The 122706-nt window shown below is 42.2% G+C and overlaps 8 protein-coding genes across 21 annotated transcripts; 3 read left to right on the top strand and 5 right to left on the bottom strand.

Moving 5' to 3' along the window:
- Positions 1-7464: 7464 nt before the first annotated feature.
- si:ch211-198a12.6 (uncharacterized protein LOC563253 homolog) lies at positions 7465-13140 on the top strand. 2 transcript variants are annotated; one of them, XM_047029685.1, is made up of 2 exons: positions 7465-7600; positions 9498-13140. In XM_047029685.1, exon 2 carries the CDS (start codon positions 9626-9628, stop codon positions 11267-11269), a length of 1644 nt encoding a protein of 547 aa, XP_046885641.1. In that variant the 5' UTR covers positions 7465-7600; positions 9498-9625; the 3' UTR covers positions 11270-13140. The 2 variants fall into 2 exon arrangements, with proteins under 2 accessions (XP_046885641.1, XP_046885642.1); XM_047029686.1 differs by lacking the exon at positions 7465-7600 and adding an exon at positions 7611-7700.
- A 910-nt stretch (positions 13141-14050) lies between these two features.
- stox1 (storkhead box 1) lies at positions 14051-30507 on the bottom strand. Its single transcript, XM_047030052.1, has 4 exons — positions 29987-30507; positions 18260-18412; positions 15323-18047; positions 14051-14734 (listed from the first exon to the last, which is right to left on the bottom strand). The coding sequence occupies exons 1-4, from the start codon at positions 30312-30314 to the stop codon at positions 14581-14583; spliced, it is 3360 nt and encodes a 1119-aa protein (XP_046886008.1). The 5' UTR covers positions 30315-30507; the 3' UTR covers positions 14051-14580.
- A 7693-nt stretch (positions 30508-38200) lies between these two features.
- ccar1 (cell division cycle and apoptosis regulator 1) lies at positions 38201-55404 on the bottom strand. Of its 5 annotated transcripts, none has more exons than XM_047029171.1 (28): positions 55341-55404; positions 54464-54616; positions 54092-54267; positions 51492-51641; positions 50803-50835; positions 50639-50671; positions 50353-50379; positions 49786-49982; positions 49505-49631; positions 49171-49290; positions 47130-47319; positions 46825-46966; positions 46534-46689; positions 46061-46286; positions 45622-45735; positions 45107-45273; positions 44085-44295; positions 42842-42925; positions 42518-42706; positions 42146-42337; positions 41685-41897; positions 41144-41279; positions 40832-40920; positions 40491-40637; positions 40279-40399; positions 40020-40205; positions 39569-39774; positions 38201-39204 (listed from the first exon to the last, which is right to left on the bottom strand). In XM_047029171.1, the coding sequence occupies exons 2-28, from the start codon at positions 54573-54575 to the stop codon at positions 39148-39150; spliced, it is 3801 nt and encodes a 1266-aa protein (XP_046885127.1). In that variant the 5' UTR covers positions 54576-54616; positions 55341-55404; the 3' UTR covers positions 38201-39147. The 5 variants fall into 5 exon arrangements, 4 of the variants coding, with proteins under 4 accessions (XP_046885127.1, XP_046885129.1, XP_046885130.1 ...); XM_047029173.1 differs by having other exon boundaries at positions 38201-39201; XM_047029174.1 differs by having other exon boundaries at positions 40491-40631.
- A 162-nt stretch (positions 55405-55566) lies between these two features.
- Positions 55567-61323, bottom strand: zgc:110319 (uncharacterized protein LOC796111 homolog). 2 transcript variants are annotated; one of them, XM_047030104.1, is made up of 8 exons: positions 61205-61323; positions 60533-60642; positions 60297-60432; positions 58180-58246; positions 57966-58077; positions 57782-57845; positions 56546-56720; positions 55567-56436 (listed from the first exon to the last, which is right to left on the bottom strand). In XM_047030104.1, the coding sequence occupies exons 1-8, from the start codon at positions 61276-61278 to the stop codon at positions 56365-56367; spliced, it is 810 nt and encodes a 269-aa protein (XP_046886060.1). In that variant the 5' UTR covers positions 61279-61323; the 3' UTR covers positions 55567-56364. The 2 variants fall into 2 exon arrangements, with proteins under 2 accessions (XP_046886060.1, XP_046886062.1); XM_047030106.1 differs by having other exon boundaries at positions 60533-60639; positions 61205-61321.
- Positions 61324-62142: 819 nt separating this feature from the next.
- Positions 62143-66688, top strand: si:dkey-228d14.5 (uncharacterized protein LOC796266 homolog). The gene is made up of 7 exons (XM_047029113.1): positions 62143-62467; positions 63406-63453; positions 63723-63785; positions 63881-63948; positions 64086-64216; positions 64883-65060; positions 65577-66688. The coding sequence occupies exons 1-7, from the start codon at positions 62403-62405 to the stop codon at positions 65762-65764; spliced, it is 741 nt and encodes a 246-aa protein (XP_046885069.1). The 5' UTR covers positions 62143-62402; the 3' UTR covers positions 65765-66688.
- A 2190-nt stretch (positions 66689-68878) lies between these two features.
- eif4e1c (eukaryotic translation initiation factor 4E family member 1c) lies at positions 68879-78814 on the bottom strand. 3 transcript variants are annotated; one of them, XM_047030065.1, is made up of 7 exons: positions 78733-78814; positions 77636-77727; positions 73456-73551; positions 73194-73257; positions 70092-70205; positions 69725-69864; positions 68879-69627 (listed from the first exon to the last, which is right to left on the bottom strand). In XM_047030065.1, exons 1-7 carry the CDS (start codon positions 78748-78750, stop codon positions 69513-69515), a joined length of 639 nt encoding a protein of 212 aa, XP_046886021.1. In that variant the 5' UTR covers positions 78751-78814; the 3' UTR covers positions 68879-69512. The 3 variants fall into 3 exon arrangements, with proteins under 3 accessions (XP_046886021.1, XP_046886020.1, XP_046886019.1); XM_047030064.1 differs by having other exon boundaries at positions 78718-78800; XM_047030063.1 differs by having other exon boundaries at positions 78673-78755.
- A 428-nt stretch (positions 78815-79242) lies between these two features.
- Positions 79243-112024, bottom strand: tet1 (tet methylcytosine dioxygenase 1). Of its 4 annotated transcripts, XM_047030067.1 has the most exons (13): positions 111535-112024; positions 108563-110881; positions 91786-91836; positions 86123-88451; positions 85911-86001; positions 85144-85237; positions 84787-84995; positions 84487-84637; positions 84257-84346; positions 83938-84075; positions 83358-83534; positions 83091-83235; positions 79243-82960 (listed from the first exon to the last, which is right to left on the bottom strand). In XM_047030067.1, exons 2-13 carry the CDS (start codon positions 110684-110686, stop codon positions 81849-81851), a joined length of 6711 nt encoding a protein of 2236 aa, XP_046886023.1. In that variant the 5' UTR covers positions 110687-110881; positions 111535-112024; the 3' UTR covers positions 79243-81848. The 4 variants fall into 4 exon arrangements, with proteins under 4 accessions (XP_046886023.1, XP_046886025.1, XP_046886024.1 ...); XM_047030069.1 differs by lacking the exons at positions 108563-110881; positions 111535-112024 and adding an exon at positions 93043-93218; XM_047030068.1 differs by lacking the exons at positions 108563-110881; positions 111535-112024 and adding an exon at positions 92018-92437.
- slc25a16 (solute carrier family 25 member 16) lies at positions 110908-119975 on the top strand. Of its 3 annotated transcripts, none has more exons than XM_047030073.1 (10): positions 110908-111162; positions 112986-113120; positions 113205-113297; positions 113380-113513; positions 113880-113943; positions 116362-116483; positions 116587-116653; positions 116772-116934; positions 117008-117076; positions 117439-119975. In XM_047030073.1, exons 2-10 carry the CDS (start codon positions 113024-113026, stop codon positions 117593-117595), a joined length of 966 nt encoding a protein of 321 aa, XP_046886029.1. In that variant the 5' UTR covers positions 110908-111162; positions 112986-113023; the 3' UTR covers positions 117596-119975. The 3 variants fall into 3 exon arrangements, with proteins under 3 accessions (XP_046886029.1, XP_046886027.1, XP_046886028.1); XM_047030071.1 differs by lacking the exon at positions 110908-111162 and adding an exon at positions 112269-112562; XM_047030072.1 differs by lacking the exon at positions 110908-111162 and adding an exon at positions 112269-112879.
- Positions 119976-122706: the final 2731 nt, after the last annotated feature.

Below are 122706 nucleotides of genomic sequence, written 5' to 3'. Positions count from 1 at the left end.
GCAGAGCCCGTTTACGGATATGAGACATTCTCTGGTAGTAGGTTAACTTTACGTTTTGAGTAGATGGCGAGCGCGAGACGCCGAAATGGATGCCAATAAGATTCTGAATGGAAAGTTTACTTTTAAAAAGTTGCTAAATGGTTCCATTGACAAGACCAAAGTGATCTGTGTGTTTTGTCGTTGTAAAATGAGCTATCATTGCAGCACGTCCAGTCTGAAATACCACTTGATGGCCAAGCACACAGATGATGCAAATTCTCCGCCCCCTCGTCAAAGCCAGGCGATTGCAATGTTGTTTTCAATAACAAAAAATATGTGCACGAAGCAATCCGAACCACTTTTCCATGTTGATAAGAGCATTAAAATTTGAAAAAAGAATGGGACAAAAAGAAATCAAGGGACATTTAGAATAGATAGAAATAGAAATGTGCGATTAATTGTGATTAATCGCGAGTTAACTATGACATTAATGCGATTAATCGCGATTAAATATTTTAATCGTTTGACAGCACTAATATATACATTAACTGGTTATTGTCTACTTCTCCAGATTTTTTCTAAACAAAATGTATATAACACACCAAGACTTTGGGATAATATCGCAGAATTGGGAGGCATCATTATTCTATTGCTCCTTGAACTAGATGTTGCTGAGAAATCCCAGCTGAGGACATATGACTGCAAAGTGTCCGTGGCCAATGAAGATGAACAACCTTCTGAATGGATTACACTGATACGGTTTACTTGTCACACTCTACGACCCATCAAAGGTAATTACCCTCAGAGGCAGAAATGTGATAACCACTCAGAGGTGTTTCATACATATTTTGCATGCAGTCCTTTTGCTTCATCCATTTGCCTGTGTTTTGTGCCAAAATCTTGTAACAGCTGAAGTTGGGAGACCATATCATACCAGTCCATGAGGCTGACCCACAGTTAAATTAACATTTCATTCACTAAGCAAACACTTTCATCTAAAGTGACTGTTACGGTCTCTCTCTCTCTGGGAATGTGGGCTGTTTGTTTCTCTTCTTCTCCTGTCTGTTACCTCTCAGGTGTGGTGCGTTCCAGTTAATGGCGTGGGCGTGTCCAACAAGGCTCCTCGTTGTCCAATCAGGAGAGCTCATCACGTGTATATAAGTGTCAGTTTGTGGTTGTATTGTGTGGGGCGAGGTTGGTACTTTTGGAACTTTGTTTGTGCAAGACGCACACGCTTTGTATATTGAGTATTCTGTGTTGTATATTGAGTATTCTGTGTTGTACATTGAGTATTCTGTCTTGTACATTGAGTATTCTGTCTTGTATATTGAGTATTCTGTGTTGTATATTGAGTATTCTGTGTTGTATATTGAATATTGTTGAGAGAACCGTATAAGCTTTGGGGATTGTTATTTGTATTCGTAGACCTTCCGTGTTTATAACCCTGGTCCTTATCCTGGACGTCTGTGGGGTAGGGCTAGCTAAGATACCCTGGGGTTTACATACACCCGTAGGTAACTTTGTTAAATACACCATGGTTAGAAGCTAGCGGCTGTCACCCTGTGTATTGAGGCAGTGAGGTAAGTTATAGTTTATTTGGTGTCGGTAAGGGGTAGGGAAGCTCAGGGTCCTTTTGTGTTATTTCTTTGATTTGACAGATTGCTGGCACTAACCCTTTGCCTGTTGTCCTCCCTCCCCATTGTTTGAGTTTATGTATGTGTACATAAACTGTATGTGTACTTGCCCTCCTGTTTCCTTCACCACTAGCCTTGGGCAGTTCCGTGCTCCTCCTCTCCCGAGCCATTGGAGGGGGCGGAACAGTGACACGTGAATAGTGTATATAGAAAGTACAGCAGAAAATCAAGGATCAAAAGTGCTAACAGTATTTTGGTGGTCAGTCGAAGAACAGTCTGTTTTTACCAGGCATAATGCAAATGAACCATATCTTATTAACTACCAGACATGGTGAACAAGAAAGATAGGGTTACGGTTTACCAACCCTGATAACGCAACTACAGTACAATGCAACAATAACATCTCAACTATGAAATTACACAGCACAGTGCAAGCAAAAACGATGTCATAGCTAAAACAATATTAAACTACTTTGTTTGTGCAGTTTCTTGAGACCCAGTGGTACAACAGGATCTCACACACAATATCAAGAGAATTAACAGATCGTAGTATTGCAAGAACTAATGTCATGCTACATTCTGCTCTTGGTGCACTCACGTCAAGCAAATAGTGGATAGTTCAGGGATGCTTGAAATAGTTTGTCTTGAAACCCTGTCAGAAGGTCAGTAGGGAAGGAGAGGTGCATAGTTGAACAGGGAGGTCATTCCACCACTGTGAACTATAGAGGGAGAAGCACCCCATGGTGCAAGGACCCTTTTTTCTCTGCGTCATGAGATCGGGGGAGTCCAATAGCTGAGCGGTTAGGGAATCGGGATACCAATCAGAAGGTTGCCGATTTGATTTCTGGCTGTGCTATGATGTTGCAAGGCACCTCACCCTACTTGCCTTGGGGGAATGTCCCTGTACTTACTGTAAGTCGCTCTGGATAAGAGCGTCTGCTAAATGACTAAATGTAAATGTGACATGACCTGATGTCGTAGAGAGGTGCCTGTATCAATGTATAGTCCTGGGGGTATGCTGGGCTCATCCTGCTGGCCGCAGTTTAGGGCAATGACTTTGGGGAACATGACCACTTTGCCTCATTAGATGCGATGAGAATGGATCTCAAAGCACTTTTTGATCTCGATGATTAAAAAATATTGGACACTTTGGAATCTCGTTTAACATCCCCACAGTAAGTACAGATTTCTTGTACGGACTCGTACAACTTGGAGAAGTGTTTCTATCAAAAAGAAAAAACAAGCACACCATATACCTGACTTTCACTGCATGGCAAATGCTTCAAAAATGGCAGTGGTGAATGGCCAACTCTGATATTCGGTACTTCATGTGCCATGAACATCAAATGTATTTTGATACAAAAAAAAAATCAAAGAAATGTATTAAAATAAACTACAAAATAATGGTGCCAGAAAATGTAACAAAATACAATACACGTATTTTGTATTTAAAATATAGGAAATACTTTTTCTGGATTATACGTTTTCTAACAATTTGGTATAGCAGAGCATTCAGGTTTGGGCTATATAATGTAGCTCTGGTGAACCCCACAAAAAGACAGTCACAGAATGACAGTGTAACTAAGCCAAGCTATTAAAAGACAACTTGATTGATTATGTTAAATAATCAATACATACACATAACTTATGTATATATATATGTTGTATTAATGGGACTTAACAGCCCATAAACTTACAAACGTTGATATATTTATTCATTCAATATTGTCTCAAAATGATCTGATGATGTTCTTGTGTGGTTTTTTAAAGCTGATAATAAATAGCAGTTGAAAATTCAAAATTCTCTCTCTTTCTCTCTCAAGCTTTCGTGACGGTGTGTTTTCCCATAGGCATAGGGGTGTGTGTGTGTGTGTGTAATCCACACTACCTGCCCCTCCACAGGGATGCTAACACAATAGCAGTGTTGCATAAGTCCTTGATAAAGTCCACTACTACACCTGGAGAGAAGACCCTCCACCTGACGAGTCACACAGACTCTCCCTCACACACACACACACACACAAACACACACACACACACTGAGGCATTAGAGGATGAGTAGGCACTCACTCACTCTCACACACTCACTCAGTGAAAAGGTAACTTAACAAGTGAGTTGAGACCCAACCACTGAGTAGCCAGTTTAGTTGCCTTTAAGAACAACCAACTTTTCCAATATTTCTGGGGTTAACCGCCTCCTGTGCGGATTGAATATTATTCCTGCAAACGAGAACAGTCTCTCAACCGGAGCTAGAAGGGGAGGGTTGTGTTAAATCGAACAAAAAGGAGCTTATGGGTACTGCTGAAGAGAAAGCAGGTATTTTCTGGTGTCCTCCAGAAAACAAGGGTCTCTAACTCAGCTTTGATCTGAACACGGAACTCGTGAACTGTTTTTTGATTTGTCGAGAAAGTATTTAGAGTATTTTAAATACAAAATTACTCCACTCTAAAGTATTTTGTTACAAATTACATTCAATTTTTTATCGGCCCTATCAAATACAAATTACAAAATACGCAAAAGTCTTGAAATAAAAGTAATTGAAATACTGCCCATCTCTGGCCATGGAGACAAATTGGCAGGGCCGGTCCTTCCTATAGGCGGCATAGGCAGCCGCCTAGGGCGGCATGAAGAGAGGGGCGGCATTTTCCGAAGTGCATCCATTAATGAACCCTCCCGCACTACTGGCAAAGAGTGCCAACCGCGCCACGTCATATGTCCGTGTTCTGGTTGGGGTGGCGGCCCCCCTGGGGGGGGGGGAGTTCTAGACCTGAAGTATTTTTGGTGCCCTTTAAGGATGTGCCCCTTTTGTAATATGCTGATATACTGTAAGTAAAAATAGATTTATCTTTAGAGACTGTTGTTCAACGCCTTTTCAAGATACACCAAAACTCCAATCCTTGAACATGAAATCACAGATTCTGCTTGGTCATGCAGCATTTTTTGTACTTAAATCACTGCGTGTTATGTTGGATTTCCAGCACACAAAGTGAGGGAGGAGCAGGTGGAAAGACTTGAGAACAGATTCCCTCCTGTTCAGTTGTGCCTGCATGTACTTTCAGGTAGTCCATCAAGTCCATCTGTACCTGAAGAACAACACATCTAAAATGGAAGGATAACCCTGAGTAAAGACAAAGAGTGGACAGTTTGCATGCTCCTGTGCTGGTTCATATAATATTGTTCCTGAACTGTAAAACCATTGTATGAATTGACAAGACAATTTCAGTGTGAATGAGTCTAAATGGAGGAATGTAACATTCTGATTGTATTAAAAGTAAATACTGCAAGATCTAATTGGCCACTTAGATAGGCAGAGGTAGATCCTTTATTTATCTCTAGCTCTTAAAATCCATGAAAGGCGACTTAAAAGTCAAGTATCTTATTATGAGAACAAGATGAGGAATGCCATGTGGTTTAGCATTTTTGTGAGAAATATTATACTAAACCAACAATTTTTGCTTCATTTGCTGTGTGATGATAGTCATACCAGAGAATGTCTAATAAAGAGAGAACTCCCACTCTCGGGAAACTTCTGGGTCCTGAACTAGTTGCAGTTCCACTCAAGTTCCATATGAGGGCGCTAACGGTCGAGTGCAGAATGAATGGAGGTCTATGGAGCTATAGACCAATTATTTGTTTGTAAACAATCGGGATGCGCGCGCACTGTGGCTGCAGAAAACCGGGAAAGGATAGCATTTTAAATGGCAAAAGGACCACACAGATAATACAAATAGTTAGATTTAAAAAGACCAAAAGCGTCGAGGAGGACATGCCTTTAGGAGAGAAAGCGATTATGATCTGTCGCATCAGAATTTTGATTTGGGTCATGAAAGTCTTGAAATTTGAGTGAGAATGTTGCCCGATACAGACCGCATAGTCGAGCGGCAACCATGTCTTCACGTCATGTCACAAAGTTCATAATTTTACACTTTTACAGTCATTTCTACATTTAAAAAGTCGAGAAGGGCAGCTTTCAAGAGATATGGGAATTCTGCTTTTAGTCAGCTGGTCAGATTATTTTTCTGATTTGTTTAAACTGGCAATCTGAGTGAGACTACATCCCAGTTACACTGTTTTGACGTTAGCCTCAGTCAGACTCGCTCACTGGCAGTGTGCACAATGTTGTATTTCACTCCATTCTACACCAGAAACGTCAGGGAGGACTGCCTAATGTAGATACGAGTCTGGTGAAGATAGCCAGAATCTCGGATTTCTTTAACCTGTCTGTTTCATTCGTCATTTGCCTGAGAAAGCGACCTCCGTTAGCCAGGCTAGTTTTGCCCGATCACTTGGACAGGCTATTTAAGGGTATCGGGGTCAAGTGACTTTTGTGCATAGACAAGTGAACGTAAATGTACTTGTCCAAAGGCCAAGAGCCTCAAAAAGTTAATATCAAGCCCTGCAATCCAGTGGCCAGAGATATATGATGACCTGAACGACACTCCAAGAGTAATAGAACGGGGAGAAGTTTGTCTTTTGCAACCCACATGCGCAGTTGAGCCTGCTTGACAGTTGTGTGACGTAGGGTGATAATTGGTCTATACCCCTCAAAATCCACTTTTCTCAGGATATAATTTTTTGTCTATTAATTTGAATTCTGAAATCGAAAGGGGAGGCAAAAAAAACACACACCACTGGGTGTTAGATTTTTTTTAAAGTCGCCTTTCTGTTCTAAAAAGCCTTTGAAAATGGCATTGACGTCATACACATCGTACGACTAGAGCTACTGCTTGACGGCAAGCTCTGGTTACTTCCACTTTACTCTCGAGGCATCGACAACACAGCTGACAGGTTAGGCTCTCCCTGTCAATACAAATGCTATAAAGAGTTTTGGCTTGCTAATGTTGTTGCTAATGTTGCTAATGCTCTGACATTCTGGTTCTGCTTCGGATGCCATCAAGAGGGATCTCTGGTCGTAGTCAGTCCTTCACTAACCAATCAACATTCGTTAGCAGAATGCTAGTGTGTTATGGGCAACAACGACTTACCCTGTAAGAAATCGAAAGGACATAAGTACTCGTTCATTCAACTTTTGACCTGTAATCCATGTTGAACATGCAAAAACTATAATCAAATCTGAGATTTATCAACGACAATCAGGCGAAAGAGACAAATTTAGCCGTTTAGCTCCATAGACTCCCATCATTTTGCACTCGACCGCGATCACTCCCGGTGGAAGTCTGGTGGAACTGCAACAAAATTGGGTACAATGGGGCTTAATAGGGAGTGGGCAGGCTCTCCTTTAACAGGCTCTGGTCATTTACATTTACATTTAGTCATTTAGCAGACGCTCTTATCCAGAGCGACTTAAAGTAAGTACAGGGACATTCACCCCGAGGCAAGTAGGGTGAAGTGCCTTGCCCAAGGACACAACATCATTTGGCACAGAGGGAAATCGATCCGGCAACCTTCTGATTACTAGCCCGACTCCCTCACCGCTCAGCCATCTGACTCCCTGGTCATTCTTCAAAGTCACACACAGAACCTGTGAAATATTTTGTGCACAGTTTGCCCTAGCCTTTCCCAAAGTGTATCATTTTCTTTCTTTTTAATTTCATGAATGTCATGGATTTCTTTGCTTAAAGTTTTACATATATTTTGAGGAGAATCTAAAACCCAATTTAAATATGCTACTGTTCACAAAATATAAGATGATGAAAGGCAAAATAGGTAATACAAATGATAGGTTATGACTATTAGCATGGGTCGTAATTTATTCCAACATGGTGCGTGCGAGCGGAATTGACAATTACTCCGAAACAGTAGGTGGCAGCAGTGATTATTTTGCTCGTGGAATGACTACAATGCATTCGCTAATGCGCTCCTCTGCAACGTTGGCGCCAGAAGATCTGTGGCGCCAGCTATACAGAAAGAGTCAGAGGAAGACATCAGCGCAGTTCAGACGCAAGCAAGCTAGCAGCCCGGAGCTATCATTAGTGCAGAGCTCACACATAGTTTTTCATCATCCCAAAAATCCGAAGACAAAGAGGTGGGTGTAGAGGTGTAGATACACTACCGATTGATTTTTTTCAATTCAGTAGATTTGTTGTCTCTTTTAACAGGTACAGTATGGCCGTAGATCATATAAGGTACTCATTTTGCATAAGTTATAGTCTGCCTACTTCCAGTTGTTAACTTATTTTTTTATTCAATCTTTCGCATGAAGTTGGTATATATTATTGAGAATGTATTTTTTTGATGCTGGAAAGTTAATGAAAAATATACTCATAACATTACTTACTGTATGTACTTTTCAGGAATGGCAGATTTCAAGCTATCTCGAACAGCTACTAGCGTGTAGTAGCCGATTTAGCTTGCTAGTTAGCTTGATACAACGGCTAGGTAGCGCGCTAAAGTGGCTTGCTAGCCATGCTAGCGCCGTTGCTGCAAGCAGCTTGCAAGGCCATCAGAATGCGGGCTGAAAATAAGATATTGGAATGCTATCCATTTTGGTTTCTATTGTGTTCTTTCATGAGAAGCAGTCGTAGAAACGGCGAGTCGGCAAGAGTCATTTATTGTTTTGAGCGTTTTATTAAGTCTAAATCATGTTGATATACTTTGTCATGCTCTGTCGATTATATAATAGGGGGGTCGCCTTTCCCGGGTTTTTTTCAGCGAGGCGAACACTCCTCGCCTGGTCCACGTTAGCCATCTTTGTTTCAGTCGACTTTATCGGATTATCACAAAAATTGCAAATGCGTACCATCTCCACACTGGTGAATGTGTAGTGTATAAATTGTTATGACTTTAAATATGTGGATATAATTGGTGCTTTATTTGAATTAGTTATGTTGCGTTTTGAAGCTAGTCAGTTAGTTCGTAATTGCGATTTGAAGGGCGGAAGCTAACATCAGCTAACATCATAGCAGCCATCTTATGCTTGTTGGCTAGCTGAAAAGTGGTGGTGTGGCACAAGATGGCTTGTGAAAGCTGCGCACTGGCTGTGATGGGAATTTCCGCGTTCGTGAATATGTCCTAAACCAGGATGAATCCACATTGATTCGATGCATGTTTCTTTTGCAAATTATACTTTTCGTTCTATAATCAGCTCGTCAAACAGCTGGTTGTATGCAGTGGAGCTAGTTAGCCAACTTTAGCTGGTCAATTCAGGCAACATTAGCGGCTAGAAGTAGCTATCAATGCAGTTCATCGTTAACTTGTTTTCCCATAACCTAGCCAGCTAACTAGCGGGCTAATGTAATGCTCGCCATTTGTAGCCAACACCGAGATGCAAGCTAACCCTAAAGGACTTGTTATTAAAACTCCGTAAAGCAACTGAAAATACAATACGTTGCATTTTCTAGCATGGATTCGTAAGTTTAAAAAAAACCACAACAAAAACAAGAGCAGCGCTGTTCGGCAGTCACCATTTGTAGTGTCACGATATTTTCTATTCGGCTTAACGTTACAATAAGCGTCAGATGCATGTCTTAAGCCGGACTTGAATGCTAGCTAAACTACCATTTAGCGTGCTATATAGCTGGCTAGTTAGCGAATTGTTTGCTAACTTGCTAACGAAACACCTTATAAATTATTATCTTACCTAATTTGTATATTAAGAACATTTTGTGCATTTGTTTGAGGCGACCGCGCGCCTTTTGTCTTTTCAGTGCACACTGAATGGCTACATGCATTGGCGATCTATACACTGATACAGGTCTAATGCAGGTTTCCCCATCCTCTGGCTAGTTAGCCATAATTTACAGTTAGCTGATGGTCTGGCTAACATTAGTTAGCCACCTTGCTAACAACAACAGGTGTCAAGTGAGATTTCATGGGTTAATAATTAGTTGGTAGGATAACTAGAACTTTGAGGTGTTATTATGGTCTGTCAAAATAATCAACCATGTATAATCCCCAACCTGTCATGTTGTGTTCCCCCACAGAAAACCTTGATTGCAGACCAAGACTCCATCACTGCACAGCTAACATCCCGAGGAGAGCTTTCCCCCAAGTTCCCTAAAAGTAATCATCCGGCTGTAAAACGGAGGTCGTGGGGCTGGAGTGTGTTCTCATGGCTGAGTCAGAGACTGAATGTGACACTCCCGGCCTTGACACGCTGGGGTCGGAGTGTGTCATAGCCCATAGCCAGGTCGACCTTCACTATGCAGCAGAAACAGAGATTATGACTGAGGAGAAGCGTGGTTTGGAGCTGGAGATCCACGGCTCTGACCTAGCCAAAATCCAGGGCCTGGGTTCAGAGCTCGGTGCTGTGGCCTGTGTGGATGCCATTGTTGCAGAGACGGATCATGACTACACCAAGGTGGAACATGCAGAAATGCAGTGTTATACGGGGGCAGATATCAAAAGTGGGCCTAATGAAGTTCTGTTGGGCGAGGTGTTACTTAAAACTGAGTCTGAGCATGTGGTCAAGGTGGAGTCTGACCATGGTGGTGAGCTCACAGTGGAGTCTGAGAATGGCGTCGTCATCCACGAGGCCCACGGCCTGCAGTGCAACGAGTGTGGGGAGATCTTTGGCAGCATGGCTGATCTCCACCAGCACTTTGAGATCCACAAGGACCTCAACCCTTACATATGTGTGCACTGTGGTGAGAGCTTTGCTGTGGAGGCTAGTCTTAAGCAGCACATGAAGATACACATGAAAGAGAAGGCCTATGTCCCCACCGGTGTGGAGATGGTTGGAAAAGGTGTTGTTGACGCTTTCAACCTCAAGTCCCATCAAATGATCCATTCCACAGAGAAGCCCCACAGATGCTCTGAGTGCGGTAAGAGTTTTGCAGCAGCCATTACTCTCCGAGAACACATGAAGATGCACTCGGAGGACAAGCCCTACAAGTGCACCCAGTGCAGGAAGAGCTTTGTCCGCAGAAGACACCTGAAGAAGCACCAGGAACTCCACGCTAGGGAGAAGCCGTACACCTGCGCCCAGTGTGGCAAAGGCTTTACCACTGCTTCCAACCTGAAGCAGCATCAGAAGACCCATGCGGGCGACAAACCCCACAGGTGCACTCAGTGTGGGAAGTGCTTTGCGGCTGCAGCCACCCTCAGAGAGCACCAGAGGATCCACTCCGGAGACAAGCCCTACAAATGTAACCAGTGTAGGAAGAGCTTTGTCCGCAAGCGCCACCTGAAGAAGCACCAGCAGGTCCACATCGGAGGAAAGCCCTACACCTGTGCCCAGTGTGACAAGGGATTCAATCATTCCTCCTCGCTGTCTCGACACCACAAGACCCACCAGGATTCCAGGATGTACTCGTCTCCTCCCTCTGGGAAGGCAGCTTTTTACGGCACCACCCTGAAACAAAGGATCCAGCAAGGCCAGGGTGAAAAACCATACACTTGCAACCACTGCGACAAGGGCTTCAATCATTCCTCCTCCCTGTCCCGCCACCAAAGAGTCCACTCTGAGGGGAAGAGTTACACGTGCGCGCACTGTGGGAAGAGGTTCAATCACTCGTCCTCTCTGTCCAGACACCAGAGAGTCCACGTGGAGGAGAAGCAGCAGGCGCAGGCGCAACATCAGCAGCAGCAGCAGCAGTACAGCGCCATCCCCTCAGGAAAGGGATTTCCCCACACCACCATCCTTAAACAGCGCATACTGGGCAGTGAAAAGCCCTACAGATGCTCCCAGTGCGGAAAAGGCTTCAATCATTCGTCCTCCCTTTCCAGGCACCATAGGATTCACATAGATCAGTGAGCTGAATCACTCCCCTACCCCCCCCCCATCTCCATTTCCACATACGGATCCCCCACAACCACCCATGATCAATGAATCTGCAAGTTTGTCTGTATAGAGCAGTCAAAACAAATGGACAACGACAAAAAAGTCTTGAGGTCAACAAAGTTCTGAAACCGAAGGACTTCACTTCCTAGCTCACAGCTTTTGCAATTGGTTGGTTGAAAAGTTCCTGGGACAGCCGATTAGTTGATTTGAATAAATTGTGTGATGATAGACACTGAATGAGACTGTATTCTCATTTGTGATTGTGCTTAACTTGCTCCAGAGCCTCTGATCGCTTTTTAAATGTGATTTGATAATCTAGATGATGAAAATATTCCCAGAAAATGCTTTCCTCTCCCTGTGCCTGCTTTCTTTGATATAAGGATTCAGTTCAAGTGTGTCGTTGGCACAAGGGGAATTGTGTAATTAAACAAAAACGAAGGCAGAGTTTATAGATAACCTAACCCTGCTTTAGTTTTGAGGTCAAGCCCTCACTAGCCTACTGATGCAAATAGTGGTCTGGCAAAATCAAACTGCCTTGATCAAACAAATTAGCCATTTACCCATTGTAATGTTTTCACCCCATTTCACCTTCTGTATCTTATATGAAGCAGACAAAGAAATCCTATGTAAATAATTGTTGATTTTCTTTTTTATATATATGTATAGGTAGTGTGCTGTTTTGTTCCAGATGACATTTTTGATAGTGAGATCCACTTAGTCTCCCTCCTTTTACTTTAAAAAAGTTCTTTACATTTTGTGTTAGCTACCAGGAAATGCAAGCGCTCTCCTTGATTTTGGCTATTATCCAGAACGCTCTATCAGGTTAAATTAATGGTGTGTGTTGGTATTTGAGTTCAGTTCAGTACTTTACTACCGAACAGACTGCAGCGAGAGCAATACTCCTAGTGCTAAAGTGGGACGCAATTACAAATGGGAAGCAGGAAATGCATAGAAAATAAAACCATTTGGTAGCATTATTTCAAGTCAACTTGCGTCCAGATTATTTCCTATTCATTTCCCTCTACTCAAGCACCAAATGTATATTACTGAGATGTAACGACACAAATGTTAAAGAATTATTTCTTGCTATGACTTTGGAGAGAAATTTAATTAGCAATGTATAGAATAGAGGTCATTCTTAATATCACACTGCAGAGCTGTCAAAATTGACATTGTAATAGAATATTATGTATACCTATCAAGACATGACAGGATTATAGCTTGATTTAATAGAAATGCCCTCCTTGAACTCCACAACACGGCGCTCTATTTACTGTTCCATGTACGTCTTTTACAAACTGATGTATTTTTTTAGATATGGTTTGGGTCATTTGAAAGGGAACGGGGATACTGTTTTTATGGGAGTGAACATTATTTTGAGCAATATTTACTTTTTTGGACAGCAATTGTGCTTTAAAAACCGTAGCATAGGCTTTTTTCCTTGTGTTAGATAGGTGCCTTATTGCATGCTGATGTAGAAATGTATGCCGAGCTGTTATCAGAAAAAAGTCAAAGGTTTTGGCAACTTCTCCTTTGTGTTTTGTATCCATACTAACTTACCCCACATTTTAATTTTGAATTATTGATACTTATTCCTACTTTTGCTTTTATGTATATTACCATGTGTTTACACTGTTGCTATCATTATTGTCTTTTAATTTGTCCCTGTCTTATTTGATTGGCCTCACTGTAGATTTCTTAGAGGTTGAATTAAGAAAAAAAGGAAGTAACAATGTAATTAATCCACGTAGGCTTCTATGTAAAGGCCCTACTCTGTACCATTTCTCCCAGATCTGAATGGCGCACACATGGATAAATAAAGATTGTTCACTGTCAGCCTCTTCTCTCCTGTCTGGTTATAATTTAGTTTTATAAACTATTGTGAGATAAAAACCATTTGTTGAAAATATAAATATTTGAGTGGAGTTGGGTTGCAATGTGCAGCCATGTTCTTGTTTCCCATGTCCACTAGGGGGCATGCATGCCTTCTCGTAATGTCATCTGAATGTGTTGCAAGGTATTTCTTTGTCCACATGGAGACAGTTTTTTTCTTGTCATGTATTTACAAAAAAAAGTAAAATGTTTTATATCTGCTATAGATTTGTCTTCTCTGAATAGTTGAAAAGGTCCGACTCCAAACACACAATCCACTATACATCTATTTCGTAACTATTCAGAGAAGACAAATCTATGGCGATATTTTAGTTGTAGCACAAACTAAACTTGGAATTGTTTTGAATTTAAAGTGGAATATTGAATGTAATATTTCACAGACAAATATAATCTAATGGTTACAGTTGTATTTTACTTACTACCTTAAACTTAAGTACATTTCTATATTCAGTTTCAACTCAGAGGCACTCACCCAGACACTCAAATTTAGCAACCAAGTCTCTCTAATTTAGAATTAACAGCAGTATTAAATTCAAACAAACTAGGTCAATTATCACTAAAAGAGTCACATTTTATGTGTAAATAATGCAGGATTCTAAGTAATCAGTACATGTCAGCTAGATATTTGACACATCTCAAACTGCTCACAATTCAGTGCACCTAGGCTTCCCCAGAAAAGGGGCGTTTGTGGCTTGGTTTGCCTCACCTGTCATGGGACTGTCCCGAAACACCCAAGGCTGATAAGCGCTGCCTGCAGATCCTGGTTTGAATCAGTCATGTTAGAAATGAGTGAACCATGTTATGCTTATTATATGGAACTTGTAGTTTGTAAAGTAATATATCAACGCAGTGATACTTTGAGGTACATAAACCTTTATTAGTGTCTAATGGCTACAATGGATAAGACAAGAGAAGGAAGGATACCAAATTTGTCATTGTCATTTCAAGCTTTGTGGAACAAAAACATTTATAGCTTCAATCACTGTACACAATGTATGTAATAACACCAGCTACTAGTAAACCATGGATAAAACAAGAACCATCAACCTAATGTTAAACAGATGCAGCTCAGGGGTTTTATATTTGCATTTTGTATTTACATAAACAGATATACATCTGTTCTGTACACTATTGAAGTGAGCACCATAGAGCTACAACCCTGCACTTTGGAGCTACATGACCCAGGTTTCACACGTATGACAGGAGCCAGCTACAGAACTGCATTATAGGGCTCTCACACAGCGCTTCACCAGGGGCCCAATGGGCTCTCACACAGCGCTTCACCAGGGGCCCAATGGGCTCTCACACAGAGCTTCACCAGGGGCCCAATGGGCTCTAACACAGAGCTCCACCAGGGGCCCAATGGGCTCTTACTTAGAGACTCACTGGCCTCATACGTTCATGACAGGAGTGAGCTGAAGCAGGGAACTCTGTGGTCTCATGGCAGTGCTCTTGGAATGCAGTTTCTCCAAGTTCTGGAGAAACCCCCTCCTTTTCAGCCCCTCCAGGATCACAGTGTTGTTAGATGAGAGGCTGACTCGAGTCCTAAAGGGAAAAAAAACAACAGAACAATGTTTAAATAGGTAGCTTCATTAATGTTAACTGAAATAACAACGGATAAGACATTCACAGCAACACACCATCCAAGGAAAAGAACACCAGGTGCCAACAGAAGAGGGAAACAGAACTCTCTTTCTTTAAAACAAGAATGCAAAGATACTGCAGTAATTACATAATAATCACCATAATCATTCTCTTCTGTCTAAATACCAGCTAGTGTCTTTGGAAAAGGGAAGCTGTTTGTTCAGCTTTACTTCCAGTTAAAGTGAAAAGAAAAGAGAAGCCATAGCACACACTTTGGAGGTAAGGTCAACGAGAGCAATCTATGGGGTCAACTAACCCCAGTTGGTGCTTATTTTCACTGTGGCTCAGTCTGAATTCCTCCAGGGTGCAATCTTTATCTGCAGCCCAGTGGGTTAAGCTCACAGCTGGAGACTGGAAAGGCGTGAGCACTAATAAACACTGGCTAAGAGCCAAGTGTCTGCAATATGAGGACCTCCCAGAGGAGATTTTCACCCGATGTTTTCACTTGAACTGACAGTCTGAAACCTGAACCAAGGTAGAACCACTCACCGCGGGGAGTCGATCCCGCTGTCGCCCGTGATGCTCTGGCTTTCTCCTCCCACCTCCGTCTCCCCCATCTCTCCTCCCTGTGCTCCGCCCACCGTGCTCTGAATTGCACCGGGGCTCTGAGGAATTCCTCGCTCACGCAGGGTCTCAAAACTGTCTTCCTGCTCCTCGGTCTCACACCCCCAGTGATTGGACTCCCCGTCGCCCTCATCAGCTGATTTATGCAGGGTCTCTGCGTCTGAGTCCACTTCGCTGGTCTGGCAGTAGTCAAAGATGCTGCTGTCTGCAGCCTCGGTATGATCCAGGTGATGCGAGCTGAGGCTGGCATCGTGCATTCTCTCCCCCAGTAGGGGCGCTGCTTGTCTGGGGCTCGGATTACTTTTGGCATCTGGAGATTGGGTTTTCTGGTGGTGGTGGATAGGCCCCCCACCCCAGCTATTCTCCTCTGGTCTGACAGAGGTTCGAGAGGTGTTCTGCTGGGTGGATGAGTGGCTGTCCTCTGCATAAGTGCTGTCCCAGTTTCTTCGTAGGGAGTGGGGGTGGTTGTAGGGGGAGTAGGAGTCCGGGTGGTGGCGGGAGTGTTGATAGTGACCGGGGAGCTCTTGGGGTTGTGGATCGGGGTCATTGTCTTGGTAGACAGACTGCGGGTCATGATAGTCGACTATCCCTGTCTTAAAGCCCTCTCTGCTGTTCATCCCTCTCTCCTCACTTAAATAGAGGGAGCTACAGGCATCTTCTTCCTCTTCCTCCCCTCTCTGGTATGGTCTGTGGTGGTCGCCATCCCTCTGCCCCATGAAGGCATGACTTTCTGCTATTTGTCTCTCTTCCGGACTTGGGCTTTTAGGACCTCTGTTGTTATATGCTGCCCCCTGCTGGTTACCTGCTGTAGTGCAGGGCTTGTGACACGATGACACCCTGTAGTTGGCATCTTCCTGTAAGTCTGCATGTCTTTGAGACAGTCTGTGCTGGACAGAGGGCTTAGCCCAGGCAGGGTCGTAGGGGTGGGTGGAGACTAGATCATTAGTATCTGTATTTGGCTGGGAAGTGTTGGGGTGGTCATCCCCTTTAGCTTGGCTGATTGGATGCCTTTGGTTGGTCCCACCTCTACACTCTCCTTCCTGCAGCATTTTGTAATTGCCGTCCCCCCTCTCCCAGCTCTCTCTGCCCCTGCTCTTGCCCTCCCTCTGGTGCTTGACCTTGTCCTCTATCCTCAGCGTGCTGCTCTGGGGGTAGGCTGAGCTGTAGTCTGCTGGAAGCTCTCTGCCGGGCTTGGGGCTGGTGCGGAGGAGGGGGTCTGCGGTGAAACCGTGGTCGGGGAGACACTCATAAGATCTGTCCTCGGACGTGTGGGACTTCCCAGCGTGCTCTGCTTCAGCGGCGGTCATTTTTGCTCTGTGAGGGTCCCAGGATTTGGAGCGGTGTCCTGCTCGCTCTCTCCTCCCTGCTCCTGTCTTGCCCTCCTTGGGTTCTTTTCTTTTCTGGTCTCTGTTGCAGGGGGTGGTGGTGGTAATGGCCGTAGCTGAGTCCAACCCTGGTGCACTCTGAAAGGGGTTGTCTATGCGTTTCTTATAGAGGCATTTCCCCTCCCCAGGGTCCTCGAGGTGGTCTGGTTCATCGACAGGGACCTCCGGTCTGAGATGAGAAGGAAACGGGTCTTCTGTCTCTGGGTCCTCATCCACACACTGAGGCGCCTTCCTCTTCCCCTTGTCTCTCTCTCGGTCTCTCTCCCTCTGCTTCTCCCTGGAGGAGTGGGCTCTCCTCTTGCTGCGACAGGCCTTGGGGGCAGACCTCCTCCCTGCTCCTAACCCCGTTCTGGAGGAGTGGTGGTGCTTGGCCTTGGAGGAATTCAGGATCTCAGTAGACATGCCCTTGTCGACCCCTTTATCTCCTCTGTCCACCCCCTTGTCGGCTGGCCGCTCCCTGTCAGCTGTGCACCTCTCCCCCCTCTCCTCCAGCTTCTTCATCAGGACTGTGTGGCGTGTCAGGTTGTCCACGGTGAGCTCAGGGTTGATACGCCGAATAATGGCATGCTCTAGGTCCCTCGGCAGGTTGTTCAGGTCATCCTCGTCCCTCACCGGCCATTCCTCCGGTGGGAACTGGCCCGAGTACGAGGCATACTCCTTCTTTGGTTTGTCTTTCTTCCCTCCATTCCTCCTGAAGAGGCTGAGGCCAAACTTGCGGCCGGGCTTGTCTTTGTAGTCCTTGTCCTTGCGGCTGGCAGCGGCGGTGGTGCCCGTGGTCTTACTGACCTCACTGGCCTGGTAGTCCGCTGCTGTGGAGGTGGACTGGTTCTGGACGGACGGTTTGTGGTCGGAGGGTCGCGTCCACTTCAGGCTCTTGCCGGTGCACTCGCTGATGGAGATGGAGACCGAATGTTGGTCGGGGACGGAGGGAGGGGTGGCAGTGGCCGCGGGGGTGGCCACGCTGGAAGAGGGCTGTTGTGGAGCAAAGCAGCTGCAGGACTTGCAGTGAGCCACCAGGGGGGGCTGTGCATTGGCCTCCATGCAAGCCTCGTTGCTGAGGAGGTATGTGATGGGCGGGGGAGACGGCATCTCGTTGTCTCCAGAGCCTGAGGTCCACCAGCTCTTCTCTCTGACCAGGCTGTTGGTGATAAAGTAGGTCTGGGGTGTGACAATGAAGTAGCCTTCTCCTGTGTGGTAGATCTTGCGCTCCTTAATTAAAGTCCCCAAAGCATTGTACAGGATGTCCTGGGTTGGGATTGTCATTCCTAAATAGGATTAACAAAGAAGAGGTGATGAGGAGGAGGATGAAGCCAGCGCAATCCTCATAATGAATGTATGTCCTATAGAATATATTTTTAAGAATGTTAAGAAAATAGAGCTTTATTTATTCATGATTGGGGGGGGGGGGGGGGGGGGGGCTGCAGAAGCAACATTGTCCAGAGAGTTTGGTAAACATACAAAATAATTAAAGAAATACCTGGGTGAGCCTTGCTCATGTGGTTGATGAGAGCTTCCTGGTTGACAGTGACATGGGAGGAGTTCATGTCTGAGATGACAGAGCATAGCACCTCGGCTAGGGGGATGAACTGGGACTGGGGGACAGGCAGCATCTGCACTGGTGACAGGTCACCTGAAACACACACAGACAAACCAAGTTAGACACGTCCACCTTCACATCTGTACGTGCACGCACCTGGGTAAGAGCAGACACTCCCACGCATATTCATTTGCCAGAATAAATGTTCAGGTTAAGTTTACAGTCAACTTTCACCTCAGAAATCATAACACTGGGGTGGTCCTTTGAGGTATGTGAAACAGCCCCAACCTCCATCTCAATACGTATATTTGTATAGCGGTAGTATAGTCAGACCACAGAATTCCATTACTCCACCTGAAAGTAGCAGTCGAAAAGTTGCCTGCTGGGGTATCTCATTTCACACTTTATTACATTGTTTCTTTAAATCGCCATTAAACTAATGTGACTGGCACCATATGATGTATAAAATCTGTAAAAGAGGAAGTGAGAGCGATATAGAGTCAGAAAGAAGAATAAGAACAGTGTCCTTCTACACCCTGAAAATATTCACAGACATGCACATCAGAACCCAGCCGACCAAAAGACTGACTGCTGTCCAATTACACATTTACAAAGTCTAGAGGCCACCTCACAGACACACCAGTTGGCTTTGAAATACTAAAGCAAATCCATTCAAAACACCAGCAGACATTTGAACGTGTTTCCTCTGTAAAACCAATGATTAGAAACTGCGACAGATTCCCTCACATAAAACAGTTAATGAAACACATCAGATTAAGTGGTTTTATTCCTTCAGGAAAACAGTTTTTTATGGGGAAGTTTTAGTGGCCTAATAACAAGTGAGGATGTACAGACGATTTACAAAGTGGGATAAGGGAGATATAGCAGGACAATAAAGATGGCCCACACTACTGGAAAGGGCATTGGCCCTTGAACTGGCGCTAGATGTAGCTGGGGTCAAAGCCATGGTACAGTTCTGCTTCAACATGAACATGCCAGTCCGGGACTTCTCAGTGCAAAGGCAAGGCAACATGGTAAATTGACACAGTTACAATCCACAGATAATGTCCTCACATCCATTACAGATAATGGTGTGTGCAGTGATTTGTACCGTGTTGTACTCTGGTAGGGACATTACGCCTCAAACAAGCGTGGGTAAAAAAAAAAACGTATATTGTGTTATATTGTTATGTTGTTATATTGCTAAAGACAAACTTGTTCCGGTACATGAGAAAGATTTGTTGGATCAGATGTTAGTTTATTTCCTTCAGGAACACAATGCCACTTATTGAGGGACTCGCTGCACTTGTTGGTTAGTTGTAACTGATTTAACAGCTTGTACTCGCTGTGAATTATATTATTGTTCCTTGCTTTCTTCCAGGTACACTCTAGCACTTTCGAAGATCATGTTGTTCAATTGAAATTTCTTTAACATGCTCTTCTGTTTCCACCAATTGGCACTTATTTGCTTTTCACAATGTATGCTTCATATTTTGGCTATGTTTTTGGGGCTATCGCTTTGTTTATGAGCATTGACCTATGCACTTTTTGTTAAGCTCTCTCTTCTAAGTCGCTTTGGATAAAAGTGTCTGCTAAATGTAAATGTAAATATTAAGGAGGTCATTTTTTGCTCTGTGAGTATCTGAATGATTACCAAGGAACCAGGGTGAGACAAGCTACCCTCTGAGAAAGCTGAACTGTGACCAATAACAGATAGGCCAATGACCATGACCTCCTTTAAGACCAAGGAAAACAGGTTTTCGTTAATCAGCGACTCAGTGCTATGCTGGTAATCGAATGAAAGTAAACATTAATTGTTGGTGAAGTGTATCAGACTAAAATTAGGCTTATCACTGTTTTATATATATTATACTGTTTTTGTGATATTTATACATTTAAGCAGACGCTCTTATCCAGAGCGACTTACAGTAAGTACGGGGACATTCCCCCCGAGGTAGGGAATCAAACCAGCAACCTTCTGATTAACAGCCCGATTCCCTAACCGCTGAGCCATCTGACTCCCTTTGTGTGTGGATGTGTAAATGTGGGTGTAACAGCAAGTCCCAAATGTACGTGTCTGCCCTTTGTGGCAGCTCTCTGATTAGGGATATTTTTTCATTCCTTAGACATATGTGCGTAAGGTGTTGATGTCAAGCGGGAAAGAGGATATGACAAGACACCATTTAAATTTTAAGTTTGACTGCCTAAATCAAACACATAACACCCATAGTCAGCAAGCGGGGCAGCTGTGGCTCAGCAAGCTAGCACCTTGCATGCCAACTCCGTTGCTGTGTGTGTGTTTGTGTGTGAATAGGTGAATGAGTGGCAACTGTAAAGCGCTTTGGGTGTACCGTGAGGGTCCAGTAAATGCGCTTTATAAATGCAGTCCATTTACCATTTACCATAGTTAAAGATGAAAAGTTAGGCTATTCAAAGGCCCCAGATAGGGGCTCTGTTCTTTGACATGGGGAGGGATCGGGGACCAGATGTGCCCAAACCCACCAGAGGCTGACTTAAAGCCTTAAAAGCTGACGTCTCAATAACAGCCTCACTGAGTCTTGCTCTCTCTATTGTGAGCACATCCAATAGGAACACCTGCAAGGCTGTCCTCATGGCAACAGCTCCTGTCTGGGGTTAACAAGATCATTGGAAGACATGGTCAGTGGGTTGATGTGAAAAAATATTATTTACACAATATTTTTACTAAGGAGTTATCCAGATTATGGAGGATAAACAAGAGCAATGTTGCCCTTCATTTGAAAACAGGGTAGGAAAACACTACCCATGTTGTTTAGATGGTAACCCATATGGTGTGTCCATAACCAGGGCGCTGTATAAGGCTTATTGTCCTGGTTCTGAGAAGGATATCCTGCTAGTTTTTTCATAAGGGGTCAAAAGAGGGGGATACAGAGCCTGACACCCATATTCATTACATATATTTACATTTATTCCTTTAGGAGACGCTTTTATCCAAAGTGACATACAAGTGGTGCATATAATAAGTGCAGCAAATAATCAAGGACTAGGCTTGCATAGTTCTAACAATACTACAATGGCTGGCAAAACCTCCCACCATCAGACAGAGCAGACAGGTAAAAAGACGATGAGATCTGAGAGATAGGTTTTTAATGATTTAAAGAAGTAGTTTGTTGCTGAACAGAGCCAGGTGGGGAAAATACTTGGTACAGTAATCCTGCAAGGGGATTAGCTCTCTAACATTAGAAGGTGTGACTGTCTCTCTTGTGAAACTGTTTTCTCTAGGGGAGGGGTGGGGGGTTAGTAACAAAACTCTGTGCTCCTGTAATATAAGACCAGGCCACAGACATTAAACCCATTGTCACACACAACATGAATACCCCTCTGGACACCATGGCAACGCAAACCTGTGCCACAAGGCGGGAAGCGACACAAAAGTGAGAAGTGCCCAGGAGAGAGTAGCCAGAGGACCTCACTGTAATAACAGGAGAGCTGGATTTTTGGTAGGGTGAAAGGTCCCATCAACATGAATGAACAGCTTTCTACATTCATTTACTGTATTCACAGATTTACAAAGATCTCTACATCTGTTCGAATTCCTTAGACAAATACTTAGAGAGGATGTTTTGGAGCTACGGATGGACAGACAAATGCTGTCCTATCTCCTCACACTGATCTGCCTGGCTCCTGACCCTGGCTGAGAAATACCACATGTATTCACTCTGAGGGGAGCAGGCCCCTGAGGGCCGCATGACTCCCATTAAGAAATAAGATTACATTACTGACTGGCCTCTCTGTCTTTCTGACATATAGGCTGCTACCGCTACTGGCGCTACAACTGCAGTATCTATAAAACGTCTGAGATCTGATCGCAACAATGTCCTTCCACCAACCCCACCACCCCCCAACACACACACAAACACATACACACACAGACCGTCTCAGACGAGAGAGAGAGAAGTAGAAAGAACCTAGATATCAACCTAATGTATACAGTGTGTAACACACTCGCATTAGGAAGTTTAGTATCAGAAGAATCAGAATGGGATTTATTCGCCATGAAAGTTTGCACAGACAAGGAATTTACTTTGGCAGGAAGGTGCATACAATAAACATATAGGAACATAACATTTTAATATGTGGACTATCTATACTAAGGGTGCATAGGGTACATAAACTAGCAGTACTAAGCGGAATTATAATTAAATAAAATGTACAATAAAATAAAATATTAGTTGTCATAAAACAAAACATTAGTTGCCATATAATATAAGAACCATATAATATAAGAGTAAAATTTAAAAAGGACTCTGAACTTCCTGAGATAGCATTTATAACATGTCATCTGTCCAAGTCCAAACCCAATACATTTTCAAGATTTAGTTTAAAATTAAACCCATTATTACTAACTCGCAAAGACATACCACATACATACAAGCACACACACACAGACCCAGTTGTCTGTAAGATAGACCTCTCCTTATCTTGCCTCAAATCCTTTGTGTTCCAATAAGCAAACAGGTTAATCTGCTAACCATCTCATTAGAGATAGACTGTACTTCTTTGAGCAAACTTGAAGTTGGCTCAAACTAACAAACAAACCAACAAAAAAACCTCAGTGACCTTATTACAAACATGCCTGAAAGAACCAGTGGAGTAGACTACAAACTGCCAGGTTTTTGACAGAGAAACAAAGTCACACATTCAAATGCGCTGTTGGGAACGGGAAAGATTTCAGCAGTGATTCATGTTACCACACCCGCCTAGCACTCAGTTCCCTTTGTCCTAGTGTCGTAGCTGGGTTCCTTGCCACACCCTACAGTGTGTGTGTGTGTGTGTATATATCTATGTGTGTGTTCACGTATAGGCCTTTACAAGCTAAGCCTCCCAGTATTCTATGGTGCACACAGATGTGGACTAAGTAGCAGTAAAATAGGCCCATAAAACCCAGTGAAAAGATTCCCTTGACCAACATAGGCTGCTAGCATAGCAGACGTTTTCATCCAAAGTGTTCTCTCCCTGCACAGCCTCTAGGTTGTGTTGGGTTTTTATAAAAAATGTACTTATTTTAGGTGATAAGCGAGAGATTCATTTGTTCACAATAGTTCTACTAAGAGCGGGAAGTAGATTTTATCGATTAGCTAGTGCTCCACCTAACAGTGTCCTCGGCCATGCAATTCTATAATTGAGGTACATTAGACCCAACCAATTACATGTAACAATAGAATGCTTGTTCCCACCAGTAAGACTGTCAAAACAGCACAGATGAGGGATTGAACCCTAATTATATCCTCCTTACCATGTGATAAAACTGAAACAATCTGCCCATTCGTGTTTCTTGATGAGCATTCATGTCATGATGAACATCACTAAGACAGGTGATACAAGGATAAACCTGCTAATCTCTGACAAAGCCGTTTGGGAGGGCTGTCTCCATGGCCACTCTTAACTGGGCTAATAATCATACAAAATACAGTAATTGAATGGGTCTTCTTGGAACGTTTAAGAGTCCTAAACAGATTAGAAGGATGTCAAGAGAATTATAAAATGGTGAATGAAAGTTTCTTATTTTTTCTGTGTAAAAAAATATAAATAGTCGAAATAAATTGCTCTTGGCTATTACGGGAAAATTTGAGTTGATGCCTTTCAAATCCGGTGGGCTAAACAGACACAGGCTTTGTTGTGTGTTTCATCCCTATGGCAACACACATTGTGAAGACGCATTGCCGTCTGACTTTCATTCAGTAGGGTGTTGGACACAACACAACCAGGCTTTTAGGTCAAGGTTCAAATTCTAACAAGGGATTTCACATTTCAGTCTTGAGTAATATTCACACAAAAACCACGTTTGTAAATATAGACGGAAAGAACAGAGGGCAAGACTGATAAAAATGTAGGAAAGGAGAACCCTGTGTTTTACCATCCCATGGTAATACAGTATAATACCTGGGCAGTGTTAGATGTGGTAACAAAAAATCAACAAAAACGTGCTATTGCTATTACTCATCTTAGTTTGTTTGGTACAACAGCCAGGACAAGCCTAAATCGTGCCTGTGAACAACTGTTTAGGACTGGCAGTGAACTTTAACGTAAGAAACACAAAACGGGCCTGGTGGTCCAGTGTTAGCAGAACTTCCTCAGCAGTGTCTTTGTCTTCAACCAGAAAGCATGAGACAGTTCAGAACACATCACCCCCGTCCCTTAGATGTCTGGTGTTCTTGTCAGAAAGTAAAAAAAATGGACACAGCTCTCAATAGTCCAAAGATTGTTTTTGACTTAGGGCTCAAGTACCTTAGCGTGGCCTCTCTCATCCTCCCCAAGGATGGAACGTCTGTCATAAGTTAAGACATAGCCATGTTTGTAATTTAAGACAAGACTTGGGATAGGAGTTAGTAGTTACCAGCCCTACTAAGGTCAGAAATTCTGCTATTCTGCGATTTTACCCTAGCACAAACCAAAAAGTGACCACCATGCTCAAAGGAATCCAGGTCAGCAGTTTCACAAGCTTCCATTCTCTGCCATGTTTAGAAATTCCAGGTGTTTCCAGTATGCTCACCCAAGAAACCCCACCATTGTATGCACTCACAGACCATCCTGAGAGACTAGGCAATGGTTTACAAGACTCCCACACCTCCTAATCAAGAGTCATGGTGGTCATTGAGCCCATATGAAGTCCATTTCCTCCAGTTTCAACCCACTCTGCGCTACGTAAGAAAAAAACTGCTTTGTTATCCCATAATTTGGAGAAGACCTCCCCTGCCTGTCCGCCATGTGAACCCCAACCTACAAGGCTGACCGATAACTGCCGGTATCTAAATCACTGTGCTCTGTGATAAGAAAACTCTTATCTTCTTATAATGTAAGCTTCATCATCACAGAGCTGCTGTTGTAAAACTTAAATAAGAAAATGAATACTTCCCCTCAGGAAGCAATGTGATACCAGAGTGAGTGTAATATAATTATAATAGGATCATAATATCATACCTGTCCTCCTTTTTCCCTGACTCACTTTCAAGCTGAATCCAATAAAGGGGCTCCCATACGGCTGATGGGGTCCATAGGCTAAAGTTAAGTAATGTCCTCGTTTGGTATTGTTGGCAGTAATCCAGCCCTATGGGTGAACTCAATACTCGGGTCAATAAATGGGCTGCGTCTGTGTGATTCTCACCAAGGGGGAGCTTCCGGGCTAAATGGTTAGAGGAAGTAGCTAACAAATGATGTGCAGCGTGTGCAACACACACACACGCACAGATCCAAAGACACATGCACGCACAGACAAGGAAGGAGTCTTGTTTGAGAATGGTGGGAGCAAGCTCTGTTTCCTATGGATACCTAATAATATGTTATCTGGAATCAGCACATAGCCTTCAGGAAACTGCAGTCAAGACACCACAAGGAAAACAGACAGGCATGCAGCCTTGGCCCAAAGCCACATGTATTGGACAGTTAATCATCCTCCATGTTGGACAATGATTGACAGGGGAATGGGGACTGACAAAAGTACCCCACCCAACACAATCATACCATAGGCAGTTAGCATATGCAGGAGAAGATGTTTGGTTGCTTTGCAAAACCTTCTTGTGTTCTCTGTATCTTAGATACAATTACAGACTATTTTAATAATGATACTGGACCTGTAAGGTCATTAGTATCCATTAGTATCTATTTTTGAGCTGGAATAACAGATTTAAATAGTCCTCTTGTAGGCCCTTTCGATAATATCCACACACACAGGACTAGCTTCCTATGAGGAACACCTGGGGATGCAAAGTTTATGTGGGTCTTACCAACAACCCCTATTAAATCCCATGACCCTGAGGGGCCTAGTTAGTTGAAAGGAAAGTCCCCTTTGACCTTTGCTGCTTGATCAGGGCAGGGTGGGCCGTTTAACCCCTGTAAGACCCAGCATGAGGGCGACACGACTAATAAGCGGACATCTGGGAGAGTTACGACCATTAGTTGGAGACCTGAGACCCAGACAAAATCATCTCATGAAAGGAGACACCAAAACACTTTCATCCCAATGACAGGATGAAAAAGGGGTTTACAGGGAGCTTAATGTCAGGAAAGATCCTTGGTTTAAATGGACCATTTCAGAGATGCATCACTACCTTCTGTGGCATCTAAAAAAAGATTCTGCACACATCACAGTGCACAGCTCAGTAGCGGATTCTGTAATGTAGCATTTACCTACAAGACACTACAGTCTAGTAATCACACAGCTAGACTACTTATATTGTGTCTGTAACATTTTTTTTGCTAAACAGAACGTTCTTACAGCATTACTACAGGCAGAAAGACAGTGATTGAGTGAGTGCATGAATGAGTGAGTGAGTGTGTGAGTGAGTGAGCGCGAAAAGAGATCCTTTATATATCTATACACTTTCTAGTTCACCACATTTTCCCTGACAGTGATACCACAAACAACAATAGTGGCCATAAATGACAGTAGTGAGAAAAACAGGACACCTCATTACATCACAGGGCGACATAAACGTTTCACTCCTTAGATCCATGCATAGTCACACCTCTAGGTCCCGAGGCGAGCAAGAAACATTTTAGCCGACCCTTCCCACCCTGGACACACTCTGTTCCAGCCACTCTCCTTCGGCAGGAGACTGCGGTCCATCAGGACCAGAACCTCATGCCATAAGAACAGTTTCTTTCCATCCGCAGCTGGCTTCATCAATAAGGCCAAGGACTTCCACTGTCACTAACACATTTATTTAAAAAGTCGATCTATCACTTTATTGCACATTGCACAAAATCACCAGTCATTGCTTATTTGATATCTTATTTTATATTTTACATTGTATAGTATTGTTTAGAATTATTTAGACTATTTAAGATTCGTATATGTTTATCGTATGCACCTTCCTGCCATGGTAAATTCCTTGTTTGTGTGAACTTGCATGGCAAATAAAGCTCATTCTGATTCTAGTGTGCCACCAGTAACAATGCGAAGCCACTCAATAATGCAAAAGTAGCTGTCATTGTGAACATAGCCTTATATCTAATTATAAAAACAAGAATCTCTTTGTCCGTCTGTCTGTGGCTCGATTGCCTCCAGAACCAGGCACTGTATGAAATCGAGGTGTATTGCTCAGAATCTAAGGATGTGCAGTATTGCGCGAGAAGTTATTTGGATGAATGGTTTGCAAAAAATACACACACGTTAATCACCAGGTTGACCTGCACTAAGCGATAAAGCCATGAATCTCGCAACAAATACATTTACACATGTTCACCACCAACAGGCACTGCACTAGTTTTACCAATGAAGAAGAGTTGGGCAACAAGGTAATTCCATGACACGATTATTTAGCTCTGAGAAGAAAGAAGAGACAGTGTCCCCATTATACCACTCACTACAATCCTCTTCCTCGTCTCCAGAAGTACATTCATGGCTACTATTGGGCTAATAGTCCAACTATAGTGCTGTGCTAATCATATCAATGCAGATCATTTATCAAGAGGAAAGGGAAGTGAGAATAGGAGGTTATTTCGGATTACTGAAGCCAAGGGAGGACCATCACAAGACTATCCAGGACCTATATATTTGGGAACGCATACAGTATCATCCAAATATCTCTTGAAAGCACTTGAAGGGTTGACCTCTGTAATCTTCTAACTAATATAACTGCAAACACTGGAAACTATTAAAGAATCATTTCTGGAATTGTTTTCTGATGCAAAAAAGTCAATTCAAAAGTCAATCAGAGATAGTAACAAGAAAACTGAAAAAGTATGTGTGTGAGAGAAAAACTGAAGGAGAGAGAACTTCACCAGATAACCTAACTACAAAGTCACTTGAGTTTGAGAGGTTAGTTCTTGTACCATCAGGGTGCATTCACACCACAATAACAACAGGGTCTGTTTATCCTAATTCCTTAGCTCTCCTGATCCCATCCTCAAACCCCAACCTCCTGACCTAGTCACCAGACCCATCACCCCCTCCCAATCCCTCTAACCCTCTCCCCTATTCTTATCCTCTCCTCACCATAACTCTCTACACCCGGACGCATTGAGGAGAATCAACCAGATAGGCCTCTTCCCATTCCTTCCTGCTTTCAAACATTTAGTCAGAGAGATGGGACTGAAGGATATTGGCCAGTTCAAATGTGCCTTAAAAGTCATTCATAACACAGCTTGCAATGTTGACATTAAGACAATGTCAAGGCTTTGCTACCCGTCTGCAATAAACCTCTCGTCCCTCACCGCCCATGAATTGTGGGTACATTAATCCTGAGACTGGGCAGTAGAGGAGACTCAGGGCTGGTTGGCAACCAGCGTAGGGGTGATTCACTGCTGACCGACTCACAATGAGACAGTAGTAAATAGGGGTGTAACGACACACTCAGCTCACGATTCAATACGTATCACGATATTTTGAACAACATTATACTGAAATTCACTTAACAGATTTATTTCCAAAACATTAAACATTTTCAATAATTTTCTTTGTTGTACATACAATTAAGTTAACTACGTTCAAGCGATTTCTGTGAATACAATGAATGCACACATGACGCAGGTGCAGAGTAGGTTGATTGCTGGTAGCTCAACCAATAGGATCAAACGGACGTCGTATAGTTAAAATATTGCCATAACTCTACGATACATATTGTAAAAAATGTGTTTTGCGATATATTGTTCCGCGATATATTGTTCCACAATATATTGTTAAACCCCTAGTAGTAAACCATGTGGACATGTGACCACATTCTATGAGATTGTAAACTGTACTTCTGCTTGTTTGTGTAATGCCTGTCGTAATGACAGGCTTGCTCTTGACCCCATATGTTGCTTGTTTATGAGCAATTGTGCTGAGGTTGTGGTGAAGCTTTTAGGGTCTGAAACATACTGTCCGTTTTCACCTCCCCCTCCATATGTCCCTGTGTGGTCCTCCTCTCCTTCACATTCCACTGCTTCACGTTCCTCCTTAATTAAGTGATCCATCGGTAGGGGATGACTGACTTGACAGTCAGCCAGCCAGCAGCTCATTGGAATAAAAACTTTGGTTGTTGTTTGTTGTTTTGGGCAGCAATACTTTCATATCACACTTAAGATATCTTGGGACTGGTGCACTTACTGTATATATAAATTAAAGCTAAAATCCAGGACCAAACTAATGCACTGGCTGTTTTAAACCCCCTTTTGGAGGGTAGCCTACTGGATGCAGTTTTATGGGTGTGACTGTGTTGCTACTGCAGTGTTGTGGTATATTACAGGACATAGGTCACTGTGGCAATGTAAAGGATTTTAAACTTTTAACTTCAATGAAATGTATTTCAGAGTTCATTAACAATCATTCTTCAGGACAAACATTAGCATAACCTTCCTATAATTATAGCAATATTTGCAATATTAGGTCTAACAGTCACAAGGGATTTTGTCAAGACTTGATATAACACTATACACAATTTTATATTTATTTTGCAAAGGCAAAAGTATATAGCACAGAAACTATATTTACAGAAAGAGAGAGAGAGCTAGAGCGAGCGAGAGAGAGCGAGAGCGAGAGAGAGACAGAGAGAGAGAGAGAGAGAGAGAGAGAGAGAGAGAGAGAGAGAGAGAGAGAGAGAGAGAGAGAGAGAGAGAGAGAGAGAGAGAGAGAGAGAGAGAGAGAGAGAGAGAGAAGAAGAAAAAACTTGTCACGGCGGAATTGATTCGTAACGTTTCGACACATACCGACTGCTTTGATGACAAATCCTTTGGGTGACCTCAGCGCCCTGCGCATCCATGCCTCTCTCAATACCTCCAAATTGTTCGCGTTCCCCTGGACGAAAAGTACTAGATTTTCCATCCATCCTTGAAAGTAAACTTCGGCTATAGCTTTTACTAGTCTTTTATTCCAAAAACTTCGTACATTTTGTGCCTTGAAATCGGCAAAAATCTCCTGGCCGCTCGCAGTGTTGGCATTGTATACTCCTCCACCGGTCCTCGATCTCTCCTCGTCCTTGCCAAAGACCAGCGCGAGCGAGGCAGTGGAGAGTTGTACAACCCGCTGCTGAGACATTGTTACGCCACAAATGCCGCTTTGTCTGAGTCCAAAAGACAAATGTCATGCCACCCCATGGAGAGAAATGTTCTCAATGAATTTCTCAAATGTTTAAGTAAAACGCAACATCTCTAAATGCTGAATTTTGCAAAACATTCCTACACTATCTCTGTCAGTCAGCGTTGCCTGTGGAGGTAACGACGTCTGTAGTTTCTCCTTGCTTCCAAGGTAACCAGCAGTGACGATGGCGGAGAGGAGGCGGAGGATCAGCCAGTTGTGGGAGTTTGTCTTGTTCTTAGTGGCTGTACAGTGAAACCCTCAACAGCTGTTTTCCTATGCACATTTAAAATTTTTGCTAATATAAAATTATAAAAATATGCTACACCACTGACAATTACTCATTATTATTTGGCAGCGTTGCCGTAATTGACATTCAACATCAAAGGTATTAGGTCTTGTATTTTTAGGTAATGTATTTTTATCATCCTGCATAACTTCTTGAATTGGACTAGATTTACTACTTTGTTAGTCCTTCAGTCATAGCAAAACTAACATGGCAGTAAACAGCAGCAGGGGGGAACAGTAAAATATATGTTATCATTGTAAAACACATCTTGAATTTAGTTTAATTGTTTTTAATTATCATTTAAGCTATAAGATACATTTGAAGATGCCTAGATTGAAAATATGCTTTGTTGAGAGATATGTCACTCACATAAGACCCACATTTTTACTTGCCAGGCTCAACAGCTTGTGTTACTATCTCCCCACAGAAAAATCTTGTGATATGAGACCAACACCTCTGCTGATAATGCCATAGAGAGGATAATATGTGTGTGTCAAGCAGGGGGAACGGCAGGCAGATTAGAGGAAACATTCCCCCATATGTTTTTTAAACATACACCCCATTAGTCTGGGCTTTTACTGAGGTCCTAACAACCGGACAAAGAGGCAGAGACAGACAGACACCTTATATATCACAGCCTGAGAAAGCCCTGTGGCTCTAGTTCCAGGAGCACTCAGGTCCTTGAGAAGGGGCCACCCTGACTCAGTGTGGTATTAAGCTCAGTGCTGGAACAGGATATTGCGCTTCCTCTGTACATGAAAAGAATACATCACCCACTCAGCCCAGGGTGAATTATGGCAATGTTTCCCCATGGAAGGAAAGTGGTGTGCAGTCTGGTGCAGTTTGGACTTGGAAGGAATCTGTGGATACAAACACTGGGAAGTTCGTATTTGATTTGGAGTTGCAAAAGTTTCATTTTGCTCATGTAACAAATAAATTACCCATTAAACATGACCTCAAAGATAACCAGAAATGTTTTATTGTGCATAAACAGACATCATTTAATGATTTAATAAAGTCATCAATTGTTCTGTTTTGGCATGAAAATGTCATACCATTGTCAGCAGTTAATGTTGACTACTAACAAATATACTTCTCAGCAGTCTAGGAGTAGACAATAGAACAATATTTACAAACCTGGAGGCATTTTCACTAAATGTTTAGTCTACTGGTGGAACTGATTATAAGGTAGCATTGTAAAGCAAGGTACTATAATTGTCTGAAATTCTTTTGCCAAGATTTAATTTTCTCTGTGTGATCGTGTGTTTCTGTTTGACTGTGTGTGTGTGTTTGTGTGTGTTCACGCATTCATGTCTCTGCATGCTTGTATTCAAAATATTTAGGATCAGGTGTCTCTTAAGGTAACATATCATTTTTTTTTATTACACAGTATGTTTTGAATCCGATATGCTAATCAACCAAAAGTTATCCAAAAATCAATTGTCAGATTTTCCATGTACATGCCAATACATCTGCTACTACTACAAGTGGTCATACGTTTGGCACATATTCTGACTTAAACTCCTAGAAGATTTTCCCTATACCTCCATGGCCAAAAAACACAAACTCCAATCGTCACAAAAGCCCACCGGAATTCATTTGGAAAATGTGGAAATGTTACCAACCGATGAAAATGTGGAAGCCCTGAAGAACAGCATATCTTTATCTTTGGAACCTAGATCAGCCTAGATTTCAATATATACCACAGGACACAGAAATAAACTGATTTTTGGAATGTAGGATGTGTAACTACAGTAACCCCTTCTGGTGAGAGACCTGATACTGGATACAGAAGCTCTGAATTGATTTGCTCAGCCATGGAGGAGAAGGGAATATGAGGGGTTAAAGTTTAGGCCCGGTGTTGCCAGTCTTCCAACTGCAGTCAGAGAACGCTCTCTCCCTCTTCACACACAGCCAAATAGTGGAGACTATAAAAATCAAATTGCGAACAAACATTTTAAATAATATCACTACTACACATCGTATATCACCACCATACCCTTTACAAGCCTAAATAATTCCGGAGATGTGCCGTAAACAGGAGGCCGACACCCCATGAGGATAACTGTCTAACAAAACTGGAACTCTCTTTCACATACATACATACACACAAACAAAATTTACTTATTCTGGTGTAATGCAAACTTAAGCCTGATTCAATACTATGAGTACCATAATAGCTCTACATGTATACTATATTTAGTATGTACTTAATTATGGAAATGACCCTTTCTCCATCAAAAATCTTCAATCTTCTTTTTTTCTTGTATCCTAGGATTGGCATCTCTCTACTTGAGAGGATGTCTTTCAGTGCCAATCCTGGCCTGTTCTCTTTTCATGCCTTTATTATTTCAACACCCTCCCACTGCAGCTTAGATCAAAGGAGAACCAACCTGGTTTGTGTTCCATCTCGTCAGTATATATTGATTTGGTTAAAGACAGAAACAGATGCATGCTTGAGTGCTTTACAGCAGAAATCAATGGTTTCCTAATTCAAGCCTGCAACACACTTAGTGTACAGAGTGAGCAGATACCCAGATTGGCTTGATGAGTGCTGCTTTGGTCTAAAACTCAAGGGCTTCAGTCAGATTCATTTGGTGCTTGAGGATGGTGAGGGTATCTACTATAGTACTTACATAGAACCGCTGCAAAAGAGCCTCTCATTTTCAGCCTTTGTTTAGACTCGTGTCTTCCATTATGTACAATTTGTCATTGTGCTTCTGTATGGTAATGTGTGCGCATCTTCCTGTCCTATGCAGATGTTATGTGGTTTGTTAATAGCTGGCGAGGGAGTTGCAGGTGGGTTTACAAAAACACACACAAATACGCACAGACGAACACACGTGCACAGACAGGCTGGAAATCACAGATGTATGCAAGGTATCTCTAGCTGCACTTTGAGTCTGGGTGTGAGTCAGAGAAGGTTGGAGATAGAATCTTCTTTGCCATGTCTCACCTGCAAACTCCCACAAACATTTACGTCAATAAAATCATAAACGTTTTGTTGGGTTATCAACATGCTGTTCTTGTAAGGATATCTTCTGCCCATGCCAGCAGGCCTCTAAAACTGTGAAGACCATACCACATTCATTCATTCATATGCCGTACAGAGAAAAGCTAACAAAAAATCTTTAAAATTGTGTACTGGCCACACATACATAGCTCTATAGCTGAATACCAGAGACTCTTTAGTCATATGCAGACTCAGTCAACCTGACCAGGGATTTAGCTCTCTGTGGGTCTGTGTTATATCACCTGTCACTACATTACCATTCTAATGACATGTTCAAGTCTAACTATATTACAACTCAGGTGTAAATGACCACAGCTTTGAACTAAAGAAGCAGAGCCTGAGAACTTCTGCTGCAAAGTGACATCAAACACCGCCACATATGAGGTTCATTAAGGGAACGCACTGGCAGAAGCTTTTTCCGAGGCAGAGAAGGATGTAGCACACACTCACAATCACACACATACACAGACACACTCACAATCACACACATACACAGACACACTCACAATCACACACATACACAGACACACTCACAATCACACACATACACAGACACACTCACAATCACACACATACACAGACACACTCACAATCACACACATACACAGACACACTCACAATCACACACATACACAGACACACTCACAAACATGGACAACTGACCTCCAACTGTTTCTAGCGACCCCTGCTCCAAGGTGACCCAAAGCATGCAGGAAATACCTCCCTGTGACTTCCTGGACTGGTTTAGAGCTTTGCACTTCAATAAGGAGAGGAGGGTGGGAGGGAAGGATAGGAGAGAGGGCTGGAGAGAGCAGGAGGAGGAGAACAAGACAGATTGAAAAACCTGTCAAGATTGCCAGCAAGGTGACAATATTTACCCACTCTCAGAGCAAACAATACTGATGATAAAATAAATCTGAAAGCTGCAATAGGGCCTATTCATGTTAGTTTCCTGAGGAAGTGCTTTCATCACTTTAGAGGAAACAGCAAACAATTATGCACATAATGCAGTTAGTGAGGTCGGACCAAGAGAGGCAACTGTGACTATGGACAGAAAAAGCAAAGAAGCAACAACAAGTAGCACACCAACCTTGTATGTCGTTTCACTTTATTTACAAATCTTAATTAAAAGTTCACAAACCTGACTGCTCTTATAGACACCACACAAAACAATCTCCTGCTACCAGTTAGCTACCAGTTTTTGACTTTTTTTATAGCAACCTACTGCATGGTAGTTGATGTTTTGACCCACGTTTGCATGAAACATGACAAAGCCAGCTATGTAATTGCACCATATACATTTTTGTTTTTACAAATTGTAGGCTGGTACTGGCGGTCTTGGTTCTCACTGTATGTTTACCTTCTTGGGTGACACGCTTTCCTCCAGGGCAGCCTCCAGCGGCAATTATGTTAAGTCTGCTTTTGAGCTAAATAACAAGCACATGAGTGATATGCTTATTCTACATGTTGTAGGTGAGATTTGAACAAGCAATCAAATGCTGTGTGCAATTTCTTTGTTTTGGCAGAATATTACTTTATAAGCTACCATGTGACTCTGTAATAAATGGGTAATAACTTTGACCTAAACTGTTATAAAGAAAGATAGTTGTAAACTTTTGAAGTGGTTCTTAGGAGGATTGTCCAAAAAGCGTGGCATTCCTGCATTCCCACCGGCCCCACACACCCCTGAGACATGTTGTCAAATACAACCTGGAAACCTTCTCACACTGTAACCCAGTATTCCCAGGGAAGGGCCGGGAAAGAAGATAGTTTCCTCAGCGACCCTACCAACTCTGGCCTAGTCCTATAGGAGGCTGGCGGCCTGAAGCAAGCCTGGGCCGAACAGGGTCCCCTCTCTCTTACCGCAGGGGCCTGGGTGCTGGGGAGGCAGGGAGAGGCCAAGTGGGGCCAGTCAATGGAGCCTCTCATGTATCAATTACCTAAAGTATCAAACAACACGTAAGTGGGCGGTGAGACTGTTTGTTTGACTTTAGTGGACAGGAGTACGCTAGTGAAACTCATTGGGTAGAGAAGAACAACTTATACCTTCTCTCCTCTCTCCGTTATTTGGCCTAACAGTATCTCGGCCTGACTGTGGGCTTCCGCCTACGTCCGGGTTATTTCATTGATGTCACCACCATTGGCAAGAAATCAAAACAACAATGCAGGGAATTCACAAACAGTCAAACCTGAAGGGTTATGAAAAGCCAACAAGTCAGGCCAAGGCTGCAAGGAAAGCTGTGTGGCTTTGTTATGATAATTACTACAACAAATGCTTAACACTCAAAAGAATCGCAAGCCTAGAGAGGTTAGTGGTAGAAATCAAGGACTGTGGAGGCGGCTGGTAGATGGGGGTGGGTTAGATAGAGGAGAATGTGATTTGGATGGTGTCAGTGGTGGGCGGTGGTAGAAGATGATTGGCTACCATGAGCTGCTATGCTCAGCTGGAGGAGGAGTGACAGAGCTCAACAAAGGGTACAAAAGGAGGGTAATGATGGGCACATCAACACCTCAGAGTGAGAGGTCTCAAACACAAACACACACACACACAGAGCCACACATATCTGCAAACAATGAAATCATGAGAGAAGAGTTTACTGTATTTCATCTAGGTGACGTCAAAGAACTAAACCACCAATAGGACCATATATTTGGCCATTCCCAAGCGTCAATAAGACCAGTATAATACTGTACCACAATCCATAAATGTTGCTACCCCCATTGCAACCCCCACTACTTCAGAGCCCTCCTTTTACTACCAAAACAAACCTCAAGGATAGAAAAATATGGCAACATGATACATTCCTTAAACAATTCTCTCAACATATGCAGGCCAACTCCCCACCCTTAACATCAGCCCTGCATTAAAATGTACTGATTGTCCACAGACCAGCCTGTGTGTGTGCAACTCGTAGCCCTTTGATAGCAGGGGGTTAAAAAGGAGGGGAAAGGAAACCACAAAGGGCCTCTGTTGGGGCTGGGGAGTGGGGTTACCTGCACTGCTCTCCATAGCAGGATTGGATTTCATTACACACACACACCACACACAGGGTGCTACAGCTGGAGTTTAAAGGTTTGTGTGTGTTCAGGAAGAAGAAGGTTTGTGTGCCACCTATTCAAAACAGGACATGATGACAAAAGAGCTGATAGACAGTCGAAATATATACCATGGCACTGGAGAGGTAGGTTTTGTTAAACTAAGCTGTGTCCTAAAGAAATGACACAGATGGGTGGAAAAAGATGTATAGATCTAATTCCTTCCCAACCTTTTTTTTCACATGACCCATCAAGTACGTCATCTTTAGATCAAAAGGGGACCCTGCCACGAGTCATGACTCCACAAACTCACAGCTGCTACAAGCAGGGGTCAAGATGGCTGAGTGGTTAGGGAATCAGGCTATTAATCAGAAGGTTGTCGGTTTGATTCCTGGCCGTGTCCTTGGGCAAGGCACTTCACCCTACTTGCCTCGGGGGAATGTCCCTGTACTTACTTTAAGTCTCTCTGGATAAGAGCGTCTGCTAAATGACTAAATTTAAATGAAAGCAACCTGTAGGAAAACTCTTCTGCACTAGTTATGACTATTTCCAAAATTGTAGCAAGCAGAGGCTGAAAGAAGACTTTGTGCTGTTCAGTCCACCCTATTCTCTATAGAATACTAACACTATCCTCACAACACATACCTGGAACCATATTGGGAACGCATTGAGGTGATGGAATCCTAACCGTCTGGTGAAGGTGATGGCCCTTTGAGGAGGAGCGGAGGCAGACATTCAGAAATGTCACACTGGCCTCCAAGTGGGTTTGACCTCTGGCTGGACATCCCTCTGCAGGACATGCAGTCATCACGGAGAGAGGATAAAGGACCAAATTAACGCAACAGCCGAACTTGGAGACATGTTTTGGTTCCAAGTAATCATTTGTTTTCATGGCTATTGTCTTCCATATAGGAAGTTCTCCTTGGAATGTGTAGGGGAAGAACTCCCTTCCTATCACATCCGCAGTAGCTTTTATGTATGCAAGTTTGAGCGAGTGTGTGAGTATGAAAGAGACAAAGGATAACGACAGACATAACATCAACAGCAGTAAGGCACACCCTAATAATGCAGACAGAGAGGTTACCCATGACAAGTCTTTTGTAATAACTTCAAAGCTAAAGAATATGGAAGTGGCTCAGGAGCAGGTGCCTCTCTTTCTATTGAATTATTCTCTTTAGTCTATATCAGACAAAGCAGCTAATGCACCGTTCAAGGGTTACAGAGTTTAGGCCCATCTCAATCCACATCTCAATTCTCCTTCTCTACAACGCATTTCAATGAGATAGATGAAGTTGCTTTTAGTCAGTTTACTTTTGAACTAAAGACAACTGAATCCTAGGATTGTCTACTTCAACAGCAAATGTGCTGTGCTTAACAATATCTGGTAATGTGTTTTATACTGCCCACTACTGGTAACAGTGAGAAAATGACGTACGCTTTCTTCAATGTTAAACATGCATCCAACTCCCACTCAAAGAACTAATGAAAAATACAGCAAAGACACAAAGATGAGTTAAAATGAACCATTTATATTTTGCACAGGCAATAATACATTGTCGATAGAAAAATAATGTGCACTGGGCAGCTTTGGGCTCATTAGATTTAGGGTAATCTTCCCAACTCCATGCATCACATCAGCCAAGTTACCCTGTCTAGCTCAAGAACAAGCCCCCAAACCTCCTAGAGTACAAAATAATTAAGGGCTCAAAATATTAAGGTTCATTTTCAAACAATTCCTTCTATTTTGTGAAACATTCAGCTTAGATTTGTAAATGGTTTCCTTTTGGAAAATACAATTTAGTCTGCTAGCCAGGTCTGTGAAGTTCATACAAGTGGCAACATCAGTTAACAGCCCAGTCAACAGAGAAAGATAACTGTTATTGTGTCAGATTGTTTGAAATTCTTTCCCTCGTTACCCAAACATTGTTTAATATATTTTTTATAAACTTTATGAATCCACTTGAACATAAATAACATCATTATTGCTAATTTGATTTCTCTGATAAGTACAACTCACACATACTGGCATAAATGTGGTGCGGTGGGATTCAGACTAGCATGTTTGGCAAAGCAATAAGTAAAAAGGAAATGAACTTAAGCCAAATTTCTGTTACAAATATGAATAACTAATTCCATAAGAATTTAAGATTAACACAAGCCTGAACAAAACTATTTTTAAATATCAAGTTTGTTAAGATTTTCTTTACAATATTGGAACGCTTCACAATTTACCTCAATAATACAACTTTAATCAGTTTAACAGACAAAATGAATGTACCCTTTTCGAAGGGAAACCATGAGGTAACATGAAAACATAACCAACCAATCAATAATCATCTATACATACATGGCCATGAAGAAGAACACCTCAACAAAAAACAAATTCCAAACAAAACAGGTTGTCAAATTAATCTATTTACAAGTTTAAAAGAAGATTCCCTCCTTTGAGTCTTCATTCATTCGTCTGAACCATTCGATTGAGATTTTTGGTCTTCGGCTTCAGAGGGCAACTTCTGGAGGAAAGCAGTTGTGCAGTTAGTGTGTCAGTGATAAGCTACAATGGTGCAGTTTGATCAGTTAAATAAGCACAATGCCATGTCCACAGTACATGTTGGGTGTGATACCAGAAAGTTCCTTAGTAGGAATCTGATTTTATCTTTTTCAAATACATTTGTATCCTTATTCAGCTATAGACCAATTAAGAACAAATTATCATTTGTGAATGACGTCCTGTGGCTCAAGGTTCCTTGAGGGATGGGGCATGGGCCAGAAATCATTCATTGAATCAACATTTTTCGATTAATTCAGGTTTAGTGCACTGAAAAATGACATGGATTGTATAATATGGTGTTATTATACAATCCTGACGTGTGTTACCTTCTGCAGGGTTCCCAGTAGCTCCTTCATGGTGGAAGTGAGGCTGTCAGCCGTCTTGTGGAGCTGGCTGCAGAAATGGGACTTCTGCTCCTCCACCACCTTCAGACTCTCTTCTGTCTGCTCCAGGTGGCTCTTTATCTCCTGGAGCTCCTTGGCCATCTCACCGTTCTCCTGCTCCAGCTGCATCATCACTTTAGCACCTTCATCTATAAGCAAACACACAGGAGGCCATCTATTATCTTTACCAACTTCTACTTTATTCCAACCCCTTGGTACTTTGCGGGTATTCATTGTACAAATCAAGTAAAAGTTTGATTGTAGACAAAATATTGATACTAGGTGTGGAGACTTGACTGTTAACCTCAAACTAATCACACAGCATAAAGGCATCCTCTCCCACAGTTTTTACCCATTTCTTTTTACGTTTAGGGAGATTCACTGCTCCACATACCCATTTTGGAATCCTGGAGCATAAGTTTCTGTTCGATCTCCTCCCGAGCCTTCTCGCTCTTGTCCAGCTTCTGCATCATGCTGCCCACGTCCACCATGGCCCCGTTGAAGACGATCAGACTGCCAGACTCTGAGCCTTCAGCAGGCTTGGCGCTGGCCTTGGGGCCTGCCAGCAGAGCTCGGTTCCCTGAGAAAGAGGCAAAACGTCAAGGTCGATTTGTTGTTTTTTGGGGGTGAGAGGTTTCGGTTGCGCGTCTCACCTAGCAAGTTATCCAGCTGGATGTCGCTGAAAGACAGAGCTGCCTCATCTTTCGCCCGGTCGGTCAGTTTGCGATAGAAGCAGGATTCTCTCACCACTGGCTTGTTTAACAATTTCTTTACCTGGAAACAGATACACATACATTGTGGACATTTATTAGTTGTAATCCTTTCACTTTTCAAATGCAAATGTAGGCCCTGTGTGTGCGTGTACCTGAGCACGGGACAGGTGCAGGCCCAGAGTGTACATAATCTCCTCTAAGTCTTTCTCGAGCAGGTAGCCACAGTGGCTCTGGTCAAAGTAGACAAATGCCATTAACAGGTCCTTGTTGTAGGTCACCATCTGCTTCTTCTCCTTCTCCTACACACACACACACACACACACACACACACACACACACACACACACACACACACACACACACACACACACACACACACACACACACACACACACACACACACACACACACACTTAACTGTACATATACACTGCACTTAACATACTGCAGCACAACAAAGCCACAGCAGCAGAAGAATCTAGAACAGACTGACCTTGTCTTTGGAGGACCTGTCCTTGGACTTCCTGTCATCTCTGCGCTCATCCCTCCTGTCTCTGCCATTGGAGTCTTCGTCATCCTTATCTGAGGACAAGCACATGTCTTACTGTACGCACAGAAGATAGGAAGGATGAGTAGGACAAATGTCATTTTAGGGGACTTTTATTTGGATCTATGCAGGTCCCAGATACTGTGGTATCTGGTATCACATGATAAGCCTGCCTGTTTTCCAGCTTTTAGAAATAGCTCTCCTGACTAGTTGAACTTAGAGAGAGACTTTGTGGGATGTGTGGGAAGTGGGCCATACCGTCATCATCATCATCATCAGCGTCTTCGGCCTCTAGTGGGTCATATTCCTCAGCGTTGGTGTTGCTGCTCTCGTCCTCGTTCTCCTCTTCATCACGAGACTCTTCTTTCTTCAGTACTCTCTCCTTGTCGTCCTCCTATTATTTAACATGGTCAGATAGAAGGCCAATTATTTTTTGTATCTGAGGATTCTTTTAGGAGTACAGTGCCAGTCAAACATCAAGTATTCTTTGTTTTTTGAGAGACAAATACATGTTTCTATTGTTTATTTGCAACAAACAAATTTAACAGTATGATTTACTAGAACACAATTTGACCAGATATTGGTACTAAAAGCTTCATTTTCACCAAACTGTCGGCAATATTTGGGGAAACTCATTGTATACATGTCGGTTAAATGCCCTACAGACCAGGATTGAGTGTTTGAATTCATACATTAAACAATGAAAAACAGGTGGCAATGTGTCTTTCAAAAATGATAAAAGGCTAGGTGTTTCCAAACTTGACAGGCACTGTATATGGGAAAAGTACTACACTCTCACCTTCTTTTTGTCCTCATCCTCCTTCGGCTTCTTTACTGCCGGCTCTCCATTCTCGTCCTCCTTCTTCACGTCCCGTTTCTCTGCCTCCTTCTTGGCTTTCTCCTTCTTCTCCTTCTTGTCATCCTTGGAGGGCACGGAGGCTAGGGCTTTGTAGATGCGGTACCCAAAGTCCCTCTGCAGCATCTCATTAAAAAGCTCTGCGAACAAGGACACCTGGATGTGGGGGTGGGGTGTCACAAAGTGAGACTGGTTCAGTAAAGACAGAGAGTGGTTCATTGAAGAAACAAATACATTTAATACTATATATACACATGCACAGCAAATCCTTCGACAGTCTACATGTCGGAGTAAAGTAAGACCATTGTCTTTTGACCCTGAGTACTTGGCAAACTGGTTTCAGAAGCACCACTCCTCTGGACTTTACCACCCCATTAAAAAAAAAAGCAGATGTTTTGTCTCACCTCAAAGGAGTGCTCCTTGTTATCCTCGAGCCGGTAGTCCAGTAGCACGCTGAGTGACATTATGCTGCAGTCGAACTTGCCACTCTTGGCTGCCCAGTTTGGGTGGACGATGATGGTGGGCTCGTCGGGGAGGATATACCGCTTCTCTCTGCGCTGGCGCTCCAGCTCTTCCTGCTTCTTCCTCTCCTCCTCCTGAGAGGGACAGGAGGAGAAAGAAAAAATAATTAGGAGAAAGGCAACAACTGTACCACAATTAAGTGCTCTAACCTCAATACACAAAAGCTCTGAAGAGCGCTCGCTTTTGTTGAATGCTGCATTTTTTTTAGTTTCATCTTTATGCTAACCAGACCCCCGTACTGGCTAGTTCATCACCTCTCTGTCCTCTTCGACACGCTGGGGCTCCTCCTCCTCGGGGGCCAGGCTCTCTGGTTTCTCAGGCTCCTTGGCCTCCTCCACCTGCTCCTCCACCTTCAGCTGCTTGGTCAGGCGGGCAATCAGTTGAGATTTCAGCCCCTTGGAGCTCAGGGAGCGAGACTCCAGCTCTTTACGCAGGTCGTTCACCTACAGGAGAGAAGGGGGAGAGGCAGCACTGTATTACCTGCCTGTGACTCTACTGGATGGGTAAACACGGGTACTGGGAAGTAAGGATGAACTTCAAAAGACATCCAATGGCTCTGCAAACTGCCACCGTCTTACCTTCATCGATTTCGGGTCGAGCTTGGCCCAATGTGTGGGCGTGGTAACCTCCTTCAACTCTTCTTCATCTTTCTCCTCTTCCTCCTTCAGAGAGTCATTTATACAGAGAAGAGAGAGATAGAGGGAAAGCAAGAAGAGAGGGACAGCAGACCGTCAACACACCACTTCTCCACAGTTTCAACTTGTGAAAACAAAAGTTGATCCGTGCAAGAAGCAAGGTCACATCTGTCTCTCATAGTCCTAATGAGCTCTCGACTGGGCAAAAGTCCACTGCTACTGTAGGGTACACAGGGAAGCTCTCTAAGCTCTTATCAACCCCACGGAAAGTGCCCCCCCCAGCGGCCAATCAAAGCAGTTCTGTGGAACACAAAAAGGTAAATCAATGACAGTGGCTCCAAAAAGGTCTGTGAGTACATTGGGTGAACTGAAAGCTGGTCTCCAAACTGAGTGTGTATGCAGTATCCCTAAACTCCTATTTGAGTGTGATTTGGGTATTTTATTCCTGTTTTAATCTATGTCATAAGGAAAACCAATCTCTACTTAAAGCCCAATAAGAGTGTAGACTCCAAAATCACGGGACAGACATCAGACAAAACTTAGGGGAGGATTTCTTTTGGAGTTCAGCTGTTATCGAACTGAGGTTAAAATATATCAATCAATCATATAGAAAGGACACGATTCTAGAACCAACACAGGTATTCTCACAACTGGCTCTGCAGGTTCCAGCAGTCTGTTCAGAATATTCATTGGTTCCAAGCAAATTATTAAATCATGAGGAATTTTAGGGCATTCTAAAGCCACATGCATGGTTGGTTGGAATAGATATTCAACCAAATTAATTAATTCACATCAATTCACATATCCCATGAAAGCCAAACTTGGTGCCTAATTAGCGACAGTTTAAGGGAGCTGGAAGCTGTTTTACCAGTTGCAGAGGTGTCATTACAATAGAACCTAGTCTCCTTCCACTGTATGTGTCTTCTGGGTTGAGGGAGTGTGGAAGTTTAGATGGAGGAATGGAGTAGTTGGAGCAGAGGGGAAGGGGTTTGGGGGGTGAAAGGAAGAAGCCTAGGGGTCTGGTAGTACAGTACTTTGCCTGTGGTGATGTCTCTGTGTGTGCGCTTGTGTGAATGGTGGTGGCATGTACTGTGTTGTGTTGTATGGTATTTCTTGTTTGTTTAGTAATTCCTGTGCCTTCCTGTGAGAAGCGGAAATGAGAAGAGAGGGATTAGCGGTTCAGTGCCTGTTCTCCATCCGCCTCCTTTCGCTCGGCCGACAGCTTCTCAGCCAGCTGCTCCCGGAGTCCGCGCGACAGCCCCTCCCACTCTGAGCGGGTAGGAAGACAATGCCAAACATCCGGGAGAAACAAAACCACTGTCTCCACATGTGCAGGGACTGTCCGCCCCTTGTGTGTCTCCTCAGGGCGGTGATAGCGAATCTCTGCAAAACGATACCTGTCGCAAAGGAAGAAGGCGCATTGGAAAGAAACATTCTGGTCAGGACACATTTCATAGACCAGCCTTTGCTAGGGCTAGCCTCCCCCACCCTACATACTGTGTAGGCTATAGTGCCACCCGCCACTGAATGGTCTTTGACTTCATTACAGTGAGCCCTGCCCTCACCCCCACAAACACACACACAAAAACAGACATCATTAGCATATGGAAACCCAATCTGCAGCTCTCCAACGGTTGTCACAGGTAACGGCGGCCATTTTGGAAAAGTTGACAGACAAAAACAAAGAATAGCCCCTGGTCCTGCCATTATACCCCTTTCAGCCAATCTTTGCTCAGTATTCTGCACTCATTTTTGATAGTTTACGTAGCACAGGGTTGTGTCAGAAAAGAAAAAGAATAAACAGGACAGTAAAAGCAAGTTAAATATGTAAGATATTTAACAGAGTCAAAAGAAAATTTAAACAAAGTAATGGTGACATCTTCTGGTCCAGGCGACTGTTCTTCCGACAACGTACTCATTCATTCATAACCACATAGATAAAAGACGCAGGACGGTGTCACACAATAACCGATGGGACAAATAATTAAGGAGGCAAATAAAATAAAAAAACACAGAATTATAGTAATTACTCTAATTAACAAACAAAAAAAGCCAACAAACATGTCAGAGATTAAGAGTTTTGAGCCAAAGTAATGAAACCATATAGCACGGAATACAGATCTTGGGTTTTAGTAACTGCAGGCCTAGTCATTTAGAGACACCGTCTAGGAGAGGAAGGAAATCGTTGAAAAGAGAACAGGTACTTACCACTGAGTGCACAAACTCAGGTCAATGCCTGTGAGAGCCTTACAACAGCGTATGGCTGTCTTAATGAGGACAGAAGCATCCTTTTCTGGGTCCGCTCCATCTAGAGAGGGTGACCAGTGACCCCCGATGGCCATGGCCTCATCCTTGCCCCTCATCCCTACCAGGAACTGAAAGAGAGAGAAGGAGCAATAAAGGGGATTCGTTGAGTTTAACAGAAAAGGCGAGGGTATTGGAGAAGGACAAACAAGAAAGCAACAGACATAAAAAAAAACATATAAAAAAAAGAGAGGGTGTCTATATAGACCTATACATGTCATCCTGATGTTTAATCCATAACCAGACAAACCAGACTTGGTGACAGATGGAAAAACTTGATCAAATCCAGATTGGGTGACACCAGTGGGTGTGAGTTCAGTCATGGAATGTGTTCCCTTGACAGGTATTTGAGGGCTAAGCATGTGCATCGTCACTAACCCTCGTCATCCATTTACCATTTTGTGCGTTTGTGTGCGTACCTTAATGAGGCGGGCGGGGTGTTGGAAGGCATCTCTAAGTTCTTGGGGGTCCTCAGCCAGAGCACAGGACTTATGATAGAGTTCCTCTAGGCTGGGGTTTGCCAGCAGCATTACCTACAGGGCAGACGGATCATTTGAAGTGTCAACGCAAATTCAGAACGGAGCCCAAAGCAGATTATAGATATTGGGTAGTCAGATTTTAAGTTATGTGGATCAAATGCATCCCACATGTGAACAAATACCCTGATTATGAACTTTAGGCAATACTTTGACAAATGCTGGTGGTAAGGAATGCTTTATGAGTCAGCGGAATCTGAATCACATTTATTACAAAGTAGGTTTATACATACGAGAAAACAATAGACAGAAATTAGACAGATAAAGATAAAACAAGTAGTGAAAGGTATAAACAGAAAATAAAAAACTGTCAGTGTCCTACCTTGGCGCTGTAGGTGTGGTTGGCGTCAGGTGGGTCGAGCACAGCTGTGTTCTTGACCAGCGAGTCCACCTCCTTGTGCATGATGTGGAAGTTACAGTAGTTGCCAAACTGGAAGGGCCGCGCCAGGGGGAAAGCGTCCACCCAGGTGAAGACGGCGTCAAAAAAGTCACTGGGGATGTAGAGACTCTGGTAACGCCGCCTCAGCTCCATCATGTCACAGTTAAATCTGAAGCGAGGAACAGAACCGCGCCATTACTCTGGTGTCCTAGCTGCAATTACAGGTTGAAGACTTTCTTGAAGTCATTGTACACAGTAGTCATTTTAGTCTCTCTCTCGCTCTTTTAAGTAATCTTAGCGGTCGTCACTCAATAACCTTTTTCGTTGTTTCTCAGCTGCTCATACAAAATTCTAATTCTAAAAATCTAACTATTCAATCGTTTGTGTTCGTCAGACATGGTTGTTGTGTCACCCACCCATCCAAGCTGAACTTGGAGAACTGGACAGTGTAGCGGGGGGCCGCCCTCCGGGGACGTCTAGGGGAGCGGTCACGCCGTGGGGAGCGGTCTCTGGAACGCTTGCGTGTGGGCGAGCGTTCCCGTGAGCGCCGACGCTCGCGGTCTCTCTCGCGACTGGAGTGAGGAAAGATTGGAAAAGGCAATTTGTTTCAATGTGTTCGGGATTAGTTTCAATAGGAAGATGATTTGTTTCTATAGAGACAAAAGTGTCTGATCTGATGTGTAAGTCTGTAAGTGTTTAACCCTGACCTGCGTTCATCCTTGGTCCTTAGGATGAGTTCCGGACGGTCGTTGCGGTTGGGGAAGCGAGGTGTGGGGTCCATGCGTCTGACGGGCTGAGGCTGGGGCATCATTCTCACTGGGGGCTGGAGGAGACCCCCTGAGAACACATCTACACACAGGGCCGCCAAGTGCACAAAGACAAATACGTCCGAAAGAAGAAAACAGTGAGGACACACAAACTATTTATACTACACTTGTACATGTACAAATTTTCTACATGTAATTTTTGGCTAATCATGTAGAATTAGTATCATGTGGAGAGTGCCCCTTACCTTTGGGAGGAGGCTGTGGCAGCAGGGGTTGGGGAGGGTTCTGGAGGAGGGGAGCCAGGGAGGCAGCAGAGAGCTGGGCCTGCAGAAGAGAGGGAGGGGGACCCTGGGTGGGGACACTGAAGCTTGTGGGTGGTGGTAGAGACTGCAGCATGGTAGGAGCAGGCTTCATCATAGGACCTGGAGGTTGGCTCTGGAGAGACAGAGAGATAAGAGAGAAGACAGAAGTTAATGTGACTTAGGTGTAGAGCTAGTGGTGTATATATGTAAACAAACAATTGTTTTTCAAAGAAAATATACATTTTCTAGAAGGAATAAGATAACATTTCCCCTACTTCTGTAGAGAAAGGAAGGGTAATTGAGGAAGTACCCTATTTCAAGAGAAAATTCGGGATAGCTTTTCCTTTTTTATAGGAAAAATTGTTTTTCACATTTGACCAACTGTGAGGTGAGAATGTCCTGGCCTGTTTGTGAAGTGAAAAATTGTGACAGATTTGATAGAGAGGATATAAGTTGTTAAAACAGTGAAGAAAAAGTGTATTTAAGATGCATTTCCCAATGAATTCTTTGAATTCTTTATTAATTCAAATTATGAATGAATTCAACAGCTCAACATGTGAGCCTTCATTACAATTAGTACAATGTAGAACAATACAAATTGAATGTGGACATGAGAGTATCAAAATCTCCTGCCACTTTTTAAACAAAATATTTTATGGTTAGCACCTTTAAAAACTTTTAATTCACTGTAAAACTGCAAATTTACCCTGTAGAGAGATTTTTCATTACATCATTAGAGGTAACAAGCACAAAGTTGAAAAGATAATTGAGAAACAAAATGAGGAAAACTAGACAGCAGTGGATATGGATTTTAAGAAATCCATACATTCCTATATATATACACATTCATATATATATATATGTGTGTATTAGTGGTGGGCCGTTATCTGTGTTAACGTGCTGCAATAAATATACAAAATAAATATCGCCGTTAATTTATTCTCAAAGTTGGGTTGGGAGCTGGGTCTATACTACGCAAGCTATGATGACTTTCAACTTGATATTTTTGCGCGGATGTATACCTAGCCGAACTGCACTGTAGGTGGTGAGAACGAATCTTCGAACCTGTGTGTATGCCTTGTGTACGAAATTATCACATCAAACGTGACGTGCTAACATGGATGCAGCTATGAAGCCGCCTGGTTTGCTTCAGGGGAAAATTTATTTTTAATAAGCTTCCAAATGGAAACCTCGACAAGACTAAGGTTGTTTGCACCTTGTGCTATTCAGAATTAGTTTACTGTAGGAGTTCTTCCAGTCTCAAATACCACCTAAACGCAAAGCATCCCTTAGCTAATGCGGAAGATGCCGGGCCAAGCACTGATGTAGTGCAGGGAAAGAGTCGTCCTCAAACTACTATATTTGAGTGCAACCGAGGCAAGCCCGTCAGCAGAGCTCTATCAGCCTGGCTAACTAATCTAATAAACACAAGTACATTTTATTGAACATAATTTATGTTCATCACCAATCATAGTAGAACAGCTTTCTCAAGCAGTTTGTGATGCATTTTGGAAACAGGAGATGAGCCCCTGGTCTAATGCACCACCTGGCTTGAGAAACCCGTTCTCAAGGACTTACTTTTAGTCATTATTTGGGTAGCACACATTCTGAATGCCTACGGCGGAATTCAAATGAGCCATTTTAATCTAGATTAACGCCAAGATTACAGAGAGATTAATCTAGATTTAAAAAATAATCTATGCCCACCACTAATATATAATATATATATATATATATATAATATGTAAAGAAGTAATCTGAAAGACAGGGAAATACACTCCCAAATAGAATTCTCCACAAATAGCCAACATAAATTAAGCTCTATACGTAACAGGGCCGTAAAGCAACACAAGTTGGGGTACGTAGATTAAAAGGAAAGAAAGAAGAGGAGCAGGACAATAGAAAGAGAGCAGAGGGAGGGAGAATCCCAGAGTGTATAAGGGGCAGGCCAGGGCAGGGGTGGGTGGGGTGGGAGTGGGGTTACATTTTGTCTGTTGTCCACGACGGAGTGCATGTCTGAGTAGCGTTGCTGCATCCCTGGATCAGGGTAAAAGTTGCCCATCTGTGGGGAAACTTGAGGTAAGGGCTGGGGCTGCTGTTGGTGCTATGGGGGGGATTGAGAACAGAGCAGTCAAAAACACACACATACCTCAAAAGTACTGGTGGCAAGATTTGATTTAATTGACTAGCCATAGCTGCGCAAATTCCGAATAAACAAAACTTGTTTTCAACCACCATGATTTTTGGCCCACACAGATAGCAATTTATCACTTTCTAAAAGTTTCCTGCTTTTTGGTGCAGCTACTGAAAGTTCTCACCGACTGGTTCGCTAACTGAGGTAAGGTCTGGATGCGTTGAGCGTTCCATTTGAAGGGCATGTTGGGGTTGTACACAGCCTCCACTAAGACCCTGTCGCCCACCTGAGGAGTCTTCCCCTTCACCGCACTGAAAGGACAAAAACATCTCATTAGTCAAACGATTAGACTTCTTCGCCATGGAGCGTCTAGCACAGTCATACATCCTTGAGTTGATCCAGACCTTAACACACAAGACAACTAGGTGAAAGCTTAATAAACCGTCATTACATCGCTTTCCTCACCTGAGCTGGAAGAAAACATCCTCGTCCACAAATCCGAAGGTGTCATGTAGCTTGTTGACCACACCAGTGAAGACACGCTGTTTCTGGGGCTGGGTCTGCTGCTGGTGACTGGAGCGAGGTGTGGGATAGGACACTGTAATCTGGGCTGTCTGCTGCGGGTTGGACAGGCTTAGACTAGTCGGCAAGGCCACAGGGGGCTAAGGAAGCAGAGAAAAGAGTGATGAAGGGGGAGTACAGATTAGATAGGTTCTTCCATCCATCTTACCATTTACAGTTGTCTGACTTATCTTATTTATGTTACATTTTATTCATTTAACAAATGCTTTTAATCCAAAGCAACATACAAATTGTACATATTGTACAGATAAAGAACCACAAAGGCAGGGTTCTAACAGTATTTCAGTAGTTAGTGCCAAGGAACTGTCTGTATTGTGACTCGGAGGGGGTAGTCAGAGGCGTCTTTACATGTGCAAGACTCACTTGCCTGGTTCTCTTCCCAGTGGCATTCTTTCTTTTTACTAAACTGATATGGAAAAACAGGATTGGTGAATGTGCCCGGGTGCTTACCGGAAACTTGTTTTCACCCGTCCAGTTCTTTGTCGTAGGTGCAGGGAGGAACACAACAAAAGGAGAAGGTCATTTTCCACCTTCAATATACATTCATAATTGATTCCCTCTTTTAATTTTACACACCCTTAATCTGACAGGTGAGTTCTAAGAATGAGGTGTCAAACCGGTACTCACCGATTAAGGCTAGGCTAGGCGGTTATACTCAGCGTTAGCTAACAATAGCAAAAGCACAACATTGCTGGAAGAGAAAAATATGAGTGTAGACATGCTTGTCAGCCATTACCTGAGACAGCAGTGCCTGCTGGGGCTGTGGGAGCTGTGAAGAGGGGGAAAAGAAAATCATATGTAGCGTACACAGGCAGGGAGTGTCTGGTTCTTGACTTGACAAAAGTCCACATCCCCACACGACTGTTAAACACCTGCTTCTGATACTTCAGCTCTGCTTACCCCATAAGAGTCTGTTGAGGGATGCCGATGTTGCTGAATTGATAGGGTGCACACGCAAAAACAGTAGTAAGAGCGTTGTTGAATGAATTGTTAACATGAATTATTTTAGATTTTGGCACTTGACATCTTAGTGAAAGATGTTTTAGTTTACATTCTATACATGCAAGTCTATCTTCATCCAACATTGAATACCATAATACAGCAACACCCTTGGAGAAGTCAACCTCCACAAAGGGAAGACTAAAAACCTTAAAATTGGAACAACCTTTTAATAAATTGAAGTTGCAAGCATATAAGTGTAAAACTGATATGTGAACAGACTTCTGTGGGATATAGTATTTTCTGTGGGAACATGTTTTAGATATCTGTGCAATCATTTGTTTTGTTGACACACTGTGACACTGATTGCCGGCCATCATCCCAAATATGTACAACTAAACCTAGTTGGCTCAATAGTCATCATCAGTAGAGTACTAACAAGCCTTTATCAAAACTCTGTGACAGACTGTAACATCCTCAAACATTACATACTGGATGTTTTCCTTTAGAATAAGAATTTGTACTCATACAAACATAACAAATGTCAAATGAGTCACAAAAATGGCAAAAGAAAACGCTTGGACTTTCAGTCCAAGTACAGTTCTTAACACAGTAGCCTAAAACAAGTCGACGGCAACAACGACTAATACCTGATGAGGGACATTGTAGAGCTGCTGTTGGGGTGGTGGCTGTGGAGGTGGCTGCTGTTGCTGCTGCTGTTGGTGTTGTTGTTGTTGTTGTTGTTGCTGCTGCTGCTGCTGCTGCTGTTGATACTGCTGCAAGGCTGAGTTTATCTGGGACTGTGATATATAAGGACAGATATAAGAGTTGTGGTCATCTGATTGATAGGCTTACTGCGGGGTGATGCATCACACATTTAATACATGTTGGGGAGGGGGGACAAAATACATAACTATACTAGACGTGGGGTCAGATGGCTGAGCGGTTAGGGAGTCGAGCTGATAATCAGAAGGTTGTTGGTTTGATTCCTGGCCGTCCCAAATGACGTTGTGTTCTTGGGCAAGGCACTTCACCCTACTTGCCTCAGGGAGAATGTCTCTGTACTTACTGTAAGTCGCTCTGGGTAAGAGCGTCTACTAAATGACTACATGTAAATGTCACTAGGTTGCGCCAACTTTCAGCCTTTTTTGGGGGTATTTCACACTGTTCCTTAAGGTCTCCGAACAGGGTATGTAACATTGGTTGGGCTGATAATAGCCCGGGTGCTGTTCTATGCCTATGGAGGATTATAGGGGCCAAAACTAAATAAATACTTGGATAAATAAATAATTATATAACACAAAGCTTAAAGAAATGACTAATATTACCAGTCGATCGAGCTCTCTTCGTTCTAGAGGGATCCTCTATCGCCTCACTCTGCAGCTGCTAGGGGTGTGCGATACTGCAAAATGTGGTATTGATCCGATACCAAGGAGTAAATACAGGGCCATACGGCGCCCCTGCCAATATTGCTGATTTACAATATTACTTTTTACTTAGAAAAGCAGTTTATCTACTTTCGTGTCGAGGGCGCAATGCCTCATAATTTATTAAGTGAATGCAACACCAGTGTGAAAATTTGAATTACAATTTAAAATTAGAATTTATGGTCATTTAATGATTTTTCCTTTAATTACTTGTTCATGATTATGATCATAATAAAACACAGGACAGTTTTGTCAAAAATACTGTTAGTGTGTGCCGCTGAGTCGTGTTACTGCACGTACACGCCGGCAACAACTCAGCCTAGCAGGGGAGGGGTAAAGTGAGCTTGAGCAAAGTTAGTTGGCACAAGTTACAACCACAATGATGTAAAGGGAATTGTGTACTGAATGTAGAAACAGAAATTGAAACTTAAGTATCGATCTTATCACGCCAGTATCAATCAATAGGCTACTGATACCGACGTTAGTATCGATACTATCGGTCTTGAGATCGATTGGCCCACCCCTATGCTGTACCACCTCGCCGAGGATCGTGAACACATTTTCATTGATGTCTGTGTCAGTCAGGGCTTCAATCATTGCTTCAATCATCATCAGTCAATCATTGCTATAATTTCAGGGAAGCTCTCAATATGATGTAAAAAAAAAAACACTCGACCACTGTAGCCTGCAATATTTCATTCATTGAATCTGCCATCTTGAATGAGTCAAAAGCAGTCGATTCAAGTTGAACCACCAATCAGAGGCTTTAACCCGCCCCCTGACTTGGTGACGGCGGACAACGGATTTATTTTGCTGCAGCAAGTTACACCGTGGATAAATGTAAGGATAAATAAATAAATGTAAGGATAAATAAATAAATGTGAACACATTAAAACGTAAATATATATATATATATTATATATACACACACAAATACATGTAACATAACATTTATATATTTAGTGTCTCATTTAATTTGTAATTTATATATTTAGTATGTCAATTAGGCATTTCATTATATAATTAGTCATTTATTTAAGCTTTGTGTTATATAATTATTTATTTATTTAGTTTTGGCCCCTATAATCCACTATACATGCCATCTGGTGCTTCCTGTGAAATTGTCCCGGGAAAAAGCACTAGGTTCTCCTTTTATGGTATGCTCATGAATATGCTGCGCGCTGATTGGTTGGTTTTCAACGAGTGAAGCTGCGGAGCAATAACGCAACACGGCCAACAACAGCACTCATGGAAACATCAAAGGTGGAGACTTGAAATAAAAACGTGCAAATAAATCTACTGTGTCTACACAACACTTTTCAACAGATTGACTAGATATCATTTGAAATTATGTTAGTTGTTTCCACTTTACCACTTCTGTTGTCGAAGCAAACGGGATTGATTTAGGTGGGTAACGTTACTGTTTAGCAACACAAATATATTGTGATTCAACTCAGCTTCAGTTAGGGCAAACACTTTTTCACACCAGGCAATGTAGGTTTGGATTTTGTTTTCTTCTTAATAATAAAAACCTTCATTTAAAAAAGTGCATTTTGTGTTTACTTGTGTTATCTTTGTCATATATTTACTTTATTTGTTTGATGATCTGAAATATTTAAGTGTGACAAACGTGCAAAACCACTGTAAATGTTGGGGCGTGACAAAGCTGATGCGTTGATGTCACCAATACAGCTTTTTCAAAACCGATCGTTGTAGAGCTGCAGTTTCAAGTTGTGAGATTTAGATACAAGTCATACCAGTGAAGCATTCAAAATCAGTCTAGCACTTAACAGCAACACTACTTTTGAGTTAAGATAGCTTACCTGCTGCAAGGCGGCAGCGGCTGCAGCTGCGGCTTGCTGCTGCAAGGCTGCAGTCTGCTGAGATAGCTGGTAGTTGGCAGCTGACTGGGTGTTGAGGGAAGCAGCAGCCAGGGCAGACTGCTGAGAGTACATGGAGGGGGATGCACCTAGGAGAGAGGGTTGCTGCACTCCCAGAGCTGCAAGGAGGGAGACAGTGTAAAATGGGTGATACCCTTCAAGGACAGAAGATGCTACTCTGCCTACTCTAAAACTCATGTTACATCATGTATTTATTTATTTTTTTACAGATAACTTAATATGCATAGCATGCATCCAAATATGACAACATGTGTATAGTTGACAAACAATATTCATAGCTATGTGTCTGCTTACAGTGTAGACTGTTAAGGTCGAGAGACTGTCCAGAGTGGCCAGGCTGGGATACCGCAGTTGCAGCGAACTGAGCAGCCCAGGGAGGGTTTTTTTGTCCTCCGAACTGGGCCATGAGTTCAGGGGTAGTCTTGACAGAAATAATTCACTTCTTGGCTGCACGACAAATCAAAACATTACGCATTAACACTGATAGTCATTCCATCTTCAATTCAAAAGGAATTTCATAATATAGCTAGCTAACACAGCAACTTTCACAACAACAAATTCGCTGACTCAGCCGCTCGTATAAGGCCGACAGGCAGCATTTAAAGGTAGCACCAACATTAGCATAGCTAGCTGGTTTATGTTTGCTTCCACGCTAGCCTCAATTCAGTAATATTTGCATAACACAGCTAGCCAACGTAACCTTAACTTTAAAGACTGTGTCTGTTTTACCCACGTCAGCAGAGCAAGCAAGACAGATCTCTTAGCTAGCTAGCTACATGCATGCTCAGCATAGTGCTGCAAATATTAGTACTCAAAACGGTGTGTAATAGTAACGGCCTGCTAGCTATATGATGAGCTACATTTCCTGCAGCTAACTAGTTAGCATACAACAAGCTAGCAACAGCAGATGGATAGTGGATCATGGCTTGTGCGGGTTTGTTTTTTGTGAGCGAGGCCTTCTGGTGACGTTGTTGTTGCAAGCCTGCTAGCCAGACCAGGAGGACAACACACGATGCGGTGATTGATGCTATTAAGTCACCAGGCAGGAATACATACAATCCTACATAGCACCAGTTTTTAGAGTTGAATTAGAAAACAAATAATATACATTTCTAATGTAATTACCGTGAGCAACATGCACGGAAAAACAAATATTGTTTGAACTCCTTACCACTGTCCTCTGTCAATGCACCGGACCGGTAAAGTTAGCAAGCTAGACTGCTACTGAGCAACGTGCGCATGCGTCAACATACACTCTACGTAACTAAGCTCCAAGTAGGTTATATTAGGCGTAGTTAGTCCCTTCCTTTTACAAATAGGTAGGCTAATACAATATATGGTTTTATGTATTATTATAGTTATATTTTTAAACTACATTGCATCGATGAAAAGGACACTAGATGTTACGCTCAGTTTATTCACATTTTGGAGACAGTCTCATACAACTTAACTGATTTTACAATTACAACAAATAACCATTGTATATTATTTGGGGGATAAAGTATCATTAAGATTTTAACCTCTAGAAAGAAATATGAATGGATAAAGTGAACTAGTGTATTATATACATTCAATAAGGTGTGTTTTCAATCTTCAGTCCAGGTCATCTCTAAGTCCATCTGTTTTTTCACAAAGCAAACCTGTAACCCCACAGTAAAACCACAATGCCAAGTTTTCATTAGAATGCATTAATAAAAATATATTAAAGAGGGCAGCAGGGATGCTATTGGTTTCTTGGCAGAGCAAAAGACGGGACCCACAATGTTCCTGTCATTAGACATGTTTGTCATATTTTACAGAAATAAATACAAGATGTTTCCAAATGTACAGTAATGCTGAACATTTTCGATTGGATTTTCGTGTTGCTGTGAAGCCTAGTTTGTCATATTTTACAGAAATAAATACAAGATGTTTCCAAATGTACAGTAATGCTGAACATTTTCGATTGGATTTTCGTGTTGCTGTGAAGCCTAGAGTGTACACACATTACATGGAGTATATTCACATACATTTGAAACAAATGGCCACTAACAAGTAGATGTGAAGGTGAATATTCTAATCTCTCAATTGTACTTTGTACTAAAGTAGATACAGCAGAAAATTGTGTTCTTGGTTTGTATTAAATAGGCTGTTCATTAACAATATATGTATCACCAGTAATATGTGGGTAAGGGAGCAGGGGGCAGCAGGAAGCTTTATGAATCGTGTAATTTCCGCTCCAACTCTGAGAAAACTTTTGCATTGACTTCATCCACTTCATCTTCCACCTAGAGACACAGGTAAAAACACAGTCACATTCTCAAATAAGGTTTCAGTATCACAAATGCACGTGAGCACCACTTGTGTGTGAAGTGACAGATGGTGTAGCGGTGTCACCTGCTCCACATCGTCCACCTCTGGGATGTAGAACTGAAGCATGTTCTGGATGCCGTTTCTCAGGGTGACTGATGAGCTGGGGCAGCCAGTACAGGACCCCACCAGCTTCAGCTTCACTGTGCCATCTTCAAAGCCCTTAAAGATTACATCACCCCCATCCTCCTGCACTGTTGGTCTGTGAGAGAGAAGGGTATTTATAAAAGAGGACATTGTCCGACTGTGACTTTTGACTTTCATTTGTGCAAACTAGATATCTGGGACCGTATTCACAAAACATTTTATCCTACCACTAAAAGTTCTTCTAAGTAGCAGTTAAAGTTCTTAGCTAAGAGTTTCCTCCTAAAACATATTCGCAAAGGTGCTGAGACCAACTTTTACTAAAGAACGGGTAGAAATCTTATACTAAGAGAAAAGGCAGGGTTTACCTTGTTGCTATGGATGATGTCAACAAGCTTACTAAGTAGGCCCACAGTGATTGGCTGTTAGGGGGTGGGTCTCTGTCTGTGATTTCATCATAGACATTTTGTAGAACAAGGTACAATGTTGCCACATTCAAATAAAGATTTTCAATTGAAAGGTAAGTGGAACTAATTAAACAAGTATGTGTTCAAATATTTGTCAGACTCGTCCATGTGCATCTCGTAAAACAAATAATAAATATGCATAAAGGCAGCTGTGTGAATTGCCGATGTGGGGTCTGCATAGGGCATTTATTGTTTGATGCAAAGTTCTACTGATGGATGGCTGAGATATACCTAGTTTGTCTGCGCTGCATAATACGCATAGCTTTTCCCTGTGGCCAAGTAGCGTAGTGGTTATTGGTTTGTTTCTGTGACTGCATCCCTGATTAACTCTTCTACAATCATAATACCATTGCGAAGGCCATAACTTTTTTAAAGCTCATGATCATCATCACAAAATGTTTCTAAATTGTTCATGTTCCACGATGGATTGGCAGCAACATATATTTTAGGATTGTTTGTGATTTGGTCTTAGTGACTTAGGAGTCCTCTTGACTACCGCTAACTTTACACAGAATTAGAAGCTGGTTTTAATGCTAAATGCTTAGGAAAATACTCATATATACAGCAAAGAATTAGGAATCCTAAAATTAGGAGTTTCTCCTAAATTGGCAAGTTAGGAGCTACTTTAGTCTTAAAATGTTTTGTGAGTACGGCCCCTGGTATCTTGGTATCTAGTCTGAAGGCTACATCATGGACAAAATATGCACTTTACCTGATTCTCGTATCTAGAAGCTCTTTAATAATGGAAACAATTTCATCATCATCTTCTGAGTGACCTGAGATATGAAATACACGTTTAAGACAATCATGGGGTAATATAAGGTAAAATATTTATAGTTTCAAGATAATTTCATAAGATGAGAATGTAGTGCACAAAATGTGATGTTCATACTTACTACTCTCATGGTGGCTCACCCCTGTGGTTATTGGGGCTCCGCTATCAAAAAACTTGGTTATGGCCTCCACAGCATGACGCTTAATGTCAGTCCATTCCACATCATCATCTGCCTAAACATTGTAAAAAATAAAAAGGCATACATTGAAGACCCTTCAATTCAGAAATACATCTAAATCAAAGACAAAGAACAAGTAGATGACGTGTATGGATACCTTTGTGACTGTAATGAAGTCAGGGCCAAAGAACACACTTTTTACACCTTCAATTTCAAAGAGATCCCTGTGGAATGTAAAAAAGCATCAAAACTGTTTAATTGTAAATCCAAAATGTTTTAGTTGTCTTCAGACCTAAACAGTGTGTGTACATTAAACCTTGTCATTTATTTGACTGGAATCAATAGTGAAAACTTTTTAACATTTAAGCCTTAAATCAAACATAAACACTATATCACACGCGGTTATCTTCCCTTTGCAATGATCAGTTTCATTAACTAGGCTTTGTACATTTTTCAGACCACAATAGGCCTACATTAATTCAAGAACAAACACATTAGTAGGCCATGTTCAAGATTCTACTTTCTTGTACTGTTTGAAGTTGAAGTGGCGGATCTTGCAGCATTATTAGCTCTACTAACCAGTGGTGGAATGTAACTTACTGTACTTACGTACAGTAAAAATTTTTATGTATCGTACTTTACTTAAGTAAAAATAATAGTGCATACTTTTTACTCGTTACTCGTTACATTTTATGAACACAGTTTCGCCAAAATGTTGCCAACACAAATATGCATTGCGTTGCTGTTTTGGAAGTTCAGGTGGCTCTATCAGCTCCAATGATAGCAGAGTGCGCGTTTGGCAGCAGCACCAGGGGCGGACCCATTAGGCAAAGTAGGCAACCGCCTGGGGCCCCCAGCTGCCAGGGGCAGCTGAAAGACTTGAAAGACTACATCAAATTAATTTATGATCAATAATAACTATAATAATAATCCAAATCGAATAAAAGTCATAACCTTCCCCAAAAGTATCAACAAAGATACCAACAGAGCGTTTATTCTATTTGTGTCAAGGCAGGCTTCCTCTCACACCCCATACAACTGTGGACTACTGCATCAATTGCAGCAACTGCGCAGCAAAGCCCGTCATATCAGTTGGTAATATGAAACAGTAGAAGAGTGAAATGAATGCAACAACAAAAAACTCCCCGAGCGGTGCACAAAAAAGAAAGACAAAAGAGGAGAGTAAACAAGTACTGTAGTTGCCAAACTGAAACTACAGAAGGAAACGTAATTTTTCTCCACTGGTATCCAATGATGCGGCAGATAGCGAATTCAGTGACGTTTGCCAAGCAGCAACAGCAGCTAGGCTAGCCTGCTTGTAGCACAATTTACCGGGGTCAGCTTCTCCACGCAGGGCTCTAGACAGAGACCAAATTTGTCATTGTTACTGACAATGATCGCTTCCAGCAAACTTTTTTTGAATTAGCCATTTCCCCCTAAATACATTTCAAGCTTATTTACGTTTTGGGGGGCATAATGTCAATTATTACGGCTGTTCTTAATGCTGTAGAATGCCCTTTCCACTCGAATGGGGCTCCCCAACGTTCGGCGGTCAATTATTTTTTGATAAAAGACCGCTGCTATGTATAACTGACCGCTGTCAAGGGAAGTGGCCTTTTGCCTCGGATTCACGGCTTTCGTAGCACTCTGCAAGTAGTCCGGTAACTTTTTAACCCTGGCGTACTCCGTTGCTTGGCGACGTCAGCTGATTTGAAGCCTAAAGAATGTTCAACGTCTATGAAGTTCAACGTCTTTGGCGAACTATTTCTCTGCTGATCAACACTAGCTACAAATGTTAACAAATACATTTTAAAAAGACAAGCTGTGTTAAGTTATTTTTTTGGCAAGTAGCTGTGTAATAAGCGCTTCGAGTCTGGGTGCTATTCGCCCTGTCGGGGGTTATTTTCCCGATAATGACCGGCGTTCTATAGCCTACATTATCCCTTACTAACAGATGGTACTGTTTGAATTGCGAAATGCATGTTGACATACAATAGCATCAAAATAACATGATTGTAGGCTACCTTTATTATTTATTTAACGTAGTGGTAAGAAAGCTGGTAGGTTATGTCAAGCTAGCGTGCTATCTGCATTCTTTATTAAAATGGCACAACCTAGACATTGAGAGACAACCCTTTGCGTGAGTACTTTTACTTAAGTAGGATTGTTGATGTAGTACTTTTATTTTTACTTAAGTAGCCTATATATTTTCCTGGGTTGCCTACTTGTACTTAAGTACTAAACTTCAGTACTTCCTCCACCACTGCTACTTACTTGGCTAAAGAGGAGCATTCTGCATTCTGTGGAGTAGGGAAATCCAGTGTTCCTGTCCCCAACACTGGTTTACCAGGGAGAAACTTCAAGCTTCTAGGGTTTGGCGTGTCCTGTGTCTGAATATACAAATGTCGAACTGAAACAAAATAACATCGCACAGTGTTATTGGAGTATAATTCACATTCAAAATTCAACATATTAAAGATACTGCGACACTGTTTGATATGCGTTCTCACCTAACAGTTGTGTAGGCCCAAAATCTGACACTGGTCCATGACGAACTTTTCTTAAACTCTGGCCAATTAATTGTGAGTAACAATGGATTTTCGTGTTGACTGGACACCTGCTGAAAAACGATTTCAGAGAGAAGCAGTAGGTACTTAAGCAAACTGTAATGGCACACACCATGACTTTGAGACAATTTCAATGTTAACGAAGATTACATCACATAATGTAACCTTGCCCGGGTAGAATAACTCTTAGGCTTAAACAAGTCATTGTGTCAATTGAAGTGGCATAGAACTGGGACGTTAACCTAGGTTATGTTAAGTAGGGGTACTAGCTAGTTAGTCGGGAGCTACTGCTAGCTAGGCTAGCTGACTTTGTTAAATATCAGTGAGAAAGGGTCAATCGACAAGCTAAACATTTTCAAACTTTGTACTAGATATATATTTAAATTAGTGCTAGGTTGCTAGTGTACATTGGCTTGGAGATTTTAATGTTTGAATAACTACAGTGTTGGGCTGTGTCGCAGTCCAGTATCTCTCATGGCAATATGCTAGTACTGTACAGTCGCTGGTGTAGTATGATTCTAAACTCAAATGAACTTTGTCACACAAAATCCTATAAATTACTCATACACTGTACACACACTGGTAAGATTTAAAGATATGGAAACGAAAGCAGACCTAACGTGTGTTGTCACTGTTGTATTTCGTGACCGTATCAACTGTAGAAGACTCCATCTCATGCGCGCAGCCATTTTCTTTGTTTTGAAGATAGGTTAATCCACTTAATTGTTGCATTACCGCCACCTTCTGCTCCGGAGTATCAATTATTAGACAAAACATTTACAATCTAAATCCCTTAAAAAGCATTCAGCGTGCTTCACAACCTAGTCCTACTTTAGAATCCATATGCCAGCTACCCTCAACCTATTCCTGTTTATCCACACTAACATATAAAAAAAATATCCCTGAAAGCTAACAGTATCGCTTCGACCTGTTCTCTGTCACCCATGCTCAGCAATAACTTTAATAATGTGAATTCCTACACCCCTCAGATTATTCATCATACCCCTTACAACTCCGTGCTCCGCTGACTCTTGCTGACATCCCTCACACAAACCTGTCTAGTGTCCTACAAATTTCAGTGTTTTGTTTAGGTTAATGACCTTGAATTGTTCAATCTGGCATTTAAAGGGCAGACTGTTAATGAGTGAATAATGTCAGTAACCCAAAGTATGAGTGAACTCATACATCAGTCAGTTACAAATATCTATAATGAGTTCAGGAATTTGTATCAACATGTGAGACACAGAAATGACCTGACCTGCATTCAAGGCATGACTTTCGCACCGATGTTCTAGCTACCTCTATTTCTTCTTTGTTATAGTTGACTAGCCATTCTAAGACCAAACCATAAAACTGTCAACCATATCATATAAAGTTCTGTTACAAAGTTCAATTTGTTTAGGGTAGATTTTTCATTATAATCTAATGCCAGTGGAGGTTTTAAAAAAAAAAAGTGCCACAAACTTCCACAGAGAGACTTTCTAACCAGTCACTCTGCATAGCTTAAAACAAACATTGATAGCGTCAAGAGGGCCCACCCCATTCCTTGCCTCTGTTCTCTAACAGGACATGGTGGTTCTTTAGCTAGGAGTGGCTAGAACAGAAGAGACAATAAAACTTTGCTCTTAAAGACCTCAGAAAGGATTCCCCGGCGTTGTACTGTAATGCTGAACAACTAGATAGAACCGTGACTGTATTTTGAAGGAATTCAAGAAGTTCCAGCAGAGATATTTTGTATCTGACAGATCGACAAAGTATACTGGACACTGATTGAGCATCCTCCACCTATCCTCTGCTACATCTAAAACCAGACATGGTTCTCTGGATTCTGCTACCCATCACGCTCTCCCTGGTGTCTCTTATTGGAACCTGGGCTGTGTAAGTTTGATATTTAAGTTATTATATACATTCATACATTTAATCTTCAGTCTTTTGGTTAGTGTAACAACGTTGTAAGAGTCTGTACCTGTATCTGAATACCCCATACAGACCTTCTCTTCAAATGTATCCTAATCTGAACAGTGTTCACATTCTATGAGAAGTGATGGTAATATCAAGTGGTCTACTCCTTAAAAATGCCCAAACATATTACAACTTGAGTGAGACTAGAGTGGTCAATTTTGCAGTATGGACCGATAAAAATGACCTACACACGCAAAGAATAAAGACAGGACAAAACACATTATCAACACTCTTTACAGAACACTGGATGAAAAAAATACTATGGTCACTAAGAATTTCCTCAAGGAATGGAACAGAACGGAAACAAGCCAGCTTCCTTTTTTAAAGACCACTTTTGCTGAGTCTAATGGCAGCAGTAACTACACAGTGGGGCTGCTCAGTTTTGTGGCATTTCAGATTTTATTTCAATATTTAAAGAGTAGTTTAACTAGACTTTATTTAATCAATTTAACCATATTGATAGGCTAATATGGTAGGTGGAGGTAAAACGACAAATGTACTAATGCTTAGTCTTAAATACCTACAATGACTCATCCATACTGTATATTGGAAAGGTTGTGACATAACTGCTGTTACCTAACATTAAGAATGTCTTTGTTTGCCTGTTAAGGTGTCTTGTCACCAGTAACCCACTAGTTACCTGCGACAAGATGCCTTGATATGGACAGGCTACACAGGTTTCTACAATGTGACTTTGTGTGCGCTAGCTTTATCACTCATATCCCAGTTCCTAGTTACTCATTGAACATTCAGGCTACCTTGTGTTTACTTGTTGGATTATATATTGAATGGAATCATGCATAATAGTAATGATAATTTATAACAATGACATTAAATTTGCTTCTTTTTCTAAGGTACGGTCTGGCTTCCAGTTACAACCATGTGTGCCATCTAAGTAACTGGTAAGTAATTTGTGTCTCCTATATCCTATACACCATAGTAGTTTAGACCAGTGTTTCCCAGTGGTCTATCCTCACAACCCACTTTGGTCCTTGGTCATTAAGTCACGCCCAAGGGGGTGGTTGGGGGGGAGAGGGGGTGGCTGAGGGGGTTTCTGCTTGGGTAGTAGGTGGCATGTAACTCTGCATAACTCGACCCACCAGTTGAGAAACACTGGTTAAGACTGTAATTAATGATCATCCCTGATAATTTATCCTTATTTTGTTTTTAGGGATTACAATAACTCTTGCTCGTTGAATGAGTCTATGGAATGTTGTCGAGTCCCCACCATAAGGTAACTAGTTTGCTACATATTCCCACAACATGGTGTATTTCACCCGTGGTATGTTGACTTTGTGACATTAACTTTTCTATACATATTTATGACAGCTCAAGTGGAACCAGCTCTCCAGAAAACTCCTTATTTACAGCCACCATAAATGCTGGGTCATTTTTGTGTAAGTTGGGCTTTGGCTTATAAATTTACCAACAACCTATATTCATACAATTGCCTAAAATGCATAGTATCATTCAGGTGCAAAAGTATGTGATGATTGAAAATTATAAGGACTATATCTAACTTCTTTCTCTTCAGTTCTAGTGTTTTGTATTTTCCACCATGCCCATATTCTGGAAAGAAACGCCATGCAAGCCATGCTCAGCAAGTTTGCCCTGGTCTTTGGTACTGTGGCTGCTTTGGGGGCATTCATGGCTGGGAACTGCAATGTGAGTAGCTACTGTGGGTAACCTGGACAGTGGTTGCCATACAGGTTCATAAAAGCACATAAATGTTTTGAAATACATTTTGTGAAAAGGTTGAGCACTTTGAAAAAACTGTAACGAGAGCAAACACAGGTGGTATACTCACTAACTTGTAAATCTGTTTGTTCAGTCAGGGAAAGTGAGACCACACTAATAAAAATAGATTTGACCTTGGCTAGAGACAAAACATCCTGAAAACAACATATTGGTAGTCATTATTATTACTATCTCTGTTCATGCATGGTAGCCCTGGGAGATTTTTACGTGGGATTCCTAAATACAAAAATTACATGTACAATAAAACATAGATGCCAAAAAAGTATGAACATAAAGATAGGATACAAATAAATGAATACAATTGTATTGTTATGCATTTCAGTGTTTTTGTTATACATTAGTCCATGTACCTGTATCTATTTCATTCAAATTCAAAAAAAGTACCCCCTAAACAAACATATTTGACAGCAGGTAGCAGTTGCAGGCACCCCTGCATTTGTAGTACGAGCATGCTAGTGTGTACTTTTTTCACAGTAGTTTTGCACTGTTCAGTATTGTGTATGGAGATAACACATATTAAAGAAACGTGCCATGTCAGGACTGTGTAATAATAATGTGTGTGTCCCTTTACAGCCAGGATACCTGACATTGCTTCACTACCTGGGAGCAGCAGTTAGCTTCCTGTGCATCTGTTTCTACAGCGTTCTTCTCACTGCACTGACCGGCAAGTGTGTACTGACAGGGCTGGAGAAGTTCCTTTACCCAGCACGCATAGTCTCTACTGCAATCCAGATCATGTCTACCATTGTCTGTATCCTTCCATCAGGATTACCTAACTTAGCTGCTGTCCTCTTGTATGATCTCAAGCTGGAACAGTTTGAGAAATGTTCCAGGCTTGGATGTATTTACCTTCATGTTTACAAGGTGGTCAATATAGGTCTCTAGTGGGACAATGTTGTTTGCGTTAGTATCATACAATATTAAATTAGGTAATGCTGCACATTATAGGGTTTGACCACCAGGTTGCGTACAGTATATCTTACTGGCCATGAAAAGTACAATGTCTTCTAGTTTGGGATTTAAGAACATGATATCCAGAACTGTTAGGAACTAATTATGCAGGTCTTTGTTTATTGTTTGTTCTACAATTTTAGTTGATAAACTGACGTAGGTTGTTTGAATATAAATTACCAATACTATAGATATTAGTGCTAGTTTTTGGTGGCGATAAAAAGTCTGCTATTGTCTAGGAGTGGAAGACATAGGGTATAAAAATAGACTTTCTACTTCAAAACTTTTTTACGCCCTTAACCATTGACAATTTTAGATTGCATCTTGTTCGTCCAGAACGATCACATGTACACACACTTATCAGCTGTGTGTGAGTGGATTCTCAGCGTGAATCTGGAGATGTTTGAGCTGAGCTTCGCTGTGGAGTTTTACTTCTTTTCTTCAGCCATGTTAGCGACTGTATTAGGGAGAAAGGACGAGGAGAAGCCTCTCATCCTGGCCTGAGGACATGAGGAACAACAGCCACTGTGAGGATATTAGTGTAGTCCATCACTGGACCAAACCTGACCTCACAGCACTTTGGACAGAGATGTCTACATTAAATTGAGCTCTCAGGGTGATGATTTGCAAATGTCCCCACTATGTGGTCATTGCCAGTCTTTTTGAAGAATTAAGACTTGTGACTCCATTGTATTTATTGAAAATCAGACAGAATATTGCCATACATCCTCTTCATCACAAGATCACTTGCAAGGGTCGCAGCATTCATCCATCCCATCTCTTCACAGGTGTCTTCATGGACACCTAGTCCCATGACACACAACTGACACTTCATTATTTCTCATCACAGGAACCCCCCCAATGTATAACTGTAAATACAAATCACAATTAACATACTCGATTTTCTTTTTGTAAGCAATTGGAAAATGATTGAGCCTTATATTAAGTTATTGATGTATTATAAATCAGCTGAAATATTTATCAAAACATTTTGGAAGTTTGTATTACTTTGCAGAAAAGATTTAAGTGTATAAATTGTAATGCTACAGGACAGCAAAGGTTTAATATCTAAACAGTATCTCAGGCTTGTAGGGAGTGAACCCTTTTGGTCCTGTAAAGCTTCAATCTGTCAGCAACAAAATGAATTACAATTGCAGAAAATGTTTATTTGTGATAGATCACTGTTGGGTAACAAGTGATTAAGGATTCCAATAAGAGTAATATGAACAACCAGACATTTTGCATGTTCTACTACCATAAGCCTCGCTCAGCTGCTCCATACATTTAATAGAACATAAATGTAATCCATTAATTTATTATGTTTGTTAATTTGTGTTTTTATACTACTTGTTCATTTGGACACATTTTCTGCTGTGATTTTGGCCTGGGCCTTTATGCAATTATAAATAAAACCGGTATTTAATTGTTGAAGACTTGCTTACTTTAGTAAATACTAAGAGTAATACTGGATATGACTTCAAGCTTTCTGACAAATAATTTACATCACTAAAAAAGCTACCTATGGTAAATGTTCCTAAAATAGTACCATATGGTAATGCCTTTGCTGAACAAATAAAGCACCTTATGTGTCTATCTATACTGTATTATTTCTTCGAGTGAGCTGTTCTGATGAATGAAAAACCTCCACCAGAGGTGTAGGTCTGTATGGTTCAAATAATTCAGGTCTGGCAGGTAGGATTAAACCATGTTCAAGATCAGTCTAAAATAAGAAACCTGCCATAGCTAATACATTTAAGTTGCTCAACCGTTTGACAAAATGTTCCAGCCCAAGAATGCTAAGCCATGCTGCAGTCCTATGTCTTAAGTGGTCTGTCTGGTGATGTCTGACTCAGAGTTTCAAGTACAAAAGGTGTTGCTGTACTACCCTGTACTACCCTGACATAATAGGGTTGGCAGGCACTGACTGATTGAAAAAAGAAAAAAAAAAGAATAGGTGTGAATAAATATTTCAACAGGCAGAACTTGCATCAAAGGTATGGTCAAATCAAATCCAATGTATTTGTATAGCCCTTTTTACACGCAAGCATGTCACAGAGGGCTTCACATACGCCCATAGAACAGCCCCTCAACCAACCTAAACCCTCAAGGAAGACAAGGAAAAACTCCCAACGGGGGAAAAAATAGAAACCTTGTGAGGAGCAATTCAGAGGTGGTGATGCAAAGAAGATGGTTGAGAAAGTATTAAACAGGTTGAACTGGAAACATCGGCATGATTGATGCTTAAAGTATGTTCTTAAATTTGTTGTGTATGTGAATATTAGGGATGGGCATTCGACTAAATAGTCTTAATCGATCGTCGGGAGAATTAACGATCGATTGTCGATTAATCATTAAAATTGTTATATTAAAATGTACTATTTATAGGCTATATTAAAATGCGGTGAAAATAGAAAAAACAGCGTTTTTCCGCATTGAGATCTGTAGCTATTACAAGAAAAACAACTATTTCTGTAACTCCTAGAAGCAGCTAGAAGCCTGTGCTCAAACACAACTGACCCTCGTTTTTTTTCGGCTAATTAACAAAGCTTCACCTTTGCCCTCAACAATACTTATGGGTAGCATATCCATCTCGATGGACTTGCAGATCCGTTGGGTAATTTTCTCTGCTCGTTGTGCATCGCAGCTCCTAGCACAGCACCGAGAGCAGGATGCACCGCCACTAACCAGGGTCGGATTTACGTTCTTCAAGTGGTAGGCTACATCATTTGAGTCGTGGAGGAGTTGTATTTATACTCAGCTTTGCAGTGTTGGCAGTGAACAAAGTAATTTTTTAGTCAATATGGTCTCACGCTACACTTCGCCGTGAACTCTTCATGTTTACTTTTGAAATACATGGAAACTCGCCGGTAACTGAGTAGGCATGTGGCGTTTTGGTAAAATGTTTACTTGCTGCCACATAGCGAAATCCATTGCATTCCTTCAAGACTCACACTACGCAACAGAACACTCATTAGTTTTATCGATGAACAAATAATGTCATCGACTAAATTCTTAATGATCGATAATCGATCGTCGATTAATTATGCCCATCCCTAGTGAATATACTTGAATTTCATGTAGCACAGAATATGACACATTAAAAAACAAGTGCATGGTTTGGGTTTAATGCAAAGCACTCAACCTTTACTTGAAAGAAGGTAATATACATCCTGGAATTACAGATAGTAAAGATACATTATGAGCAAAATAATTTCACAATGAGTATCACCTCCTCTTTTGCATCCACTTGGAGAGAAGTGTGAAATATCTACAGTTTTGTTAGGAAGAAAACAGTGAAAGCACACCTAAATCTGTCCAAGCATTGTTACTGGATGATACACTGTAAAAAAAAAGAAGAAAAGAAAAACACTTCTATATTAAGCAGTAGTCCACATTTGTCAACCTCAACAAAAAATTATAAAAAGGAACAAAATGAGGGAAACTTAAATGTCATGGTTGTCTTTCAACTAAATAGTTCAACAGCAATGAATATTTCATAAATAAATGTAATAAGGGGGAGAAAAGACAAGTTCAAAACAGTACTACAAGCAAGAATCCACAATTTCAGCAGGCTGAAACAATAAGTGGCTTCCCCCCCCCCCCCCCCCCCCCCCCCCCCCCCCCCCCCCCCCCTCAAATCCCACCCTTAGGAGTGAGACCACAGGTAATCTTTTACAAACTTAAGACACTGTAGTCTATCTGCAGGCGTATCTGCAATACTTTGTCATGCCAAACACCTCCGACTAATTAGTTAAAACTGCCCTTAAAACTTGTGGAGTTCGTGAAACGGATGCCTTGTATCGCATTATCCTGGGTGGCAAGAAATTATTTTAGTAAGGAGTGAGAACGCTGAGTGACAAAACGACATAAGGGGTTTTCCCCCCTCCCCACCTCACTCCCAACAAACAAAGCCTTGAACAGCCTTTTCATCAGCTACACTAGGGGAAACACTGTCCACTTCTAAAAAAAACTCATTCACTTTCACTAGTTCAAATCGAACAGATCCACTGACCACATCCTCCTCTTCACTTTCCTCCTCTGATCAGTACCCTAAGGACTATGCGGCATGGGGATTGTTCCCCTTAAGTTGTGGAGCTGTTCTTTTTACACAACATATCATTTACATAACAGTTCACTCTTTTTTTCTGTAAAAAGGAAGGACTCTACAGTAGTTTACAACTCAAAAAGTTATTAATGTGCTGATGCGGATTGGTAATTGTTTAAATCTACGGCGAGATGAAATGGGGCATCTTCAAACTGAATACAAGTTCTTGGTGGTGGAACCGCTCTTGCTGGAGGTATCATCATGTGACTGGTAGCCAATCAAGGCTTTGCTGGGGACGTTCAGTCGTTCTTTGTACTGTTGCCTGGAGAGACGAAAAATGAATTTAACAGAAGTTGTATCCTGATCGCCACCTAGTGGCAAACTGGAAATAATTGAGGCGCTTTAAGAATGACACATACCCTATCGTAACGATGGCTTCCCTGTTTTGGCAGTTGCCAGTCCAGATGGCAATTTTATCGCCCTTCGGTCTGACATTGACCACAGCTCCGCACACGTCTTCACTGGCCTCGTCGAATGACTCTCCAATCAAACACAGGAGCTACAGAGCATACATCCCATGTCAGACGAGCGAAACAAACACGTCGAACAAGACTGGTGATAGACAAGCACTAACACAAGCCACACAAGGTAGTTTTCTTTCTAGTTTTTGTAGTTATACAACTATATGCAAGACTGAGGTGGCTGTGTGGGGATAGGTCTTTAGGACCATGAATATATGAAAGCGCCGTACTTGGCCTGAAGAGGGTTAATGCACGCTGTACATACCGTCTCCATCCAGTAGCGGTCCAGGTCGTTGTGTCTCTGCTGTTTACTTAGGGTCATCAACCACCGGCCCCCCAGCTTGTTCCTGTCATCCTCCCACATAGGCTTAATGCCATCCTGAAACAAACACACGCTATGTTATTTGGAGTGTTTCCGGAATGATTTAGCGAGGGAAAATATTTGCCATGAGCACCAACGAAATTCCCAAAGTAAAGTTACTTGAATCATGCTATTTAGTATGCATTGAGGTGCATTTGATTTGCCTTGCAGTCAGCAGTTGGACTGGTCCATTGGCTTTCAAGAGGACCCTGGGGCCTATACTACAAAGCAGGATTTGGAGTTAGCGAGGTAACTTCAGGTTTAACCCTGGGTTTTCATTGTCTCAACGGTGGATCACCTCTTAACAGGGTAGATTGCCATGGTAATTTATGCAGCACACCTCCAGAACAGGGTTATGTTCGAGATGACAGATCAACCACAGCCAACTAGTCAATCACTCAACGAATATGCCCTTTTCCAAGAGCAATCAATTCTCTTGGAAAAGGGCATAATCGTTTCTGGAAGATACCGTGACCTCGGTGCGCAAATAGTTTTGAGTCTGTCTAACAAAATATTTTGGCTTCCCACCGTATTTGTGTACCCTGTAAACTAATATGACTCTAAAACAGAGACTGATTAAAGCACTTAAGCATTATTACTTGTTGACCTGATAATATTTACTTATAAGTAGAGGTGGCCATAGATCATTTAAAAAAATCTAGATTAATCTCACTGTAATCTTGGAAGTAATCTAGATTATAATGTTTCATTTGAATACCGGCGAAGGCATTCAGAATGTGTGCTACCCAAATAATGACTAAAAGCAAGTCTTTGAGAACGGGTTTCTCAAGCCAGGTGAGCGAAGAGATTAGTTAGTTTGGCTGATAGAGCTGTGCTGATAGAGCTGTGCTGACGGGCTTGCCTCGGTAGCACTCAAACAGTAGTTTGACGACGACTCTTCCCCTGCACTACATCAGTGCTTGGCCCGGCATCTTCTGCATTAGCTAAGGGATGCTTTGCGTTTAGGTGGTATTTGAGACTGGAAGAACTCGTACAGTAAACTAATTCCGCATTGCGGGTGCAAACAACCTTAGTCTTGTCGAAGTTTCCATTGGGAAGCTTCCTAAAAATTCATTTTCCCTGAAGCAAACCCGGCGGCTTCATAGCTGCATCCATGTTAGCACGTCACGTTTAATGGTGTAATTTCATACACAAGGCATACACACAGGTTTGAAGACTCGTTCTCGCCCCCTACAGTGCAATTTGGCAAGGTATACATCCACGCTAAAATATCAAGGTGAAAGTCATCATAGCTTGCGTAGAATAGACCCAGCTCCCAACCCAACTTTGAGAATAGATATTTAATAGATAAGAGATATTTTTTTATCGCCCGATAAGTGTCTCACGTTAACGCAGCCCACCACTACTTATGAGTAAACCTATTTACTGGTTTGAATTATGTTTGATATTTGTTCTTTATTTGTTCAAAACACTTTTAACACCGTCATGCAACTGAAAGAATAAGGCTAAACTTGTCTTACACGTGATAAGAATACATCTATGTGACACAATGTAATGGAATACACTATTGTAATTACTGTCAGATATAAGTCTAGTTTGTGCCTAAATTAGGGTGATATATATAACCCTATTAACTTGTGCATTCACACAGTCAAAAATGTATTACTATCCCCTCTTCCTGCCTGAAAGACAACCCGGCAGTGGCAGTTGGTCAATAGAGGGCGCTAACCCCTTAAAGTATTTCAGAGATTATGGCCGAATCCCAATACTCCCCCTTCCCCTTAATTTACCCCTTGCCCTTGGCCCTCGAAAGTAAGGGGTAAGGGCTACATAGCCCTAGGAAATGGGACGCCACTTGGTTACAGGTACGTCATCTAGCACGTATCGATATCTCCAAAGCAAGTAGTGTTATGCACTGATATTAAACGAAATTCACTGCTAATGGAGTTTACTTAGAACTGTAGACATGCTAGTCAAAGAAATGCGGGACTGTTGTGCAATTCAGAACTGTAACATTAACGTACCAAACTAGCGATTTTTAGAAACGTTTCAATTAGGAAAATGGTTGCAAATATATATGTTCATGACTGTATATAACACAAAACAAGACAGTTTTTATCAATTAATTAAGCCGAAAATATTACATTTATCGGACTCTCTGGATGATTTGATCGCCATTGTTGCCGGTCGCGCATATTTCACATAGCCCTAGGATTCAAGTAAGCTCCCGATCTTACTTGGTTTTAAGGGCCTAAAGGCCGAATCCCGAAACTCCCCCTTACCCCTTCCCCTTAGTTTTGCGCGTTCCCGTGAGAGTTAGGCTACTTAAACATGTGAAACAAATTAAATATATTTGCCTGGTAGTCATTTGGCAGCGTTTAATTTAAAAAAAAATCAACATCATATTTTTTTCATATCTGTGTGCGGGCGCCGGCCAAATGAGTGTCTATGTAGGTCTTTAAACTTTTGAAAAGCAGGTGACTTGAAGCTGCTCTCAATGGCTTGCTTCAGATTTTCCTCAAGTAGCAGTTAATTGCACCCTAGACACTCCCACCTTTGTTCTTAAGAAACAACATTGTTTACATGTTTTGACCTCATGATTAGACAGTTCTCAACAACTCTCCTACTCAGCAACGTATTGGCACTGCAAGAGATTGATTAGACCGTAGAAGTAGGCAGCATTTCTTCCAGATGAAATGTATCTTTACAACAAAAAAAGGCGTTCAAATAAAGGGAAAAAATGATAAATTATCTTGGAGCAGTTTGACCCAATTTACAGATCTATTTAGATTTACAGCAGCAGTGATCGCTGACAAATTTACAATTGAGGTTTTTCCGGCACTTGCTACGGGAAAAAGATATGGGTAGCTGGATGCGATGTGGCTATTAAAAAATTACATTCAGTTCCGCATCACTAATGGTGTGTTTTTCTGTTTGTTTACGCCCACCCAAAAAATAATTGCAACAGTCCCCACTATATGCCGGGGCATGGTGAACTTGCTTTGTAGTACAGGCCCGTGGTCTCTTGGTTTAGGAGATCCTTACCTTGAATAAGCAGTAATCACAGCCAAAGCCAAGTTTGCTGGGTTGCTGTATATGGTTATATAATCTGAAAGATAAATAAATGGAAACAAGCGATTAGTGACATAGCCCAGACTACAATGTATGTTTGGTCAATTATATTCAGAATATCCTGTTCTGTAAACTGAATCTTTCCAACATTTGTAATATTCTGCCCAATTAAACGAGCCACTCTCCACAATTCTTTTCAGGGGGACATCATAGGGCTAGGGAGGTAAATACGTACGCCCAGAAGTCCTCCACGGTGTCAAACTTGGCGATGAGACGCAAGTTCTCTGTCCAGCTTTTGCTCTTGTCGTTTTTGAAATACCACAAAGCCCACCTGGGAAGACAGCGAGAATAATTCAAAAAATGATCTTGTGCGTTCACATGAAAATAACAAATATTTGATAAAATACACACTTAAAAACAGTCAGCCTACATTCATATATCACCTGTAAGGTCAGGATGAGGAAGGATATGTTGAATGCCCAATAGAAAACACCTGCTATGGTGCATGTTAGAATCACAAATGTAGTGTAGCCACAGTCTCAAATTGAGGTAGCCAAACAATAATAATAGTGTTTCCGCTAAGTAGACTTTTCCGTGGCGACACGCCACGGCAACATTTCTGCCGCCACGGTATCAGAAAATAGGACTGTACACATTTTTTGGCCGTTTATCAGCAGTGATTGTTAGAAAGTGTATCGGAGGATAGCACGGACACGTGCTTCACAGCACAGTTGAGATTGCTTGTGTGCGTCTTTGAGAACTGTAGAGCTAAGGCCGAATCCCAATACTCCCCCTTACCCCTAGCCCTTAGTTTACCCCTAGCCCTCAAAACTGAGGGGTAAGGGCTACATATCCCTAAGAAATGGGACGCCACTTGGTTACAGGTACGTCATCTAGCACGTATCGATATCTCCAAAGCAAGTAGTGTTATGCACTGATATTAAACAAAATTCGCTGCTAATGGAGTTAACTTAAAACTGTAGACATGCTAGTCAAAGAAATGCGGGACTGTTGTGCAATTCAGCACTAACATTAGCGTACCAAACTAGCGATTTTTAGACACGTTTCAATTAGTAAAATGGTTGCAAATATATATGTTCGGGACTGTGTATAACACAAAACAAGACTTGTCAATTTTTTTAATCAATTAATTAAGCCGAAAATATTACATTCATAGGACTCTCTGGATGATCTGGCCGCCATTGTTGCCGGTCGCGCAGTATTCACATAGCCCTAGGATTCAAGTAAGCTCCCGATCTTACTTGGTTTTAAGGGGTGTATACCCCTTAGTCTTAGCCCTACCCCTAGTTCAAAAAGAGTATTGGGACCCCACTAGCTCTCACGGGAACGCGCAAAACTAAGGGGAAGGGGTAAGGGGAAGGGGGAGTATTGGGATTCGGCCCAAGTCGTATAACTTATGTTGTTAGTTAATTTAAGGTTGTTATTGTATTAGTCTATAGTTCTTGCTAATTTAAATTAAGTTAACTGGTGATTTTCGTTGTTTGTAGGCTATTCTTCCCCTGCTAGTGGACAGACCTAGAGGAAACACTGTAATAAATTTGTACATTTCTTGCAAGTAAGCCACACACAAAATTACTCTATTAACCAAAAATACACTGTCTTTGCTGAGTTCATCATCTCTTTTATCATTTTTTTTACAATTTTTGCAAAATTATTAAAATGACTCAAATCCAGTTAAGGTGTCAGGCCTCTCTTTAATCTCTCGGTAATAGAATAAGAAAGATAGTCCAAAAAGTCCTTTCAATCAATATTTCTTTAAAACACCCTGTTGAGCTTAATCCCCCCAAAACAACACGCAGACAGTGCAGTATGCATATAAATGCAGAAGAACAGAGAAACAAGGCAGCTCTGTCCTACAAACACACCCATTGTTTATGAGCGGTGCCACTATTCTTTTATCTATTCCCAGGAAGGATAGTGTAATAGGGTGAGGGAGGGGCAGGACAGGGGCGACATCTGAACCCTTTGCTCTTCATTAAAAACTCCAGGCTTCTGATCATGTCCTGAAGATATCCTAATAGTCATGAACACAGCCTTATCAGCAGAGCAAGGCTACTGCTACTACAACACAGATAATGAAGTCTTCCACAGTTGCCCTAGTGACACACACAAGACAGATTAGTACTGTTACTCAAGACCTGGAGCTTTTAAATGAGACAAAACATGTGGCCTGGGAAAACGCTGGAGTACTGATGTAAACTAGTCACTACAGTGTTTCCTCTCGATTTTTTTTTAGCAGTGGGGGCAGGTCTGTCTGATTCCCCCCCCCCCCCGGCTGAAACAAATTGCTATCCCTAAAGGCCAATTTATACTTCTGCGTTTTTAGGGACACGCACACAGGGAGACGCCCTCTCCGTCAAGGAACTCCCTATCCGTGCCCTCTCCGAACCCCTCGGAAAGCTCTGCGTGCACCTCCTGATTTTCCTGACTATCCGTCCGTCAGTCCGTCATTTTACGGATACCCCTTGGCTGTGATTGGTCCGTTTAAGAACCGCTTGCGTCAGGGGCGGGGTTGCCGTGACCAACAAGAGAACAGAATCCTTTGACCGCCATTGTTGTAAGTTTTTACAATTCATATTTCAGCTAAACAGTGCATGTAAATCAGCATCTGAATTCAAATGTAACGAGAAATGGGCAGTGTAGTTGTTGAAAATGTGCTTATTTTATTGATAAAACGGCTCATTTGTAAATTTGCTCCGACTTTTCGATAACCTAGCTAGCATCGCAGTGCAGCACCATCTACTGTTCTGGCAGTGAATTGCTTTCAGCACGCAGAGCCGTCGGAGTAGTATAAATTCAACCAATCCTTCAGATTCCGTGCGTCCGTCTGTCCGTAACAAAGTTGGAGAAGTATAAATTGGCCTTAACCCTATATTTCGGAGCAGGTTAATGTAAGTCTAATAACTAATGTAATATTGCACATATTTTTGTCCCATTTCCACTAAAGAAATAAAGTTAGGCTACTTAATGACACCTTACAGTCATAGTATGTAAAAATCTAAATGGCATAAATGCAGCCAATTAATAATTGACGTAACAACTTGTTGTAAATGGTCAGTAGCCTAGCCTATTGATTAAGGGGCCACTCGGAAGCATGTACGCTGTCTGCTTCATTTGATCTTGATAGGCTAAGCATTCTGTAGCTAATAGTAACAATATACCCACTATTTATTAGGTAAAACTACTTCAGCATAATAATGCACCTAAAATACAAACGTGAGCAAGGGTAGCAATCGCTATCGAATCGACATCTGCAATTTCGCTAGCAGGGGAAGGATAGCTTACAAACAACAAAAATAACCAATTAATTTAATTTAAAGTAGCAAGAACTAAAGACTAATACAATAACAGCCGTAAATTAACAGACAACATAAGTTATACGACTTAGCTCTACAGTTCTCAAGGACGCACACAAGCAATTTCAACTGCGCTGTGAAGCGCGTGTCTGTGCTATCCTCCGATGCGCTGTTTAACAATCACTGCTGATAGACGGCTTAAAATGTTGTACAGCCCTATTTCTGATACCGGGGCGGCAGAAATTTAGCAGTGGCGGGCCGCCACGGAAAAATCTACATAGTGGAAACACTGCACTAACAAAGCCAATTTAACTGAGGCAATGCCTTTGGACTAAGTCAATCTACTGCACTGCTGATGAAATACCAAACAGTGTAAGATCAGTTGAGCAACACATAGGGCCAAGTAGCACTGAGTGTGTTTGGAATTGAACAACTCTGAAGTCTGCTACCCTTGATAACACTAGAAAGGAGCTTAACCCATAGATGATTAAAGTTACACACAGGGCTGCAAGTTGTCAACACGCCATCCATGTCCAATGACCCAAAAGCCCAGCTCCAGTATGATGAACAGCCCTCTATCAGTGATTTGTGACAGACTGCCCCTGGAACAGGCAGAAGAACCCAGAAGAGGTCTACTGAAGAAGAGTTATATGTCAGCACTTCTACCCTGAACCTACTGCTATGCTGAATGGGTAGGCAATCATTTAGAATATAATCAGAATTCTAGAAAAGGCAAAAGGGGCTTGGTGTGCAAGATCAGACGTTTAGTGAACCACCTGAAAAAGGACATTATTTGGAACTAGCTGGGTCTGAATTGTACAAACATTGCCTCCATCCCAAACATAAGCAAAAACACGGTAGCTCAAGTCTCATATAGAGTGGACATAGGGAGTTGGAACTATCTGGTTGAAACCTCTCCCATCCTCTTTGCAGATATTGTGGTCTCTGAAATAAGGAACATAAAATCCCCCCTCTAGACAGATTAGATGAACTAGATGATGATGTTGGCATTGAAAGCTACAATTGAAAATAATTCATGTTAAATAATGCGAATAATATTCTACAGGCCGATTGGTAACAAAATAAGTTATTCCATACTTGTTTTGCAAGGGGTGCTTGATGTACTGCTCAGAACCTGCAACCACCGGTGCGGAGGCGTCCGTTTGGGGTTCTTCAGTCTCCGGTGCTTTCTAAATAAATGAATACAAATTGGGCCAGTTTAATAATCAACTATCAAAACAGTAGAATTATTCCAAGCTCAAACCGTACTACTTATTCGCCATTTTATTTTTACTTTGTCACATGAATCCTATAAAGGCTAGATTCAGCCTATGTGTGGAAACTATGGCAACAAGCTAGCACTAAGCTAACAGGTATATCTTGCGAGTTTTACAGGCTACTTAATACCACTGTGGCTAGAGAGCAGTAACGGTGTGTCAAACACCCGAATGATGCAAGATTGTTTGCCTGGCTACAGTAGCATGAAATGAATGATTCGCTTAATGTCCTAACGACCGTTACTGGCTAACCCCCTAGTCTACAGTAGCTAACTGCACTTTAACGTGAAATTGAACCTACCGTCTGAATGGTAGCCTAATTGTCTTAACAATATAAGGCACTCACTAGATGCCACAAGTATCAAATTTCCTCTCAACTTTGATTATACGATACTTAGCTTGCTGGCTATTAGCGACAATGCTAGTAAACGTTGCTGCATCAAAACGAGCTAGCTAGACACTACAGTAGCACTTCGCTAATGCGGGGCACACGTGTCCAGATGTCACGAATATATGGTTTCAGAAGCGTATGAAATTGGTCACGAAAAACAGTTATACATTTCGATGAGTATTATACTTATACTAGGTATCATTTGTATCGAGGTATTTTAATCATTGAGCTCAACGTCGTCCATTCTCCTCTTTCTTGCCAACAAAGTCACAACCAGGCGATGCCACCCAAATCTATCGCATCGCTACAATATCGCAAGCTAGCTAGACTAGGGGCTAGCTCTAGCAATGGTGCTGAGCATGTCCAACACTTGCAGCCTTCTGACAACCAAGGAAGCAATGTTATCGTTAAAATATAGTGTATTATTTCCCCATAATAATCTTAGGAATTTCAAGACACAAACTGACCAAAGTACATTTTTCTGCTAGAGTAGTAGCCGAATTTGTAGATACCTCAATCTCCCTTACCGGCTCCGAGGTCGCCATCTTGACCAGCTAAAGTTCTCTGCTCCTTCTGCGCTGGTGCGTCAGACGCCACTCTAAAATCTACGGCAACCGTTTTAGTCCATGTTTAGATGGTCAAAAACATTAATAGGTCTACAGGTTTCCACCTCGGTGCATCCACTCTACGCGGGTAGACAACGTTTATTTATCTTGCAGTAGTGACACACAAGCGAGCAGTGAGCGGCAACACTAGACACACATACAAGTGCAGGAGTGTCCACCATAGCAATTAATTTATTGCATTTCCCCCATCCCTGCTGTTCTTCATCGAGGAGCAGTTGATAGCAGCCCTATCCAAGCGTCTATCACACATTCTACAGGTCCAAGAACCATATCATTAGTAGGCTTGTATCTCATTCTTCCTAACAGGGCCTTCCCTAGTATGACAATGATTAAAAGACACATGTCTCATTTTGAATGTAGTCATGTCAGCAGTCCACATAACATTATCAAGAAATAAAAGAATGGACACAGTTCAAAATATAAATATATTTTTTTATTTTACAATCCCCAAAGAGGTCAGCTTCCATAGGAGTCCTTTTTTTTCTTCTTTTTTTAACCTTACAGCAATGTACAGTAATTTGTCACTCAGTTTTAAAATAAGCAAGGCCATCCATTGTTTACGCAACCTTGTACAGTACATTAAAAACAGTCTGTTTCACAAGTACAGTTTAAATATTTAGACTACCAGTACAAAGCTCTGACTTTTAAAACCTGTAAAATGCTGGTGCTAGTTATTTCTTCCTTGATACAATTTTCAAGTTACACAAGGGCATGGAGGTTCCTCAGTAAGTAAAGCAATGCCAGGATTCATTTATAGAAACAAAATTGTTTTGAATAAAGGTGGAAAGATTTACAAAAATGTTAAAACATTGTTCTCTAAAATATGTAATAGCTTGTAACTGCCTACATGTGTTACTTTGTAAATGTATGCAACCCCCTTCAACATTTCTACAAATACATTTTAATCTATTAAACTCTGATTTTTATGGATGATTAAGAAGGAACTTTGTTCAAGACATTATTGGAAGACATTTACTTAGCTCTTTTCAAAAATGCTAAGAAGATAATTAGTAGCATGTTGACAAAAACCATGATAGTGTTAATCTATCTGTCTCAACAGTATAGTAATACAAATTGAAAGGGAAATCTTCTGTTTTATCACCTGTAACAAAAATACTTCATAGATGTGTGCCTAAACTTCCAACAAAAAAAAGGGCAGAGAACCATGTTAACTGTTACATCTGCTTTCTAAGCTTCAGTTTAGACTTAAAAGTAGAATACAGCTTGACACCATATCCACAAGGACATGCCGGTCATGCTCATAGCACCAAAACATCACCTTAACAACAGGCTTTGTCAATGCACCAGAACATTTAGGCATATTAGCACCATATGCAAGATGTAACAATTATGCCATCAGTTACAATTACATTACAGCCAATGAATATGATAAAAATAAGATTTTATGAGTTTGTTTCTTTCTTTTTGTCATGACTGTAAGTATACTATTTCCAAGTGAGCAGGATAAGCACCAATTAACAATTGTTGAGAACTAATTGTCCTTGGACACCATCACCATATGACATGGAGTTCCAAAGATGGTGTAATTTCTGACATTGCCAAACTCTAGGGAGAAATGGAATTTCCTAAACACATGGGTTTAATATAAATGCATTTCCTGTTCTGACAGCAGTTGACACCAACCAAACTTGCATGCCACAGTTGGACCCTGTGGAACACTTACGAAAATCCCCTGTAAACAAAGTCTCCAGCAGACAAAGCACCTGAAAATATCAAAGGAATACGATACAACATAAGATGGACCAGGAAATTATTTGAGTGGCATTCACTAAGTAAGGTGGTGTGGATTTCCAAAGCAGACTTTTCATACCTAGAATATGGTAACTGGGAAGTTTCTATTCATACCAGACACATTTCATAGCTTGAGAAGAATAGAAATCTTGTTAGCACCAGTAAGAAAAGATACAAAATGGTCATAATTAGCTTTCAGTCATTTGGTCTTATTAGCTGTGACCAAAAAACGAACAATTAGCACAACTCCCAATTGCAACTAAATAAATTAAGTGCCAATATGAATAAGTATGATCTTTAAATGCATAATTTCATAAATGCTAAGAAAAAAATAGTTTGAGTTGTTGTATAAACTAAATTCAAGATATGTGATAGATAGCATTTCTTAAATCATAGCTAAATTAATTCACAACATTGAAACACAAAATAAATGTAGAAATACTGAAAGGAGAGTAAAAGTGTCACACAAGTTGTATACATACACATATATACTGTATTTCCATACGTATATCTATATATCTATATATCTATCCATATTAATCAAAAAGGGACTTTTTCAAGTTAAAAAAATGTGCTTTACAATAATTGATGCCATCTTTGTACATTAAACAAAAAGGTAAAATAACAGGGGAAAAAAACAAACTAAAAACCAAAGCGGTGCACATTTCCTTCATACCAACAAGACAACTCGGAGCTGAGCAGAAAAAGCACAATGCTACATACGTATTTATTAAAATCAACTGTAGTAAATGTAAAATGTCTTGCTTTATGTGTAATAGGATGTTTACCCCAAATTACTGCTAATGATTGAATCAATGATTTAAAAAATAAAAGGGTAAAAAATGCATTATAGGCTGAAATATAACCATCAAAATAACATTACACCATGTAAAATCTGAATTTTTACCACTCCTTGAATTTAAGTCAACTTTAAAAAAGCATTTTAAATTTGCAGTGAAAAGGCTTGCACCCCAAAAGAAATAAAAACCTCATGATCAGAATAAATAATCACATCTTGTTCATTTGTAATCACGTCCATAAAAGAACTTTAAAACATCTTTAAAAACATATTCTAAGCACCATCTTATTACAATAAAAAAAAATATCTGCAACACCAAAACTCACAGTTAGAAACCAACGGTAGTCTTCCTCATCACACAGAGAAAAACACACAAACATTAAAAAAGCCCAAATGAAAATACATGTATAAAAACACGTAGACAAGCATTAAGTTGATTGAGGTAAGGCAGTACAGGATGTGTGTGTTATGTCCATCGGTTGTAGGGGCCTGTGACTTGGGTGAGAGCATAAGGGGACGCAGTGATGACTCCATCCATTGGAATAGTCAAGGTTTGACGGGTTGGAACCTTCAGAACCTTCCTCTTCTCCTGGATCTCCTCTTCTTCCTCTGGCTCCACCTCTCCCGCCACCTTACCCCTCTTTCCCTTTCCCTGGTCATGACTGCCCTCCATCTCAGCATCCCCCAGTCCCATTGCCAGCCTTTCGGCCTCCTCCTCCCTCTCCCGGTCCCGCTTGGCCTCCATCTTGGCCTCCCACATGGCCAGCCCGTGGCCTGGCTCGTTTAGAGACTTGTGCTGATAGAAGACCAAGGAGATGCGGGTAGGGTGGCTGCGGTTGGGTCGTAGGATGGGGGTGGTGGCGTGCATCTCTTTCCGAGCACACTCGATGAGAATGGAACCGTGGGATGGCGCCACGGCAACTCCGCCTATGTCATTGTCCAGGAAGTTGTGTTCACTGTCGGACCAAACCTCCTCCTGCTTGAGTTCGTCTGGGACGGGGGGCGGCGTCTGTGGGAGGAAGGGCATGTGAGGAGGCAACTCCCCCAGTTGCCTGTGGAGTCCATTCAGTCTGCTTTGGAGGCCCTCAGACACAGGCAGGGGGCAGTATGAAGGGGGGGGAGTGTTTTCATGTGGGGGGGGTCTCCGGATCATTGTGCAGTGCACTTCGTTGGGCTCAGATTTATATGTCCGAGAGTTGTTGCCACAAACCGCTTGGGAGGAGATACACTCCGAGGGGTCTGCCAACTGCTTCAAGAAGGCCTTGGGGTCATCGGCCCCTGGAGGGTAACCATTCATGGCCTCACCGATTGTGTTGTAATTATGGGGTGAACCGTTGTGGCCATACTGGGGGGCATGCAGACTGGGTTGGTAGGGGGAGAGGGCCTCTCTCCCTGGGGTTAGGACCCCTGGTGGAGTTTTGTAGCTGGTGGAGCTTGGGTTATAAGTGCTGGGTGGGTTAGGCTCTGGTAGGTAGTTCCCCAAACTGTCTGGGACTGGTGGTGGTCTGTAAGAACTTGGGTAGGCATGTGGCTCTGTTTTAAACAAGGTGGCCTGCACTGCAGAAGTGCTCTTAAAACCTGAAAAACAAACACATCAACCGCATAAATAAATCAATCTATCCACTAATCAAGGCACTCTCCTTAAATCTGTTCATTATTTGTCAACCAATCAAAAACAATGAGAATCAATTAGTCAACCAATTAGTACCTTTGTTGGATGTTTCATGTTTGATCTTTCCCGGGGTGATGGGGCACTGCCCCAGTTTCTTTTCTAGTTTATCTGCCTGCGCTTTGAGGCGAGCCTCCTGTTTCTTCTTCCGGGCTGACTTGACAGGCTCGGCCAGCAAGCGCACCTGGTGACAATTTGGTTATTACTCGTTAAGCCAGGAGTTTCAGTAACCCTGGGACAGGATTAGGGTTAAGAACAGTAACCTGCATTTGCCCAAGGACAACTTGAGGCCAGATGAGAGCATACCTCTCGAGGGAAGGCAGACAGAACCTGCAAGGCCCCCGTCTGGATCTTGGCCCACTGGCCCTCTGGGCGACCAAACTCATCTTTGTCAGAAACCTTGTAGAGGGGCAGAACGTGGAGCTGTTCGTCCTCTGGGATGTTGCGTACTGCCCGGTTATCCTCCTTGGTTAAAGTGCAAACCTGAAACACGTCACAGGACGATGGCACTTAAAGACATAATACAGAGGATCTACTTCAAACCAGTGCTCATTTGTTTCCAGGCTACTGAGAGTGTCATGATCATAGAAAGACCTTATGAAGTCATTTGAATGATTCAATAAGGATTCAGTTATTTTGTAGTTTGATAATAGTCCCCTAAGTATACAATTATAATTTCCAAGTCCATTCCCATACAATCCTCAGAATTACATGGAAGGTTTGACAAACTGAAGAATAGAATGCATTTTAACATCTGTGCGTGTGATGAAGATGACCCTGAACTGGGATTTCATATGAAGTTGACACATATTTAGCAACACCTTCACAAGCCCTTCACGTTTTTTTCATGGTTGGGATATTGGGAGATTCTGACAGCTCTGCATACCACAGTGCTGCCATTGTTCATGTTGTGTGTATCCTTGTGGGCATGGGCACAGAAATCCACACACGCCGTCACCCCGGAAAACGGCCGCCCCTCCCTGCAGCCCAGCCTGCAGTCAGGCCCTGCCTGCTCATGGTCCACCTGTGGGAGAAAAACAACAGGAGTGGAGACAATAGAACGGGATGGGGTGAGAAGATGGAAGATGGATAAGAAGGTCAGGGCAGTGAGAAGATGGAAGAAATGTCTGAGAACACCGCTATGATGCTCATCGACTCTCGACCCCAACTCAAAAGTTTGGGTGGGGGTTTGAAGTGCAGTCTACCTGGTTTTGGAAGGCCTCAGGTGCCAGTCTCTTGTAAACTGGAGCAAGGTCAGAGGCAAGGTTCTGCAGATGGTTCTCCAACTTCTCCTCCTGTCCCAACACCCATGTTAGAGAGAGGAACAAGAGTAAACAGTCACTGTCATAACCCTTGGTGGCCACTGGGTTGTTGACTAGCCGTTTGATAGTGGGCTGTAGTAGCAGCCTCCAGTAATGTCCTTCTCCACACTTACCTCCTGAGGGTAGTCTCCTAACAGGCGGAATTTGCGAGGCACCTTGCTGCGGGCAAACTTGCAGCCGTTGTAGTACATACTCCAGGAGCAGCCAAAGGAGAAGGAGGCTCCACAGGTGTCTTGGTCCAGTCCCTGACACGCACAAGTGCGACTGAGGAGAGGAGGGACAGTGAGGAAGGAGGTAGCGTGATAACCTTTATAGTAGGTGTGATAGGTGATATGAAACTCAGTGATTCTCATCTCTTTCCTTTACAAAACAGTGAGAACAGTCTGTGGTGGACATGGGTGCTAGCGACTCACTCCTCATTGAGAGCGCAGCGACGACTGGTAGGGGAGCCATATTTGCAGAGGGTCTGTGTAAGTTCCTGGTACAGGCTGTCTGCCACGTTCCGAGGGATGCCCTCCCATGCCAGAATGAGGATCACCACCACAGCACTATCGCAATGGTGCCCCGCCCGCCGCCGCACAAGACACAGCAGCTTCTCCTCCACGCTACCACGACGTACAACCTAGCACACACACACACACGTAAATATGTGTCCCTTGTGTTTGCATACACACATAGACACAGGGGTCACACATTTAAACAGGCAGACAGGCATAACAGGCATAACCAGCCATTCACTGGTAAACAAGACAAATATAATAACTGCTTACCCATTTGGCAATTGGACAACCCTGGGAGCTCTTTCCCTCTTTGCCAGTATATACAACAACCTCCACTCTCACTGCCTTCCCCTTTTCACCGTACCTGAGACAAACATATATACATTCACATGTATTAATTTAGGAGATGCTTTTCAAAGTTAGGTACAAATGATACATATAGCAGTATTTAGATCATATTAAATTAATAATAACAACTAATCTGTCATAATCCATAACATTGCTATATCTAAGGACATAAAAACATCTTTCTCCCCATACCTGGGACCAAGAGGCAAGACACACATCATTCAGCATTTACAAATCAAACATTAAGTTAGCAACTGGATTTATCTTCTCACATTGTTCACTTAAAAACAATAGTTGACACAGTATTCAGTACGCTTTTTGTGCAGAATAGTTTTGAGTGAGACTGCTAACATGAGGTTGTCATCTCTTTTGACGGGCCCCTCGATTCAGCCCAAGGGGTTTCCTGTTCTAACAAGCCGTTTGCGAGTGTGTGTATATTTGTGAGTGTGTGTGTCCATGTGTGTCTGTTTGTGAGTGTGTGTGTCTGCGTGTGTATTCAATGAACCACCGTTTTTGCAGCCTCTAAGTCCTAAACCCCACCCCATTCCACTCGGCACAGAAGCCTGTTGGCAAGGAGGGCCTTAGGCAGGTCAGGTGAGTATGGTGAATACACCACACACTCACACAGAAGTTTTGTGTGAATTAACATACACCTTCAGCCAAAGCCAAACCAGAGCTAGAACCATTACCTGTTCTCCATCATGTCTCTGACAGCAGCTACACTGGGTCCAGCTCCTAAGTGAGTGTAGTATGGACCTTCCTCCTTCTCTAAGATTTGTTCTGTGGAGAGATAAAACAGTGGTATAATGGTTCCAGATAAATACAAATGGTCATCCATCATAATAATCTATATTTACACACCATCAACAAGCCAACAGTAGGTTGTACTAGTGTGACTCACCCACACATCCACAGGTAGGCAGCTCGGTTAGCTTTTTTGAAGGGGTGCTGAGCAGGTTCTTAATGGGCGTGTCCAGGAAGATAAGCGGGGATTCCAGGAAGCCACCAATGCCATTCTTGGTTGGAGTAGACTCCTCCGATTGGTCCAGATTGCCATCAGCTGACGTGGACAACACTGTGACTGGGCCAGACTGCTCCACCTTGTAGTAACTCTGCTGACAAAGAGGCGGGGATCGCCGATCCCCTGAAGTGCCATTGGCCAGACTGATGAAAGCTGTACTGTGATTGGATCCCAGACTTGGTGGGCTGGTGTAGCTAGTCTCTGGGTTAGTACCATGCTGCGGCCCGTCATAGGGCTGCGTTACCTGAGAAAACAAACATCTGTCCAACTCCAGTTCGCGTCCTCCCAATGATTGGTCAAGGTGGCAGTTCTCCTGAACAGGAAGGTGTCCGTTTGAATGCGACCACGGGTGGTGATCTAGACCTTGACTGTGAGTGGTGTTAAGGTAGTGAGTGCTATTGTAGTTGACCTGCCCTGTGGGAGGGACCTGTGATCCAGTGTGAAGGGCGTCTGTCTTGTGGGCGTTGCTGTGGTAGATGAACTTGTTGCGCTCCTCAGCATCAGCCAGGTAACTCTTCAGGTCAATCTGGGCCTGGGGGAGGAACAGATTTCTTTTGGGAGTAGCCTTCTGCGGGAGGAGAGCCTTCTGGACTCTGGCCTTGGTAGGGGTCTTGCTGTTTGGGGTGCGTTTAGTCAGTGGGGTCCTGTGGTTGTTTGAATCTGGACCCCAACCCTCTCCTTCCTTACCTTCATACACCTTTTTCTTCCTGGGTTTAGGGGGGGTCTTGGTTTTCTTTGCGAGGGTCTTTTTGAGACTGGGAGTCCCTTGGGAGTTGTGGTTGTATTTGATTGCCGAAACTGGAGTTCCTCTAGGAGGGTTGTTCTCTGAGTGCTGGGAGGGATAACCCAGGTGCTTGTGACGGGATTGGATGATGAAGGCTAAGTCGGCCAGTTGAGCTGCAACCTCCTCCTCATCCCGATTCCTTCCACTGTTACCCACAACCCTCTCGGCTTCCCTCCCAAACATCCTGTCTGGATTTTTATTAAAACCCCTGTCCTGATCCTTCCGGATGGGGTGAGCACCATTGCCCTGCTCTGCTCTCCTGTACTGGCCTCTCTCGCTGGCTTCCAGGAGGTCTTGTAGACCCAGCTTGCCTGTGGAGACCGCTCCCCTGGTGCACTGGATTACATTTCCCTGCCTGGCCACTGGGGGGCGTATGACCGAGATCTGCTGCAGTGGTGAACTGATGACTGGGACTTTGTTGGAGTGGATCCCAACTGTGGGTTTGGCGTCTGGCAGAAGTGTGTTTCTACAGGAGGAGTATGTGAGCGTTGAAGGTAACGTGATGAGAGAGATGGGGCTTTCAATGCGTGGTTCGGTTTTGATGAGCCCAGGAAGGTTTTGCGGGATAGCTGCCAGTTGAGTCAAGGCCTCAATAGCGATAGCCTGTTCAACACTGATATTCCTCTGCTCTACCAAGGATTGTACGCTGGGGAGACAGACACCTGGAGAGGACTCCCTTTTGAGAGTGGCAGGAGCCCTTAACAGGCTGATGGGAGTGCTTTTTAGACACACGTCACCCCTACAGTCCTCTTGTTCTGTTTTGAAAGAATACAAGTCTTCTGGTTCCGTTTTGAAGGACCGCAGGATAGGAGAGCGTGAGTTGCAGAGCTTCTCCTCCAGGCCCTTCCTGTCTGTGATGGAGAAGCAGACCACAGCCGCTAACGTGGACAGCCCGTCCTCGTACACGTCATCGTCACCATCTATTGGTGTGGAGGTGTGGTCAGAGGACCACTCCCACGGCTCCTCCAGTTTGATCTTCTTCAGTGGACCTGACATACCGTCAATCAGGGCCTCAGGTGTAGTCTCACAGCTACCTTTGGGGAAGATGGGCAATGTAGTCTTATGGGACTCTGCGATAGTGCTTTGTGACATGGACTCTAATGTAGTACTTAGACTACATGACCCAGCAGTCGGTTCAGCACCATTTGTTTTCATCTGATTTTTATCAGCACCATTTTGAGAAGTCACAGAAGTGCAGTGGTGTTGTTGAAGTGCATTGCTGGTCGGGTCCAGATCTGGCTCTGTCTTGTTAAGTGCGGGCTGGCCATTTCGGGTTGGGGTGAGAAGGCGGTCGTGGTGGGCGTGGGGGGAGTGTGTGTGAGGTATGGGGCCCTCCTCCCCGTCTTCCTCCTCCGCTGTCGTATGGGTGTCATCTGCCATCTGAACTGGTCCTCTGCCATTTACTGAAACCCCCTCACTAGCCACCTGAGAGAGAGAAAGAGAGAGAGCAAGAGTGAGATCGAACGATAAATAGCAAGAGAGATTGTGTGTGTGAGAGAATCCCTGTGATTCTATTACATGATAGAAATCAGCAAAATCACTCGGAAATGAGAAGATGAATTAAATTCTAACTCCACACATGAAGCCTCAGGTTGTATTCCCGTCCCGCCTGGGCTGCAAAAAAGACAGGCAAACCTAGTAACAGCCTAACAGCCACAGGTGAACCTTTAAGAAGAAAACACAGAGCTAACTAAATTGTGTCACTGTTGGGGGTCACAGAGTGTATGTATGTGAGTGCGTGTCTGAGCAAGCCCCCCTGCAACACAGGGGTCTGTTATCCACACAGCGTCCAAGGAGCCTGACCCTTTCACTGTGATGTCAAAGAATGGCCAGCAGTTCTCCCCCCATCCAAGGTTCACAGTATTGACATATTGGTTGCCTCTGGGAGGTAATGCTGATTGCATACCTTGGTCTCTGAGGCCACTACAGTACACTTGTGACAAATGAGTGGTTGATGGAAAGGAAAAAAGGCAGGGGGGAGGAAGAGAGAGAAAAAAGTGGAGTTTACAGACAACTCTGTGTCATGGTGAATGCGTGAGACTTGAGCACCTTTCTAAATAAAAGCGCACAATCAGAAGTTCGGTAACTTATACAAACAAAAGTTTGATTTTTTGTGTGCTTCAGAGCCAAAGCACACGTCCGCAACCCTCTCTCCCACCACTCGAGAAACACTGATCTAAAACAAGTAGGACAGTGGGCCCTGAGGACCAGGGTTGAAGACCACTGCTTTAGATGACAGGACAGTCTCCAGCCTTGTAGGTGATTTTACCCAGGTGAACATAGACTCACCTTGGACATACTGTATACAATACATACACAAAGTACTGTGGTGTACTCAGTAACATCTGCAGAGTCAGTGGGCGTATAGAAAAATAAATGAGGGAATGGACTTTCAATACTTTCAACTGCTCTATGTTGTGTGACTCCAAATATTCTGATCCAGTAGCAGAAGAACACTTTAATATACAAGCATTTTAACAGCTCCTCTAAACCCACAGACCAAACATATCGTTCTCCGGGGAGTCAAGCAATTACTGGGTGAGGAGAGTGTCTGGTGAGCCTTCTTTTTTACTGCCTTTTGAGACTCTAATCACACACCATATTATCTCCTAAATGTGTTGAATTCACCTCTGCATATACTCACTAAAGTATGTGTTCAGCACCACCCTCTCTTCTCATTAGTTTTTGTCCTCCCTTACTAGTAAGAGCATGCTGAATCAACATATTGTTGGGGCAGAAGCTGAAGCAATATCATGGCAGCTGCTGCAACAGTCGTCTGCTAGCTGGCCACTCGAGGAGGGGAGAGGGAAAGAAAGGAAGATAGAATCAGAAAGGAAGCAGATAAATAAAGAGGGAGAGAGAGGGGGGGGGAGAGAGAAAGTTGGGATGAAGGAAAAGGGAGTGTGTCAGTGTCAGTCACATTCAAACCTGTTTAAACACAATGATGTGTACTGTGTGTGTACAGTCTTTTATATATCCTTCCTATATGGACCTGACACCCCCACAAGAATATAAATATCCATTCAATGTCTAGGGGGTTTAAAGGGGTTGGGTTATAGGGTTAGAATTAGTGTTGGGACTAAGGGTTGAGGTTAGTGGTTAGGGAGAGTTCCGGAGCTAGGGTTAGGCTTAGGATTCAGGTTAGGTTTTGGCTTAAGGTTAACGTTAGGGTTAAGGTTAAAGTTAAGAAAAACAGGATTTCGAATGGGACTGACTTTTGAGTCCTCACAAGAATAGCTATGTGTGTTTGCGTTTGTATGTGACAGCTATTTCTGTGTACATTTGTCATAATACAGACAAACTACAGACTGTGTGGTTTGTTGAAACATTAGGTCTATTGCAGTATGGAAGGCTTAGGTTATAAAATAGGTTTAGAGCTATTCATTAGTCTTATTTAAGTGTATGTCACGGAAATAAGATGTTTACTTGCTGGTTGAGCGGGCTAAAGAGGAACTCAAAGTGTGTCATGTGTTGGGGGCTGTCTTTGTTCTGCGGTTGTTGTGTCTGCCTCTGGACCTCCAAATCACTCTCAGTAGACATTTGACTTCATAGTATTGTACAGAGAAAAAGCTTGTCTTTGAAACCACAGCCCCTCTTCTGCACACAATCACACACACAAACACGCCTCCTAGCCTAGCAACAGGACTGTGATTACTGCCTGAATCCTAACGACCTCCTCAGAGGAGAGGGGTTTCCAGGGAAGTTTCAACCGAGGGAGTATCCATCCCTAACATTGCATGAACACACACCATCCAGTCATACACACACACACACTCCATAAAAACAAACACCATCCACTCAAACACACACCATTCACGTGAACGCACACCATCAACTCAAACACACACTATCAACACAAACGCACCTTCCATATACCATTCACACAAACACACACCATCCACACAAACACACACTATCCATCCCTAGATACAATCTGTCTCTAATAATCTACTATGAAAAAGCCCAGTCTTATAAGACAGAAATAAATGCAATGTTGCTATTTTCACATCCTCATTTAGTTATATAGAACACCTGCATTGACTGCACATGGGGTTTTTATGGGCTTAACTGGTTGAATCAGAGTTTGAGAGTTTGACTAAAAACTGATATTAATTTGTATTTTAAATCAACCTTTTTTATTTAATGAAGAAGCTTTTAGGTTGTTGTAGTCTTTCCCTTCATTACGCTACTGTACACCTGAGAGTTGCAGTAAAGTACAGAGAGAAAGAAGAAAAACTCTTCTTGCGCTCTAAAGATACATCTTTAAAAAAAACATGCTTCCTTCCTGGGCTGTAAGTGTGTGTAATTCTGTGAAATGCTGCATGTTCAAGCTACATTCATGGAGCTCTGTTGACGCACATGTAGACAGATGGAACACACCACAGATCGCACCCCAAAAAACTCATTTGGAATCGTAATAACACTAGTGCTTTTCAGAAAAGCTACAACTAAATTAATTTACAAAATACAAGCTTAATCATCCCAGAAAATCATTCAGACAAACATGCCACTAACGAGGGTACTGAAGAATATTAGCATAAACAAATTAGAGCTCTTACTGCAATTGAGGCAAGCAAAGCCAAGAAAGCCAACAGAGCTAGAGATTAAAACCATTCCAGTCTCCTCCTCACCCCTCATAAGAAAACAGCAGGTGCACAAAAATATCTTCAAAAAAAGGAAAAGGACGCACAAGGACGCTTCATGCACCACCACGACTAAAAAAGACATGACTAGAGAAAAAAAGAGGGGTGTCTGTTACCGTGGAAACTGTCTTCTTTGTTGCTGGTTTGGCCACGTCCTTGCAACTCACCTGGAAAACACAAGCCAAACAAACATAGGTCCTTAGTGATCGAGTAGCAACCCATACACACACAGCAAAAACATATCCCAGACAACAAAATCCGACACAGTATGTACAAACCTCTGGTAGGCTACAGTACAGTCTGTGTCTGTGTTGCTAGACAATAGACACCAGGGCATAGAGTCTTTACCTTCTGTGTCCTCACAAGAAGCCCCTCAAGTTTGGGCAACATATTCCTAAAAGGTACTGGTGGCCATCTTGCTTTGCTTCCATCAACCTCAAAAGAATCGCTGGCCACAGTAATAGAGAGCAGAACAAGCTCTGAGTATCATGCTCAGACTGCCTGTGAGTTGCCGTACTATAACGAGCGGCTGCATCTGCCGCAGACGATGACACACACACGGAGATACACACAAGTACACGCACACACACACACGCATGGGATGCCTTTCGCAGACAGACCTCCGTCAGCCAATGGCGTGGGGACTCTAGCAGCTTGTAAATGATTCTCCATGCCTAGACCCTCCTAAACAAAGGATCCCCTATGTGGGCTTTCTTCTCCAGCCCTACGCAGACGGGGAGCATGTAAGCTGTGGACCGGACATCCCTCACACACCGGACTGGAGCTAAGCTGAGCTGACACAGCACCTGATGTGTACACCAGCAGAACTGTTGTGGAACTCCAGTAAAATGATCTACCATTAATGAACTAATGAACCATTAGTAGTTATTCTAATCATTAGTTGACTGTCCGAAAGACAATGAAATTCCTCTGCATGGCTGACTGTAATCCCATAAATATATAAAATAAATAATGGTCTTTAAAGAATGAAGCTGTTCAGAGATACTAACAATTCTGAGACACCATTCTCTGTGAAGAGCAGGCATGTTATGGAGGGGTCATACCAGGACAAGAAAACAGACAAGACAGCCTCTACCCCTCTCTGCTTCTTAACTCTGCAATAAGTCAGTCCAGGTGTATGTGCATGTGTCACTTATCCCTACGCAATACAATAACTGTTCAGTCACTGAACTGTAAACACCAGAGACACTTGCAACCGCTATGATGCCAACCCAAACAAACACACACACACGCGAATATCTTGTGTTGATACCACTAGAAATTATGTTTATCAAAAACGGCTATTGTACATTACTTGCTCAACAAAACTGACCCAGTTTCTGTTTCTGAGATATCTGACATTTTCGAAATACCTTGATTTCCCGATATTAAGTGACTCCCAGTCGGCATAGGTTGTGTTGGAAAAGTCATGAAGAGACATAGCAGAGACGGTTGGACAGGTTTTGTCTTTAGGGCGAGTCTGACATGACCTTGTCAGTTAAACTGGTCAGGCAGGAATACCTGTCACCTCTATTGAGCTTCCCACACAGGTACACACCTATCACACACCTTATCAACTGTCATCTGCAGACAAGGGCTGGCATGCGTTTGTTTATTACTGCAGGTCCTAAAGTGAGCCAAACCAAATTGATTTTTTGTTTAGATCCTGGGATTTTGTCAGTGGTCAGCTCACACAGCCCTTCCTCTGTCCCTGATCCCCTCCACACACATCTTAGTCCTCTCACTCTCCTCTGAATCTCTTTTTGCAAAGTCAAAATGTCCCATTTGTTAAAGCTTTACGCCTAGCATTATTCAGCCTCCCTCAGCACGTGGGCAAGTTAAAGTAGGTCCGACTGGTCCCAACGAGTTATATGCCAACACTGACGCTATTTGCTTGGTCCTACTGGCGACGCGTGTCTTTGTGTTTGAGTATTGAGTGCGTGCACATGTGTGTGCGCAATGATATGTCTTGAACTAGAGCCTCGGTCTCTGTAGCTCCCTATTGCTCTGTTTCTGTATGAGTGTGTATGGTCATGTGCATGCTTGAGCATCTACTAGCGTGTGTGTGTGTTTATGAGTGTTTTAACAGCTTAATATATACTGTGTGAACTGCGTAAATGTGGGGAATGGGAACAGGTCCAGGCATGGAGTCATGTTTTCCCAAGGTTGTCACCATCAGTAGCCCCTGTGAAGTCTCAGCAAGACCAGCCAGCTCTTTCCACCACCACATCGATGTCCAGAAGTCCCAACAGGCACATGAGCACCTTTCTGCGTGAACAGGCGAGAGGTGGAGGAGTGGAGGTAGAGCAGGAGACACAGGCCGAGTAAATTTTGATGGAGGAGGTGAGGATGGACTCAATGATGGCTGTGTAGAAGTGCACCATCATTGTTTTTGGCAGGTTGAATTTATTCAGCTGCCGTAGGAAGTACATCCTCTGTTGTACTTTCTTGGTGAGGGAGCTAATATTCAGTTCCCACTTGAAGTCCTGGGAGAGGATAGTGCCCAGGAGGAGAAAGGACTACCACAGTGTTGACTAGGGTGTCACACAGGGTGATGGTGGTGACTGTCTTAAGACCATTGAGGTCTAAGATAACACTTTAACATTTATGAAATTAAATAAGATACAATTTTTTCTCCTTTTTCAACAGTAAGAAAATATCGCAATGCATTACAATGACAGATATACTTTTCTCACCATTTTGTTTTTAAAGCACATACCTCTTTTAAAATCTTGGTAAAACCTTCTTCAAAATTCAAGCCATCAAAACAAAATCGTTTCAACTGCTTTCAGCAAACACATATTTTCTTCAGGATATGTACCTTTTCTAGTTATTCAATGTGATTGAATTCAAACAATGCTCTCTCTATACTAGTTGATGCGCTAACTAGTATTAACATTACAGATATCTGCAACACCATTTTGACAAGTCGCAATACCTTTGAGACAAGTCTGAAATTGTATTCAAGATACTATCTAAACCTTTCTGACTGGTCAAAACAACAGTTTCTTTTTGACAAAATGTAACTGGTTGTAAATTGTAGTCCCCTATTCAAGCATAATCTATAACAGTTGCACATAAAATCTGAAAATCGTGCTCCAGGACGCAATTTAATAGATAAACCTATGCCCATGTGTGCTTTCATCTGTCATAATATTTAGTAAGATTATATGCTACCATATTTTATGGTTTACGACGAGTTTATTCTTAATTTGTGTGCATGTCTGTTGAAATTATTGTGGCCACATGACCTGCACCTATTTAAAGACCCATTAAAGTCCAAAAAATGTTTTTCTTATGTTTGTGCCCTAAAATCTCTGACCTTGACTAAACTTTTTATAAGTTTTTTTCACAATCCTCTACTGAAGTTGAAAGTCCTTTGTGCACTTCAGAAAAATCTGAAATTTAAGTGCATCTGGGCAGATTACATTTGTCGTCATAAAGTTGAGCCTATCGCTGTCTAATAATGTGCAAATGAAACAAAACCATAAGCTCCAGCACAGAGCGACAGTGGACTCTGAAGTAAACAAATGCGTTAGCAACGTAAGGGACAGTGCCCGACGAGGTGTACAATATCACCTGATAATGGACGATGCGGAGGCGTGAACCGTCCCAGGGTTTTTCCTGCATAGAGAAAATGTGGGCGCGCGCCTAAACCGGTTTCCTGAGCGCCTATGACAAATCCCGAGCGCCTTAGGCAAAAAAAAGTCCGCGTGTTCAGCACGCGTGCAATGCATGTCAGCGAATATGTTCTCAATAGTATGTTTCAAGTAGGCGAACCCTCGTTCTGTTTTGTTCAATAGTAATCCAGTTGATAAGCGTGTCTTCTTGTCTGATTAATATGCAACTGTGAGGTGCGCGAATAGACAGAGCGGCCAGTAAACTCCGTCGTTCCGCTGCGAGGGCCAACCCAACGTGCACGAATACACCTGTACAAATGCAAATGAAATTTCCACTAAAAACGCTGACAAAAGTTTGATGAACGATTTCAAACGCAGCCTCCATTGGTATTCTAACCTGGAAGGATAATATATAGGCCTAGTGTAGAAGGCACGAAGAAAATAAAAGAAAATTGCAAAACACCAGGGAATAAATACATTGATTAGAAAATATAGATAACCTTGAATTTCATAATCTGTGTGTTCCATTTCTGACCACTGGTTAGTTCTAGATTCTATTGATAGGCTATACATTTCAGTAGTTTGCATAAAGAGGCATGGCGTTGTTAGACCCTTTTTACTGGGCCACGTGCCCCGGTAAAAATCTGTTGTGCCCCAGTAAAATCTAGTTTGAGTTTTAACAATGTACCATATACAATAGTCAGTGTATTCATTTATATTGATAATCCCGGAAAAAATGTACGCACAGTATCCCAATCAACGCTTGTATAATCAAAGCATTTAACCGAAAACACAAACGATACCCCCAGAATTCCATGTCAGCGCGGTCTTCGAAGAGCTTGCCAAATACCCCACCGCAGCACGCACGCAGAAGTCCAGGTGTTGGACTCGACACACAAGTCAGAATTGAGGTAGGCTAAGAAAACATTACAAAACTACAGAAAGTTTCTAGATGATAGGCCTACCGATCATCATATTTGGACTAAAACAGAAAAACAATAGGCTATTACATGAAGCTCAAAAATGCCTAGTCATGCATTGTGCGCAAACTTGAAAGAAAAAAAGGGATATGAATAGGGGCCTGTGCCCTAGTAGAGTTTTATGTCTAACAACGCCTCTGTAAATAGGTAAACCTTGATAATCTTTGAACCATACATGATAACCAGTAGCGGAGGGGGGGGCGCCCAAAAACCCCGGGCCCCGCACCCGAAGGGGCCCCCGATCTATGTTTTCTTCATAATTTCTCTGTGGCAACAAAACGTTGATTGTATCCATGGTAGACAATTTAACTAAATATATATAGTAGTGCTGTCAAACGATTAAAAATATTTAATCACGATTAATCACATTAATGTCATAGTTAACTCGCGATTTGTTGCAATTAGGAGTCAGATGGCTGAACGGTGAGGGAGTTGGGATAGTAATCAGAAGGTTGCTAGATCGATTCCCCGACGTGCCAAATGACGTTGTGTCCTTGGGCAAGGCACTTCACCCTACTTGCCTCGGGGGGAATGTCCCTGTACTTACTGTAAATCGCTCTGGATAAGAGCGTCTGCTAAATGACTAAATGTAAATGCAATTAATCCCACATTTTAATCTATTCTAAATGTCCATTGATTTGTTTTTGTCCCATAATTGTTTTTAATTTTTATATATTTTATTATCAATATGGAAAAGTGGATCGGATTGCTTAGTGCAAATGTTTATTTTAAATAGAAAACAACTTTGACGAGGGGGCGGAGAATTCGCATCAGCTGTGTGCTTGGCCATCAAGTGGTATTTCAGACTGGACGTGTTGCGATGATAGCTAGGTTCACAACGACAAAAAAACACACGGATGCACGGCGGGGAATCGATCCGGCGACCTTCTGATTACTAGCCGGACTACCTCACCGCTCGGCCATCTGACTCCCATTACGTTAGCCAACTCTGATAATTCTACTCCACTCAGCTCGTAGAACCAACACCGGCTTTAATTTGGCTGAGCTATTTGCCCGAAAGGTAACGTTATGCTAGCAAGATTCAAAGGCAGTAACATTGTGTACGATTGACAAACAGTAAATATAATTTTACAGTATGTTTGAAAAGAAGATTTGCTAGCTAACCAGCCATGTCACTGTCCCAAAATCAATATCAAGATTTTCACAAACAAAGTAGCGACCATACTAGTACCCGGCTACAGTACGGCCGCAGCCTGTGGAGTGAGATGACCGCATCAAAGTTGACATATTCTCATTATAATTTGATTATAGTAATTATAATTTGACAATATGTTTAACAACAAGACTAGTCAGCTATCGAGCCATGTCATAGTCCCCAAATAAAATCAAGATTTTTAAGAAGAAAATAATCGGCCATGTATAGAGTTGTGGCTACTGTGTGAAGTAGATTAATTGCGAGGTGAATAGCGAATGGGATGTGAGATGAGCGGTTACGTGACACTGTCACAGTAAATTCAGAAAAGTAACATTTTGCAAATAGGTTAAAATAAATATTGAAGTAACTCATTGTTGTAAATACAAGTTTGCGTGTTAAAGTTTTGCTGAATTGTAAATGGAGGCTTTGACTCCTGTTGTTAAGGTTACTTATTTCAGACACTTGTACAGGCTCATATACTATGTAGCCAGCACAAAAATTCAGAACGGTGAAAAGACAGTTTTGCTCCAATTAAGTAGTTATTAGTAGGTGTCCGTACATCACCTGATAATGGACACATCTGCAGCCAATCAGAATCAAGTATTCACCCAGACCATGGTATAACAAAGGTTAGTTAAAGGTTTAACAGCAAAAAATGTAAACACAGTTTTTTGGTGTGAAACGGACAGTCAAAATGTAAACGATTTTAGTTAAAAACTATAGTCAAAATATGATTAGAGATATCTTGAATTTGAGTTTTTAACAGGTGAAATTACATTACAGATTTCTGTCATTAATATCCAGTCCAGCCAATAAATGTTGAAATGGCTTTCCATTGGCTCCCCTTCCGCTTAATTCTCAAACTGAGAGCAAGCCTACTCATGCTCCCTAAACACCAACTGTTACGTAACTCACACACGGCTCCACACAGAACGGGAATACCTCACATCACCTCGCCAAAACTCCAGAGTTTCTAAATATAACCCAGGCCCAACTGTGCTGAATGGTCAGCACCAAACAATCCCTTGTCAGTCTTCCACACAGGGCTGAGACTGAGGCCTCACCCCTTTCTGAGACGCCTTGGTTAGTCAATGCGGCTACAGTGATAGAGCCATTAGTTCCTTTGAGATAAGTAAACTAAGTGCTTCAACTATGATTGTCACTTAAAATACACCCACAGGAATACACACTCAACTACAAAGATTGACACGTGTGCATGTGCACGTACACACACACTCTGTGTACCATACCACAGCTTAGGAGCTGACCGCCCTCTAACAGGAAAATGGCTACTTCAATTGTGTGCCATCCTAAGTCATACAGCATCTCATCAGAAAGAGAGGGAAAATAAGAGGTACTGGAAGGTCGGATGAGTTTGGAAAAAAGAACAGTGGTAGAAATGAGAAAATACATAGCTAACTGAAACAAACCGTGAGTGCAAAAAGGAGATGAGAGAATCAATAGGAAAGAGATGAATCTCATATGAATAAGAGTAAATGTATTCACATTGAAAAATGATCACATACATTTTTATCAGAAGCAGATTATGACAAATAAATGGCAAATGTGCTTTTTCTGAGCTTCCTATAGAAGGCTAGTGTCCACACAGGCAGGTTGTATGGGTGCAGACCATTTCTATTCTCTCAAAACAAGTGGTACAAAACTTGTCCTATTGCATGTGATTCATTTAGAGCTTTTATCCAAATGATGTGTAGTGCACCCAGAAAATACATTGGAAGATCAAGGATCATAAACTAGTTCTACAGTATTTAAATGGTTTGAGTCAAAGAGACCCAAAGGCTGCTAGAGCAGCACATGCTGACCCTCAGAGCGTCTAGAAAATGGAAGTGTGGTAGGGCATCAGTTCGGTTGCATCTCGTGTCTCAAATCAGTTGGATTGTCACGGATCCTCCTCTTGCACCCCTCAGACGGTTTAGTTCCCCAGAGTACTGAGGACAGCGGAGGAACACGGACCGACTCACACCTCATTATTGCACACACCTGCACATCATCATCAATTACACACAGTATATAAACCCTGTTCAGACCAGGCACTATTGTGGGTAATTGTCTTTGCACTACGCTATGCAATGCACATAATGTATGTTGTTGAAATCGTAGAGTACAAGTAAAAGTGCTTCACCTGCCTTTGTCTCCTCGTTCCTTACTGCCAAGGATCTAAGTGTCTCGTGACATGGATGCTCTGACAGCAGGAACTGATCCAAACTCACCTGTTATTCTGCCATTACCAGTTAGCAACCAAGGATTTGAGTCACTGTAGCTGATCCAAGACCTGTGTTTACATGAGCATGGGAGAGTTTGTTTGTTACCGCCCCTTTCCTGCTTGATGTAACTTTCCACCCCCTGGGCTCAGACCCAGCCACATAGGTTTGCTGTATGTATTATGGGCCGCATCCAAAGCATTGAGGTTTGAATCTTATAAAAGATACTCTACTCCTGCTCTCCCCAAGGCCTGCAGCTCTAGTTACTACTGACTACCTACCCCTGCCTTACTACTGCCCTTCTTAAAACTAAAATATATATACTGTTCTCAATCTATGGATGAATGGATCAAATGCAGAGATTGAAGATGTATCAAAGTGGCTGTAAAGCAGGACTGAAAATGAGTTTGTATGAGAAAATACAAGCAAAGCATCTCACAAAGGAAACAATTTAAACTTTAATATAAACACAGCAAACACCCCTTACGCTACAAAATCATTTGCACAAATGTACCAGAGTATTGTTAATTTGTTTAAAATTATGAGAAATTGCTTTTATTATGTGTATAAGTGACTAGAATAGATGATGTGGAGGTTGAACAAGTACATTTAGTCATGAAGCAGACGCTCTTATCCAGAGTACTCAGGAAGTAATTCAGAGATGTCAGAGAATTTCAATTGTGATCTGAGAAGCCACTGAGAACTGTTATCACCAGCTGCATCACAGGCACTGCACTATCTATTTATAATTCCAGAAATCTGTGTCCCGTCATCTTTGCAGGCATTGTGCCCTATCTATATTTCCAGGAATCGGTGTGTGTGCCACCCATTCTATCATGTGCACTGTGCACTAGTGTCTATAGTTCTAGTAATCTGTGTCTGTGTGTTTCACTGGCATCTTAATCACTGACTGCATCATGGGCACTGTGCACTAGTAATATATGATGGTCTGAAAAACATAATTGGTACCAATGTGAGTGTTGTTAAACCTTCAGTGGTGTAAATACTAGTTTGTCTCTTGGAACTGACAGTAAAACCTTCAGCCACAGATTAGATATGGCTGACTTGAGTTCACTATATAGCTTTTTAGAGCAATCATCAAGTTAGGTCAAAGACGACTGTGGAAGAAGGTAGGAGAGGGGACTAAAGGGGGGGAGGGGTTCATAAGAAGGTTTCTGTTATATGTCCAGGATATCCTGACATGCATTAGGGGGAGACAGACCACAAACAGAGGAAACAAAGTGTTCACATAGACTGAAGCCAGAATATTGTAATAATATAATGCGGTAGTTGAATTCCTTACAATAGACCCTTAAGACGATGTTTTAGAGAAATAAAACATATGGATATTACATATAGATTATTGTTGAGAAGGTTAATATAGTACTACCTACTCTCATGTTATGTTGGTTAATCCCTGTTAGAAACCTTACAATACTCTATTGGATAGACTTGGAGGTAGCCATGGTAACCAGACCATCACAGCCAGTCGTCAATCTTAGTGTCTGACAAGTGGAAGAAGGAAACACATAAGATGTTTAAGAACCTATGATAATATAGACATTTTAATCGTGGCTTAGCTAAGCGCACACAATATGAGAACTCTTAAACCTATAAACTTGCATTCCAAACAAGATCATCTGGCATAATTTTCAAATCCTATGCAATAGCTATTTTATTTCTGGCATGAATATGTCCTTTGATGCATTTAAGCTCACACACAGGTTTGCCACTATCTGCTTTGCTCTGTTTGTGTTGTACACCAGCTGTGCCAATGCAAACAACAGCCACCAAGTATTAGGGGCCATCTTCCCTCCCTAGCACAGCTCACGTTCTCCCCATCGGTGGCCGTTTTCTGACACGCTTGTTATCTCAGCATAACCGATCTGCTGCAAAGAGCCCATAAGAAGGGAAGTCTAGCAGAACTGCAGTAGCTGAATAAGGCCAGAAAATGAAGACTCATCTGCAGATTAATTAATTTTCACATACTTTTTTCAGTTATTTAAGTTTCAAAGCATGTTAAATTCCAGCAGCTCCTTTCACCTTTCTCCATGTAGGCCTATTCTTCATGTAGCCTATTCACCCAATATCTTTCATATTGTGTGCCTTTGTTTCTCATATCATAACAATAATTCATCAAATTTAATTTAATGTGCAGTAACCCTAACCAGGGGCGATTCTAGGATCAGACCTTTAGGGGTGCTCAGCCCCCAATGAGAATGTGACATGAATACAGTGCCTTGCAAAAGTGCTAAACCCCCTTCCTAATGTAAAACCCTAATTTCACTGGATAACAATGAATACATTTATGTATTATTATGCAAAATATTGAATGAATGAAAAAACTAAGGATGTCCCTTTGTTCATGAACAGCGAATCTCCCGGTCCTGTCCTACACCTATAAAGTTCAACTATAGATTTTGGTGTTTCAAAACTCATTGACACTGTATGACTATGTTTAGCCTGTGTTCTGCTCCTCTCTCCCACATACCCTCTCTGGAGGAGGGGATCCCTCTCTGAATTGTTCCTCCTAAGGTTTCTTCCATTTTTTCTCCTGTTGGGAGTTTTTCTGGGAGTTTTTCCTTGTCTTCCTTGAGGGTTTAGGTTGGTTGAGGGGCAGTTCTATGGGCGTATGTGAAGCCCTCTGTGACATGCTTCAGTGTAAAAAGGGCTATACAAATACATTTGATTTGATTTGATGAACTACCAGCATCGAATGATAATAAACAATATATATATATATTTTTTTTTATTATTTTGAGGGGTGCTGAGATGAAATTTAGGGGTGCTTGAGCACCCATAAACAGGGTCTAAAATTGGCACTGGCCCTAACCCTAAATTGTGTACAGAGTTTTTACAGGCCCGCCTGGTTCCCTTGACAAAAACTTGATTTTTCCATTCGATTTTGGATTATTGCAGAAAATAAGCTCTGTGGCAAACAAATATTTATGATACTGAGACGTTTTGTTCAGCAAGATCATCTTCACAAATAAACTGTTATGATTTTAAGTGTATATGCAATTGGCAGAAGTAAAAAGCTAACTGCTATAAACAAACTACTCCACGGTCACATGACTTCAATAGCTTCACCACCATGTTTCCAACTTGGGATTTTGCGCGCTTGCCTCTTTACACAAGAGTTGGTATAGACTATAAGGTTGAATTTCTAAAATTTACTTTTGGCACTATATCATAGCCTATAGTGCCATGTACACTTAACAAATTCAAACTTATCACAAATGAGCTTTGTATTAACCAACTGTGGGCTGACCAGAAGTAGAATACAACTTCCCCAAAACCAAAGTTATGGCCTATCACATGGGATACATACTGCATATCAGCAATATTGTGTTCAGTTACACTAACAGAGTGCAGTTTTTTACACATTTTAAATTGATGTGTGGTTAGTTCAATTACCATATTTTACACCACTCAGGTACATACCTGCTTGAGTTGTCTTTGTGCCGCCTCCTTAGTCATTCCTTACACTGATAAGAACCCTATGTTTCACCAACTTTTGAGGATATTCTTTTGGTCCTCAGAAGTGCCATTTTTAGGGAGTTTTAGGGGAGTTAGGTTTACATTAGTGTTAGGGTAAGAATACCATGAAGGGATGAGCATAGAAGTTAGGTATAATTTTGGGGTTAGGTTTAGGTGCTAGGTTTAGAGTGAAGGTACGAGTAAGGGAAAACAGGATTTTAAAAGGGACTGAGTTACAGGTCCCCCCAAGAGTAACCATACAAATGTGTGCATGTGTTTCAGGGCCCAATCTCAGCCTTGTCCCGAGAAGGTGTTGCATGGTGAGGGGAGGGGCTCTCAGACCTGATCAAAACCAGACGTGTGAAAATGAAAGCCCCTCTTCCTGCCATGGAAAGCAAACCACGCAAGAATCATTTAACAACTGCATGGCTAAGCCAAAATCCATAACTTATGTATTAATTTATAGCAATAATATATTATCCAAGATGTAGTATGATATGAATAAAGTGGATCAGTCAAGGAATAAAAACTTTCAAATCCACCTTGTGTCCCTTGATGTCCTGGGAGTTGGCTGTTTCGTCGAGACTTCCATTTTTTTTTAATGTACACAAGCACATAAACACATATGCATGCACATGCACACATGCACATACACACACAAAGCATGAAACTAACGCTAAACCCTAAACAAACACAGGTCAGTGCTCTATGGAGTAAAACTGACTCCACCTGTACCATATAACTACAAGCCTCAGTTGTAGATTAACAATACAGCTTGAGGTTAGCATGTTGTGCAAACCAAAAACACACATAAACACAAAAACACTCCCTCACATGGAAATTCCACAAGATTTGTGATATAATGCACTCGCAAAGCCTCATTACTTTGGTAAAGAGGGAGTTTAGAACCCCAACATCCCACGTGCAAGACCACGCACAAACACAGTGAGCTGTACATGCAACACCGCTATTTCAGTGAGTAAGTGGTGATCCTAACATCTCAGGGAGGTTTGTGCTTCCTGCTTGTCCTTCAGTTGCCTGCAAGCCTTTGCTAGGCTACCAGACTAGCCAAGCAACACACACCCTCCTTTGACCTTCTCTTTAAACTCCACAGCATTCACAGATTACCAGGAGCTATGATCCTGGTCACAGCACCACTGTAACGAGGGAGATTAGAACCCCAGTATATGAGGGGTCGTGTAGGCCATCTCTCAGACATACCGTTGAAAACCTTTTGTCTCTCACAAACACTACTGAAATATACTCACATTCACTACTGAACACCTCTCATGTATACTAGTGAAAATGCCACCTCACACAATGACAATGGGGGACATGATTGAGAACCTCTCACACTCACAACTGAAAATTTAACCTCTCACACATACAACTGAAAATGCAATATGTATAGTATTTATTCACACTTAATAGAAGGTATAATACAATATGTGACAGTATTGTATTTTGATCCTCAAATAGGTCGAGGTAATTTTTCAGATTCTGAAAGTTCAGATTGTAAACTTTCAAACTATTTGTCATACATTGAAATAGTGCAGCTTCGTACATCTTAAATCAACTAGCAGACAAAATCCCCTACAAAAGACTTCTTCACAATTCCCACAGTAAGGTAATGGGTGAGATCAATAGCTGTTTAGCTCCTCCCCCAACCCCTTCGTCACTATATTACTTTGTCAATTTCATTGGGGTAGTCAGCAAACCCTTCAGGAAACAAATTTTAAGGGCTGATATGTTAGTATTGTTAAATGTACATTCAAATAAACTTAAATTGCAAACATAAGCATCATAAAATGTGGAAATGTAAGGGAACGTAAGGGAATCGGGCTATTAATCAGAAGGTTGCTGGTTCGATTCCCGGCCATGCAAAATGACGTTGTGTCCTTGGGAAAGGCACTTCACCCTACTTGCCTCAGGGGAATGTCCCTGTACCTCCTGTAAGTCGCTCTGGATAAGAGTGTCTGCTAAATGTGCAAGAGGTTACACTCTCAGTTGTGCGTGTGAAAGGTTACATATCAGTTGTGCGTGTGAGAGGTTACATTTTCAGTTGTGCATGGTAAAGGTTACATTTTCAGTTGTGCATGTGAGAGGTTACATTTTCAGTTGTGCATGTGAGAGGTTACATTTTCAGTTGTGAGTGTGAAATGTGTTCACTTTGGTATACGAGAGGTTCTCACTCATGAGTTTGAGAAGTTTTCAGTTGTCATTTTGTGGGGTTGCATTTTCACTTGTACACATGACATGAGAGGTGTTCAGTGGTGAATGTGAGTGTATTTCGGTAGTGTTTGTGAGAGGTAAAGGGTCTTCAATGGTGTGTGTGAGGTGAGTTTGGATTATGGTACAGGGCCTCTCATACATACCAGTATCCCATGCAAATGACCAAGAACAGTGAGCTAAAGGCGCAACATTGTTCTTTCAGTGCAATGTCTCAGGCTCTCGGGCTTTAACTGCCTGCAAACCCTTGTTAGGCCACTGGACTAGCCATGCGATAATGTGTTGCTTTATTTATAATTCACCCGGCCATTCCTTCATATTATTTCAATCTACTTCCCCAACCTTAAAGAGAGAAAAACTGACAGAAAGAGAGATAGAGAGAGAGGAAGGGAATGAAAGAGAGATAGTGTAACAGCGAGAGTGTAAGAGAGAGAAAGAGCAAACAGAGGTCATGACCATACAGTGCCCTCCAAAAGTATTGGAACAGTGAGGCCAATTCCTTTATTTTTGCTGTAGACTGAAAACATTTGGGCTTGACATCAAACGATGAATGTGAAACCAGAGATCAACGTTTCAGCTTTTATTTCCAGGTATTTACATCAGGATCTGATGCACAAATTAGAAAATATCACCTTTTTGTTCGAACCCACCCATTTGTCACGTGAGCAAAAGTATTGGAACATATGACTGACAGGTGTGTTTTGTTGCCCAGGTGTGTCCTATTACATACATTATTCAATCAATAAATACCACTGAATGTCTACACTCAGGTTCAGATTGGGTAAGATATGTTTTGTCTATTCAGACTGTATTCAGAGGTGAAAACAACATGAAAACCGGAGCGCTGTCTTTGGGTGAAAAACAAGCAATTGTGAGTCTTAGAGAAGATGGAAAATCAATCAGAGCCATTGCAGAAACATTGGCCATAGCCAGTACAACCATTTGGAATGTCCTGAAGAAGAAGAAAACTACTGGTGTACTAAGTAACAGACGTCGAACAGGTAGATCAAGGAAAACATCAGCAGTTGATGACAGAAACATTGTGAGAGCTGTAAAGAAAGACCCTAAAACAACTGTTAGTGAGATCAGCAACAACCTCCAGATGGCAGGAGTGAAGGTATCACTATCTACTGTTCGCAGAAGACTTCATGAACAAAAGTACAAGGGCTACACCAGAAGATGCAAACCACTCATTAGCAAGAAGAATAGGAAGGCCAGGCTGGAATTTGCCAAAAAGTACAGAGATGAACCTCAAAAATTCTGGGACAAAGTTTTATGGACTGATGAGACAAAGATTAACTTTTACCAAAGTGATGGAAAGGCTAAAGTTTGGAGAAAGAAAGGAACTGCTCATGATCCCAAACACACAAGCTCATCTGTGAAACACGGTGGAGGTAATGTCATGGCTTGGGCTTGCATGGCTTCTTCTGGGACGGGCTCATTAATCTTCATTGAGGATGTAACACATGATGGCAGCAGCAAAATGAACTCGGAAGTCTACAGAAACATTTTGTCTGCCAATTTAAGGAAAGGTGCAACCAAACTGATTGGCAGAGCCTTCATCATGCAGCAAGATAACGACCCAAAACACACTGCCAAAACAACAAAGGAGTTTATCAGGGGCAAGAAATGGAAGGTATTAGACTGGCCAAGTCAATCTCCAGACTTAAACCCTATAGAGCATGCATTTTACCTGCTTAAGAGGAGACTGAAGGGAGGAACCCCACAAAACAAACAACAACTGAAAGAGGCTGCAGTGAAAGCCTGGGAAAGCATCAAAAAGGAAGAATGCAAAAGTTTGGTGACGTCAATGGGTCACAGACTTGCTGCAGTTATTGAAAGCAAAGGATTTGCAACTAAATATTAAGTCTTATTCACTTAAATATGTTTTAAGTATATCTGTTCCAATACTTTTGCTCACATGACAAATGGGTGGATTCAAACAAAATGTGATATTTTCTTAGTTGTGCATCAGATCCTGATGTAAATACCTGGAAATAAAAGCTGAAACGTTGATCTCTGGTCTCACGTTCATTATTTGATGTCAAGCCCAAATGTTTTCAGTCTACAGCAAAAATAAAGGAATTTGCCTCACTGTTCCAATACTTTTGGAGGGCACTGTATATTGTCACACTTACACAGACTAAGCCTCCAGGTAGGTAGCACAGTCCAGATATCACCCACTGTGCGCTCAATGTGACTCTTGAAATAGAGCACAAATGTCTGACTGCAGCAGACATAAGACTGACCTACATTTTAGTCATCAGCATTCCAAATGAAGTTTATACAAATCTCAGTCAAACAATCTCATTCCTCTCAACCCTCTCTTGAATCACTGTCAGCATGTCAGAAATAGCACAGACAGGTCACTGCACTGTTAACAGTGCAGGTTACGTAATTGGACCTTAATCTGCTGCAGAAGCACAACAACACATGTATGCATGCACACAGACAACCCCCCCACCAACTTACACTATCTATTACCAAAACCCAAGTAAAACACAGAAATTCTGTTTACCGATCACAAGGCTCAGGTGTAAGAGAGCAGTGAGGGTCTTGAGTTAATTTGTCTCAAGACAATGATGATGTGTGTTATACACAAATACTATGACCATGTGCAGCTCATCTGATTAGATTTCCCCCTCCTCTGGAATACAAACACAGGCATGCGCTCGACCACACACACACACACACACACATACTCACAAACACACATACACACACACTGCGGCCACGTGCTACTCTGCTGCCAGCTCGTGACATTGCTTTCCCTCATGACAGAGGGCATCCTCACACAGATTCTGCACAGGTACTATGTATGCATTCACACAGTTAAATTTGTACGCAGACTCAGGTAGGATACTTGATACATTCCAAGGTATGAAAAAGAGTACAAGGTACAAAAAAACATAACAAAGCTCTACACAATAGCCTATTAAGTTTGAGAGGAAATGCTTAGACAAATGAGAGTGAAAGCATCTGTTTCAACTATTGGGTCTCCTCAAGCACTAAGCGTCCACCTGGTGTGTGAAGCAGAGACAATAGCAACCCTAACATGACACATTCAACACCCTTGTCTGGTCAATTATTCTTGTCCTGTCTAATTAAATGTATCAAGAATCCTACACAGTTCTTGCTAGTGCAAAACCCTATTTGGTCCCCCAAAATGAATCAGTATCTTCATGTATTGCTGTGAAATGCCTCACCTGTGTAGACGAAGGAGAGAGTAGCGACGAGGTTCTCCTCTTGCGTAGTTCCATACATTTCCTCAGCTTACAGATCTGGTGGCCGGTCATGCGGTTTAGGCAGCAGCTGCACTGACCACAGTTCATCTTCCTCAGGCAGGGCTCACAGGTCCCACATCGGCTCCTTTTCTTTCTTTCTTTTCTCTGAGGCTGCCGGGCTGGCCAAGGGAGTGGCAGAGCCCCCTCTTGTCCTCCAGAACCCCAACTGGGGGGGCCAGGGTCCCCAAACCCTGGCTCTGACTCAGTATCAAAAGAAAGGGAGGACTGCGTGCTCTCTGAGCTGCATGAGAAAGAAAGCCTGCTCTCCACAGGAAAAGGGAGGATCTTTGGCACTGTACCCTGGTCTGTCACCAAAACAGTGGTATAAATGTCAGTGTTTGGCTCAGAGGCAGCAGAGAACACCTGTGTGTTTGGGTAGAGGCCTGATGATGAAAAAGATTCTTTCTGGTTCTTGGGATTGGAGGGATTGGAAGTCTGTGGAGATGCCCTGTTGTCTTTGGTCTCTTCCACGGGTCTGAGAGGCTGTCCATTCTCCTGAGGAAACGGGCTCTCATCATTCTGGTTCTGGGGCTGTGCTGGTTCATCTGGGTTCAAACACAGAGGCTGGGTGGATTCAATGGTAGAGGAGGCATTTGGAATCCCATGAAGCACCAATTTGAGGCTGGTCTGTGAGTCTTCATGAAAGGCTGAGAGAGACACTGCATCACAAAATGTGGCTCCTTGGTGGGGCTGAGTTGATTTATTGTGGTCATGTGACTCTGCTGTGGTCAAGGCTTTGGTAGGATCTGAGGTAGCTGGGTCAAAGACAGGTAAGGCTTTGACAGAAAACTCTATCATTCGAACATTCCTTGACAGAGACTGGTCTGGAGGCTCAGACATAGACGAAGAGGAATAGGAGTCTTTAGGATTTGTGACCATTTCTCTTTCCCCCTGTTTTTCTTCTGCTTCACTTTTTTCTGCTTTCTCTTGATTTTCTTCGCTCCCCTCATCTTCTTGCTGTCCTGACTTTTTGCCAATACTCTTTATTACTCTTTCCCCTCTTCTTTCTGATTTGAGTCTTTCCTCTTCCACTTTTTCCTCTCCGAGTTCCTCCTCATTATTGACTTGTTCCTTCATCTCTCTTGGGTCATGTACCAGGTTAAATAAGCAGCCGTCGCCCGGAAGAACCACTGACTCCTGCTTAACATCGCTGGCAGAGTCACTATGGTCATACCCCAAGTTATGGTCGTTAGCACTTTGGCCATTAGAGATCTTCTCATGATCTACACTGGGTTTATCAGTGAGCTCAGAAGAGTTGTTCCTAGGATTCTGGCAGATTACTTCCAACTCACTTTCTGGGTATTTAAGCTCAAACCTGTCACGTGAGTTTTTTACCTCTGCTTGGCTGACATGGTTTGCCACCAGTCGCTCATCACTAGCTCTGTCTCCATTATGGGTGACAGACACTTGCAGTGTGTTGATATTGACAGGAGCATTAACTTCTGTCCTCTCTTGATCAGCCGGATGAAGGCTACTGAGCTTGGAAGACAAAGTGCCAGGGTTGCCTGCACTAAGGCTGATTAACTCCTCCTTGGGATCAACCTTACCGGCATCAACTCTATGATCATCTCCAGGCTCTTGCCTGGTCTTTGCTCTCTGTACCCCAGCTTCCTGTCCTGCCCTACCCCTGGTTGTTCTGTATCCCTTGTTGACTTTAGGTGGGTAGTGGGTTACAAAAGAAATCCCAGTGCCTCGTGGGGACTTCCTACGCCCTAAGGGGTCTTCAAACACACCAAGATGGTCAGGTGGATTACACTGCCGTCTAAGTCTCACCGATCCTGTTACACCTAGGGCATGGTGGACATTGCTGGGGGACACCCTAGATGGCCCACTGACACCTCTACCCCGTGGGCTTCTGGCTGGTTTGAGTTGGGTCCTGGCAATGGGCCTCTGGGGCTCCTCTGTTGTTTTTTGAAGCCTTTCACTGGCTCTACCACTAGGTTTATTTGAATTGCTTGTTTGCCTCTTGCCAGTGGTAGCAACCACCTTGTGATCCTTCTTCCTCTGTGGTGTCTGTCTCTTAGGGGGCTTGGGAGTAGGAGGCATTGCTAAGGGTATGGGAGTGATGCTGAGAAGCCGCGGGCATGGGAACCAGTGAAATTATTTCTTTAAATCTTGGTACACAGCATTCACTTTTCTTGCTCTCTTCTTCCTTATTCTCTGTTCCTTTTCAAGATCTAGTCCAACACTGCCAGAGTTGGCTCCTCATACTGAAACAGCTGTACAAGGATCTGGAGCTACCTATTAGAAGGATAATTTTAATTAAAAACTATGTAATTATGACAATTAAAATATGATATTGGTATATATGGGAACTAGATTAATATCACATGTAAAACTGCTGATACAGCCAATATGTACTTCCTTCTTCCTTTCCTCAGTACAGACAGCTATGGGCAACGTGTTTCTTTAAGGGAAGGGATTGGCTTTGGGCCGTTTAATTTAGGTAACCTAGTAAAGTAACCTCAACCAACACAAAACACCTAAACAACAACCTGTTATGTCAAATCATTCGGCAACAGGTAGGCTAATGTTAAGAAATGATTTTTTTAATGGTTCGCCAAATAAAATTGGATTGTGAACACTATTAAATATTAATGTCTACCCCAACTCTTAACTTAAGCCAATAGCGTAGACATAATGACAGGAGGTCGGTTACTCTGTTAGCCAATAGCCTATGTAGCCAACGATACATTTCGACGGGCGAATAATGACAATGTAATAAGCATTCGCTGACTATTAGGGCCTACTCTTTGCACTTGACCGTAATACCAAAGGGAGCCGACACTCGTGGCATGGGGTGGCTTTAAATGCAATCCGGAAATGTGTGATTTTCTGTTTGTATGGTATTATTAACGCGTTTATTTAAAAGGCAGCTAACATTTGTCACATACCAGAAAGACAGTTGCAAGGTCTGAACTCCTAATAATACTCCACTCCTCTGAGAAAAGGCTGATCCTTACTGGTTCCCTTCCGCGGCAAATACAGCGAGTTAGTAGGTGTAGGTGACAACACGAATTCATTTGTCACAATCCAAAATTTCGTTATAAATCAAATCGTAATACTGTTACACACGCCTATCGACATTTGCAGTGCAACAGCCATCCAAAGGTAAATCCCTCTTAGCCTATGTCAATCCATTCAGGGCAGCAACCCACTCTCCATAGTCCGCTCCCTCTCAGACCCGACCTACGGTCTCGAGCCAAGTTGTTGGCTGCGATGTGTGACACAAAAAACCTGAAATGGATTTTAAATCGTCGAGTCCATATTTCCCAAACTATTTATCTTAAACCTTGTCAAAATATGTTTGGAAACAATCAATGCTTAACAAAATATTTTTATACAAGCAAGGCTCAATATAGACTAGTCTAATGTTTAGACTAAATGTTAATTAACTGTCAATAAAACATTGGCTGCGCTACCCCAAAAGGTCCTTAGTGCGTAGTCTTTTCTTTTATTGATGCAAAAAATATCTGAATATATTTCAAAAGGTGAATGCCGGTGAGAATTTGCCCTCATTATTTTGTTCTGAATAAGTTCCGAATCAGCTCATATTCCCAACATCTGATAAAAAAAACGGATCCTAGGTAATCAGCTTAACAGCAGGAGTGATGTCACGACAGCAGTCATTCGTCACGTCATTTTAGTGCGACTGTTGGACTCGGTTTATGAAGGACACGAAAGTGGTTTGGAATCATGAAACGCATGTGGTACATTAGCCCAGTTTAAACTGATTATATCTGTAGCTAACGGGCAGATAACCCACCGATATAGCGAGAATTTTACTTGCTGCCGGTGGCCACCCTATTTGTTTACATGCATGGGGATACAGGAAGCGACCGAGCTGTCACCGACTGCTAGCTCAGCTAGCTAGCTAACCAGTCAGGGTTTCGTTGTAAAACAGTTGTTGACCTTGCATTTGGTAAGATGGCTAATAGGACTTTGATAATATGAATGAGATCAAATTTAGCAAATATGTCAATTATCTGAAGGTTGTTCTCGCGTTAAGGTATCTGGTACAATCAGCTGTCTATCAAATCTAGCTAGTCTGACTTGATCAGCTGCATCAGCATCTTGCTCTGCCACAGACTGAATGATCACAACACAGCCACCAGATAGACAATCTGTTTGTTAATGTAGCCTGGATGTTTGCTTTTCAAGTTGTGATGTTTAGTGAACATGTCTGTGACACAAGCACAGCTTATCATTGCCCTTGGAGCCGACCCTGAAAGAGATGTTGTAAGAACTGCGCTCTGTGCAAAATGCTACCTATTTTATCTGATGGTTATTGGTTTTGGAACTTTAACTAGGTATTCCCATTTTCTTCATCATTATTGCTGTGTAGACACAGATGTAGGTACATTTTATCACTGAATCAAGAGAATGGCAACGGAGGCAGCAGTGTCCACACCCCGTCGGCCTCAGATCCCTAACTCTGCTCAGAGAGACTACTACTGGGTCCGCTCCTTTGTAGCTGGAGGTGAGACCTGCTTTACATTTTTAAGTTGCTGCTATGGTCATATCATCTCTGCTCATAATTTCTGTAACTGCCTTATTTGTGTAGGGGTTGCAGGATGCTGTGCCAAATCGACTATTGCTCCCCTGGACAGAGTCAAGATTTTACTACAGGCTCATAACCCCCACTATAAAGACCTTGGTAAGGAAGACTATAAATCCCTATGAATGCGAGATTACTGATCGATCTGCTAGAGAAACTGATCTATATTTTCCTCTATCAGGAGTGGTCGCTACACTCCGAGCTGTGCCAAAAAAAGAGGGCTACCTGGGCCTGTACAAAGGCAATGGAGCTATGATGGTTAGGATATTCCCATATGGAGCCATTCAGTTTATGGCCTTTGACAACTACAAAAAGGTAAATCTTCAATTTTCAAATAGCATTGATCTTTTGGTTAAGTGGCACTTGACTATGACTTGGCTTTTTTAAAGGTACAGTATTTAAGATGTATTTCAGTTAAAAATAAACACTTTGTGTCCTAAACAAATGTGGTGTAAGTCAATGAGGCAAAGGAGGAAAGTGCAGAACAACAGACTAGAATTAGGGCCTCTGGTTCTCAGATTAGAATTTATTTTATGTTATCCATTGCAGCTTTATCAAGAAGATTGATGTGTTATTCTAAATTGCTTCATAGCACATGTATAGACCATACATTGGCCAAGATGGCAAATGACCTTCGCTCTTTGTCTACTAATAGCTGATGTATTTACCTGTTGTTTCCAGTGGCTCAGTAAACAGTTGGGGATCTCTGGACACATCCACCGGCTCATGGCAGGATCCATGGCAGGTAATCTTTCTCACACTGATAAGCTGTTGTTCACTTTGGTGCTTCCCTGATATGGTTCTCACAGTACTAACTTGCCACACCCTAGCTTGACAGGGAAAACATAACTTATCAACTTTATGGTCCTTACACTATGGGGATTTGGTTTAATCATAAGTTAACACAGTGACACTGATGTTGATACCTATAACTTGATCTACAATAGATGTAGATCATTCAAATATGGCACCTGGGAACTGAGATGTCGTTACTTTGTGATGTGGCTGGTAAATACAGACTGTTCCTTGACTCTGACTACCAAAATACTGTAAAATATGGTTGAAAGGGTATGAAAATGTCATATCACAATGATAGTGTAGGGGGTTAAATATTGGCCAATCAACCAAAACGAATTCCCCTATGGTTTAAAGGAAGATGGGAAACTGAACAGTGTATTAGCATGAACCAAATAATGCCAATACCAATAGAATTCCAGGTATTTGACAATGTGGGTTAAAGCAGAGCAAGAATGGTCAAAGGACGGTTAAATAAAAAATGCATTTAATAACATTGCAAATGAATGAAATCAATTACAAGGCAAACATGTTACAAAATGAAGGCTTTAAATCTTACCCACTCTACAGTGATCATTGTAAATCAGAGAGAAAGCAAGAGAAGAGCAAGGAGTAGGACAGTAAGACAAGGGAGAACTGAGGAGAAGGTCTCAGGAGATGAAGAATCCAAAGAACAATGCATTACAATTCCCTTTATACACAAGAACAACCAATCAGACCACATCTTGAATAGGGTGTGAGAGCCATCAAGTTGAGACCGTCCAGAAACTCCAGACTTTAGCATATGAGAGGTGAGGGCAGATTTGACACCCAGCCTTACAATAGTGAGTGACGAAAATGATCATTGTTATAGAGGTAATGCTGGAAAAGTCCAAAAACTACTGATACACTCACTGAAATAATTTCACCAAAATGCATGTTGAAAACCATCCAACAACAAATACATTTTGCAGCATTGTGCACTTTTTGTGTGTGCATAAACATTGGAATTGGAATATTAACATTAAAGATGACACTGTGTGGCCATGGCCCTGCCATAAATAAACACAACCTTAAGTAGGCTAAATAAATCCATTGTGCATATAAAAGCAACACAAGTAAAGCAATGTGCATGCAAGAACAATACAACCATATGTAAACAAATTCAAGTTTTTATTTAATTGTATTTTTTTACAAATCAATGAACAGCACTGATTGTACGTCTATTCAGTTCTTCATAAAGAGTAGGGGTTCTGCTGGCCTATCATCCTGTATGCATGTATTTTTGTGAGAGATATGTGCACCTTTTTGAATAGAATGTTCAGATTCCTATGCATTCCAATGGGATTTTCAACCACATGATTCTGCTTGATTTTTCTTAACCAAATACATTATTGTGAAGATTGAAGAATACATATTTTGTAGAATATGTCTCCTGATGGTGCCAACCTTCTATCCAAGGTTGCAAAAGCAGTAAAAACAATGAACAGTTTTTTAATAAACTTCCTCAATGTGTATCGCAATACAGCATGTGTGTCTACATGCTGATTGACATTTGTTTTTAATTTCTTGCTAGTAGTCACAAAAAAAGAGAGGTGGACCTGAAAATTCCAGTCACCAGAGAAACAATGATAATGCCAATACCAATGGAATTACAGTTATTTGACTCTATGGGTTAAATCAGTGCAAGAATGGTCAAAGTAAGGTTAAATGAAATAGATATAATAACATTACAAATAAATGAAATACATTACAAGGCAAACATGTTACAGAATGAAGATGTTAAATCTTAACTACTCTACCAGGATTATTGAAAATCAAAGAGAGAAAGTAAGAGGTGAGGAAGGAGTAGGAGAAGCCAAAGCTGAGGTTGAAGCCCTCAGGAGATTAAGAATCCACAGAATAATTCCTTTTGTACCCAAGAACTACCAATAAGACCTTTCAACATATGACTAGCAATGCTACAGGAAGTTACACAATAAGGTGTTAGACTTATCAAGTAGACTCCAGATTTTAGCATATGAGAGGTGAGGGCAGGGTGACACCCAGACTTGCATACCTGTCTACCCTACTGTTGCTAACTTGCTAATGCTGGACAGTTTAGTGTGAATTTGTATTTTGCGGTAATCAAACAGATTTAAAGATGATATAATTTTGGAACAGTAATATTAACCGTCTGGAATTTGACCATAGTTTATTGTTAAAACCGGTAACCATTTCATCCCTACTGTAGAAAAACACTTCTGATCCTTGACCTTCTGCTGTACTTTCTACATGCACTATTTGTACGTTGTGTTGGACAAAATGTATGCTAAATTCATTTGATGTGAGTAAATCAGTTATTTAATGTTTTGTGTCCTCTGTGCTCTTTCTTGTGTGTTTGTCACAGGTATGACCGCAGTGATCTGCACTTACCCTCTCGATGTGATCCGCGCCAGGCTAGCGTTCCAGGTGAAAGGGCATCACCGCTATACGGGCATTGGCAATGCCTTTCAGACCATATACCTGAAGGTACCAACATGACTGGAGGCAGGCTATGTCACCTCTAGATTACACGTCTTTGAGAAAACCCATTATGTCTGGATGTAATGTGTGGTCTTTTGTCCAATGGCAGGAAGGGGGCATCCCTGGGTTCTACAGAGGACTGATCCCCACCCTCATAGGCATGGCTCCATACGCAGGTGAGTCAGCAATCGGGGGATACAGGCGTAGAACTAAATTCTAAGTGTTCAGAAGTCAAAGGTGATTGTTTCTCTCTTATTCCCCCCTGTCTCTTTTATTGTTGTTGTTGTTGTTCAGGCTTTTCGTTCTTTACATTTGGAACTCTAAAGAGCCTGGGTCTGGCCCACTTCCCAGAGCTACTGGGCCGGCCATCTTCAGACAACCCTGAGGTCTTGGTTCTGAAGACCCACGTCAACCTTCTGTGTGGAGGTGTGGCCGGGGCCATCGCTCAAACCATATCGTAAGTTCAGGCATCGATCAAGTGACTTGAATTTGAGGTTTAACAGTAAATTTCACTATACCTCTACTCCTAGTTACCCTCTTGACGTTGCCAGGAGAAGGATGCAGTTAGGAACAGTGCTTCCTGACTCCGAGAAATGTCGGTGAGTGGGACCATTTCCCCCTTACTTTAAAATCCAACACTTTTTAGTCAAGAACAGTTTAAGATCATCTGTTCACTTGTAGTAAGTCAGCAGCAACTATTCCTCAAAGTTTACTCTCTCTTTGCACAATAATATAAAGGCTGCACCATCTGACTGAATGAACATTTATAGTTGTTCAACAGTCTTTATCTATACAATAATACATTCTGGGTGTGTCACTAAATCAAATGCAGGCTAATTAGCGAGCGTTTTGTAAAAATAAAATAACTGTTTGCGCCATAATGATTATTTGCACCGGCACAAATGTTCCCAAATATATTTTGAGGTTGCACAAAAATAACTTTTTTTCTCTTCCATAACAGCACTCTGATCAAGACTCTTAAGTATGTGCACCAGAAATATGGGGTCAAGAAGGGTCTTTACCGAGGCTTGTCTCTCAACTACATCCGCTGTGTGCCCTCTCAGGCTGTAGCCTTCACCACCTATGAGTTTATGAAGCAGGTTCTCCACCTCAACTAGCCCAGTCCTCCATCCCCACAGCTCCATACAGCTTACCATCGTTCCTTAGACCCATAGCTCTACTGTGCTGAGGGTCCCAGCCTACTATCCACCTCCAGTGTCCTTGCTTTGGGGAGCTTTGGCCTTTGTGACTCCACTTCTCTGAGAAAAATCTTTTTCAACTGCCCAGCCTGTGGTTTGGCTTCACACAACCACCACTGCCACTGTCCCCATGGATACACGGGGCAATGGCATTTCCTGCTCAGGGGGGGTGGATTGAAGACATTCTGTGTTCCCTGACAGTGTTTTGGCCAATGCCACAACTTGATTATGTAATCTACCCAGCCTCTGGATCCTACCTGCCAATGGCAGTAGAGATCACACTGGCCAATCTGCCTTAAGCACCCAGCAGTGTCATAGAGAAATGGGACCTAACCCAGGCTTAATCACCTTTACCTCATATCAGTTATGAAACTGATGTTGAAGGTCAATGTCTTGTCTATTGTTTAATAACTAGACATTAGAATTCTTATTTTCCAAAATGTAATGCTTACTTCTTGATGTTTTAACAAAAGTAGCATTTAAGAGTAGCCCTTAAGAGTTCTATCATGGGGTATCATTGTATATTTCAGGTAATTGTGTGTCTTACTGTGGTGTAAGTTTGGGGTCCAATGCCTATTAGATGAACCAATGTCTGTGTGTTATCTACTCTTTGTCTGAACGCCTAACTGTAGAAGGATGTCACACATTTACTGCAATGTGAACGACTCTTCATTATGGGAGTTTCCTGGTTGCTGGCTGGCTGGTTACAGCTCTTGCCAATACAATGTTATCATTAGCATGATTTGGGGTTTGGTTCCCAGGCAACTGAGAGGAGGATCTGAAAGTCAGGGAAAGATAAGGTTTCCTGCGGTAAGAGGTATGGAAATGTAGTTTTACATTAGGCCTAACTGTATGATGATTCTGCTGTAATGGTGTGTACATTATGTAGATCTGTACATTATGACAGTGCTTGTGTAGCTTACAAGTCTATCGTCCATTCAGGTAAAGGTGTGACATGTAACAGTTTTTTTTTGTTTGTTTTTTTGAGACCGGAACAAGTTAATCAGAAATAGGATGTAAGTGTTAAGAAGTTGTTCCAGTCTAAAAATGACTAATTTAACCTGGAGGAATTTGCACTTACAAACTTTTGCTTATTTATTGATGAAAAATTTGAATGTATTTGATTTGTCCACTGGTTGGCAGTAGTGCGTCAAATGTGTCACGTTTACGCCACAGTATCATACATCTAAACTGGATATGGATCACTGTACTGAAGTCTTGATGTCAGTACACTTATAATCACTCATCTGACCGTACGTAACAATGTGTATAAGCAGTAGCACAGACATTTCCTTCACTGTCTGCCTGTGTACTTCACTTGATTGTGAAGCAGTTTTTTTAGCCAAAGAAAGATATTAGATACCATTTGCACATCAGTCTCTGCAGAGTTGAGTCTTGTTGCCTTTCATACTCCTTAGTCCTGTACCACATAGGCTGTGCTTTTCCTGTTTAGCACTGTTTCTATCAGCAAAGGGGGACAGCATACAAGGAGAAGAATACACTCCACAATGTTCGGAATTTAGGCAAGAACTGGAGATTAGCAGCAGTTGACACAAACCAAAATTGATATTTTGGTTTAAACCTCAGTCAAGTACATAACATTACATTGTGTATGTGATCATCTTGACAGGGATTTTTGGAACAGTGACGCACAGTGCCAAGGAGATGATGTTTACCGTTGCACGCTCTTTCTCTCAACTTTGCCTCTTATATTTGTATACCGGTACTCATCTGCTGTACTTTCATGTTCTTGTTTTGTTTTGACTATCTTAAAACTATTGTTTTAAGTGGATACAAACCAAGCTTGTGTTCAGAAAGTATGAACATAAAAGTGTCATTTAACATAATTAGATACTTCTGGATCTCAACCCAACTGCATTTTCAGTTTCTGTTGTAGTGGATGCTATTGATATAACTGAGAGAGATATTTCATTATACATTTTATTAAATGTATTTCTTTGGCCCTACATTGATGCTGTAACACAAAAAGATCAAATATTCATGCTGCTAATTGTAACCCGAAAGTGGATATCAAGTATCCTACTTCAAGGTCTATTTACCATGTAACCATGAATTGTTATAGTCAATATGTTTGTCAGGAAGGAAAGTTTTCAATTTTTCTGAAAAGGGAAATTATTTTTAGTTATGGGAACTACTGACAAAGTAAAGGCCTTTCTGTTTAACAATGTTTTTTTTTCCTTTGATTTAAAATATATTTTTGGCCTTCTGTCCTTTTATAAATTGTACAAATCTGAATTCTAAAAAATTATATTAAATATTTCCCTATCATTCATTCACATTTCATGACAAATATAGCTATTGGAATTTTGCAAAAGGTCTTCTATCAACTTTGGAGAGCCGACAAAGAAGTGGCAATATTTGACCTTTCTGTCTTTAGAACAACAAGACAGTCATATTGAAGTCATGAAGCACGTTTTCCATATGTTCTGCCCTTAATTGTTTAGCCTAATAGCAAATTGTAAAGGACTCATTATATTTTGGTCTTATCAAATCACAAAAGGGCTTCAGGACAGCTTTTTTGTATATTGGACCCTGAAAGCAAGACAGGCTTCTGGCCATGTGCAAAAAATATATAACAAAAATAACATCACAGAGATTTACATTTAGCAGACGCTCTTATCCAGAGCGACTTACAGTAAGTACAGGGACATTCCCTCGAGTAAGGTGAAGTGCCTTGCCCAAGGACACAACATCATGTGGCGCGGTGGGGAATCGATCCGGCAACCTTCTGATTACTAGCCCGACTCCCTCACCGCTCAGCCATCTGACTACCCTACTCTCCAAGTAAGGTACAATTAGTTAAATATTGCTGCACCCAGTAGCTGAAAGTGCAACCAGTAGCTGAAAGTGACAGTGTGTAAAGTGACTAGATAAAAATGAAAAAACTAAAGGCTGTGCAACATGTATACACAGTCAGTGAACACTGAAATGAATTTGAGGATTATAGGTCACATGACCAAAAAGCTATTGAAATGTGAAGATTTATTTTGAATTAAATAATATTTTTTAATAACCTAAGATGAAAAGGAACAACATAAAGGCTGTGCAGCATGAATACATACATCTTCAACAGTTGAACATTATTTTGACGCTCCTAGTTCATGTTATTGAAAAGCTATTGACTTTTTAAATGTGTAATTTGTTGACAGTCCCAAAACCTACGCGTTGTTTAGGCAGCCAAAAGCATTGGCCAAGTGGCCGGTCGTAGCAATGCTAAACACCGGTTAAAATAACACAATACTGGGCGTCCGAATATCTGTTGAATATTGAACTTCAAACTAACTTTACCATGGTCATCTTTGTTGTTGCTTTCCCAAAGCACATTCACGAGTTAACGTTATTAACCTCAATCAGGGGCGGTTCTACACGGGGGCCTACAGGGTTCAGTGCCCCTGTAAAAATGTCCCTTTGACTAATATAATCAAACGTTTTTACACATGTCAACGTGTATGTCTATTAAACAGTTTTGTTGGCCAAGTCTGCACACTTGGCCAAGACAACTACAACAGTGGACTTAAGAGAACTACAATTCTACATTAATCTGTCAGATATGCCCCGAGCGTGGTGAACTGTGGGAAAGCGAGCGATGGCAAGCGATTCGCTTGTACGGGGTACCGGATTCCCTGATCGGGGCTGTCCGGTCCCTGTACGACCGGTGCCAGAGTTTGGTCCGCATTGCCGGTAGTAAGTCAAACTTGTTTCCGGTGAGGGTTGGACTCCGCCAGGGCTGCCCTATGTCACCGATTCTGTTCATTACCTGTATGGACAGGATTTCTAGGCGCAGCCAGGGTGTTGAGGGGGTCCGGTTTGGTGACCTCAGGCTCGGGTTGCTGCTTTTTGCAGGTGGTCCTGTTGGCTTCATCGGACTGCGACCTTCAGCTCTCACTGGAGCGGTTCGCAGCCGAATGTGAAGCGGCTGGGATGCGAATCAGCACCTCCAAATCTGAGGCCATGGTAATCGACCGGAAAAGGGTGGAGTGCCTTGTTCACGAGTGAGGGAAGAATGGAGCGCAAGATCGACAGGCGGATCGGTGCGGCGTCAGCAGTGATGCGGGCTCTGCATCGGTCCGTCGTGGTGAAGAAGGAGCTGAGTCGAAAGGCGAAGCTCTCTATTTACCAGTCGATCTACGTTCCTACCCTCACCTACAAACTATGGGTAGTGACCGAAAGAACGAGATCGCGAAGTGGCCGAAATGAGCTTTCTCCGCAGGGTGTCCGGGCTCTCCCTTAGAGATAGGGTGAGAAGCTCGGTCATCCGGGAGGCGCTCAGAGTAGAACCGCTGCTCCTCCGCGTCGAGAGGAGCCAGCTGAGGTGGCTCGGGCATCTGATTAGGATGCCTCCTGGACGCCTCCCTGGTGAGGTGTTCCAGGCACGTCCCACTGGGAGGAGGCCCCGGGGAAGATCCAGGACACGCTGGAGGGACTACGTCTCTCGGCTGGCCTGGGAACGCCTCGGGGTCCCCCAGGAAGAGCTGGTGGAAGTGGCCGGGTAGAGGGAAGTCTGGGCCTCCCTGCTTAGGTCGCTGCCCCCGCGACCCGATCCCCGGACAAGCGGCAGATGACGGACGGACGGATCTTTGTACTATTTCCTTGACAGTTCAAGTTTGGTCAAGTTTAGTCTGACGTCAATCCTGTGGTGTTGCTATGATAGACCTGAACTTCAGGAAGCCTATGTTTTGATTGATTTTCCGATTCTATTCAATTAACTGTGTTATTAAATGTTTGAAATAAAAGGTAGGGTTAGTGTACATTTTCCTGACTTTTCTTAATTATTGTACTGTGTGCTTGGAAGGAATAAGTGCTCCCTTGAAATAGAGACCCTAGTTTTGGAAAACACTCCCCAGACAGCCCAGACATTATTTTTTAATTTGCATGCACACATTTATACAGCATTTATACAGCACCAAGTGCATACTAAATCACACAGTTTTACCAAGGCATCATCCTTAGTCTGGATTTCCATGAGCACACTGTTCGCATGACTTTGTCCCTTGATTCCCTCTCTCTTG

The sequence above is a fragment of the Hypomesus transpacificus genome, chromosome 11 (assembly GCF_021917145.1).
Source record: "Hypomesus transpacificus isolate Combined female chromosome 11, fHypTra1, whole genome shotgun sequence".
Lineage (NCBI taxonomy): Eukaryota > Metazoa > Chordata > Actinopteri > Osmeriformes > Osmeridae > Hypomesus > Hypomesus transpacificus.
Note: the sequence above shows the minus strand (reverse complement) of the source record. Positions and strands in the feature narration are given on the sequence as shown.

What these genes read in the sequence shown, in the direction of transcription:
- ccar1 (XM_047029171.1), bottom strand. Translation starts at nt 54,575, where the DNA reads ATGGCCCAGTTCGGAGGACAAAAAAACCCTCCCTGGGCTGCTCAGTTC. An exon ending in CTGAGTTTGTGCACTCAGTG is followed by an intron (nt 44,296 to 45,106) that starts GTAAGTACCTGT and finishes CCTTTGCGACAG; the next exon opens with GTATCGTTTTGCAGAGATTC. An exon ending in TACTGGGAACCCTGCAGAAG is followed by an intron (nt 39,205 to 39,568) that starts GTAACACACGTC and finishes GCTTTCCTCCAG; the next exon opens with AAGTTGCCCTCTGAAGCCGA.
- slc25a16 (XM_047030073.1), top strand. Translation starts at nt 113,024, where the DNA reads ATGGCAACGGAGGCAGCAGTGTCCACACCCCGTCGGCCTCAGATCCCT. An exon ending in CATGGCAGGATCCATGGCAG is followed by an intron (nt 113,944 to 116,361) that starts GTAATCTTTCTC and finishes TGTTTGTCACAG; the next exon opens with GTATGACCGCAGTGATCTGC. An exon ending in GCCATCGCTCAAACCATATC is followed by an intron (nt 116,935 to 117,007) that starts GTAAGTTCAGGC and finishes CTCTACTCCTAG; the next exon opens with TTACCCTCTTGACGTTGCCA.
- si:ch211-198a12.6 (XM_047029685.1), top strand. Translation starts at nt 9,626, where the DNA reads ATGGCTGAGTCAGAGACTGAATGTGACACTCCCGGCCTTGACACGCTG.
- zgc:110319 (XM_047030104.1), bottom strand. Translation starts at nt 61,278, where the DNA reads ATGGCTGCGCGCATGAGATGGAGTCTTCTACAGTTGATACGGTCACGA. An exon ending in ACTTCATTACAGTCACAAAG is followed by an intron (nt 58,078 to 58,179) that starts GTATCCATACAC and finishes TACAATGTTTAG; the next exon opens with GCAGATGATGATGTGGAATG. An exon ending in CTTCTAGATACGAGAATCAG is followed by an intron (nt 56,721 to 57,781) that starts GTAAAGTGCATA and finishes TCTCTCTCACAG; the next exon opens with ACCAACAGTGCAGGAGGATG.
- tet1 (XM_047030067.1), bottom strand. Translation starts at nt 110,686, where the DNA reads ATGCCTCCTACTCCCAAGCCCCCTAAGAGACAGACACCACAGAGGAAG. An exon ending in GCCTACCTGTGGATGTGTGG is followed by an intron (nt 86,002 to 86,122) that starts GTGAGTCACACT and finishes ATCTCTCCACAG; the next exon opens with AACAAATCTTAGAGAAGGAG. An exon ending in CGCTGCGCTCTCAATGAGGA is followed by an intron (nt 84,638 to 84,786) that starts GTGAGTCGCTAG and finishes TCCTCTCCTCAG; the next exon opens with TCGCACTTGTGCGTGTCAGG.
- stox1 (XM_047030052.1), bottom strand. Translation starts at nt 30,314, where the DNA reads ATGTCTCAGCAGCGGGTTGTACAACTCTCCACTGCCTCGCTCGCGCTG. An exon ending in ATTTGTCATCAAAGCAGTCG is followed by an intron (nt 18,413 to 29,986) that starts GTATGTGTCGAA and finishes TGTGTGTTTCAG; the next exon opens with GTGACCTGTCACCAGTGCAG. An exon ending in CATGAGCAAGGCTCACCCAG is followed by an intron (nt 18,048 to 18,259) that starts GTATTTCTTTAA and finishes AATCCTATTTAG; the next exon opens with GAATGACAATCCCAACCCAG.
- eif4e1c (XM_047030063.1), bottom strand. Translation starts at nt 78,750, where the DNA reads ATGGCGACCTCGGAGCCGGTAAGGGAGATTGAGGTATCTACAAATTCG. An exon ending in TAGCAGAAAAATGTACTTTG is followed by an intron (nt 77,728 to 78,672) that starts GTCAGTTTGTGT and finishes TCATTTATTTAG; the next exon opens with AAAGCACCGGAGACTGAAGA. An exon ending in AAGCACCCCTTGCAAAACAA is followed by an intron (nt 73,552 to 77,635) that starts GTATGGAATAAC and finishes CTGTCTTCCCAG; the next exon opens with GTGGGCTTTGTGGTATTTCA.
- si:dkey-228d14.5 (XM_047029113.1), top strand. Translation starts at nt 62,403, where the DNA reads ATGGTTCTCTGGATTCTGCTACCCATCACGCTCTCCCTGGTGTCTCTT. An exon ending in TCATGGCTGGGAACTGCAAT is followed by an intron (nt 64,217 to 64,882) that starts GTGAGTAGCTAC and finishes GTCCCTTTACAG; the next exon opens with CCAGGATACCTGACATTGCT. An exon ending in GATCATGTCTACCATTGTCT is followed by an intron (nt 65,061 to 65,576) that starts GTATCCTTCCAT and finishes TGACAATTTTAG; the next exon opens with ATTGCATCTTGTTCGTCCAG.